The 144,179-nt window shown below is 44.6% G+C and overlaps 2 protein-coding genes across 4 annotated transcripts; one reads left to right on the top strand and one right to left on the bottom strand.

Moving 5' to 3' along the window:
- The first annotated feature begins 40,119 nt into the window (after window positions 1–40,119).
- On the top strand, window positions 40,120–81,271 carry LOC139265709 (calnexin). 3 transcript variants are annotated; one of them, XM_070882976.1, is made up of 15 exons: window positions 40,120–40,253; window positions 43,570–43,686; window positions 45,250–45,383; window positions 46,058–46,131; window positions 55,379–55,431; window positions 61,754–61,895; window positions 68,437–68,518; window positions 69,962–70,154; window positions 70,695–70,884; window positions 72,107–72,220; window positions 72,754–72,907; window positions 75,091–75,306; window positions 76,067–76,186; window positions 76,518–76,620; window positions 80,899–81,271. In XM_070882976.1, exons 3-15 carry the CDS (start codon window positions 45,255–45,257, stop codon window positions 81,093–81,095), a joined length of 1,767 nt encoding a protein of 588 aa, XP_070739077.1. In that variant the 5' UTR covers window positions 40,120–40,253; window positions 43,570–43,686; window positions 45,250–45,254; the 3' UTR covers window positions 81,096–81,271. The 3 variants fall into 3 exon arrangements, with proteins under 3 accessions (XP_070739077.1, XP_070739078.1, XP_070739075.1); XM_070882977.1 differs by lacking the exon at window positions 43,570–43,686 and adding an exon at window positions 77,983–78,086 and having other exon boundaries at window positions 80,899–81,071; XM_070882974.1 differs by lacking the exon at window positions 43,570–43,686.
- A 5,104-nt stretch (window positions 81,272–86,375) lies between these two features.
- On the bottom strand, window positions 86,376–119,772 carry LOC139266132 (short coiled-coil protein B). Its single transcript, XM_070883978.1, has 3 exons — window positions 119,676–119,772; window positions 87,377–87,460; window positions 86,376–86,518 (listed from the first exon to the last, which is right to left on the bottom strand). The coding sequence occupies exons 1-3, from the start codon at window positions 119,770–119,772 to the stop codon at window positions 86,376–86,378; spliced, it is 324 nt and encodes a 107-aa protein (XP_070740079.1).
- Window positions 119,773–144,179: the final 24,407 nt, after the last annotated feature.

Genomic DNA, 144,179 nt, shown 5'->3' on the forward strand with positions numbered 1-144,179 from the left:
TGACTAATATGTTTATCGACACTACCAGGCTGTTTTATGAATCAAACTTCACAGAAGAAAAAGTTAATTAATTGTCCAAATAATTTTGCTACACAAGGTCATCAAAGGTGATAAGAATGTTTGATGTCACAGATTGTGTTTAGGAAATAAATCCAGACTTTGGGAGTTTTGTAATGCTTTATCAGACTCCTTTGTTACACATGAATATAAAGTTCTCTTTATTCAGCCTGTTCCTGCTACAGTCTATACTGTTTTTCTCAGTTATTCGCACTTCACCTTAAGTGGCTGATTCATGCTGGCGTCTAATCCCATGGGCATTTCTCAGCCCCAGTACCTTGCCCAAGTGGCCATTCTTTATATCTGCAGTTTGATAGTTATTGTTAGCAGACTATTCAATCATAGCGGGCGTCACAACTGAGATTAATCTGTCCAAATCTGACGTCCGTATACACGCACTTTCCAGGGGAGTCACTTCTTAGAAATCAGGAGTGACCATCACGACAGCTTTTTTTCATTTCTTCCCTCAGCTAGAGGTACTAAAGTCAATTGTTGCACCCCTGTCATTGCCTTGATCAAGATCATCCAACTCATCACAGGCCAGAAATCAAAGCTGATGATATCCTGGTTGGTATAACTCAGTATGACAAGATGCTGAAGTACACTTACCCTGACCTATTGGGGAAGTTCCAAGTCTACATCGTCGTGACTTTTCCACGTGGTGTGCAATATCAATTGGACGATGATCCGGTTACAAAGAATAACATTTAAAAAATCAAGATTAGTATCTGACAAACATCAGAAAGACACGGAAACAATGCAGTACTGTGGACTGTAGCAAGCAGACTGTGATCTGTTAGATAAATGCAATCACTTTTCTGTGCGTCTCTGTGGGTCATGGTAGTTCTGTCGAGGACCAGTTCCAATTAGGTATAGTTACTTTTGAATTAAAATATTTTATGAATACTTTCCTATTTGTAGCAGTTCCTAGGTAAATTTGCCCATAAAACTAATCTTATAATAAAATAATGCTACTTGAGGAGACTACATATATTTTTTAGGAAAAGGACAAAGCCATTAAACCTTACAAAAACAACAACTTGCATTTATACTACGCCTTTAAAGTAGTAAAACATCCCAAGGCGCTTCACAAGAGAATAAGAAAAATATGACACCAAGTCGCATAAGGAGATATTAGGGCAGATGACCAAAAGTTTGGTCAAAGAGATAAGTTTTAAGAAGTGTCTTGAAGGAAGAAAGATGGAGAGGTCTAGGGAGGGAATTCCAGAGCTTAGGGCCTTGGCAGCTGAAAGCATGGCCACCAATAGTGGAGCGATTAAAATCAGGGGTGCTCAAGAGGCCAAAATTGGAGAAGCGCAGATATCTCAGAGGGTTGTAGGGCTGGAGGTTATTACAGAGATAGGGAGCAGCAAGGCCATAGAGGGATTTGAAAACATGGTTAAGAATTTTAAAATCAAGGCATTGCTTAACTGGGATACAATGTAGATCAGCGAGTACATGGGGTAATGGGTGAACGGGCAGTCGAGTTTTGGAAGTCCTCAAGTTTACAAGTTTATTGTTGTAAGTTTCAATGTTGCTTGAAATGTAAGTTTCAATGTTGCTTGAAATGTAAGTTTCAATGTTGCCCAGCGGGAGTCCAGGGATCGGCGGCAGTCAAGAGTTCAGGCAGTCGAGGAGGCCTATAAAAGGCCTAACAGGAGTCCGGGGATCGTCGGCAGTCGGGAGCTCGGGCAGTCGAGGAGGCCTATAAAAGACCCAGCGGGAGTCCAGGGATTGGCGGCAGTCGGAAGGCCAGCTGGTGCTGGTACAGGGGCAGAAGGTAAACAAGGAAGTAGAAAGAAATCAAAAGATGACGTCACAACCAAGGGGGTAAGTGATTGGCTGGTGATTGGTGAGTAGTTTTTCTTTTTCTTTTCCCTATCAGTAGTTGTTGTTGCCAAATTGTTAATCTAAGGGTTAAGTCATGGCAGGGGAGCTCGGATACGTGTCATGCTCCTCCTGTGCTACGTGGGAACTCAGGGACGCTTCTAGTGTCCCTGACGACTACATGTGTGGGAAGTGTATTCTGCTGCAGCTCCTGACAGACCACATTGCGGCACTGGAGCTGCGGGTGGACTCACTCTGGAACATGCATGATGCTGAGGATGCTGTGAATAGCACGTTTAGTGAGTTGGTCTTACCGCAGGTAAAGGTTACACAGACAGATAGGGAATGGATGACCAACAGGAAGAGCAATGGAAGGAAGGTAGTATAGAGGTCCTCTGCGGTCATCCCACTCTAAAACAGATATACCGCTTTGGGTATTGTTGGGGGGGGAATGACTCATCAGGGCAGGGCAGCAGCAGCCAAGTCCATGGCACCGTGGGTGGCTCTGCTGCACAGGAGGGCAGGAAAAGGAGTGGGAGAGCTATAATGGTAGGGGATTCTATTCTAAGGGGAATAGATAGACATTTCTGCAGCCGCAATCGAGACTCCAGGATGGTATGTTGCCTCGCTGGTACAAGGCATAAGGACGTCTCGGAGCGGTTGAGGACATTTTGAAGGGGGAGGGAGAAAGCCAGTTGTTGTGATGCATATAGGTATCAACGATATAGGTAAAAAATGGGATGAGGTCCTACAAGCTGAATTTAGGGAGCTAGGAGTTAAATTAAAAAGTAGAACCTCAAAGGTAGTAATCTCAGGATTTCTACCAGTGCCACATGCTAGTCAGGATAACTCAGATGAATACGTGGCTTGAGGAGTGGTGCAGAAGGGAGGGATTCAAATTCCTGGGACATTGGAACCGGTTCTGGGGGAGGTGGGACCAGTACAAACCGGACAGTCTGCACCTGGGCAGGACTGGAACCAATGTCCATGGGGGAGTGTTTGCTAGTGCTGTTGGGGAAGGGTTAAACTAATATAGCAGGGGGATGAGAACCTATGCAGGGATATAGAAGGAAGTAGAATGGGGGCAGGAGCAAAAGATAGAAAGAAGAAAAGTAAAAGTGGGCAGAGAAACCCAAGGCAAAAATCAAAAAGGGCCACATTGCAGCAAAATTCTAAAAGGGCAACGTGTGATAAAAAGACAAGCCTGGAGGCTCTGTGCCTCAATGTGAGGAGTATTCGTAATAAGGTGGACAAATTAACTGCACAGGCAGCAATTAATGAATATGATATAATTGGCATCACGGAGACATGGCTCCAGGGTGACCAAGGCTAGGAACTCAACATCCAGGGGTATTCAACATTCAGGAAGGATAGACAGAAAGGAAAAGGAAGTGGGGTAGCAATAGTAAGGATGGACATTAGCTTGGATGATGTGGAGTCTGTATGGGTGGAGCTGCGGAATACCAAAGGGCAGAAAACACTAGTGGGAGTTGTGTACAGACCACCAAACAGTAGTAGTGAGGTTGGGGACAGCATCAAACAAGAATGAGGGATGCATGCAATAAAGGTACAGCAGTTATCATGGGCGACTTTAATCTACATATAGATTGGGCTAACCAAACTGGTAGCAATATGGTGGAGGAGGATTTCCTCGAGTGTATTAGGGATGGTTTTCTGGACCAATATGTCGAGGAACCAACTAGAGGGCTGGCCATCCTAGACTGGGTGATGTGTAATGAGAAAGGACTAATTAGCAACCTTGTTTTGCGAGGCCCCTTGGAGAAGAGTGACCATAATATGGTAGAATTCGTGATTAAGATGGAGAGTGACACAGTTAATTCAGAGACTAGGGTCCTGAATTTAAGGAAAGGTAACTTCAATGGTATGAGACGTGAATTGGCTAGAATAGAGTGGCAAATAATACTTAAAGGGTTGACGGTGGATAGGCAATGGCAAACATTTAAAGATCACATGGATGAACTTCAACAATTATACATCCCTGTCTAGAGTAAAAATAAAACAGGGAAGGTGGCTCAACCGTGGCTAACAAGGGAAATTAAGGATAGTGTTCAATCCAAGGAAGAGGCATATAAATTGGCCAGAAAAAGCAGCAAACTTGAGGACTGGGAGAAATTTAGAATTCAGCAGAAGAGGATAAAGGGTTTAATTAGGAGGGGGAAAATAGAGTATGAGAGGAAGCTTGCAGGGAACATAAAAACTTACTGCAAAAGCTGCTATAGATATGTGAAGAGAAAAAGATTAGTGAAGACAAACGTAGGTCCCTTGCAGTCAGATTCAGGTGAATTTATAATGATGAACAAAGAAATGGCAGATCAGTTGAACAAATACTTTGGTTCTGTCTTCACGAAGGAAGACACAAAAATCCTTCCGGAGAGGGTCTAGTGAGAAGGAAGAACTGAAGGATATCCTTATTAGGCGGGAAAATGTGTTAGGAAAATTGATGGGATTGAAGGCCGATAAATCCCCGGGACCTGATAGTCTGCATCCCAGAGTACTTAAGGAAGTGGCCCGAGAAATAGTGGATGCATTGGTAATCATTTTCCAATGGTCATCGACTCTGGATCAGTTCTATCGACTGGAGGGTAGCTAATGTAACATCACTTTTTTAAAAAGGCGGGAGAGAGAAAACTGGTTATTATAGACCGGTTAGCCTGACATCAGTAGTGGGGAAAATGTTGGAATCAATTTTTAAAGATGAAATAACAGCGCATTTGGAAAGCAGTGACAGGATCGGTTCAAATCAACATGGATTTATGAAAGGGAAATCATGCTTGGCAAATCTTCTGGAATTTTTTGAGGATGTAACTAGTAGAGTGGACAAGGTAGAACCAGTGGATGTGGTGTATATGGACTTTCAAAAGGCTTTTGACAGGGTCCCAAACAAGAGATTAGTATGCAAAATTAAAGCACATGATATTGGGGGTAATGTACTGACGTGGATAGAGAACTGGTTGGCAGACAGGAAGCAGAGAGTCAGGATAAACGGGTCCTTTTCAGAATGGCAGGCAGTGACTAGTGGGGTGCCGCAGAGCTCAGTGCTGGGACCCCAGCTATTTACAATATACATTAATGATTTGGATAAAGGAATTGAGTGTAATATCTCCAAGTCTGCAGATGACACTAAACTGGGTGGCGGTGTGAGCTGTGAGGAGGCTGCTAAGAGGCTGCAGGGTGACTTGGACAGGTTAGGTGAGTGGGCAAATGCATGGCAGATGCAGTATAATGTGGATAAATGTGAGGTTATCCACTTTGAGGGCAAAAACACGAAGGAAGAATATTATCTGAATGGCGGCAGATTAGGAAAAGGGGAGGTGGAGTAAGACCTGGGTGTCATGGTACCTGGGTGCATGCCAAGTCATTGAAAGTTGGCATGCAGGTACAGCAGGTGGTGAAGATGGCAAATGGTATGTTGGCCTTCATAACTAGGGGTTTTGAGTATAGGAGCATGGAGGTCTTACTGCAGTTGGACAGGGCCTTGCTGAGTCCTCACCTGGAACATTATGTTCAGTTTTGGTATCGTAATCTGAGGAAGGACGTTCTTGCTATTGAGGGAGTGCAGTGAAGGTTCACCAGACTGATTCCCGGGATGGCTGGACTGACAAATGAGGAGAGACTGGATCTACTGGGCCTTTATTCACTGGAGTTTAGAAGGATAAGATGGGATCTCATAGAAACATATAAAATTCTGACGGGACTGGACAAGTTAGATGCAGAAAGAATGTTCCCGATGTTGGGGAAGTCCAGAACCAGGGGACACAGTCTAAGGATAAGGGGTAAGCCATTTAGGACTGAGATGAGGAGAAACTTCTTCACTCAGAGAGTTGTTAACCTGTGGAATTCCCTCCCGCGGAGAGTTGTTGATGCCAGTTCGTTGGATATATTCAAGAGGAAGTTAGATATGGCCCTTACGGCTTAAGGGATCAAGCGGTATGGAGAGAAAGCAGGAAAGGGGTACTGAGGTGAATGATCAGCCATGATCTTATTGAATGGTGGTGCAGGCTCGAAGGGCCAAATGGCCTACTCCTGCACCTAATTTCTATGTTTCTATGTTTAGATATTCTCTCAGGTACTGCAGCGATGGTCACTCCCGTAAACAATCTGAGTGGGGCTAAAATTCCAGTCTTACCGGATCCATACTGAATACGTACAGGCCCCGCAAAAGCCAGTTTTCAGCACACAATGTGCATGCACTGAAAACCAGCTTTTCCGATCTTTCAAGTTTTAGCTTGACAGATCAAATGCATCCCCGCAGCAAGGACATTCGCGCAGGCGAGATTAGGCTATTTGCCCAACTCTTGCCCTGCAAATGTCCTTAAAACTCTTGCGCCTGGTAAAAGCAGGCGCATTGCCTATTTTTACCAGAGTACATTTTAAAACATATAAAAATAAAATTTAAAAACACATTTTTATGTTTAAAAACCCTAAGGTAAGTTTATTTTAAACCCTAATTAAAACACTTAAAAAAAAATCCAAAAAGTATATATGTGAGGTGTTTTTTTTAATTTTTTATGTTGTGTTTGGGGGGTGAGGGGGTTTCTGATTGATAATAATGGGAGCTCATACTTACGGAGTTCCTATTATTATCAATGAGAATACTGTACTTCATAGAAACATTTAAACATAGAAAATAGGTGCAGGAGTAGGCCATTCGGCCCTTCCAGCCTGCACCGCCATTCAATGAGTTCATGGCTGAACATGCAACTTCAGTAACCCCTTCCTGCTTTCTCGCCATAGTCCCTTGATCCCCCTAGTAGTAAGGACTTCATCGAACTCCCTTTTGAATATATTTCGTGAATTGGCCTCAACAACTTTCTGTGGTAGAGAATTCCACAGGTTCACCACTCTCTGGGTGAAGAAGTTTCTCCTCATCTCGGTCCTAAATGGCTTACCCCTTATCCTTAGACTGTGACCCCTGGTTCTGGACTTCCCCAACATTGGGAACATTCTTCCTGCATCTAACCTGTCTAAACTCATCAGAATTTTAAACGTTTCTATGAGGTCCCCTCTCATTCTTCTGAACTCCAGTGAATACAAGCCCAGTTGATCCAGTCTTTCTTGATAGGTCAGTCCCACCATCCCGGGAATCAGTCGGGTGAACCTTCGCTACACTCCCTCAATAGCAAGAATGTCCTTCCTCAAGTTAGGAGACCAAAACTGTACACAATACTCCAGGTGTGGCCTCACCAAGGCCCTGTACAACTGTAGCAACACCTCCCTGCCCCTGTACTCAAATCCCCTCGCTATGAAGGCCAACATGCCATTTGCTTTCTTAACCGCCTGCTGTACCTGCATGCCAACCTTCAATGACTGATTAACTATGACACCCAGGTCTCGTTCCATCTCCCCTTTTCCTAATCTGTCACCATTCAGATAATAGTCTGTGTCTCTGTTTTTACCACCAAAGTGGATAACCTCACATTAATCCACATTATACTTCATCTGCCATGCATTTGCCCACTCACCTAACCTATCCAAGTTACTCTGCAGCCTCACAGCATCCTCCTTGCAGCTCACACTGCCACCCAACTTAGTGTCATCCGCAAATTTGGAGATACTACATTTAATCCCCTCGTCTAAATCATTAATGTACAGTGTAAACAGCTGGGGCCCCAGCACAGAACCTTGCGGTACCCCACTAGTCACTGCCTGCCATTCTGAAAAGTACCCATTTACTCCTACTCTTTGCTTCCTGTCTGACAACCAGTTCACAATCCACGTCAGTACACTACCCCCAAACCCATGTGCTTTAACTTTGCACATTAATCTCTTGTGTGGGACCTTGTCGAAAGCCTTCTGAAAGTCCAAATATACCACATCAACTGATTCTCCCTTGTCCACTCTACTGGAAACATCCTCAAAAAATTCCAGAAGATTTGTCAAGCATGATTTTCCTTTCACAAATCCATGCTGACTTGGACCTATCATGTCACCTCTTTCCAAATGCGCTGCTATGACATCCTTAATAATTGATTCCATCATTTTACCCACTACTGAAGTCAGGCTGACCGGTCTATAATTCCCTGTTTTCTCTCTCCCTCCTTTTTTAAAAAGTGGGGTTACATTGGCTACCCTCCACTCGATAGGAACTGATCCAGAGTCAATGGAATGTTGGAAAATGACTGTCAATGCATCCGCTATTTCCAAGGCCACCTCCTTAAGTACTCTGGGATGCAGTCCATCAGGCCCTTGGGATTTATCGGCCTTCAATCCCATCAGTTTCCCCAACACAATTTCCCGACTAATAAAGTTCCTCCTCCTTACTAGACCCTCTGACCCCTTTTATATCCGGAAGGTTGTTTATGTCCTCCTTAGTGAATACCGAACCAAAGTACTTGTTCAATTGGTCTGCCATTTCTTTGTTCCCCGTTATGACTTCCCCTGATTCTGACTGCAGGGGACCTACGTTTGTCTTTACTGACCTTTTTCTCTTTACATATCTATAGAAACTTTTTCAATCCGTCTTAATGTTCCCTGCAAGCTTCTTCTCGTACTCCATTTTCCCTGCCCTAATCAAACCCTTTGCCCTCCTCTGCTGAGTTCTAAATTTCTCCCAGTCTCCGGGTTCGCTGCTATTTCTGGCCAATTTGTATGCCACTTCCTTGGCTTTAATACTATCCCTGATTTCCCTTGATAGCCACGGTTGAGCCACCTTCCCTTTTTTATTTTTACGCCAGACAGGAATGTACAATTGTTGTAGTTCATCCATGCGGTCTCTAAATGTCTGCCATTGCCCATCCACAGTCAACCCCTTAAGTATCATTCGCCAATCTATGCTAGCCAATTCACGCCTCATACCTTCAAAGTTACCCTTCTTTAAGTTCTGGACCATTGTCTCTGAATTAACTGTTTTATTCTCCATCCTAATGCAGAATTCCACCATATTATGGTCACTCTTCCCCAAGGCACCTCACACAACAAGATTGCTAATTAATCCTCTCTCATTACACAACACCCAGTCTAAGATGGCCTCCCCCCAGTTGGTTCCTCGACATATTGGTCTAGAAAACCATCCCTTATGCACTCTCGGAAATCCTCCTCCACCGTATTGCTTCCAGTTTGGCTAGCCCAATCTATGTGCATATTAAAGTCACCCATGATAACTGCTGCACCTTTATTGCATGCACCCCTAATTTCCTGTTTGATGCCCTCCCCAACATCACTACTACTGTTTGGAGGTCTGTACACAACTCCCACTAACGTTTTTTGCCCTTTGGTGTTCTGCAGCTCCACCCATATAGATTCCACATCATCCAAGCTAATGTCTTTCCTAACTGTTGCATTAATCTCCTCTTTAACCAGCAATGCTACCCCACCTCCTTTTCCTTTTATTCTATCCTTTCTGAATGTTGAATACCCCTGGATGTTGAGTTCCTAGCCCTGATCATCCTGGAGCCACGTCTCCGTAATCCCAATCACATCATATTTGTTAACATCTATTTGCACACATCTATTTGCACAGTTAATTCATCCACCTTATTACGGATACTCCTTGCATTAAGACACAAATCCTTCAGGCTTGTTTTTTTAAACACCCTTTGTCCTTTTAGAATTTTGCTGTACAGTGGCCCTTTTTGTTCTTTGCCTTGGGTTTCTCTGCCCTCCACTTTTCCTCATCTCCTTTCTGTCTTTTGCTTTTGTCTCCTTTTTGTTTCCCTCTGTCTCCCTGCATTGGTTCCCATTCCCCTGCCATATTAGTTTAACTCCTCCCCAACAGCACTAGCAAACACTCCCCCTAGGACATTGGTTCCGGTCCTGCCCAGGTGCAGACCGTCCGGTTTGTACTGGTCCCATCTCCCCCAGAACCGGTTCCAATGCCCTAGGAATTTGAATCCCTCCCTGCTGCACCGCTTCTCAAGCCACGTATTCATCTGCGCTATCCTGCGATTCCTACTCTGACTAGCACGTGGCACTGGTAGCAATCCCGAGATTACTACTTTTGAGGTCATACTTTTTAATTTAGCTCCTAGCTCCTTAAATTCGTTTCGTAGGACCTCACCCCTTTTTTTTACCTATGTCATTGGTACCAATGTGCACCACGACAACTGGCTGTTCTCCCCCCCCTTTTTAGAATGTCCTGCACCCGCTCCGAGACATCCTTGACCCTTGCACCAGGAAGGCAACATACCATCCTGGAGTCTCGGTTGCGGCCGCAGAAACGCCCATCTATTCCCCTCACAATTGAATCCCCTATCACTATCGCTCTCCCACTCTTTTTCCTGCCCTCCTGTGCAACGGAGCCAGCCACGGTGTCATGAACTTGCCATGAACTTACTTCATTGGTTGCCCAGTGCCACGTGACTCCCTCCGTATCTCCAAGACGTGGACCACGACAACTGGCTGTTCTCCCCCCCCCTTTTTTAGAATGTCCTGCACCCGCTCCTAGACATCCTTGACCCTTGCACCAGGAAGGCAACATACCATCCTGGAGTCTCGGTTGCGGCCGCAGAAACGCCTATCTATTCCCCTCACAATTGAATCCCCTATCACTATCGCTCTCCCACTCTTTTTCCTGCCCTCCTGTGCAACAGAGCCAGCCATGGTGTCATGAACTTGCCATGAACTTACTTCATTGGTTGCCCAGTGCCACGTGACTCCCTCCGTATCTCCAAGACGTGGACACGCTGCGAAGCAGGAGAAGAGAAGGCCTCAGAACAGAATCGCTGGAGGGCAGAAGAGCAAAAGGTAGGTGCGGATTTTTTTTTCTTATTTTCAGGCGAGCGCCCATCGGAAGCCCAGAACCGAGATTTCAGGGCCAATGTCTTACATTTAGGGGTAGGCCCATACTGCCCAATATTTATATATGTAACCCAGGGAGTGTAATAATAGTAACCCCACCACCCCTCTCATCTGAACAGGATATCTGTGTCTTTCACATGTTTGTTTGATCAATCTCTTCAAAGGTCATCCAAGAAAATACTTGTGACGATGTGGCCAGATACAAATCGTTAAGCTGCTTTATTTCACCACAAATGACCATACAGAGTAACAGTTATGATCAGGTTCACTTACTTCAATCAGTACAACTTGTCTTTGCACAATAATACAGAAACATGCTACGATTCTCCGCATCAGTCGGTTATTTTACATGACTTAAACAAAATAACACTTAAATGTGCTCTTGCATGCTAAACTTTCGGAGCCTATCCAAATCTTGCCCTAGCAGCTTTCTGTTTAAAGCCTGACTACTTTTGCTGCCTCTTCTGGACTTGCCTGACAGTCGCTGTCTCAGTTTTTTGATCATGCTGTGTTCACAGTCAGAAGAGATTAGAAACTTCTGAACACAATAATTTGTTAGCCTGTTAGGGTGTGAGCTGTTTATTAATGCCATGTCAGGCTAACAAATTGGGCATTATTTATCGTCTATGGAGAAACAACATCAAAACTCAGCTCTTTAGCATTTTAACCAGCTGTTGTCTCAGTGCCTTTTTTAACTTGTGTAAATACGCTTTGTGTTTAAAAAAAAATACATTTAAAAATAATTATTTTTTTTCAAATCCTTTCCATGGAAAAATGGTTTAAAAAAATCCTATTTAATTAATCTAACCCCCGAAATCCACCCACTTTCCCAGCTGCCTTCTCACCGTCTTCCTTAATCCTTTCTCTTTTCAGAAACACATCTAGTTGCCTCTTAAACCCAATTAATACTATTCTGCTCTATGTTTTTTCTTTGTAACTTATTCTACAAACCTAGAAACCTTTAATTAGATTCCCTCAAAACCTCCACTTTTCCAAAAAGAACAAACCCAGTCTTCTGTAATCTTTTTTCATAACTCAGATCTCTGATAATAATCATCCCCATTGTTTGCTTCTTACCCTCTTGAGGGCAATAATATAATTCCTGTGATTGGGTGACCAGAGCTCCACACAGTACACCTGATCGGCTCCATCCAAACATCATATATAATGGTCCTGAATTTACACACATTTTGGAGTGAGTTCCAGACATAATGATTGTACCAGTAATTTTTAGGTGTATTTTGGGCCAGAATCCATTTCCACCAGGTTTCCAATCTGTAGTGGCTGCACGAGGGATCCATGGTGATCTGGAGTTTTCCATGAGTGTACTCGTCACTCTTGCTGGGAGCTCATTAGTATATATGGAAGATGACCAGCATTGGAGTGTCCAAAATGAGTGCCTTGTATCCCCAGTGCACCAAGGGTAATTAATCGCAAGTTAAAAGAGGAATACCAACAGAACTTCATTGGCTGTACAGTTCTTTGGGATGTCCCGAGGTTGTGAAAGGCGCTATATAAATGCAAGTGTTTATTTTCTTTCATTGCCTGTTGCCAACAACAGCCAATATTAGTGCAAGTACATGAAGAAACTGTGAGCAGTGATCACTGGAGTTGCAATAGAGCTTTTGTAGCATTTTCTTCTTGTTGCTTTTCACCTGGATAGTGCTGGCCTTGTCTCTCATAGTCCAAGGGCCTGAGAAGTTCCTCAAACATCCTTCTCTTAGACAGGTTCCCTTGAGGTCTGGGTCCCATGACTCTGAAGCCAGGCGCAGCCTTCTCCGCTGCCTCCATTAGAAAGCTGACTCATTCTCAACCACTCCACACTCCTTTGGCTCCCTCATGCTCTGTAAACCATCCAGTGCTACATCCTCACTTACACTATCTATTTCCTTCTCGGTGAAAATATCTAAGCTGGTGAGTGGAAGCGAGAGTACAAGTAACCAAGGCAGTGATATCAAGGGGGTTGGGAAAGAGGAATGTGGGGCAGGAGTTTGATCCAGGGACTCTTATGTGGCTATATCCTCATCCTCTTTATTATCACAATCATAATCTACCAGGATAAATATCCTTCACCCTTCCTCTTCCTCACCTTCTGCTGCTACCCCCTCACTGTGAAGTCAGTAATGGGGCATTAAGCTTCTGAAATTAGAAAGCGTAGGGGTGAAAATACACTCCACTCCATACTCCGCGCCCACCCTGATATCACTCCTCTAACATACATACGGTGCTTTCCAGCTCAATCAATCTGATCCATTCTCACTTCTTGAAGTTTAATTACCAACCTTTCAAAACGTTGTCAAAGATGTTTTGGAAGGCTTGATACACCACATATTAGGGCTTTCCGCAGTCCATGTCACTTCTTCAAAAATTTCAAGGGAATGAGCAACCATAAATATCCCCTTCTAGATTCTTGTTAGCTGGTATTCCTCAGTGTTAATCCTGACAATCAGTTCCAATATTTTACTAAGCATTGATGTAAGCCAATAAGTTTGTAGCTGTCTGGGTTTATTTTGTCAATCTTTTTGAAAATGGAAACCATGCTGTTCTATTTCTAATGTTCTGAAGCCACCAATACATCATTACCTCCCTCACAATGAAACTTACAAGTCTCATCCTTTCTGTTTGTTAGTACCTGAGGATAAGCAGATTAGATTTATTGAGGACAAGTGTAAAGTGAGGCACATAGCAAGAAAAGAATGGATGACACAAGTATTCTATGAATGTTGATATAGATAGGAATAAAGTTGAAACATCTGCATGTTTTAATACACTTGACCTTCATTGTGGTCAATCACTGTGAAACAGCAAACATCAAAACAAATAGAATGCTGAACTATATGGGCAAAACAGACATGCGTAAACTGTGTAATACCTTGAATATTGTGTCCAGTTCTAGTCACCGAGGCACAAAAGTCTTGGAGGTGGTGCAGAGAAAGTGTCAAGAAATTGATGCCCGGTGTTAGATGACTGGCGTTATGAGGAAAAATTGGAAAAACTTGGGCTTTTCAATCTTGAAAGGAGGCAATTTAGAGATTAATTTATAGAGGTGAAGAAAACAGTCAATGGTACCAAACATGTAAATCTGGAACACGATTTCACTTTCATTTGGGACACTAAGACAATGGCACAACTTCAAACTAGTGAAGCAAATTTAGGCCTAATGTCAGGAAGTGTTTCTTCACATAAAGAATTAATTTCTAAGTAGGATAGTGAAGGCAATACCCTGGAATCACAAGAAACAGCTGATGCCCTGATAAGTTGACTGTAGGGTGCTTCTGGGGGCACTTGTAAAAATTATGATTTTAGTGCCCCTCAAAAAAAACAAAAAAAAACAAAAAAAGGCCTTGAAAAATGTTTGGAGTGTCCCCCAGATCAGGGGGCACTTGATTTACTGTTTATTTTGTCTCCTAAAAAGAGTTGTAGGTTGTTTCTGGGTGGATGAAATAGGAATGGCCTTCTTTCATCTTTTGATTTTATGAATTCTACAGTTTGACAGAACTCTCTTCTTGAACATAGAGAAGACTATTTGATTGCTGACTGAGAGTTCATCCCTTTCTTGAACGTACAGCAGACAGCTTTGGATGAGCATCCTCAGAAGATATTAAATGTTAAAGTAAAAGCTCTTGGGATCAAAGAGGAAGTTGTCAACTGGACGATGAATTGACTGAATGATAGGAAACAGAGAGTAGTTATCACTCGTAAGAGTTCTAATTGAGCAGCTGTGACCAGTGCAATTCCCGAGGGATCAGTCCTTAGACCCCTGCTGTTCATAATATTTATTAATGACCTTGATGGGAGTTATTGTAAGTAGAATTTCTGAGCTTGTGGATGTCACATAGTTGTGTGGTAAAGCATTATGTTCTGAAAAGACGAATATATTTCAGAGATCTACAGATACTCGGCAGATGGGGCTTAAAGGGACTGTAGTCTCTGGGCGAGTTATATGAATAGGAAATATTTAAAGGGAAATAATCTGTTTTAAAACATGTCCCATTTGCTGAAATTAATGAAGTCTGCATTCTCTATTCAAATACTCCCTTATCAAAAAGAGCCACCACAAAATAAGAGCTTATGAGATTAGACTGCCATAAGTGTAACAAGATGGAGATTTTTGTATTCTATAATTTTTGTATATCTTTAATAAAAGTAAATGTGATTCAAAAATTGGATTCAGCCTTTGAACTCAAGCTAAATCAAATGATCAGTTCTTTGAAGGATACTGGGTATTTTATGTTAACTGCAGCTAATGGCAATAGTTGTTTCAATTGCTGTCGGGTTTCAAAAGCAACAAAACCATTAGCCAGCAGACTATAGTTCACACCTTACCACAGATTTCTCTGCTCCACCCACCCCCTCCCATTCAATGGTAGATAGGAGTAGTGCATCCTGTGCCAGCCCAAGATCATGGGTATTTCTGGACCGGACCATTCACATGACCCAGGGGCACCCCCGGTACAGGCCAGAACTGCCGATTAGGCTCAGGTCCAGCATTCTTCTGGCAGCAGTGCAGAACTGAAACTTTATTTTGCCAGCCAAGGCCTGAGCAAGGGCCTTGAACAGATTAAAGGAATAGGAAAAACATTTTTAAGTAAAAAATTGATTTTGCAGGCAGCACGGAGGCCTACTGCAGCTAAACTCCTACATATAAATGACCCCAAGGCCTGAAGGTCGACTGGGGTCAGGAGTACATCTCCAGAGCAAGTAGAAGTCCTATACCAATGAACCTGGGGTGGGGAGTCTAAGCCCAACTGTTTAAATTGCTAATTTGTATTGAGTGGCATTCCACTCAAAGTGCCGGTTTGCGACCAAATGAACTTCCTTTGGCCCACCATTGGCAGCCGTGCCTTCAGCCATCTAGGCCCCAAGCTCTGGAATTCCCTCCATAAACATCTTTGCCTCTCCACCTCTTTGTATTCCTTTACGACACTGATTAAAACCATCCTCTTTGACCAAGCATTTAGTCACCTGTCCTAATGTCTCTTTGGCTTGGTGTCACTTTTTGTCTGATTACACTCATGTGAAACGCCTTGCGATGTGTTACTATGTTATAGGTGCTATATCAATGCAAGTCAGTTATTGTTGACGAACTCAATGGGACTGAATATGAGGAGAAAATGAAAGCACAGAGGTAATGATTAATTAATCAATCAGTTGTTTAAACTGCCCAATAGAGCTGAGCAGCCACACGTCAGCCCAGGAGGCCAGCACCAAACTGATCTGTATGATCAACTAGTATCGATCAGAACAACTGAAGGGAAACCTGCTCAAAATTGCATTTACCAACTTTTAAGCCTTAAATTTGGATGATCATTACAAGCAGTAATCACTCCAAGTTGATTCTACTAAATTCAACAGCTTACCTCAGTAACTTTGGGCTGAATGTTAGCTTTCGAAAAAGGGGGTGGATTGGGATCAAGTCAGAGGTTAAAATTCAAACAATCTGAACCAGGAACCCAACCCAAATGCGCCCATTTCTAGTTTTAACAGAGGCAGGATGAGGGGCAGGTTGGTCATTTAAATATTATAATGAGGCTGTCTGTCTTCATTTTAACAGTGATTTTATTTTTAACTCATATTTGCCAGGTGTCCCAGGCCTCAGGAAACCTGGCAGGTGAAAGGAAATGAGATGGGCTGAATCCATGAGGTAAGTGCATTTACAGCATTGCTTGTGAAGCAGGGATATTTCCCCAAGGCCCAACAACCTACCCACTAAACCCTCCCCACCCCCAATCTGTCTGCTCCCCCAACCACCATCGGACCTCCCCCCCCACGATCAGAACTCCCTCCCAACCACCATCAGAACACCCCTCGTGATTGGAACCCCACCCCCCGCAGTCAGAATCCTCCCCCCGCACCCCCCAAGATCGGAACTGCCTCCTCGAGATTGGGACCCCCCATGATTGGAAACTCTCACCCCCCCACGAACTGGACTGTTTCCTACCCTTCCCCATGAACGGTACCCCCTGCGATCTCTCCCACCGCCCCCCCCCCCCCCACTAGACCTACCTGCTCTTCTAAGTTGCGGTCTTGTGTTGTAGACTTCCCAACCCAACAGGCCTCCAGTCTGTCAATGGGGGCAGCCAATGGGCAGGAAACAAACATAAACAAATTTAAAGGAGTCCTGCAGTTAAAAATCCATAAAATCCATTCTTCTGGGTTCCCCAACTGCAACCCCCCCGCCCCCCCAGGCATGGAACACTAAATTCCAGGCCATTATGTCACTTTTGAAGAAGCTATCGTCGGGTGTATGAAATGTTGAATTGTACATTTTATCTTTCGCCTTTCTACCTTTTCGTTCTCCTTTTCAAATCATTTTGTAACAAATAATGTGGTATGCACCCCATTTCTGATGTCTGTAATGAACATTAATCCCTGTTGAGAAACTTATCAAAGCACCAAGGTCCTGCTTCCTATTAAGATTTGGCCTTCAGGAAACAAGATTTTACTCCATTCCCTTAACCCTCTTCCTCCCCTCGCCCCCCACCCGCCCCCGCCCCATTAGTAGTTCCCAGTTGACCACTGGCAAACCATATGGAGAGATTGAGCACGGGATAGAGACTAATCACTTTCAGCTGGGGACATCTTTCTTCCTGGAAGCAAAGATGAGTGGGTGAGAGTTTATCCAAACTGAAGTTGTTATGTTTCATCCAGCAAATAATCAAGTGTCAGCCAAGAACAGATACTACTTGAGTAAATAAGCCTTCCACTTTTAGCAGGTGATATTGATTTCCATCCTTGAGTATTAACACGGAAAAAAAGCATATCTTATACTGGTTCCAAAAGGAAACCCACTTACACAAAGAAATCTAAACCAGAATCCCAGTGACATGGAGGCTTTTCTAAAGCTAAATACCAGTACTACTAACCCTGTCAAAACAATTACACTGGTATTAAATCCAATCTCCTGCTGAAATCAATGGTATTCTGTCAACGGTATAAAATATTCTTGGAGTAATATAAAACTTGCTTATTTCAATTCTTCAATGACACTGGGGATGATAGTAGAGTCAATAAGAACATCAGGCAGAGTGTAGAATGGGCTGCTGATTCGCTTTCGTCCACTTTACACTACCGAATTGCTGCATTGTCGGAGATGCCACCTTCGGATAAGATATCAAACTGATGGATGTAATACCGTCCATGACTCAATTTAAAGAAGACGGCCAATAAGTCCTGGCCAACTTTGTAAATCAAATTAAATCGTCATTCATCATTTGCTACCTGTGAGATCTTGCTGTGCACAAGTTGACTGCTGCATTGCCTACTGAAAAACAATGATTGAATTTCAAAAGTAATTGATTAAAAGTGAAGCACTTTGGGACGTTCTGAGGATGTGGTAAAATGGCATATAAGGTATGATTTTAAACCTGCTTAGGCTCCATACACATGTCCTGTTAGTGTGCCACTCAGGATCCATATGACCTGTGTGTGACAGAGGCTTTATATTTATGACCCATGGTCCAGATGTATGATCTAATCTCTTTTTTGTGTAATTCAGACTCTACAGGATCGATTTTCCTGGCCCCGGCCCCCCAGGTGCACCCGTAGAAGAGGCACCACTTGATTTCCGGCTGCCAGTCGCAGGTCATGGACAAGCTGCTCCCATAAAAAGGGGGTGTCGTGAAAAGTTAGAGTGCTGTGAGGTCTGACTCAGCAGATTTGGTGGACACCAGTACAGAGTGCAGAATGGGGGTGCTCTTAAGGATCCTGGTTATAAATGTGTTGTATGGCGGAAGGTGGTGGGTGGGAGGAGATGTATTGCTCGATGCGAGGGGGTGAGCCAGCACCAAAGGAGAGTGCTGACTCAGAGGTACCCAGCTGAGCAGCCTTACAGACCAAGGTGAACATTCCTGGGCCTCTCAAACAAGCAATGCTTAAGAAGGCCGTGGTTTTGTCGGGAGTCCTGTCCCCTGCTGGAAGAGGACCAGAGGCCACAATGTCGAGCTTGCAGTGCTCTTTCAGTGCCAGTAAAAATAACTACGGCACACAATATCTTTTCCATTGGAAGGTTTCAGTGGCCAACGGTGACCTTGTCTGAATCAGCCAACCAACTGATGTATCCAACAAGTCACTAATGTTCTGTTTGCCAGGGTAAATGACTGAATCATTTTTCTAATGGATGCCAGGGAGCAGCAAGCACTTGCCTTTGGTTTTTATTTCCATCTTGGTGGTTTTCCCAGGATGCAGGACAGCATCCGTGTGGCTCTGCGGGCTCCAATAGATAGAAGTGCCCCTTACATGAATCGTAAAGAGTACAACTAAATCGGTCACCTGCACAAAATAATGTAGGTGAATGCCAGATTCCTAAGTGGCTCACACAATGCTTTTATCCTTTACCAATCCAGTATTCCAGCACTGTTTGAAGGGCAAGGATCTAAAGCCTTACTGCTAGGGTACCTTGGCTACCCACTGCTGATCCTTTGCATGCACCAGTTACTGCAGTGGAGCCGGGGTACAACAATGCCCATACTTGCACCAGAGCCACCAGGGGAACACCATCGGAACACTGAACGAGAGGTACCACAAAACGAGTCCGGCAATATAATCCTGCAAAGGGCTCCATGATCATTGTGGCTTGCTGTGTTCTCCATAACTTGGCTAGCAACAGGGGCATCCATCTGGAGGAGACAGAACTGGAGCGGACGGAGGAGGTGCTCCGTCTAAGTGGTTCCGCTGCGGCTGAATGCATTCAGGAGAACAGCAGCTGTGAGCCAAGCTATGAGGGGCTATGCAACAGATGGCCCTGGAGCTGCCATTCCCTCCAAGGATTTCTGCCTGCTTTCAATACTGTGCATCAGCACCTCACACATACAGGATGTGGCCTCCTGCAGGCTTGTCGCCATGGCGCAGATGCTGCTAGGCACATGACTTAATTACAGCAACAGTCTATCATGCTCTGAAAGCGTTTTTTTTTAAACCACAGAGATCTGGATCCACTGCCTGTGCAGCTGCTGGAGAAGGCTCTTATCCGCCAACGACAGGCCGCTTCTTCGTCCTCCTGCTCTCTGGTGGTCAGTGATTCATCCTCAGTGCTCTCCTCATACTCTCTATCTATATTCCCCAGAGTAGATATAACTGGGCTGCTGCAGGCCAAGCCTTGGAACTGATGTGAAAACATAAAGAGGGAGAAACATAAAGTCAAATTAATAGTTAATGAATGTCACGGGCCTTGCCATCATTCTCATAAGAACATAAGAAATAGGAGCAGGAGTCAGCCATTTGGCCCCTTGAGCCTGCTCCACCATTCAATAAGTTCATGGCTGATCTGATCATGTACTCAGCTCCACTTCCCTGCCTGCTCCCCACAACCCTTTATTCCCTTATCGCTCAAAAATTTGTCTACCTCTGCCTTAAATATATTCAATGATCCAGCCTCCACAGTTCTCTGGGGCAGGGAATTCCACAGATTTACAACCCTCTGAGAGAAGAAATTCCTCCTTATCTCAGTTTTTAATGGGTGGCCCCTTATTCTGAGACTAGTTTTAGTTTCCCCTATGAGTGGAAATATCCTCTCTGCATCTACCTTGTCGAGCCCCCTCATTATCTTATAAGTTTCAATAAGATCCCCTCTCATTCTTCTGAACTCCAATGAGTATAGACCCAAACTACTCAACCAATCTTCATGTCAACCCCCTCATCTCCAGAATCAAGCTAGTGAACCTTCTCTGAACAGCCTCCAATGCAAGTATATCCTTCCTTAAATACGGAGACCAAAACTGTATGCAGTACTCTAGGTGTGGCCTCACCAATACCCTGTACAGTTGTAGCAGAACTTCTCTGCTTTTATACTCCATCTCCCTTGCAATAAAAGCCAATATTCCATTTGCCTTTCTGATTATTTGCTGTACCTGCATACTAACTTTTTGTGTTTCATGCACAAGGACGCCAGGTCCCTCTGTACTGCAGCACTTTGCAATTTTTCTCCATTTAAATTATAATTTGCTTTTCTATTATTTCTGCCAAAGTGGATAACCTCACATTTTCCCACATTATACTCCATCTGCCAATTTTTTCCCCACTCATTTGGCCTATCTCCTTTTGCAGATTTTTTGTGTCCTCCTCAGAATTTTCTTTCCCACCTATCTTTGTATCATCAGTAAACTTGACTACATTACACTCGGTCACTTCATCCAAGTCATTAATATAGATTGTAAATAGTTGAGGACCCAGCACCGATCCCTGCGGCACCCCACTAATCACTGTTTGTCAACCGGAAAATGACCCATTTATCCCGACTCTCTGTTTTCTGTTAGTTAGCCAATCGTATATCCATGCTAATGTATTGCCCCCAACCCCATCTATGTGGGAAAGTCCTGAAAGTTGACCATTGCAGACACATTGAGAAGAAAGGAAGGAAAGAGTGCAATGAATCTTGAGTGCGGACACACCAACCCACTTCACTATCTCCTGCCACCTCTCTCATGTTGCATTGCTAGAGTTCTGTTACCCTTTCCTCAAAAGAGTATAACTTTGGACTAAAGAGAAACTGTGGCAGGTTCCCCTCCAGCAGCTGTGACCTGCCTTCTGTTAAATGCTGCCTTCTCCTGCAGAGGCATATATAACTCCCATGACTTACAACAGCATCATAACTCCCTACAACATTAGCAGTGCCATTTCCTTTTACATTCAGTAGTGTCAGTTACTGTAAAGGTGGTGCTACTTTACTGATCTGTCATGCATTAAGTCCTTGCAGATAATTGTGTGAAGTGAATGTGACTACTGAACCAATCCTTATTGTACCTGGGTTATGACATTGCTACATTATGCTATTTCAACAGCCTTATTGCATTGAGTGATTGGAAACACTAGGCAGATGCCACATGGATTTTAAAATCTGTATTAAGATTCACACTTACTTTCTCCCTCCTAGTAAGATCATTAAACTTCCTTTGGCCCGACACCAATGTCCTTGGCACAATGCTGCTGGTCACAATGTCGATGGTCTCAGCCACCTCTTGCCATGGCCAGAATGACCTACCATCCATGGGTAGAAATAAGGCATCCCTCCACTGTTCTACTTCCAGCAACAGCTGTTCAATGGCCATGGCATTAACACAGTGCGCCCTTATGCAAACAACCTTGTTTATTGATGAGCTGATGAAATGACTTTTTCACTGCTGTTGAAAGGTCTTGCTCTTGTGCACTGCCACTTTAAAATTATCTTCTGGAAAAAGTTACTTCTCTGAAGCATTCCAGGGTGTTTGTCTGCAAGTTGTAGGCTTCTGCACTGCTCAGCCAGGTTCAGGCTAGCCAGTTCGCTCCACAAGCTCTCCCAAGACCCCAAGAAGCCCCATCCCCTATAAGCAACTTCCAAGTCTTTGAGGCCTGCAGCAGCATTTCAATTCCGTGCCATTATAATTGCTCCCAATAAGAGGCCTTAGCATCCACAATCTTATGTTACTACCATGCAAATTCGCCCCAGGGCACAGAGAAGTGATGTCAGGTGTCGCACTGATCAAGTGCACTGCCTTCATGTAGTGCTCATTTCTATGGACCCCAGGAAAATTGATCCTTATATATATGACCTGTGCATGACCCAAAAGGTGACCTCTGTGTGACCCTAGAGTTACATAGTGTCACTTGCAATGTTGTTCCATGAAAGTCTCTTGTATCTCTCTTGAAGTCCTGAATCACAGAGTAAAACATAGAGCAATGCCCTCTCGTACACTTACATAATCTCATTGGATCTAATTTAGGAAAGTGAACCAGGATAAGTGGCGACTGTTAATCTGGAAATTGCATAAACTCACTCAACGCCTGAAGGTCCTGTACAGCAGAGCCAGGTAGAGTGACTTTAATAGAGTCTGTACTTTAATGGGATTTGAAACATCCGGGAGGCAGTTCTGTTTAGGGTGGAGTATGGTGAGAGTACTGTAAAACCGGAGAAGAAAAGCAATAATAATTTTTAAAAGTCACTAATATATGGTCTATTGTGAAACAATTAAAAGGGGTGCTTGACGATACTTCTTTCTCAACTGTTTGCAAACACACATTTATAACGATGCAAATTATGCCAAAAAGCACCATATCTTCATGATGAAAGAAAAATTAAATTTGCAAAGCATCTTTTCCCAGAGACCGCGCCCCTTTAAAATGAGGGGGAGAATCGGATGTAGGCCAGTTCCCTTGTGGCATTGCTGTGTGTTCTGTGGTTCTCTGATAAGCTTGGCTGCAAAACTTCCAGCTGTGCGAGCCAGGCTGCTCTAATCTACCCCTATCAGTCCAGCACGGAAACTTCATGTACAGACAGTGGCTGCAAGATATCAAACTGTGGCTTTGGATCCCATGCTTGAACTTGCAGTCCTGTGTTGATGTAAAGAGGAACTTGCACGTTTGTAGGAGAGTAAACAGCCCCCTCCAGTGGCTATTCTGTACCATCACACTGAGAACAAGATGTGATTTGAAATATGCCTTGTACAGTTTAAATAAAACCTGGGTCCCTAGCAATTGGAGCCAGACCAGAAATTAATTATGACATCTGTCTAGTACTTATTAACAGTAAGAATTAATATACTGCATGTTTCAGTGGATTAGCTTGCTAACCTTTCATCTTTGGAACCTAACTGCTGTGGTGAATGTCATCTCTCTCTTTCAGTTTGGCACAAATTGATCCTGTAGTTTTGTTGAACCAACTGTAGGGGAGGGGCTACATTCTGCTCCCTATGTTAACTTGGCTAGCATTAAGGATGGCTTGTAATGTAACAGAAAGTAAAATACCACAGATGCAGCTGAAGTAAAAACAAATAAATGCTGGAAGAGAAAGAAAATACGAGAATGCTTTCGGTATGTTATCATCATCAGAACTGAAAAATATTACAGATGAACATCTTTTAAGAGAGAACAGAGAAAGGGAAAGGCGGTGGAGGGAGGAATACATACACAAGCCTTTGATAAGGTTTTGCATAGTCGACTCATGACGAAGGTCAGAGCAGGCGGAGTCTGGGGAAAAATAGAATGGATAACAAGCAGACTATAAAACAAAGAGTAGGGGTTAAAAGTAGATACTCAGATTGGCAAATGTTGGTAAGTGGTGATCCACAAGGATTGATGCTGGGATCACTGTTGTTCACCATTTATGTAAACAATTTGGACTCGGGAATCAAAAGCACAACTTCAGCATTTGCAGATGACACCAAATTGGGGGTATAGTTAATACGGAGGACATTTATAAACTTACAGGATGGGCGTGTAATTGGTAAATTAACTTCAATATAGATATGTGCGAGGTAATACATTTTGGTAGGAAAAATAAGGAGACAGCATACTCCTTGGAAAATAAGTGTCTAAATTGGGTAGAGTAACAGAGGGATCTGGGGGTACAGATTCACAAATTACTAAAAGTAGTGATGCAGAGTAATAATATAGCAAATAAAGCAGTGGTGTTCATTTCTAGAGGGACAGAATTGAAAAGCAGAGAAGTTATGTTAAACTTGGATAGAACCTTGGTTAGGCTGAACAGTTCTGGTCTCCATATTTTATAAAAAAGGATATAGAGGCACTGGAGAGGATGTAAAAAAGATTTACTAGAATGATGCCAGAACTGAGAGGTTATACAGAGCAAGAAAGATTGAATTCCTGGTGCTCTTTGCTCCAGAAAAGAGAAGACTGAGGGGGTGGCGATATAAAGGTCTTCGAGATTATGAAAGGGTTTTATAGGGTAGATGTAGAGAAGATGTTTCTACTTGCGGAGGAAACCAGAATAAGGGCCATAAATATAAGATAGTCACTAATAAATCCAATAGGGAATTCAGGAGAAACTTCTTTACACAGAGCATAGTTAGAATGTGGAACTCACTACTACATGGAATGGTTGAGGCAAATAGCATAGATACACTTAAGAAGAACTAGATAAATACATGAGGGAGAAAGGAATAGAAGGATATGTTGATGGGGTTAAATGAAGAACGGTGGGAAGAGGCTCGTGTGGATCACAAACACCGGCATGGACCGGTTGGGCCGAAAAGCAGGTACTTAAGTGTTTTTGTTTTCTTTCCACATTCAGTGCGGGAGAAGGGGTCAACAGAAGATGATCCACGTCACCTCCATTACCAATCCTACTTGTGAAAACTCACTGCGGGCTCTGTAAGGTGAAGTTACCTAAAAGCTCTGTGCGTTAGCTACTGCCCCATATCCATCAGACGAGAGGGGTGCAGGGTTCAGGAGCAGGAGTTCATAGAGATTTGGGATGTTCCTACTCTCCATGACTCTAGAATAATAGGAGGACTTGGTGGGTGATAGAGTGAACCTGTTTGAATGGGACGAGCACTCCAGCACAGTCCCTGGGCTTGAACCTGCAATGGCAGTTGATATATTCGGGGCAGGAGGGGTGGAGGGGGAAGCGAACAATGGGGACATGAAATCTAGTGCAGTGTTATGCAGAGTAAAATATCAAAGGTGCATGGAAGAGGGTTTCTTTCAGGCAGAGGGAAGGAGGAAGAAAGAACTTGGGGCTGAAATTGATGGCCTTACCGCTGATTGCCGCCGACATTCCTCTGGTCGAGCCACCCAGTGCCATTTTCGATGTGGCCAGGAGCGGGCGTGAGGGGAGAGCTGCCGGGAAGCATCAGCCAACGTCAGCGGACGGCCGAGTCACGCAACTGAGTTCCCGCCCGCCGAGATGCGATATTCATGTGGGCGGGAGTCGGCGGGACTCAGCGGCAGAACGTGGGTGGACCACTGGCTGGAGGCTGGTCTGTCCCGACAGTAAGTAAGAAGATGCTGAAAAAAAGGTTAGTGAACTTTTGTAATTTATTTCTTTACAGGGACTTACCTGGGGGGTTTTTGTTGATGCTTTTTCTTTCCAGCTCATAGACCCTCCGTGGGCCCGACTCCTTCCTCGGCGGCACTTGGGCGGCAAACGCCTTTGTCACCGAGATTGGGAGCTCCCGCCGGCTACCACCCAGATTGACGATGTAAGTCGCTCATTTGCCGCTCACCGACCTTCGAGGTACCTTCTTCATAAATATCCCGCCCAAAGAACCGCCAGAGACTTCGGTGGCCATCGGCGGTCCTTTGGCGGGCGGGGGGAGGTCTTCATCAATTTCAGGCCCCTTGTATTTATTTATGGCCTGAACACATCCTCAGGGTGTCCCATGATGCTTTGCAACTAGTTACTTTTGAAGTGTAGCCACTATTATTTTGGCAAATGCAAAGATAACTGGCAACCAGCTTGATCCAAAACCAGTCATAATAAATGGCCAGGACAAGTCCTGTACCCAGCCCTCAGGAACCTGCAATGGTCAGACCAGCCTCCTGTACCCAACCTTCAGTAACCTGCCAGGGGTTAGACTGGGCGTCCGTACTCAGCCACCAGTAACTACAATGGTCAGGCCAGCCTTTTGTACATGACCCCCAGTAACCTGCAATGGTTAGACCAGCCTCCTGTACCCAGCCCTCAGTAATCTGCAATGGTTAGACCAGCCTCCTGTACATGACCCCCAGTAACCTGCAATGGTTAGACCAGCCTCCTGTACCCAGTCCTCAGTGATCTGCAATGGTCAGATCAGCCTCCTGTACATGACCCCCAGTATCCTGCAATGGTCAGATCAGCCTCCTGTACCCAGCCCTCAGTGATCTGCAATGGTCAAACCAGCCTCCTGTACCCAGCCCTCAGTGATCTGCAATGGTCAAACCAGCCTCCTGTACCCAGCCCTCAGTGATCTGCAATGGTCAGATCAGCCTCCTGTACCCAGCCCTCAGTAATCTGCAATGGTCAAACCAGCCTCCTGTACATGACCCCCAGTAATCTGCAATGGTCAGATCAGCCTCCTGTACCCAGCCCTCAGTAACCTGCAATGGTCAAACCAGCCTCCTGTACATGACCCCCAGTAATCTGCAATGGTCAGATCAGCCTCCTGTACCCAGCCCTCAGTAATCTGCAATGGTCAGATCAGCCTCCTGTACCCAGCCCTCAGTAACCTGCCAGGGTTAGACTGGGCGTCCGTACTCAGCCACCAGTAACCTGCCAGAGTCAGATGCGATATATGGGGACAAAGTGGTCCTTTTTGGACAGGAAAAGCAGTAGGAATAAAAAAAAGGTCTCTCATTTATAGACCAGCTTGTCACCCCCTCTATATGTCCCAAAGAACTTAACAGCCATGTGTGTCGATCTCACCATGCAGGAAAACACAGCCACGAATTTATGCACAGGAAGATCCCACAAACAGCAAGTACAACAAACGGCCAGTTAATTTGTTTCCTGATGATGTTGGCTGAAGGAGGAAATATTATCATGGACACAGCAAAAGCTCCCTGCTCTTCAAATAGTGCAAGCTGACAGTGGGGGCACTTGTCTGCATTAAATTTCACCTGCCATTGGCCTGGCCACTTACATATGTTGACCGGCTCATTCTGGAATTTCTGAGCTACCTTCTCCAATCGCATTGACTACTTTGTATATTGGTTGAAGTGTAGCCAGTATTATTTTGGCAAATGCAATGCTTGATAACATCGTTCTATTCACTGATTAAATAATATGTAGTTCAACATGCTATTGGCTGTGCTGCTTGCTGCTCTGGATTGGCTGAACATATTGAATGAGGAGCCTATAAAGTCTATATCTGTTTGAGCTGCATCCTTCGCTATAAGGGTGATGACATCATTGAAATGATGTCCGGTTGGCAACTCAAATTCATTTCTAACATCTCAGCATCGCTACTCACTTAGAAATGTCCAGCCGAGTGTTCAGGAATTTGTTGGCAAGCATTCAATGCTACATAGAGAAATAGAGGAATCCAGCTCAGCCCTGGCAGCAGTTCTTCTCGGAAGCTACTGCTGGGAAGGTAAAACTCACTGTGCGTTGTAGTTAGTGCCAGGATTAGGAGGGCCAACCGGGGACATCCTGCGCTTCCCGGTGCTGGAGATTCGGTCATTTGCAGCCGGTCAGCGGTTGGTGGACAGAGGCATAACGGTGCCTGTTGTACCTGTTGCTGCAGAATCTGTTGGCTCAGCTCCTGGGAATTTATTGTTCAGAGAGCACGAAACCGAAAAATGAGCCAGCTATAGGGTTGGAATAAACTCAGGGAGGCATAAATGGGAAGAATGAATTTTAAAATGAACAGGGGAGGGGGCGTGAACTGAGCCAAGAGCCAATGATCCACTAACTGAAAGTGGTTGTTGGGGGGAAGGGGCATCATGGTGAAAGGAACCAAGCTATTGTGCTCCATCCTGGGAATCTTATTCTTGTGCTGGGAATTCCTGATGCTGCACATGAAGCATGTTTGTATAACTTAAGCATAAATCATTTTTTTTCACTTTAAATCTGGAGCATATAGATTTATATCTGTAAACTTGAATATGTGACCCTTCTTTGACATCAGGGTCACCCACCCCACCCTCCCTGAAACCCAGTGTGAGGCTTTAAAGAATGATGGGTAAAATCTGCTGTAGAGAGACTGGCTTTTAGTTTCGCTTGACTTTTCAAAGGAAATTTTGGTATCAGACGAATGGAAAGACACAACAATTGCCCTGAAGGGAGGTTGACAATGGAGCATATGGAATTCTGAGTCCCCTATAGACTTGTCACATTCAAAACAACATCTTGGCGAATGCCTATAAGTGACTCTTCTATTCCCCATACCAGTCGCTATGGCCTCTTCCTTGAAATAAAGGTGCCCAATTAATAGTGAAGTTTGATCATTTACTTTGTGGCCTCAGATTCTCCTTGGAATTAGGTTTGGACATTCAAAGTTATCAAAATAACCCTCTGAGTGCTAATTCCACTAAGGTAGAAAATAAATGCCCAATATCAGAACTGCTAATGGGCTGACATTCTTGAATTTCCCTTTTAATGGCATTGTAATCAAAATGGATGTCTCAAAGGTTCAGCAAGTTTCTTGAGTAAGTACCTGAGATGTGCAGATCAGGAAGCTCCCAGGTTCTCTATGTGGTCTGTACTGAGTTAGATGATTTCCAGCTAGGCTGTAGTTGGGATGCAAAATTGATCGCATCATCTTTGCTCTGTCTGCTAATGTGACCCCGAGTTCCTTGTTGCTTGAAATTCCCCCACCCCACCGACTTCTGACTTCTGTTTTTGGTCTTCTACACTTTTCCAATGAAGCTCAAAGAATTGCATCTTGTATTTCTATTAGGCATTTTGCAGCACTCTGACCTTGATACTAATGTTAGCCACAGATCTTGCCTGCGACAGGGAAGATCTCTCTTCTCTTCAACAGGAAGTGCTGGTGGTGCGGGATGGGAGTTGTTATATATGCAGACAATAGATATATTCTCTGTGTAGTCACTGTATAGTTGCATAAGATGGAAACTTGTTTACCTGATGTACTATCAATAAGGTTTACACTGTGTATATACTATGCTGGCAACACTAGAGGGTGCAACTGGTGGAGACTGGGGTTTCCTGCCCTGGTGGCAGGGACTATATAAAAGGGTAGTCACCATGCGGCTGCCTCACTCTGGAGTTACGAATAAAGGACCAAGGTCACTACAGTTTGAGTACAACACATTGCCTCGTGGAGTCATTCATAAGCACATTACAGACATAACAGGGGTGTTGGCCTTTCTGTGTTTGTGTGTGTGTGTGTGTGTGTGTGTGTGTGTATGGAGATAGGAAAGCACAAGGCAGTGCTTGGGGCAGGTACCCTCAGCTAAAACACTGCTGGTGAGGGCCTGTTGCCTACTCTTTTTCTTCTCCCAGGCTATTAGGCCTCTGGATCCTGTTGCACATCACCAGTACTTTTTTTGTGCTTCCATTTCTACCTTCCTTGCCCATCCCACCTCAGGTATTCACATGTTCCGTCTCTTTTAAATGTCTTTTAACTTTTTTTAAATAATATCACATCTGGGATTTAGCCATCTCCTATTTTCCACTTAAGCACTTCACTAATGATTCTATCTCTGTCACACCCCCTCCTCCTTGCTCTGGTTTAAAAATATTGTTATTCAGTAAATTCTTCCAGTTGTGATGAAGGCTCTGGACCTAAGATGTTAATCTCCACAGGTGTTGACTGACCTGATGAGTGAAAAGAAACAGAAAATGCTACAAACCGTGTCTGGTTTGTCTTTCCTTTAATAGTCCGTTTGGTCTGGTGCTGAACCAACCCTTGTGGAGTGAGTCTCCAGAACTGCTGGTGCTGCGGCTCCTGTTTGTATCATAAGGACACGGATACTGGTGACCAGCAGTGTCACTATAGCTAGCCTCTTTCCTGAAATAAAGGTGCCAAATGAATGCTAAAGTTAGGTTGTTTGTGTTGTGGGGTCAGATTCTCCAGCGAATTCATTTAGGACAATCAATATTAACTTATTATAAACATGTTCGAAATGATAATCATCACATCAGCATAGATAAAATTAATTCTTTTCTGCAAATCAAACTGTTGTGTATTCACTTCCCACATGAGGGCAATAGTGAGCATAGACCATGGTTGCAGCTTCCAGCTGATTACAATGTCACGATGAATTAAATCATACTTGAAGACAAATTAAATAAAGTTTATAATCTAAATTAGAATTGTCATAAACTCAATGTAAAAGAGTTATTAACTATGGTAAGTGTACTTAATTTAACTTTCTCATCTGTATTTATTTGGACATATGTGGCTCATCCTTCCATAAAAACTGACAAAAAATCCGCCATGTGATCTAACTGTATTGAGTGAGTACACAGTTCTTCCATGATCCCAGCCAAGGGACCATCCCAGGTCTTGATCATTTGTTGTGTGAAGTGCTTCCTGGCATCTGCTCAAAACTCTATTATTTTCAAAGTCCATCTTTTACTACTTTGGATCTATGTTTTATAGCTGTTTTGCAATTCAATAGATAAACCTTTTCTATTCCCCTCGCTATGCTCTGCACCTCCTTGGGGTGCATTAACACTTCCAAGTGTAGAGTCGGTGTAAAGTGGTTTGGCTTCATTGACTTTCCCATAACAGTGCAAACACAGCCTGAATACAGTAGTGGGTCCGGAAATAAGCTGAAGCAGACTTAATTGGAAGGCGGGGGGGGGGGGCTTTAGTGACATTTAACCAGAGATTTGGGCTGTATACATTAGTCTCATAGTGTTCTTTGGTATCTGTGATGGGACAAATTGGTGTGTACTCATTATTGACTACACGGGCTTGATAGAGCTAGGTCTTGGTCCAATGGCAAGGATTATCCAAGACGACTGGAGACCTGCTCTGCTGCATGCACCTAGCGCGCACACATATCGCAATGTGGGCTGGCCCGTGCTGCCCCTGGGCCCCGAACTCACGCCTCCCCTGGGCCCTGATCACGTCCTTCCACAGTCTCTCGCCGCTCCTTCGCCCTGACCGCACTGCTCCTGTAGTACCTGCCTATGCTCCAATCATCAACCTGGACCTTGATGACATCACTCTTCGCTGCCGTCGCAGCTCGTGCTGCTCCCCAAGGTGGCATGCCTCCACACTGCTCCTGGGCCTCCACTCGCAGCTCATTTTATGGCCTCGACCTGCCGCTGGTGTTCTCCTGCAGGTTGGGGCCTCCACGCTGAAAGTTAATTTAAATTAACTTTCCATTAAATAGTTAAGTGATATTTGAAATACTGATTTGCGGCAACATGTGTTGAAAGCCACCGCGGGGGAAAGTAGGAATATCTCTGGCCAGTAACGACATTGTTCCTGGACTTCCTTGCAAAGTTATCACATGGAGAAGATGATGCTTCTAATGCAGGAAGACTTGATGCCAAGAAATGATTTCATTCACAATTTTTCCAAAGATGCAAGAAATTGTGTACAGCCTAAGTGAAAAGTGCTCATAACCTGACATTTACTGAAATCCAACAAAAGCAGAAACTTGACTGTCAAAGTTCTTTTCATGGGGCAAGTGTCAATGCCTGTCCATGATATTTATCTTCTCTCATCAAAAAATCAATTGGGCTCCCCTCAATACTGCAGGGAAACATCTTCTGAACCTATATCTATGCATCCCAAGTTGCAATCAGTTTTGCTAGTTAATTATATGTACTATCAAATTGAAATTTTTAATACAAATAATGACTGAATGCATTATGTTAAATGGGAACTGAATTTCATTTACGTACCCTGCTTCCATTATCTGCAGCCCTCTAATCCTGCTTCACCTGATCTTGGTCTTGACTTGCTGAGTGCAATGCCATGGAAGACTGACTGGTATTTACAATAATACACATTAGTATTCCCATCTATGTCAAAATACGAAGACACTTCCACTGTGCTAAATATCAATTTAGAATTGACTGATAAAACTGTCACTACTCCTTACATGGCCATTTGTTTTAGCCAAGGCCTCTGGTTAGGTCTGAGAAGGAAAGTGTAATTACAATAAATTGCAAGAATTTATTGTAATTACACTTAATTGGTCAAACATTCGCAGGATTGCTACAAATGAATAGCTGTCAATTAAAAAGGTATTCTATATAGCCCCATTGCATGTTTGTAGTTGAATGGATTGGTTTGACACATTGACTACTTCCAACCACTTTAAATAATCTGTGAGGTGAATCCCCATTGAAAAATCAATGGCCAATGCAACAATCCCAATTGATGATTAAACAACAATGCTAAACATCGCTATATCAGTCTCTTTTGCAATAGGCAATAGCATTTTTGTGTATTATACTAAAATGATCATCCTGCAGAAGCAACTAGTAGTACTCAATTTAAACCTTGAATTTGGTATGACGCGATCTCAACTCCAGTATTTAAAGATGGAATTTGCAAGGGTTTGGAGTTGGAAGCAATAGAGGAAGAAAGCTCAATGTGGATTCAGGATGATCAAAGGCTGCACCCGCTTTAATAACACCTCACTTGATGTGTTGCTGGGGGCTGTTAGGAGCTGGAGAGAGATAATGTATGTCAGCAATGAGAGGAAGAAACATGCAGCTGACACAAAGAAGGCGTAGCTTGAGGTTGCTCAGCAGGAACATAGTGCCACACTAATGAATTCAGTGCAGGAAGCTAACCAGGTCAGAAAAGGCGAGTATGGTTTCACATTCACCTACATCCTGCTGTGCGCATCACCCCACAACTTCACTCTGCCTTGTCAAGCCTATACAATCATATCACTCCTCATGCCCACTTACCGTGCAAGTTCATCCATTCTTCTCTTTCTATGCACTTCCTCACATCCCCATTTATCTATCCACCAAGCACCCTCATCCTTTTGCAATTTCATGCCTCTCCCTGATAGTCACCCTCACCAAATGCACTGCATCCATCAAATGAGCACATGCCATTACACTCACTCATCTGTCTGTTCTTTCCCCAGTTGCAGAAGAGAGCACAGAAAACAAGGGAAAGGGCAAGAACTGGAGATGGGCCACCACAGATTTCCCAGCTCACAAGTGCAGAGGAGGCGGCGCTGGAGATCAGTGGCATTTCTGCGTCCCTGCCCATTAGAGATGGGGAGACGGAGATCTCCCAGCTACCTAGTGACACAATTAAATATCAGCAACCCAATGTCATACGATACTCAGTCATGTTGACGATTTCAACAGTGAGTGAAATATGATCATCTTCATTGTGATAAGTTGCAACATTTTTACCTTGCCAGTACTAAATCATATCTTTTATCTCTGCCAGGGCCTTCATGCATGCAGCAGCAGTCGGTGGATGTGGTAGACTACGATTCCTCAGAGAAGCTGGTTCCTGCTAAGGGTGCACCATCACAGGACCCATGCATATCAAACACCAGCTCAGATACTCGTACTTAGGTGGGACCAGTGAGGCAGATAGTTTCCTCCTGATGACTCTAAAGTGGGGCTTTTGAGCTCTGTTATAATTAAAGGGTTAAGAATGGATCTTAGAACTAAAAAGGGCTTTTGTAGCGGTTAACTTTACAAGCTGTGTAACCTGAGGACAGTTACGGAAGGCAAAACTGTTGAACCACAAATAGCCAAACTGTTGAACCATAGGAGGCCCAGAGGGGCAGCTAAACAGGGCAAGGAGTCAAAAGTGACACATTGGAAAAATTCCATCTGGTATGAGACATAGGCGAATGATTGTGTGATGTGAAAGAGAATTAGTCAACCAGCAATTGTGCACGTGGGCTTTAGACCAATTAAATGGCATGGGGGGGGGGGGGGCGTGCACGAGGCTGACATGCATCATTAAGTATATAAAAGATTGCTTGGTACTTTGTATCATCGGAGAAGCCTGGCTACAGACAGAGAGCAGGCGGTCTCCCCACCGGTGCAAAATAAAGACTACTTGAATCTTTTAACCCAGATCTGGTGTTGAGTGTTTATTTGAAATACTCCACTACAGACTCACACATCACAAGTGAGCAAGAACAGATGGTGGAGACAGGGACAGCGGTGGAAAGTCCAGAAGCGGTAGGAAAAGAAAGAGTAAAGCTTTGTAGTAGCACAAGAGTATGCACATGGTGTATGAGAAAATGTTATGCCGTCAAGTTTCTGTTCGTTAGTTCAATTGCATAAATGTTATTCTCGTGTTGCCCATTCATTAAGTTGTTTGAAAATTAATGGGAAGACATGAATTGACAGAGACCAATGGAGGGATATGTAAGGGGTGGTTGGTTGTTTGAAGGGCTGCTTTGTGTCAGTGGCATGGTGGGGGGGAGGCAGGAAGAGTGGCTTGTGCTTCTGACATTGGTCCACTGGGGTACCCTAAGTGAACCTTGCATTATTAGGAGCCATCTCTGAAATCCCAGGCAGCAATGTGAGCAGCTGGTGGTATATTGCCCTCATCACCCTTCTCCTCCTCCTCATCCACAGAAGATCTGTACTCTGTGCCTCGTACCTCTTCCTCCCCGTCCACAGAAGATCTGTACTCTGTGCCTCGTACCTCCTGCAGGTCTAAACCTCGCTGCTGCGTAATGTTGAGCAGGGCATAGCACACCACAGCCATTCTGGACATTGTGGCTGGTGCGTACTGAAGGGTGCCTCAAAATATGTCGAGGCATCTGAAGCGCATCTGAAGCATGCCGATAGCTTGTTCGATCCCAAATCTGCTGATCATTTGGCATTCATTGTAGCACAGTTAGGCTTCGTTGGTCGGGTTTCTGACGGTTGTCATCAGTCAAGTTTGAAGTGGGTACCCATTGATTCCCAGCAGCCACCCCTTAAGTATGCCTCCAGGTCCAAAGATATCAGGAAGCTTGGATTGTAGCAGGGCAAAAGCATCATGGCAACTCCTTGAGAATCTTGCAGACACCTGCATAAATATCTTTTTATGGTTGCACACCAACTTCACATTGATGGAGTGGAAGCCCTTGGGGTTCACTACTCCTGGTTGATCTGGGGGTGCCCAGATTCCACATGTGTGCAGTCTATGACTCCCTTGCACCTGTAGAAAGCCAGCCAGAGATGCAAACCCAAGCACCTGCTCATTCTGACTGGCGTCATCACAGGCATAATTGCCTCCCTGGCAAACAACCCATCAGTCACCTACCTGTCTTGTGCATTTGTGGGCCACCAACTGGGAGATCCTGGATATGTCTTCGGCAGAGCTCTGGAAGGAGCCGGAGGCTAAAAAGTTGAGGGCAGTGGTCACATTGACAGCCACTGGTAACGCGTGGTCACCAGGTCCATCAGGCAGCAGATGTCTGCCACCCCTTGACATGACAACCTGAGCCTCCCAAAGCACTGCTATAAGGACATGTCAAGGAAATTCAGCCTCTGCCTATGCACGCTCTGCCGTGTGTAGTGCTTCCTGCAAGCTGATCACCGCTCTGCTGTCTAGCTGCAGGTCTCTGAACATCAGGTTGCTGGTGCTGGTGCAAGTGCCAGTCATATTGCCCTTCGTCCAAGGTCCAATCTAAGGCAGCCAAAACGGCACCATCCTGACATGATTCAGAAAACCTCCAAACTTTAGAAACTAAACTCTCAGCAAAAGTACAATGAACAAACCCTTTCTCACTGGTAGGTAAAAATACAGCTGAGAGTACGATCTATTACAATATTTCCAGGAGTTTGAATCAGCACCCTCAATCGCTGCCACGTTCCCACCTTGCTTCCACCGGTTTCAGGAAGCCCGAGAAACCTGTGGATGCGCCGTTAAATTTGAAAGTCAACTGTGAAATATGACTCCAATTGAGCGATTAGCACACGTTAATAGGCAACCTGCCTCTCCCATGGCGGTTGGGCGCAAGGAGCTTAACGCGATAGAGTTAAACATGGAAGTGGGCAGATTGGAGCCGGCTTCCCGATGAGCTCGAATTTTCCCCAGTTTTCATCCACAGCCCGTACCCAAACACACATGCTTCGAGGTTAAAATTCCCCCAAACACACGATGTAAAAAAAAAGACTTGTATTTATATAGTGCCTTTCACGATCACTGGACATCTCAAAGCGCTTTACAACCAATTAAACACTTTTTTGGAGTGTAGTCACTGTTGTGATGCAGGAAATATGGCAGTCAATTTGCGCACAGCAAGCTCTCACAAATAACATTATCATAGACAGTCCTTTGGGGTCGAGGATGACTTGCTTCCACACTAAAAATGAGTACTCATGTGACTGATGAACTCATTTTAAAGGGTGGAAGATGCCTGTGCGTGAATTCTTTTAACGTGGGGTGGCCATTGCACACTAGCCACCACACAAGCTTAACGGAGCACGGTCTTGGTCCAGTGGCAAGGGGATCCAAAACAACTGAACACCAGGCTCCACCGCATGTGCTAATACATACACACAAACTCCGACGTACTCCTACTGTCCTCCTTCCTTCCCACAGAACCTCTCTCTACGTGGAATTCATAGAATGCAATGTGAGCCTCATGACCTCACAGCCTCACTTTTGGCCCGTGCTGCACCTTCCATTGGTCTTGCCCATGCTGCTCCACCTCTGGGCTCCGATCTCTCCACTCCTCCGTGCCTTGTCCACCCTCTCCCCTCCACTTCCGATCTCCAGACCTCGCCGGTCCCAACCTCCTCCTCTTCTCCTCACAAACAGCAATGTGATAATGACCAGTTAATCTGTTTTTGTTATGCTGATTGAGGGATAAATATTGGACAGGATACCGAGGATGACTCCCCTGCTCTTCTTCAAAATAGTGCCATGGGATCCTTTTTAACCACCCAGAGAGCAGATGGGGCCTTGGTTTAATGTCTCATGTGAAAGATGGCACCTCCGACAATGCAGCACTCGCTCAGTACTGCACTGGAGTGTCAACCTAGATTTATGTGCTCAAGTCCCTGACTCAGTGGCGAGTGTGCTACCTACTGAGTAGCAGGGAGACCTTCATAGAGTTTAGATAATTTATACAGGAGACCATGCTCTGCATGGTCCTTCTCTGTAGCTTTAACATGAACTCATTCATTTGCATAGCAACATTTACCTATATAGCAGATGAGAAAACGTGATAGATAGATTAATGAATACATCTGAAAGACAGTGAGAGACTGCATACTAGTCACCTGTAGATAAGTGAGACACATCTAGAGACTGAACACTGGTTACCTGTACAACCGGTGAAAGACAACGTGAGACTGGATGATGTTGCCTGTGCAGCAGGTAAGGGATAGGCACCAAACTATATTGATCTATTACAGCGGGACCCAATCTAAAAGTCCATGAGGTCTGTGTTTTTGGATTTTATTATCTGTTATCAGGATGTGAGTGACGCCAACATTTATTGCTCATCCCTCGGGTCAGAACACTTGAGAAAACATTAGACTAGAGTTGCACGTAACTCAGACAGGGTAGGGATGGCAGATTCATGTTAATGTTGCATGATACATTTCTTGTGCAATACTCTTCTCCTGTGATACTGTTAATTCATCCCCTCTGATTGATCCTGCTGCTACCGCCACATTGACAGACCTGTACCCACCAGTACTGTACCACAGTTATACAGACAGACCTGTACCCACCAATACTGTACCCCGGAGTAATACAGCCAGTACTGTACCCCAGTGTTATACAGACAGACCTGTACTCACCAGTACTGTACTCCGGTGTTATACAGCCAGTACTGTACCCCAGTGTTATACAGACAGACCTGTACTCACCAGTACTGTATCACAGTTATACAGACAGACCTGTACCCACCAATACTGTACCCCGGAGTAATACAGACAGACCTGTACTCACCAGTACTGTACCCCGGTGTTATACAGCCAGTACTGTACCCCAGTGTTATACAGACAGACCTGTACTCACCAGTACTGTACCACAGTTATACAGACAGATCTGTACTCACCAGTACTGTACCCCAGTGTTATACAGACAGACCTGTACTCACCAGTACTGTACCACAGTTATACAGACAGATCTGTACTCACCAGTACTGTACCCCAGTGTTATACAGACAGATCTGTATTCACCAGTACTGTACCTCAGTGTTATACAGGCAGACCTGTACCCACCAGTACTGTACCCCAGTGTTACACAGACATGTACCCATCAGTACTGTATCCCGGTGTTATACAGCCAGTACTGTACCCCAGTGTTATACAGACAGACCTGTACCCACCAGTACTGTACCACAGTTATACAGACAGACCTGTACTCACCAGTACTGTACCACAGTGTTATGCAGACAGACCTGTACCCACCAGTACTGTACCCCGGTATATACAGCCAGTACTATACCCCAGTATTATACAGACAGACCTGTACCCACCAGTACTGTACCCCGGTGTTATACAGCCAGTACTGTGCCCCGGTGTTATACGACAGACCTGTACTCACCAGTACTGTACCCCGGTGTTATACAGCAGTACTGTACCCCGGTGTTATACAGACAGACCTGTACCCACCAGTACTGTACCCCGGTGTTATACAGACAGACCTGTACTCACCAGTACTGTACCCCGGTGTTATACAGTGACAGACCTGCATCCAGCAGAAGGGGGAAGAGCACTTGTACTGCTCCCTGAGACTTCCTAGAGGTACGCACGAGTGAAATTAGCAGCCGGCTCAGACTAACTTACCTGTCTGCTGACTGGGTAACTGTAGAATTGTATATGCAGGGAGGTCCAAACTTTTGTGTTCTTGGACTGCATCTGTTTATACCATGAAGCTTTGGAGATCCCAAAAAAGGCTATATCCCTGATCCCATTAATTCCTAGATATCCCAAATTACTGAAACGAACAGATCTCAGTGTTCTGATTTAGGACTTATCCTTCAATTAGTGTTAACTGGACAACATCTTATATTAATATAGCGCCTTTAACATAATAAAACGTTGGCAAAAATAAAACAAAATTTGACACAGCCATATAAGGAGATGTTAACACAGATGACCAAAAGCTTGGTCAAAGAGGTAGGTTTTAAGGAGCACCTTAAAGGAGGACAGAGGAGGAGAGGTTTAGGGAGGGGATTCCAGAGCTTAGGACCTAGGCAGCTGATGGCACGACCTCCACCAATGGTGGAAAATCGAGGCTGTTCAAAAGGCCAGAATAGGCAGAGCGCAGAGGTCTTGCGGGATTATAGGGCTGGAGGAAATTACAGAGATAAGGAGGGGCGAGGCCATGGAGGGATTTGATATCAAGGATGAGAATTTTAAAATCTTAAAAGGAGATTGGGGTTGATTTTATGTCACTGTTAAATGTGATAACATAACAGCTATAACATTGTGCCATCAACTCTCTTCACAGCACCTCCAACTGTCCACCAAGTAGACCCCGTCTGTCAAATGATATATTGAACAGTTGAAATTATACTTCTTTAAAAAAAATCTGAGAGACATAACCATATTACATTTGCAATTTGCATTTATACAGCACCTTTAACATAGAAAAAATCCCAAGGCACCTTATGTAGAAAAGAGAAGAAAAATATATAGATAAATGGAGTAAAGGAAAACCGCTGAGCCAGAGTCAGGAGGGGTGACTAATCAAAATTATGGGCTTTATGAAGATTTTTAAAGGTTAGCAGAGAGAAGGAAGAGTTGGAGGGTGTAGGCAGGGTGTTTCAAAGAATAGGGCCAAGGTAGCTGAAGGCCCTGCCACTAATGGTGAAGCAAAGAGAGGCGTAAGCGCAAAAGGCAGAGTCGGAGGACTGAGGGGGTGTAGGGATAGAAAGCTGGAGGAGATTGGAGAGATAGGATAGGATGAGGCCATGGAAAGGCTTGAAGACAAGGACAAATATTTAAAATGTTGTGTGTTGTGCAAGACCGAGTGCCAGCCTGGGATAAACAAATTAACATCTGCAAGTGAGTCAAAGCTTTTATACCACCCAGGAGCAGGGTATCCGCATGTGGGATTCCTCAGATGTTATAATATCACAAAAACATCAGCACTTACATAGTTTTCCTAGTACAGAAAGTGACCAGGTGCCGATCTCTCCAGATGTGTATAGAGAATGCAATTTCTGTAGAAGGTGAGGAGTGAAATTTATATGGTAAAAAAGTGATATAGATGGCAAATGCATTTAAATTTTAAATTACTGGAACTAAATTGTATTTTTCAGTGAGATACTGTACTTTAAAATGTGTGACATGTTTAAGCTAAATGAGACTCACTTCAAATGAATGAGGTGAGCAGGCCGGATGCACACTCCATTCTTGGCTGGTTGCCATGGCTCCACCTGGTGACAGTTCACTCTGGTTGCCGGGGGCAAAGGTTGAGAAGTTAGAAGCAGCTCGGGCCTGTTTTGTGCAGCAGTGTTTGTGAGGAGTGCCTCAGGATTACGAAGGACAGCTGGAAACAGCGGATACCCGGAACACATTTTGGCAAGAATTAAGACTAAAAGTAGGTGTAGATTATTGTTCCTTTTGCTTACTGGTGCTCCTTATTTGGAAACAGAGGGGGAATAACGTCACGGTTAAATGGGATAACATAACAATTATAACATTGTGTCATCAACTCTCTTTACTACAACCATGTTAGAAACAGAAACAGTGAGGTCTCTCTCACCAAGAGAGACTCCTGCTCCTTCACTGACTGGCTTCACAGTAACAAGTGCTCAGTTACCTCGGCAACCCCTTTGTGTATTTATTTTAAAATTATGGTGTCTTTCCTAAAATAACCAATAAGGATATACCTTTTGAGAGGGGCACAACTAATAAAAGAACTTAACCATAAAAACAAAGGAAACATAAACTTAAATAATATTCTTAGCCATGTCGACTACACACTCCAGTGCTACAGTGCCCACCGGTCACGGACGGCCTCAAGTATACCGGCAGACGGCGCGTGCTCTTTCTCCAGAGTCACCCGGGAGCGGACAAGCCCATGGAGGAGACAAAGGCAGCCGCATCCACCTTTCATGTATTCAGGCCAATTTAAATAGGGTATATTATTTATTTATCAGAAAGGGGAGAATTAGTACCAAGGCCATCAAGGGAGTGGGAATAAAAGTTAATATTGGATGGGAAGAAATTATGATTGAAGCAAAATGTGGTTGATACTGAAGAAGAAAGCTGTAGACTGCAGGAAGATATCAATCAACTGGTCAGGTGGGCAGCACAGTGACAAATGGAATTCAATTTGGAGAAGTGTGAGGTAATGCATTTGGGGAGGACTAACAAGGCAAGGGAATACACATTAAATGGTGGGACACTGAGAAGTGTAGAGGAACAAAGGGACCTGGGAGTGCATGTCCACAGATCCCTTAAGGTAGCAGCACAGGTAGATAGGGTGGTTAAGAACGCATCCGGAATGCTTGCCTTTATTAGCCGAGGCATACTATACAAGAACAGGAGGGTTATGCTTGAACTGTATAAAACACTAGTTAGGCCACAGCTAGAGTACTGCGTGCAGTTCTGGTCACCACATTACAGGAAAGATGTGATTGCACTAGAGAAGATACAGAGGAGATTTACGAGGATGTTGCCAGGAATGGAGAATCTTAGTTATGAGGACAGATTGGATAGGCTGGATTTGTTTTCCTTGGAACAGAGGAGGCTGAGAGGCGACCTCATTGAGGTGTATAAAATTATGAGGGGCCTAGCTATAGTGGATGGAAAGGATCTATTTCCCTTAGCAGAAGGATCAACAACCAGGAGGCATAAATTTAAAGTAATTCGTAGAAGGTTTAGAGGGGAATTTTCCTCATCCAGCGGGTTGTGGGGGTCTGGAACTCACTGTCTGAAAGGGTGGGAGAAGCAGAAACCCTCACCACATTTTAAAAAAAATTGGATGTACACTTTAAGTGCTATAACTTGCAGGGCTTCGGAACTAGAGCTGGAAAGTGGGATTAGGCTAGATCGCCTCTTGTTGGCCGGCGCGGACTCGATGGGCTCAAATGGCCTCCTTCCGTGCTGTAAAATTGCTATGATTCTCTGAAAATCTAATGGAGGCAACTCAATAATAAGACATAGGGCCAGAATTTGAGTATAAACACGGATGTCCAAAAGTTGCTGTCTGAGTTGCGTCGCTCTGCCTTTAGCTTCACATCTCGCTATCTGACTCACCATTGAACAGCGTGAAGTTGCTGTATTTGCGTGGTAGATGTGAACTAAACTGACCACAGAAAGTTAAACCTTGTGCATTTCAGTCTAAGTACCCTTTTAACAATGTGCTAAGTGTTAATTACTGCCAAACAACCTCCCATACACTGGAAATTAACTATTACAAGTGTGGAGTCTTTTAATTGTTGTTGATTTAAAAAATGTCAAATTAAAAAAAAAAATTACTTTACCTTTCTGTCTCTTTTTACTCGCTCTCTTAATCCAATCCTTATTGCCCTCTCTTTGGGGTGAATTTTAACACATGTGAGCAGATGGGATTGAGTACAGATGGGGAGTTAAATGGGCAAAATATCAAACAGTGTCAGGAAGCCTACTCCAACCCGCTGAATTCTGGGTTTTCTTGAGATGAGACAAGGGGTCGACATTTTATATTGTTAATGAGGCTGATTTATAGGTTTAACAGTGGCTGGCTGGATTTCTCGGGCCTCATGAAACCCGGCATCTACAGCGAGGCGAGGCCAGCCTCGGGAAGCACTCCGTGTGGGCCAGGAGTGCTTCCTCCCGGCCCCCCAAGCACCCCCACCATCAGACCCCCTCCTCCCGGGGTCGGAACTCACTCCTCCCCCGTCCCCCTCACCTTCCCGGGGTCAGGGATCGGAACCTTCCCACCGGGTCAAGGATTGGACCTACCTGATCCTGTGGCCTGGGAGTGCTCCCCGCAGAAACCAAGCTTGTCAATCAGGCTGGCCACCGGGCGGGGAATTGGTCATTGACAAAAGACGCACTCTGTGGATTTAAATCTCCACAGCATGCAGGGTTTCGCAAGTGCTAGTCCCCTTTAGTCCCAACATTTATTTCTGTACCTGTACCTGATTTGACATTGAATTCACCCACTCTAATTTATACTTCCTTTTCAGTCCTTGTGCTGTTAATTTCACAACCCTTCAATCTGATTGGTTAAGGAGACATAGAGTAGCTTGCACTGTTCATCAAGGTCCCAGATGCCTAGTTTCCCTCGCTGCAACGTTATCAGCTTGCACTTTCAGCAACTTGCCACCTGGAAACTTTAAATACCTAAATGTGCAAGGATAAGTCTAACAAATGGCAAATGCCGTTAGCTACCCCGCCACAGCAAACTACGTACCTTGTTTTTGCAGGTGATTTTGATAAATCATTCTTTGTTTTCAATTTGTCTAAATTTGCATCACAACGATTGTTACAGATTTCTAATGGCTGTATGAATCACAACCAGTCGTTATTTAGACACAGTTATCTGGGCAATTTGAAACGAATTGGGGCTGATTGTCATCAAGGCCTCCGCCTGGCCAAGTGCCGCCGATAGCCGCTGAGCTACCAGACGGTACTTTGGGCAGGATATAATGGCCGAGGTCCCTCAAAGGTCGGCAGGTTGCAAATGGATGACGTATGCCACCAATCTGGGCGGCAGCGGGCGGGAGGTCTCATTCTCAGCAGCAGAGGCACTTGCCGCCCAAGTGCCGCCAAGGATGGAATCGGGCCCACGGAGGGTCAAAGAGCTGGAAAAGAAAATCACCAATAAAAAATTTGTAAAACTATCCGAAGACCTCCAGGGGACCCCATGCAGGTAAGTCGCTGTTGAAAAAAAAGTTTAAAATGTTCACTTACCTTTTTTTCAGGTTCTTCCTGCTTACCGTCGGGAACAGACCAGCCTCCATGCAGCGGTCCACCCCCGTTCTGCCGCCGAGTCCTGCCAACTCCCGCCTACCGGAATCTGGGAGCTCGGCGGGCGGGAGGTCAGTTGCGCCACTCGGCCTTCCGCTGACGTCAGCAGGCGGTTCCCGGCAGCTCTCCCCTCTCACCCACTCCAGGCCACCTCGAAAGTGGCACTGAGCGGATCAAGAAGAGCAATGTCAGCGGCAGTGGGCGGCAGTCGACGGCAGCGGGTAGTGAGTGATGAATTTCAGCCCCAAAGTGACAGTGAGACAGTGCAGGTCCCACTGAACCCTGCTTGAAATGTACTCAGTCTGGAATTTGCGGTCAGGATGATGGTGAACTTACAGCGTTCGCCATCAATCTGCCTTTAAAGCGGACCACAACTTTGGGATAGAAATCCTGAGTTGATCTGAAACAGGCTGCACTGCCCCCCTCCTCCCCCCACAGAGCCGGCAATCAGTCAAATCACTGAAACTGACAAAAACTTTGGTTCTTCTGCAGTAAGTACGCTTTAAAATTCCCCACTAAAAGTTAGATCCAAAGAGATCAGGTGTAACTGGGGTTTTGACAGTGTTTTTTAAAATTTTTTTTGATAAGTTTGGCCATCTTTATTTGGGGTTTGCCTTTTCCCATTGTGAGAGTCCCAATCTTTGTTTTGCTCTCTCGACCTATTTTAAAATGTTAGAATTTTAAGAGCTTACTCACTTCCTTGTTTGTTATCTGTAAGAATTCTGCCTTTTGATTGGCTACTTAGACAGCCTGTTGACGTCACAGCAGTTCACACAAGGGGATCCCCACTGCAGTTCGTTGATTTGAAATGAAGGTCGGGAAACCGAGAGATCCTTGTGCGAAGCATACATCGGGGCCAGCAGCAAACAACTTCATTTCGCTGCTAACTGCAAATTCCGGGCTGTATTTTATAGTTCATTCAGCATAAAAACAGAAAACACATGCTAAAGAACATGCATGTTGCGTGGGAGTCTTGTGTGCAGAGCGTGAACTCTCACTTGCTCAGCTTCATGAACTGGGCTGGTAATTCTTAGTGTTTCTTTTGGTTTTTCTCATTCTCCAGCAACAGAAAACAACAAAAAAAATACAGTGGAAGGAGAGTTTTCCCAGTATCAAATGCCCAAATAAAGCTCCTATATTTAAACTTACAGTTTAAAGTGGTACTTTTTCAGAGACTCTGGGGGTAATTTTCAACTCCATTGCATGGTAACCTGGCAGAGCAGATTGCTCACGCATTGGAGAACCTTCTTGATTTTTATCCCATTGAAATTACCCCTTCTGTTCCCAAAGTTTTTTTCCATAAGAGCACAGATCAGATAATTATGCACAGAGGTCAGTAAGCCTAATTTGCTGTGCTCCCAATTTTCTGACCTCACTCCTGTTGAGTGACACTTTATGCCAGGAGAGGAGTCTCCAGAAAATGATCCTGTAATGCTAAAGTTTTTACTTTGCTTCAGACAGCAAAGGTTGTGTGAGGCTGGTCGAGGGGTTACGTGAGAATGGAAGAGGGCATGTGTGAGGCGGGGGTAGGTTTGTCAGGGGAACTGTTATGTGATAGGCTAAAGGAGGAATATGTGAGGGGATAATGACTGTGCCACCATCTACTGACAAATTGATTGCTTCACTTTCACAAGATACCATGCGGTTGCTGTTGTTTTTGTATCTTGGGACCAATGGACTAGCTCTGGTGTATGCTCAAGATGTTGATGACGATTCAGAGAAAAATGAGGAGTTTCAAGAAGATGCAGAGCCTACTCGTCCAAACGGGGTGAGAGCTTGTCTTGTACAGTTAGATATATTAGTAGCTCAAGTGTTCCATGGATAACCCCCTCATCGGGCAATAACTCTTGAATTTTGTAGAGCATCTCCTGTGAATATTTGAATATTCGTACAGTGACACCACAGCAGCTGGCAGTGAATCCTTCATGCCAGTTGAAATGGTGATTACTATCGATCACTGATAGAATTCAAAATCAGGAGCATGAACTCTGCCTGACTTTGCACCAGTCATAAAACCCTGTCAGCTAACTCAGTATAGATCAGGAATTGAACCTGTGACCACCCTATGAACCTATGACACTATTGTAAACCAGGTAGTGGATTACCATCAGGAAAGCCATTAAAATTTGCTTTTACTGTTGTATTGAATCCATGTGTTTGGTACTGCACTATTAGCTGCCAGGTGATGCATAAGATTGTTTAAGAGGCTTGTATCTTTGGTCTTCTCTTCCACCTTAAGGAAAGTCCTTGGACATAGGCTGAGTCTCTGAGTTCACTGTAAGGTAATGCCAAGTGGTGGCTCTACAATATAACAGTGATCCTAGCCCAAGCCATTGAATCACCCATAGACAAGAACGTTTCTAAAGCACATAGCTGCACTTCAGTGCCATGCCCACCACTCCTCCAACAGATGCACTCTCTTTTTATTGTACTTTTTTTCAGATTGTTTATAAGCCACCAAAGCCTGCTGGTGATGTCTACCTGGTGGCCTCCTTCGACACAGATGGTCTCAAAGGGTAAGTTTGCCTCCATATTTGATCTCACTGCCTGCATGGGAATTGTTTATGTGAGTCTGTTTAACTCTGTGTGATTAGTTTACCCGTGTAGGATCTCTCTGACTAATGGAATCTTTTGGTGGAATCAATTGAATTGAGAGAAATGTACCAACACTGTATTCTGTAACTATTAAAGTACCAAACATTTGATCATTCAGATGAATGGGTTAGATGCAGTTAAGAACTGCACTGTCTCATGCTAAGCACGGTTCAGTGTAAAAGCCAGTTACTTAATTTTCCAGTTGGGTAGTAAGATAGTGCAATTGGGTTTCTGAATCCCTTCTCTCACAACATTAGTACTGTGGAGTTCATGCAAGAGGGGCGGATTGGTGATTAGGGCCAAAATAAGATGTTCTGCTTATGTCAGTATAGATAAGATTGGTTGGAAACTGGTCTTTTGTGGACCATGATAGATACTTGCAATATCTACACTCAGCCTGTACCAGTGTGAATGTTTTCTCTTACTGCTCTTGGGTGTAAAAGATCACCTGCAAAAAGCACATGGAGAAAAAATGGGCAGGGAGAATTGTGCACCCATAAATGGAGCCTTCACGATATACTGCCCATTACGTTAAATTGACTGAATATTGTACGGGCTCCATTATGGGCAAGCAATCTTCCCCACATTCCCCTATGTGCTCTACCCAGGTAATCCTTTATGCCCAAGCATAAGAAGATTTTCCCTCTCATTTGCTGGTAATTAGTAATGTTAAGAATAAAGGGTCAATTATTTCTTTGAGTTAGACTTATCCAAGGTTGCAATAAACATCTCCAATTCAAAGAGGCTCTTAAAAAAATGTTTGGATGCAAAGACACTAATAGGCACATTTTAAAAAGCTTTTACATTTTTTTTAAGCTTACTAAGAAACTGACTACTAGTTACACTAATATAACTAGCACATGGTTTTGTAGAGTTTTTTTAAGTTATTTTCAGTTATTTCAAATCGGGTTACTTGGAGCTGGTGGACTAGACACACTGATTAAATATGTTTAGGGGGCGAAATTGCCCCCTTTGAGAAAGGCCTGTTAGCGCCTCCAGGAGACGCTAACAGGGTGCATACCCCTTTTCGCCGAGGGGCCGGCAGCGTAAGCACCTCCCCGAAATTGCCCCAATCATTGTGGGAGCGATAATGGGTTTGCGCTGCGCTCCCCAATTAGCGCCCTGGGCACGCCGAATGTTTATCGCGGGACGCGAGGCTAGCGTGGTGCGATGTTCACGACTGCTTTGCAAGGTGCAAAACTACTGTACGGGGGCCATCGGGGTGCCCCTTAGAGGGGAGGGCATTTGCGCTGCGGCTGGCAAGTTTTTATGTCGGCTGACTTTTTTGTTGGCCCAACAATGGCGGCCGTTGGTTCGGCTGGGCCGCCATCATGCAGCCCGGCACTTTCTCTTGGGTGCCGTGCCCACCAAAGGGGCTGCAGAGTCCGCAGCAGTCCTCCCCTTTTAAATGAAGGGGGGGGGGGTTGTGGCACGTTAGCGTTACACGGAGCACTCACGCGTTCAGTGTGGCACTGCCCCGGGAGCGCTACCGAAATGAGGCGGAGCGCCTGAGACAGCACCCTGCGTCATTTCGGGGACACTATGACCCAATTCACCGAGAGGGCGGAACTTACGGACTGGGTGCAAAAATGCCCGGGTTTGGAGGTTACCGCCCTGCAACACTGGCGCGATGCAATTTCGTCCCCTTATTTTATTTATGATAAACCCATTTTCAGCTGTATCAACAAAGCTGCACCAGATTACCGCACTTAAATATATCAAGGTATATTTTTTAATACAAATGTTTTTTTTTAAATTACATTCTAAGACGCTGCCCAATTGCGCTGGTTCATGGCAGATATTACATTCGCCGATATGAAAATGTGTTTGAGTGGAAAATTGAGGGAAAAAAGCACTTCTGAAAACTTGTACAATTTTGAGCACGATTCACGCCCAGATTGCTGATTGCGCCTAAAACGGAAATTCTTCGCCGTAATGTCAATGGTAGAAACATAGAATGTTAACTATTTTCCTAACTAAGGGGCTGAAATTCCCCTGTTCTGTGCTTCCCATAAGCGCCTCCGGGGGGAACGCAAAGCTATTTTTGCCCGGGGTGGGCAGGGGGCACTACCGGCTCCTGCGAAATTGCAGAGTTAGCAGAGGCGCGAAAAAGTTAGCGCCGCGCCCCACCAGTAATGCTCCAGCCGCTGCGGCTCCGCTGATGATGTCATCGGCATGCGTGGTGCCCCGAAAAGGAAGTGGAGCGTGTGACATTGCGCTCCACTTCCTGTGAGGGGCGGTAACCAGAATTTCGCGGCCAGAATGGATTTCCGCGCCGGCCGCAGAAAGTCCCGCCTTGCCTTGTCTACTGTCACCAAACGAATGTAATTGAATTTCGTCCCTTAAATCTTTAAAGATTAATAACAATAACCATGCTTTACTGACTCCCACTTTGATGCCATAAATTATAGATTCCCTCAAGCTCGAATGACCACAATTTTATAAGGAGCAACATTCTTTGCTCATCTGCCTGTTCATTGGCCGGAATTTTAATCAAGAGGCGGGTTGAGAGCGGCAGGGCTCGGAAGTAGTCGGGAAACCAGGAAGAACGGGTTCCCCGCAGGCCTTGCCAAATTTAACGGAGGAGGGAGTCCACAGGGCTGGCATCAGGGGATGGGGGTGGGACAAAACGGGGTTGGCATAAATGGATCGGAGTGGGAGAGAGAGATCATTGGGGACCATCATCAAGGGATCGAGTGTGGGAGGGAGAAAATATTGAGGGGTCTGGAGAACGATCGGAGAGAGGGGGAGAACGATTGGAGGGGGAGGAGGAGAATGATTGGTGGGGGGAGGGAGAGAACGTTGAGGGGTCTGGAAAATGATCGGACGGAAGGGAAGAACGATTGGCGGTGGGGTAGGGAGATAACATCAGGGAGGCCCTGAAGATGATTGATGGGAGGTGGAGAGAACATTGAGGGGCGGCCTGAAGATGATCGGGAGGGAAGTCACTGGTGGGAGTAGGCTATAGGCCTCCTAACAGCAGCTACAGTGTAGGACAGAGCATAAATCAAGAAATAATGGAGGCTTGTAAGAAAGGTACTGCAATAATCATGGGCGATTTTAATCTTCATATAGATTGGACAAATCAAATTGGCAAGGTAGCCTTGAGGAAGAGTTCATAGAGTATATGCGGGATGGTTTCTTAGAACAATACGTTGTGGAACCAACCAGGGAGCAGACTATTTTAGATCTGATAATGTGTAATGAGATAGGATTAATTAATGATCTCACAGTAAAGGATCCTCTAGGGAAGAGTGATCATAGCATGTTAGAATTTCAAATTCAGTTTGAGGGTGAGAAACTTGGGTCTCAAACTAGTATCCTGAACTTAATAAAGGCAATTACAAAGGTGTGAAGACAGAGTTGGCTAAAAGTGGACTGTTAAAATAGATTAAAGGGTAAGACGGTAGATAAGCAGTGGCAGACATTTAAGGAGATATTTAATAACTCTCAGCAAAGATATATTCCAGTGAAAAAGAAAGAGTCTAAGAGAAGGATGAACCATTTGTGGCTAACTAAGGAAGTAAAGGATGGTATCAAATTGAAAACAAATGTATACAATGTTGCGAAAATTAGTGGTAGGCCAGAGGATTGGGACATTTTTAGAAACCAGCAAAGGACGACTAAAAAAATAATTAAGAGCGAGAAGATAATGAGAGTAAACTAGCGAGAAATATAAAAACAGACAGTAGGAGCTTCTACAGGTATATAAAAGAGAGTCAAGATCATTCACCTCTCGCGAGAGCAGAGGTAAAATGGTCAGGATGCAGGAATGGGCTGGAAAGGCCTAAAGTTCTCAATCAACCCTTCTGGTCACTAAAATCAGACGAGTAAAAATGATTCTGAGGTGGCTACCCCCAGTTGATAATCTTGTATCCAAAGAAAGAAATTGCATTTATATGACAACTTTCACAACCTGAGGATGTCCTCAGAAGTGTTTACACTCAATGAAATACTTTTGAAGTGTACTCACTGTTGTAATTTAGGGAAACACAGCAGTCAGTTTGTGCATGGTAAGCAGTCTGCGTGGCCGCTGGCCTGTGAGCACCATCGGAGCAGGTGGGGGAGCGGAAGGAGCAGCGTGGCGGCGTACCACTCCAGGGAACAGCACGTACTGGAGCAGGAGAGCAACGGCAGCGAAGAGGGTGAATGGATTGGACGTCACCAAGATTCAGGTCACTGATTGGAGCACGGGCAGGTACTGCAGGAGTGACGAGGTCGGGGGCGAAGGAGCGGCGAGAGATTGTAGAGGGACGTGATCGGGGCCAAGGAGAGGCGTGAGTTCAGGGCCCAGAAGAGGCGAGGGCTCAGGGCCAGCACGAGCCAGCCCATAGTGTGATATGTTTGCGCACTAGGTCCGTGCAGCAGAGCTGGTCTCCAGTCGTCTTGGATAACCCTTGCCATTGGACCAAGACCTAGCTCTGTCAAGCCCGTGTGGTGGTTGTGCAACGGCCAACACACATTAAAAAAATCCACGCAAAGGCATCTTCCACCCTTCAAGATTTATTTCGGGACCTGGAATATTAGGTCCTTCATTGAAACATCTGTGAACTTTTTGGCGTGGAAGCAAGTCATGCCCGACTCGAGGGACTGCCTATGATGAAAAGAGAGTAGGCAAAGTAAACGTTGATCCCTTAGAGAATGAGACTGGGGAACTAATAATGGGAAATAGGGAAATGGCAGATGCTTTGAACAAATATTTTGTATTGGTCTTCACAGGAGAAGACACTAAAAGCATTCCAATACTAGATAATCAAGGGACTATGGGGAAGTGGGAACTTAAAACAATCACTATCATTAGAGAAAAAGTACTAGGCAAACTAATGGGACTAAAGGTGGACAAGTTCCCTGGACATGATGGCCGGAGCCTAGTACCTTAAAAGAAGTGGCTGCAGAGATAGTGGATGCATTGGCTATAATCTACCAAAATTTCCTGGATTCTGGAGAGATCGCAGCAGATTGGAAAACTGCAAATGTAACGTCCTATTTAAGAAGGGAGGGAGACAGAAAGCAGGAAACTATAGACCAGTTAACCAAACATCTGTCATTGGGAAAATGCTGGAGTCCATTATTAAGGAAGTAGTAGCAGGACATTTAGAAAATCATAATACAGTCAAGCAGAGTCAGCATGGTTTTATGAAAGGGAAATCATTTTTGACTAATTTGCTAGAGTTCTTTGAGGATGTAACGAGCAGAGTGGATAAAGGGGAACCAGAAGATGTAGTGTATTTGGATTTCCAGAAGGCATTCGGTAAGGTGCCACATAAAAGGTTACCGCACAAGATAAGAGCTCACGGGGTTAGGGGTAATATATTAGCGTGGATAGAGGATTGGCTAATTAACAGAAAACAGAGTCGGGATAAATGGGTCATTTTCAGGTTGGCAAATTGTAACTAATGGGGTGCCACAAGGATCGTAGGCCTCAACTATTTACAATCTATATTAATGATTTGGATGAAGGGACCGAGTTGTAATGTAGCCAAATTTGCTGATGATACAAAGATGGGTGGGAAAGCATGTTGTGAGGGGGACGCAAAAAATCTGCAAAAGGATATAGAAAGGCTAAATGAGTGGGCAAAAATTTGGCAGTTGGGAGTATAGGGCTCAAAATTGCCGAGGAGTTGCTCCGTTTTTTTTGGAGCAACTTGATTGTTCCGGAGTATCTTAAAAATCCCCATTTTGTACATTCAATTTGCATCAGTGCAAGTGAGTTAGATAGTATTTTTTTTTTAAGTTCAGTTTAGTTTTTTTCAAAAGGGGGCGTTACCAGCCACCTACGCCCGTGGCCATTTAGGCCACTTTGGACAGCTAATGGTTACTCCAAACTAACTTAGGCCAGCGTATGTGGCCACTTGTGGCCGCACAGAAAACCCTTGCGGAGAGTTAAGAAATCAGCGCAGGTTAGTACTAATGACTTGACTTAAGAATGTGACTAGGATCAAACAGCTATACAGGACATTATGGTTCCAAATTTTCACATGATTTGCGCCTGATTTTTTAGGAACAACTGGTGGAGAACGGACTATCTTAGAAATCGCAATTCTCCACATTTTTTTTTCTGCAGTTCTAGTCAGGTAGAACAATTCTACTTTGGAACAGAATTTTTTCTTCAAAAGGGGGCATGTCCGGCCACTGACACCTGATTTCAAAGTTTCCACAGTGAAAACGTACTCCAAACTAAGTTAGAATGGAGCAAGTGAAGATTTTTGTAGAACTGAAAAAACCTGTTCTACACATTAAAAAATCAGGCGCAGGTTACAAATTAGGCGTCCAGAACGAGGTGGGTGGGGGGGGAGGGGGGGGGGGAAGGGAACTCATTAAATTCTACAATAAATCCTTATTTATACTTCTACAAATATAATACAAATAAATCCAACCTGAATAAACATTTATAAGCAAAGAAAAGATTCAATAAACCTTCTTCCTACCTGTGTGAAAGTGCTTCAGGCACAGAGAATGCTGCAGTCAGCCTGAGGCGCCTGTTTTTCCCGCGGGGCAGGGGGGGGGGGGGGGGGAGGAGGAGGCGCCCGTTCTTCCCGCGGGGAGAGGGGGGGGGGGCGCCCGTTCTTCCCACGGGGAGAGGGGGGGGGAGGCGCCCGTTCTTCCCGCGGGGGGGGGGGGGGGGGGGGGAGGCGCCCGTTCTTCCCGCAGCGGGGGGAGAGGAGGCGCCCGTTCTTTCCCGCGGGGGGGGGGCGCCCGTTCTTCCCACGGGGAGAGGGGGGGGGAGGCGCCCGTTCTTCCCGCGGGGGGGGGGGGGGAGGCGCCCGTTCTTCCCGCAGCGGGGGGAGAGGAGGCGCCCGTTCTTTCCCGCGGGGGGGGGGGGGGAGGAGACAGTGAGAAGGCTGCAAGTGCTAATGTGCTTTTATTAAAAAAATGTTCAAAAATTAAACAGCTACAAAGAACTACAAAAATGGCCGAGTGCCAATGTTTTTTTCACACGGAGCATGCGCGAACGCTCCAACGCGCACGCGCAGCGTTGCCGGCAGGAAAAAAACTAATTTAAATAGTACCCGCCCCCTCCCACTTACAAAATCGGCGCAAGTGTAGGCTCTGCCCCCCTGGGCGCCGCGCCAAACAGACAAGGAGCTGCAGAACGCTCCAGAATCGCGATTTTTTTTTTTAGGTGCCGTTTTAGGCGCGAAAAACGGGCGCCCAGCTCGGAGGGGCGCCCGTTTTTTCACTTGTGGAAACTTGGGCCCTTAATGACAAACTTCGCAAAGTTAATTTACTATACAACAGAAGCATTCATGGAAGCTTAAACTATAAAAATAAAAGTAAAGAGACAAAACATATTTACATAATTTTTTCAAATCTCCAAACAAAAAATAGAAATACCTCCTGCTTGTAATTATTATGTTCTTATATAGGAAGGTATTTTCATCAACAGGGTTAAGGACCCCCCGGATCAAAACTCTTCCCCCCCCTCCCCAATCAAAACTCTCCACCGCACAAACCTGTTTGTTGTAGCCTTAGCCCGGGAAGGCAGCGGGCTGGCCTGTGCGGCAGACCACTCGGCCCGGGATAGGGGCGGGATGCATTGGGTCCCATGCTGCATCATCATCATCGTCGGCAGGAGCTACTGCGCATGCGCGAACGCTCTTAATGCGCATGCAGCCAGCTGGCGGCACTGTTTTTCACGCAGGGCCCTAGCTCCGCCCCCCCCAATCGACTGGCCACGCCGCGCCAAGCCTCAGGAGAGGCAACACAGTGGCCAGAATCGGGAGAGATTTTCGGCCCACAAAGTTGCCGCATCTCTGGTGAGCGCGCTGAAAAAAGGGGTGGGCCAAATTTGAGCCCATAATATGGGAAAATATGAGGTTATCCACTTTGGTAGGTAAAATAAAAAAGCAAATTATTATTTAAATGGAGATCACAAAATGCTGCAGTACAGAGAGATCTGGGGGTTCTTGTACATGAAACACAAAAAGTTAGCATGCAGGTACAGCAAGTAATTAGGAAGGCAAATGCAATGTTGGCCTCTATTGCAAGGGGGATGGAGTATAAAAGTAGGGAAGTCTTGCTACAACTGTACAGGGCGTTGGTGAAACCACACCTGGAGTACTGCGTTCAGTTTTGGTCTCCTTATTTAAGGAGGGATATACTTGTATTGGAGGCTGTTCAGAGATGGTTCACTAGGTTGATTCCTGAGATGAAGGGGTTGTCTTATGAAGAAAGGTTGAGTAGATTGGGCCTATACTCATTGAAGTTTAGAAGAATGAGAGGTGATCTTATTGAAATGTATAAGATTATGAGGGAGCTTGACAGGTAAGATGCAGAGAGGCTGTTTCCCCTCATGGGGAATCTAGAATTAGGGGACGTAGTTTCAGAATAAGGGGTTGCCCATTTGAAACGGAGATGATGAGGAATTTCTTCTCTCAGAGGGTCGTGAATCTGTGGTATTCTTTACCCCAGAGAACTGTGGAGGCTGGGTCATTGAATATATTTAAAGTGTAGAGAGACAGATTTTTGAATGATGAGGTAGTCAAGGGGAGCAGGCAGGGAAGTGGAGCTGAGTCCATGATCAGATCAGCCATGATATTATCGAATGACGGAGCAAGCTCGAGGAGCCAAATGTCTTACTCCTGCTCCTATTTCTTATGTTCTTATGTTTATGTTCTTATGGAAGGAGGGAACATCATGGTGCCGCCTGGAGAACGATTGGGAACAACGAAGGCCGGCAGGGTGGAGGCGGCGATCAGGGACCTGCGGGAAAATCGGAGGTTTGGGGAGATATTTCTCTCTCAATCAAAGCGGCTCTAAGCATCTTGTTAGCCTTTTATGAAGAGGCTGTGGGCTGCCTTGCCCTATTAGCTGGTAAATAATGTGAAAGGTGGGCATATCTGAGGATGGCTCATTGCAAGGTTGAAGTGTCATGGTAGGGTAGTTTATAAACACTGCACATAGAATGGTGGGACAGAGATTTGTACAATGCGATTCTCTAAATGGCAAGTTTCTAATCTGCACCTTGAAGTGGGGAGTAGGTGTGTCTGATAAAAAGGGGGAGGGATTAATGGGAGGTAAGCTGACCACAGACCAGTGATGCACACTTCACAGAGGCATACTTTTAAAGAGCAACACAGGTACAGCTAGGAGATGTGTCAGTATTCTGGGGAACATATGCTGTGTTCGTCACACAACAGCTGAAAGATTTTACATTCCTTTCTTCAGGTGGGTAGAGTCTGAAGCAAAAAAGGATGACACTGACGACATCAAATATGAAGGTAAGAAATATCTTTTCTCTGAAATACAAGTGGAGTCATTACTGAGAATTAATTTACTTTATGCTTTATCTCTGATTCTTTAGATCATGTGGAAGCCTGGCTACCTTTTACACAAGAACACTTTATAACATCTTTGTTTGTTGATTCATTCCCTGCTCTTGAATCAAGTTCTCATATCAGCTGATGTTATAGAAACATAGAAACATAGAAAATAGGTGCAGGAGTAGGCCATTCAGCCCTTCTAGCTTGCACCACCATTCAATGAGTTCATGGCTGAACATGAAACTTCAGTACCCCCTTCCTGCTTTCTCGCCATACCCCTTGATCCCCCAAGTAGTAAGGACTTCATCCAACTCCCTTTTGAACATATTTAGTGAACCGGCCCCAACCACTTTCTGTGGCAGAGAATTCCACAGGCTCACCACTCTCTGGGTGAAGAAGTCTCTCCTCATCTCGGTCCTAAATGGCTTACCCCTTATCCTAAGACTGTGACCCCTGGTTCTGGACTTCCCCAACATTGGGAACATTCTTCCTCCATCTAACCTGTCTAAACCCGTCAGAATTTTAAACGTTTCTATGAGGTCCCCTCTCATTCTTCTGAACTCCAGTGAATACAAGCCCAGTTAATCCAGTCTTTCTTGATAGGTCAGTCCCACCATCCCGGGAATCAATCTGGTGAATCTTCGCTGCACTCCCTCAATAGCAAGAATGTCCTTCCTCAAGTTAGGAGACCAAAATTGTACACAATATTCCAGGTGTGGCCTCACCAAGGCCCTGTACAACTGTAGCAACACCTCCCTGCCCCTGTACTCAAATCCCCTCGCTATGAAGGCCAACATGCCATTTGCTTTCTTAACCGCCTGCTGTACCTGCATGCCAACCTTCAATGACTGATGTACCATGACACCCAGGTCTCGTTGCACCTTCCCTTTTCCTAATCTGTCACCATTCAGATAATAGTCTGCCTCTCTGTTTTTACCACCAAAGTGGATAACCTCACATTTATCCACATTATACTTCATCTGCCATGCATTTGCCCACTCACCTAACCTATCCAAGTCACTCTGCAGCCTCATAGCATCCTCCTCGCAGCTCACACTGCCACCCAACTTAGTGTCATCCACAAATTTGGAGATACTACATTTAATCCCCTCGTCTAAATCATTAATGTACAATGTAAACAGCTGGGGCCCCAGCACAGAACCTTGCGGTACCCCACTAGTCACTGCCTGCCATTCTGAAAAGTCCCCATTTACTCCTACTCTTTGCTTCCTGTCTGACAACCAGTTCTCAATCCACGTCAGCACACTACCCCCAATCCCATGTGCTTTAACTTTGCACATTAATCTCTTGTGTGGGACCTTGTCGAAAGCCTTCTGAAAGTCCAAATATACCACATCAACTGGTTCTCCTTTGTCCACTTTACTGGAAACATCCTCAAAAAATTCCAGAAGATTTGTCAAGCATGATTTCCCTTTCACAAATCCATGCTGACTTGGACCTATCATGTCACCATTTTCCAAATGCGCTGCTATGACATCCTTAATAATTGATTCCATCATTTTACCCACTACTGAGGTCAGGCTGACCGGTCTATAATTCCCTGTTTTCTCTCTCCCTCCTTTTTTAAAAAGTGGGGTTACATTGGCTACCCTCCACTCGATAGGAACTGATCCAGAGTCAATGGAATGTTGGAAAATGACTGTCAATGAATCCGCTATTTCCAAGGCCACCTCCTTAAGTACTCTGGGATGCAGTCCATCAGGCCCTGGGGATTTATCGGCCTTCAATCCCATCAATTTCCCCAACACAATTTCCCGACTAATAAAGATTTCCCTCAGTTCCTCCTCCCCACTAGACCCTCTGACCCCTTTTATATCCGGAAGGTTGTTTGTGTCCTCCTTAGTGAATACTGAACCAAAGTACTTGTTCAATTGGTCTGCCATTTCTTTGTTCCCCGTTATGACTTCCCCCGATTCTGACTGCAGGGGACCTACGTTTGTCTTTACTAACCTTTTTCTCTTTACATACCTATAGAAACTTTTGCAATCCGCCTTAATGTTCCCTGCAAGCTTCTTCTCGTACTCCATTTTCCCTGCCCTAATCAAACCCTTTGTCCTCCTCTGCTGAGTTCTAAATTTCTCCCAGTCCCCAGGTTCGCTGCTATTTCTGGCCAATTTGTATGCCACTTCCTTGGCTTTAATACTATCCCTGATTTCCCTAGATAGCCACGGTTGAGCCACCTTCCCTTTTTTATTTTTACGCCAGACAGGAATGTACAATTGTTGTAATTCATCCATGCGGTCTCTAAATGTCTGCCATTGCCCATCCACAGTCAACCCCTTAAGTATCATTCGCCAATCTATCCTAGCCAATTCATGCCTCATACCTTCAAAGTTACCCTTCTTTAAGTTCTGGACCATGGTCTCTGAATTAACTGTATCATTCTCCATCCTAATGCAGAATTCCACCATATTATGGTCACTCTTCCCCAAGGGGCCTCGCACAATGAGATTGCTAATTAGTCCTCTCTCATTACACAACACCCAGTCTAAGATGGCCTCCCCCCTAGTTGGTTCCTCGACATATTGGTCTAGGAAACCATCCCTTATGCACTCCAGGAAATCCTCCTCCACCATCTTGCTTCCAGTTTGGCTAGCCCAATCTATGTGCATATTAAAGTCACCCATTATAAGTGCTGCACCTTTATTGCATGCACCTCTAATTTCCTGTTTGATGCCCTCCCCAACATCACTACTACTGTTTGGAGGTCTGTACACAACTCCCACTAATGTTTTTTGCCCTTTGGTGTTCTGCAGCTCTACCCATATAGATTCCACATCATCCAAGCTAATGTCTTTCCTAACTATTGCATTAATCTCCTCTTTAACCAGCAATGCTACCCCACCTCCTTTTCCTTTTATTCTATCCTTCCTGAATGTTGAATATCCCTGGATGTTGAGTTCCCAGCCCTGATCATCCTGGAGCCACGTCTCCGTAATCCCAATCACATCATATTTGTTAACATCTATTTGCACAGTTAATTCATCCACCTTATTGCGGATACTCCTTGCATTAAGACACAAAGCCTTCAGGCTTGTTTTTTTAACACCCTTTGTCCTTTTAGAATTCTGCCGCACAGTGGCCCTTCCTGTTCCCCGCCCCGGGCCTCTCCGCACCCCACCCCCCCCCCCCCATCTCCCCTCCGTCTCCTGCCTCTGCCTCTGCCTCCCTTTTGTCTCCCTGCATTGGTTCCCATCCCCCTTCCATATTAGTTTAACTCCTCCCCAACAGCACTAGCAAACACTCCCCCTGGGACATTGGTTCCGGTCCTGCCCAGGTGCAGACCGTCCGGTTTGTACTGGTCCCACCTCCCCCAGAACCGGTTCCAATGCCCCAGGAATTTGAATCCCTCCATGCTGCACCACTGCTCAAGCCACGTATTCATCTGCGCTATCCTGCGATTCCTACTCTGACTAGCACGTGGCACTGGTAGCAATCCCGAGATTACTACTTTTGAGGTCCTACTTTTTAATTTAGCTCCTAGCTCCTTAAATTCGTTTCGTAGGACCTCATCCCTTTTTTTACCTATGTCGTTGGTACCAATGTGCACCACGACAACTGGCTGTTCTCCCTCCCATTTCAGAATGTCCTGCACCCGCTCCGAGTCATCCTTGACCCTTGCACCAGGGAGGCAACATACCATCCTGGAGTCTCGGTTGCGGCCGCAGAAACGCCTATCTATTCCCCTCACCATTGAATCCCCTATCACTATCGCGCTCCCACTCTTTTTTTTGCCCTCCCGGTGCCATGAACTTGGCTGCTGCTGCCCTCCCCTGATGAGTCATCCCCCCCAACAGTACTCAAAACGGTGTATCTGTTTTGCAGGGGGATGACCACAGGGGATCCCTGCACTACCTTCCTTGCACTGCTCTTCCTGCTGGTCTTCCATTCCCTATCTGGCTGTGGACCCTTCTCCTGCGGTAAGACCAACTCACTACACGTGATACTCACGTCATTCTCAGCATTGTGGATGCTCCAGAGTGAATCCACCCTCAGCTCCAATTCCGCAACGTGGACCGTCAGGAGCTCGAGGCGGATACACTTCTCACACACGTAGTCGTCAGGGACACCGGAAGTGTCCCTGAGTTCCCACATGGTACAGGAGGAGCATATCACGTGACCGAGCTCTCCTGCCATGCCTTAACCCTTAGATACCCTTAAATTGGTAATAACAATGTTACAGTTCACTTACTGATATAAAAGATAAAAAGAAAAGCTACTCACCAATCACCAGCCAATCACTTACCCCATTGGCTGTGACGTCACCTTTTGATTCCTTTCTACTTCTATTTTGCTTTCTCTCCCACTGTAGCTGCACCGGTCGCCTTTTATAGGCCGCTCCGACGCTGCTCCCGCCTCTCCCCAACTGCCGCTGGTACTCGAGCTCCCGCTGGGCCTTTTATTGGCCGCTCCGACGCTGCTCCCGCCTCTCCCCAACTGCCGCTGGTACTCGAGCTCCCGCTGGGCCTTTTATAGGCCGCTCCGACGCTGCTCCCGCCTCTCCCCAACTGCCGCTGGTACTCGAGCTCCCGCTGGGCCTTTTATAGGCCGCTCCGACGCTGCTCCCGCCTCTCCCCAACTGCCGCTTATGTAGACTTAATGTATATACATATGTACAGGCAATTGTTCATCGTGTACACTTGATTGTGTACTTGGAGTCAATGGGGCCAAAATCCATCAACTCACCGCCCGCTACTGCCGACATTCCTTGTGAAGATCCGCCCAGTGTCACTTTGGAGATGGCCTGGAGCGGGCGGGAGGAGAGTGCCGCCGGGAACTGCCCGCTGACATCAGCGGACGGCCGAGTGGCACAACTGACCTCCCGCCCGCCGAGCTCCCAGATTCCTGTGGGCAGGAGTCGGTGGGACTCGGCGGCAGAACAGGGGTGGACTGCTGCGAGGAGGCTGGTCTGTCCCCAACGGTAAGTATGAAGAACCTGAAAAAAAGGCAAGTGAATATTTTAAAACATTTTTTCAACAGCGACTTACCTGCATAGGGTCCCCTGAAGATCTTCGGATAGTTTTTTTATTTTTTACTGTTGATTTTCTTTTCAGGTCTTTGACCCTCCGTGGGCCCGACTCCATCCTCGGCGACACTTGGGTGGCAAGCGCCTCTGCCGTCGAGAATGAGACCTCCCGCCCGCTGCCGCCCAAATTGGCGGTGTATGTCCTCCATTTGCCGCCCACTGACCTTCAAGGGAACTCGGCGATGAATATCCCGCCCAAAGTACCGTCCGGTACCTCGCCGGCCATCGACGGCACTTGGGCAGTCGGAGGCCTTGATGAAAATCGGCCCCATATCTCATCTAGCTGCTTTAGCCTAACCATTCATCTTTCTACATTGTGGAAATATCCTGTCCTCATCTGAGTGATTGAAACTGTTGCCTTATTGATGCATTTTAAATTCAGTTATCTGTTTGCTGTTATTTTTCCACAATTTGGCCATCAACTCCATTGGTGAAAGAGTCAAACAGCCAAGCAGTCTGAAACTTCTTGTGATAATTTTCTCCAATTTTTCTCCTCCTCTCCTGAAAGTTATGACCTTTGCTGTGGTACAATTCCAGAGGCACCAACAGCTTTCCATTACTTCATGTAAGTGGCCGTTTTTCATGTATGAGCCTAAACAATGATTATAGGACTGCAATTTGACCATGGGTGGCACTACAGATGATCCAGATCCTGTCCTCACTCAATGGGATCCAATATTAAGTTGTGGCCGACCGACCGGAGGAGTGGCCAGTTGTTCACACTCAAAGTGGCAGTGAAATGGGACTACTGCCTGAAACGGACAGGTGCTTTGGGCATCCAGCGGTAGGCCCCTTTCAAAATGGCGCCAGCTGCATCGTCTGGGGTGGGCTAAAGACTCCATATTGAGGCCATTATCATCCCATTAATGCCAGGTGATACAAGTTCAAATTGACCCCAATGTCTGTTGCAAACATTTCCCAGTAAGCGTCACTGGATAATGATAAGGAACCACGGGTCATTTGTAACGTGTACTTGATGCTGTATTCTATGGCTTAGTATGTGTGTGACACTGTACTGAATGGTGCAGTCTGTATATACTATATTGTATGGTAGTGTGTGCTACTGTACTATTGCATCCCAGCACAAGTCTGGGATACTGTACTGTATGGTACAGTATTTGATACTGTACGGTACGGTGTGAAATATTGTAATGCATGTAGTGTGATCTACTGTATGGTACAGTGTTTATAACATCGAGTGCTCCAGTTACTAAATCAGTTATTGAATTGCAGGAACATGGGCTGTAGAAGAATCTTATGATCAGAAAATTCCAGGAAACAAAGGACTGGTGTTGAAGTCCCGAGCCAAACATCATGCCATTGCTACCCACTTGCAGAGACCCATCTATTTCAAAGATCTGCCTCTCATTGTGCAGTGAGTATTCTATTTACATTCAAAGCCTCTGTTCATTATTAGTGACACATAAAGCATCTGATGAATGTTTTCACAATTAAACAGGACCACTACTCTCTGGTATCCAGAACTAATTGTAAAGTGCAAGGACACCAAATGCCCTCCAGTCCCTCGTCCAAGTGCCCATTTTTAATACACAAGTCTACAACATAAAAACATAAGAACTAGGAGCAGGAGTAGGATGAGGAAGACACAGCACCGTCACTCGATTACATACTCGCAGCCACCATCTCAGATACTGACACTCTGCGTACTTTAGATAGCTTAGCTGTGAGATCTGCACGTGGTGAGACACCTGGCATGAGTGGCCTGCAGCCAGGGCAGGAGGCAAGCGTAGCGCAATTTCCAGCTCCCCGGAGGGTGAGGTTGCACATGAGTTCTGCTGCAGGGGACTCAGATGAGCAATTCAATGGGGCAAGCTATAGAAGGCGGCTGTTGGGTATGCAGAATGAAATATTTGGTGCATCAGCAAGCCTGCTTGCAATGTCAAGTAGCATAGCGGAGTTCGGCACCAACTTGGGACAGGGCATTGCGCAAAGCTTGGAGCCCATCTTTTCCAGCATAGAAGTGATGACCAATTCCATTAGCACTCTTGCGGATCCAACCAGGATGCAATGTCCGATGGCTGATGTTTTAGCTTCTATTGCAGCATAAACAGAAGCCACCCAATGTCTGGGTGCTGCTATGGAAGCTTAAACTGAAGTCATGCAAGCTCAGCTTACTACCACGCAAGCTTAGACTGCTGCCAATGTGTCTGCGGTCACCAGTCCAGCAAACTGTCCTCCAACAGATTACTAGGATTGCTGAGGCACCACCCCAGAGGAATGGCAGTGACTCCATGGAGCAGGAACCTGCTGTCCTCTCTCAGAATTACAGCAGTCATCCTCCTATCGTGCCACTCCGCCCTTGCTGTTACCTGTTAGCCAGCCAGCCCAAACTGCTGCCGCTCATACTGAGATGGTGCAATCTAAAGCCAGGCCTTCTAGTCCCAGAGCTGCTCGAGGTCGTCCTCCTTGGTCATCTGCAGTCTATCCCACTGAAAGTTAGTAGCCTTCCATCAGCCATAGAAACATAGAAAATAGGAGCAGGAGTAGGCCATTCGGCCCTTCGAGCCTGCACCACCATTCAATATAATCATGGCTGATCATGCAACTTCAGTACCCCATCCCTGCTTTCTCTCCATACCCTTGATCCCTTTAGCCGTAAGGGCCACATCTAACTCCCTTTTGAATATATCTAACGAACTGGCCTCAACAAATTTTTGTGGTAGAGAATTCCACAGGTTCACAATTATCTGAGTGAAGAAGTTTCTCCTCATCTCGGTGCTAAATGGCTTACCCCTTATCCTTAGACTGTGATCCCTGGTTCTGGACTTCCCCAACATCAGGAACATTCTTCCTGCATCTAACCTGTCCAATCCCGTCAGAATTTTATATGTTTCTGTGAGATCCCCTCTCATTCTTCTAAATTCCAGTGAATATGAGCCTAGTCGATCCAGTCTTTCCTCATATGTCAGTCCTGCCATCCCGGCAATCAGTCTAGTGAAGCTTCTCTGCACTCCCTCAATAGCAAGAATGTCCTTCCTCAGATTAGGAGACCAAAACTGTACACAATATTCAAGGTATGGCCTCACCAAGGCCCTATACAACTGCAGTAAGACCTCCCTGCTCCTATACTCAAATCCTCTCGCTATGAAGGCCAACATGCCATTTGCCGCCTTCACCGCCTGCTGTACCTGCATGCCAACTTTCAATGACTGATGTACCATGACATCCAGGTCTCGTTGCACCTTCCCTTTTCCTAATCTGTCACCATTCAGATACTATTCCGCCTCCCTGTTTTTGCCACCAAAGTGGATAACCTCACATTTATCTACATTATACTGCATCTGCCATGCATTTGCCCACTCACCTAACCTGTCCAAGTCACCCTGCAACCTCTTAGCATCCTCCTCACAGTTCACACTGCCACCCAGCTTAGTGTCATCTGCAAACTTGGAGATATTACATTCAATTCCTTAATCCAAATCATTAATGTATATTGTAAATAGCTGGGGGCCCAGCACTGAACCTTGCGGTACCGCACTCGTCACTGCCTGCCATTCTGAAAAGGACCCGTTTATTCCTACTCTTTGCTTCCTGTCTGCCAACCAGTTCTCTATCCACGTCAATACATTACCCCCTATACCATGTGCTTTAATTTTGCACACTAATCTTTTGTGTGGGAACTTGTCAAAAGCCTTTTGAAAGTCCAAATACACCACATCCACTGGTTCTCCCTTATCCACTGTACTAGTTGCATCCTCAAAAAATTCAAGAAGATTTGTCAAGCATGATTTCCCTTTCATAATTCCATGCTGACTTGGACCGATCCTGTCACTGCTTTCCAAATGCGCTGCTATTACATCTTTAATAATTGATTCCAACATTTTCCCCACTACCGATGTCAGGCTAACCGGTCTATAATTCCCTGTTTTCTCTCTCCCTCCTTTTTTAAAAAGTGGGGTTACATTAGCTACCCTCCAATCCATAGAAACTGATCGAGAGTCTGTAGAATGTTGGAAAATGACCACCAATGCATCCACTATTTCTAGGGCCACTTCCTTAAGTACTCTGGGATGCAGACTATCAGGCCCTGAGGATTTATCGGCCTTCAATCCCATCAATTTCTCCAACACAATTTCCTGACTAATAAGGATTTCCCTCAGTTCCACCTTCTCGCTAGACCCTCGGTCCCCTAGTATTTCCGGAAGGTTATTTCTGTCTTCCTTAGTGAAGACAGAACCAAAGTATTTGTTCAGTTGGTCTGCCATTTCTTTGTTCCCTTTATAAATTCACCTCATTCTGACTGCAAGGGACCTACATTTGTCCTCACGTATCTATAGAAGCTTTTGCAGTCAGTTTTTATGTTCCCTGCAAGCTTACTCTCATACTCTATTTTCCCCCTCTTAAGTAAGCCCTTTGTCCTCCTCTGCTGAATTTCTAAATTTCTCCCAGTCCTCAGGTTTGCTGCTTTTTCTGGCCAATTTATATGCCTCTTTCTTGGATTTAACACTATCCCTAATTTCCCTTGTTAGCCACGGTTGAGCCACCTTCCCCGTTTTATTTTTATGCCAGACAGGGATGTACAATTGTTGAAGTTCATCCATGTGATCTTTAAATGTCTGCCATTGCCAATCCACCGTCAACCCTTTAAGCCATGCTGCAGCCACTGGGGTGGCACTGTGTAGGAGCACTGGGACAAACAAAGGAACATGGAAGGCAGCCACTTACGGATTGCGCAAAGGTGATTAGTTTACATTTGTGTGCAATATGGTATGGTTTCATTTATAAATTTAGTTTAGAATGTTTATTTTGTGTTGGGTTTTATTTTTGCATTGTGGCCAAGCCGACGCTGTGATGGTCAGTGACAAAGGGACGGCAAGAGACTGCAGATGGATGTGGATTGGAGTTACCTTTACTGGTATCGCAGCCGGATGAGTTGGTCACAGGCAGCCCGGCCAGAAAGAGGCTTTACTAGAGTGGCATGAGGGATGAGACTAGAGAAACTGGAGTTGTTCTTCTTAGAACAGAGAAGGTTAGGGGAGATTTGATAGAGGTGTTCAAAATCATGATCGGTTTTGATAGAGTAAATAAGGAGAACTTTTTCCAGTGGAAGAAGGGTCATCAACAACAATAACAACAACTTTTATTTATATAGCGCTTTTAACGTAGTAAAACGTCCCAAGGCGCTTCATAGCCGTGTTATAAGACTAAACAAATAAATTTGACACCGAGCCACATAAGAAGAAATTACAGCAGATGACCAAAAGCTTAGTCAAAGAGGTAGGTTTTAAGGAGCGTCTTAAAGGAGGAAAGAGAGGTAGAGAGGTGGAGAGGTTTAGGGAGGGTGTTCCAGAGCTTGGCGCCCAGGCAGCTGAAGCCACGACCACCGATGGTTGAGCAGTTATTATCAGGGATGCTCAAGAGGGCAGACTTTGAGGAATGCAAACATCTCATGGGGTTGTGAGGCTGAAAGAGATTACAGAGATAGGGAGGGGCTAGGTCATGGAGGGATTTGTAAACAAGGATGAGAATTTTGAAATTGAGACGTTGCTTAACTGGGAGCTAATGTAGTTCAGCGAGCACAGGAGTGATGGGTGAATGGGGCTTGGTGTGAGTTAGGACACGGGCTGCGGAGTTTTGGATGACCTTAAATTTATGTAGGGTAGATTGTGGGAGGCCAGCCAGAAGTGCGTTGGAGTAGTCAAGTCTAGGAGGTAACAAAGGCATGGATGAAGGTTTCAGCAGCACATGAGCTGAGGCAGGGGTGGAGACGGGCAAGGTTACGGAGGTGGAAATAAGCGGTTTTAGTTATGCCACGGATGTGTGGCCGGAAGCTCATTTCAAGGTCGAATATGATGCGTAAGTTGCAAACAGTCTGGTTTAGCCTCAGATAGATGCGAGGGAGAGGGATGGAGTCAGTGGCTAGGGAACGCAGTTTGTGGCGGGGATCAAAGACAATGGCTTCGGTCTTCCCAATATTTAACTGGAGAAAATTTCTGCTCATCCAGTACTGGATGTTGGACAAGTAATCTGACAATTTAGAGAGGATCGACAGAAGTGGTGGTGAGGTAGAGCTGGGTGTCGGCAGCGTACATGTGGAAACTGACTCCCATGTTTTCGGGTGATATCCCCAAGGGGCAGCATATAGAAGAGAAATAAGAGGGGGCTAAGGACAGATCCTTAGAGGTAACAATGCGGGAGTGGGAAGAGAAGCCATTGCAGGAGATTTTCTGGCTATGATTAGATAGATAGGAATGGAACCAGGCGAGTGCAGTCTCACCCAGCTGGACCATGGTGGAGGCGTTAGAGGAAGATGGAGTGGTCAACCATGTCAAAGGCTGCAGACAGGTGCAGGAGGACGAGGAGGGATAGTTTATCTTTGTCACAGTCACAAAGGATGTAATTTCACTGGTTGGTAACCAGTGGACACAGTTGTAAGGTAATTGACAAAAGAGCCTGAGGCGACATGAGGAATAAATATTTACGCAGCGAGGTGTTATGATCTGGAATGAACTGCCTGAAAGGGTGATCAAAGCAGATTCAATAATAACTTTCAAAAGAGAATTTGTTAAATACTTGAAGTGGAAAAGTTTGCAGGTATTACTGTGTAAAGCTGGCAGCAACCTCTGGCGCCCACAAATGTGCAGTTAAATGTGAAAATCCATAATAATAATAAACTTGCAGAATGGGCATATAATTGGCAAATGAATTTCAACACAGATAAATGTGAGGTATTACATTTTGGTAGAAAGAATAGGGAGGTCACTTATTAAATGGAAGGTTCAAGTCTGGGTGGGATAGAGGAGCAGAAATCTCAGATTACAAATCTACAAATCATTAAAAGTAGTGACACAGATTATCAAGGCCATAAACAAAACAAACCAAGCACTAAGTTTATTTTTTAGAGGGATAGAATTGAAAAATAGTGAAGTTATGCTAAATTTGTATCGAATCTTGGTTAGACCACACTTGGAGTACTGCGTACAATTCTAGTCACCATATTAGAAAAAGGACATAGATGCATTGGAGAGGGTGCAGAGAAGATTTACAAGGACAAGGACAATACCAGAAATGCGACGGTATATCTATCAGGAAAGGATAAACAGACTGGGTCTCTTTTCTCTTGAAAGAGAAGGCTGAGGGGTGACCCAATAGAGGTCTTTAAAATTATGAAAGGTTTTGATAGAGAATGTTTCCACTTGTGGGGAAGAACATAACTAGGAGCCATCAATAAAAGATAGTCACCATGAAATCAAATAGAAATTCAGAAGAATCTTCTTTACCCAGAGAGTGGTGACAATGTGGAACTCGCTACCACAGGGAGTGGTTGAAGCGAATAATATAGATGCATTTAAGGGGCTGTTAGATAAGCATATGAGGGAGAAGGGAGAGGGTTATACTAATAGTTAGATGAGGAAAGACAGGAGGAGGCTCAAGTGGAGCATAAATGCCGGCATGGACTGGTTGGGCCAAATGGCCTGTTTCTGTGCTTATGGGGAAAGAACAGGGAGGGTGGGATTAATTGGATAGCTCTTTCAAAGCCGGCCCAGGCATGATGGGCTGAATAGCCTCCTTCTATGCTGTATCATTTTATGATTCTGTGTCACTGCATTTATTGGCTCAGTTCAGCTTTGTGCCCACGAATCCTCACACTCAGTTTCCAATGTTGGCAGCAGTATCAGGGGAGTCACTGACTGGAGGCTGGACACTTCCCCACAGGGAGACAGAAAAAACAGAGGGAGTTTCACTGATGGTTGCTGTTTTAGCTCCTAGGAGAGAGTTAGAGAGATGCACTGGCAGAGCCTGAGAACAGCACCCTACCTTCCCTCCTGGCCAGTAAATGGTGTTTAATGAGTGGAAACCGGAGAACAGGAAAAGGAAGAATATTGAATAACAAAAGAACAGACAGAAGTGTCACTGTTATATGTGCTGGTATCCTTCCTCATTTTCTCCTGCAGGTACGAGGTACATTTCCAGGATGGAATCCAGTGCGGTGGTGCATACCTGAAGCTTCTCTCTGAAGATGATCAGCTCGACCTGGTAAGTCGTCCAGTTGAGAAGTGGCAGGGTCAGGTTAAGTTCCTTTTGTGTGCGCTGTAGTGCGACGCACTTCATTGCTGAATACAGCTGGGTATTGAGAAAGAACAGCATCCAGGACAATAAATATTTTGTTATTTATTTGCTGCGTCTCTCTAGCTCTAATGTTTAGATGGACATTTTTTCTAGATAAAATTAATATATAAATGCAAATAGTAGTAGTAGTAGTAAAAGTGGAAGTAGCTGCACTTCCCAGAGACCATCAGACTAACTAGCAGTGGAAAAAAACACCGAGGAACTACTGTTACCAAGGCTGGGAATCTTATTGCTGCTTCATGTACCGATGCAATCCCACAATGCATTGACCAGTCACCTGACAAAGCCAAAAGAGGTCACCAAACTCGGTGATTACTATAATTCGCAGACGTGTCAGTCAGTGATGACTATCAATCCTGGCCTGTGTTGCTTGGTAATCACTGTCATTCACGAACTGTCAGTTGATGATTGCCATCGATTCCAAATTGCTTTAGTCAGTGATGACCTTCAATCCCAGGCTGTGTCAATGGACGATTAGTTTCAGTCCCAGACTGTATCAATGGATGATTACCGTCAATCCCAGACTGTGTCAATGGAGCATTACCGTCAATCCCAGACTGTGTCAATGGATGATTACTGTCAATCCCAGAATGTCATAAGAACATAAGAAATAGGAGCAGGAGTAGGCCATTTGGCCCCTCGAGCCTGTTCCGCCAGTTAATAAGATCGTGGCTGATCTGATCTTGGACTCAGCTCCACTTCCCTGCCTGCTCCCCATAACCCTCAACTTATCGTTCAAAAGTCTGTCTCTCTCCATCTTAAATATATTCAATGACCCAGCCTCCACAGCTCTCTGGGGCAGAGAATTCCACAGATTTACAAACATATGAGAGAAGAAATTCTTCCTCATCTCAGTTCTAAATGGACGACCCCTTATTCTGAAACTACGCCCCTAGTTCTAGATCCCCCCACAAGGGGAAACATCCCCTCTGCATCCACCTTGCCGAGCCCCCTCAGTATCTTATACGTTTCAGTAAGATATGGATGATTACCGTCAATCCCAGTCTATGTCAATGGATGATTACTATTGACCTCCTACTATGTTGATCGGTGATTTCTGTTGATTCTAGACTGTCAATCATTGATTACCGTTGATATCGCACTGTCAATTTTTTCAGGGAGCAGATGGGTACCAGCTTGACATTGAGAAAGGAACACAGTTAAAATAGTTCCAAGTGGGTTCTGCACATGCTGGCTGATTCCCTCACAATCTGCGTGATTGGAATGGCCCTTTTTCAAAATAGTTCCAAGTGGGTTCTGCACATGCTGGCTGATTCCCTCACAATGGCCCTTTTTCATGACTTCTTTCTTGTGTTCGTTAAGTGTTCTAACACTTTTTTTTTTTTACAGAGCAAGTTCTTTGACAAAACCCCTTACACTATCATGTTTGGACCAGACATGTGCGGCCAGGACTATAAATTGCACTTCATCTTCAGACACAGAGATCCAGTAACAGGTGTATACAAGGAGAAGCATGCCAGGCAACCAGACGTGGACCTCCAGAGTTACTTCATCGACACAAGACCTCACCTATACACACTGAGTAACACTATTCTCTTAATCATTCTAACACAATCAGTTGCATGAGAGTGGTAGCAGTCATTAAGGAAGCACCCTCAATGGTTTAGGATTAGATTAAAACTTGCAGGCTTCCTATGTGAGATATCATTCATTCAAAGTCCTTATTAACGATGAATTCGTTCATTATCAAACAACACAAAGAACAGACATACCTACTGATCCAAACACATTTGAATATAGTAACTAAACAATCCACCAATTCTCTGTTAGATAACTATTGGTGAAAATAATAATTAAATTGTAATATAAAAGGCCTTCAAGGCAATCTACAGAGCCAAGCTTCCTGTAGCAAATGCAGATTAAAGTACAGGTGCCAAAACCCAGTTGCTTAGATTTTTGATGAGTGGGTTCATTATTGCACCTTGGTATCATTAGTACATTGTAATATATTGGCATATTATAATGTATAATTGTTGTACTTAAAATTACTTCTCACTTTGACTTAATCTCTGTTATCTCTTTCCCTCCATCTAATAACAATTCAAAAAAATAATTGGTTTAGTTCTGAGACCTGACAACAGTTTTGAGATACTGATAGATGACAGCTCTGTGAGTAAAGGAAGCCTCCTTCAGGACATGACTCCCCCTGTCAACCCTCCCAAAGAAATTGATGATCCCAACCATCAAAAACCTGAAGACTGGGATGACAGGCATCGAATACCTGACCCAGTGTCAGTGAAGCCACATGACTGGTGAGAATTAAGCAAGCCCAGGTTCAGAGAAAATGTTTGTGTGCCTATATAGTAGTCTGTGTGTATACCAATGTTCCCTCTAAGCTGCGCACGTGTGCAGCAATCTGCAACGTACCGCGCAGGCCACTCACAAGCTTATCCATTTGAAATACTGTGCATGTGCAGAAATTTAAAAGGATCACGCATTGAAATAAACAAGCCGCGTAGAGGAAACATCGATGTACACCCAAGCCCTCTCCGTCCCCAACACTAGAAATGGCCTTGAATCCAGTCAGCATTCCACCCCCAATACGTGAGACCACAAGTGGACATCTATTCCTCCAACAGCGTCCCGCCCCTAATTTCAGCCTTCCAGAGGCAACAGTATAAAAGGAATATCCTTTCTGTTCAAGGAACTTTCTCAAATGTTTCATGGCGGGGAAATATATTTGTTATCTTTCCCTTTTATCTGTTCAAAGTTCTGAGGGGTCTAAACAGAGTAGATGGAGAGAAATTGTTCCCATTGGCGGAAGGGTCGAGAACCAGAGGACACAGATTTAAACTGATTGGCAGAAGAACCAAAGGTGACATGAAGGTGGGCATCAATTGTGGAAAGAAATAATAATTAAAATAATGAAAGGGATAGACAAGCTAGAGGCAGAGAGGTTGTTTCCACGGTCGGGGAGACTAGAACTAGGGGGCACAGCCTCAAAATACGGGGGAGCCAATTTAAAACCGAGTTGAGAAGGAATTTCTTCTCCCAGAGGGTTGTGCATCTGTGGAATTCTCTGCCCAAGGAAGCAGTTGAGGCTAGCTCATTGAATGTATTCAAGTCACAGATAGATAGATTTTTAACTAATAAGGGAATTAAGGTTTATGGGGAGCGGGCGGGTAAGTGGAGCTGAGTCCACGGCCAGATCAGCCATGATCTTGTTGAATGGCGGAGCAGACTCGAGGGGCTAGGTGGCCTACTCCTGTTCCTAATTCTTATGTTCTTATGTTGAAAGCTGGAGGAGGAAAGAAATAACAGCCAGCAGCTGTCTTATAGTCACTGTTTCAGAACAGGCCTCTCCAACTAATTTCAAATCCCTCACCTAGGTCCTTGGTTATGTGTAAAGTTTCTATCTGTTAGTGTATTTTATTTACAAACCTTTGTGCACGTTGAATAATTTATAATATGAAGATATGTCAGATATTCATACGTGCAGCATGCTGAGGGATGTCACCATGTTCTATATGATAGGGATGAGGATGCTCCGCGCAGTATCCCAGATTCCACAGTTATGAAACCAGATAACTGGCTGGATGAGGAGCCAGAGTATATTCCAGATCCTGAATCAAAAAAACCTGAAGACTGGTGAGTACTGAATAATTATCGACTGATTGTAGACCCCAGTTAGTTTCACAAAGCAGTGCTAATGAGTATAACCTCACCCAGGCAGACCAGTGTACAACCCCGCCTTTCACCGGTCTTCTGTCTACACCACAACCTCGCTGTAATATTCTTTCATATATTCCACACCACTCACTGTAACACTTGTATATACCCCACAAAACTCATTGTAACATTCTCTGATATAGCCCTCATCCCTCACCAAAGCACTACTAATACTATACTGGACCCAAGAATGCCTCATATAATAATGTGAGAGAGCTTTAGTCTGAATCCAACACATGTTCGCCTGATCTGGGAGTCCTTGATGATAACACAACCCCAGCAAAGACTTCTTACTTTGATGAATGCAAAAAATTGTTCAGAGGTATAAGTTTAAAATATATTTAAACCAAATAAACTTGATGTACCTAATACTCATGAATGCAGCTATTTCCTTATTTTTCTTTAACATTCTGGAATTGTTTTAGTATCAGAATGACTAATGTCTTTTACAGGGATATAGAAATGGATGGTGAATGGGAAGAACGCCAAATCCCAAATCCTTTATGTAAGACTACAGGCTGTGGTACCTGGAAACCCCCCATAATACCTAACCCTGCCTACAAGGGCAAATGGAAAATGCCAATGATTGACAATCCCAAATACAAGGTAAATTCATTGATGTTGCACTGCAGGTCTTTGTGCGAAACAAGTCTCACAAGTGTTGTAGTCTTTCTTACATTAGTTACATTAGCTAAAGGATTTGGACACTCTTTAGAATTCCTGTTATGGATTACTGGTAAATGCATTATATGGTGTGCTACTGAGCCATTCAGACCAGAAGATCGGAAGCTAGATTCTCAGCCCATATTGATTTAGCTGATCTCAGCTGGGAATAGTAGTTGGATATAACATAGTCTCGGTGCCCCTGGACCAGGGAAGTTAAAACCCCACCCCGATTATTGTACAGATCCCACTGAGAAGTACATGTGTGGGCATCAGGTGAGGATCAGGTTAGGCCACAATGTCTTACACAGTCAAATAGCCTGACGACATTCACTGGGGCTCACACACGAGGAGTGCCATTTGGGCAAGGTACTGAAGAGCCACCAGTCCCTCAGAATCATACTGTAGCAACTGTCAGGCATGTTTTCAGAAGAGGAGGCAGAAAAAATTTGAAAGACAAAAATAAATTATTTTTGTTCACAGAGAGAGGAATTCAGGTGTGTATTAAGGGGCCAGAATTTGCTGTAAGCTTGGCATCTAATGATATCTGCAAGGGAAACAGGGCGTCATGTCCATAACAAATAAGATTCAAGGATTGGGAAATAAACAGCGGAAGGACTGAGAAGGAAGGTGAATTAAAGCGAGTGAATTCAACATCAAATCAGCTACAGAAAAAGAAAGGGAAAGAAAAATTGGATTTGAGAGAGAAAAATAGAAACAAAAAGAAAAAAAAATTAACTTGACATTTTTAAAATCTTCCTAAAAAATTCAAAACCTGAAGGAATGAGACTCCACACTTGTAATGGTTAATTCTCTGCAAGAGAGGTTGATTGGCAGTAATTAACAACGATCATGTCATGAAAAGGGTACTTGCATTACCAACTACTAGCTTTAAATATCTACGGTGGGTTTAGTTCGTTTTTACAGAGCAAATATAGCAACTTCATGATATTCAATGCACATCAATGATGAGGCAGATAGCAAAATACCATTTTCGCAAAGCTAACAACGAGCGGCGAAACTCGGACAACAACTTTTGGATATTCACGTTTAACTCCGCATCTCCTCCTCGCCTGAAGTTGGTGTACCATTTACACATAAATAACAGTGAGCGCCATTAGCCTCGCTGTTATTTTGACAGCAAATTCTGGCCCAAGATGTTTTTACATTGTGGCACTCGTTTGGAGAGAACAGGACTATATCATCCTAATGGTGCTGTCTGCTAATTGGCCTCCTGCAACTGTTCCCTATTGGCACAACCACAGCAGTAAATGTAACAGTTATAAGACCCACAAATAAATGATGGAAGGTAAATCAGACAGTTTCCCTTTCTAACTACAGCCAATGCAATAGAATTGGGACTGCAGCTTTTAAACATAAAAGAGCTTTGAGTGTATTTGGACCCGATATAGCAGACATCAGCCTTATTAGATCTCAAATAATGCCTAGTTAAAGGTGGGTTGTAACAAGCTAGTTATTTATACTAACTCAGTACCAATCCTTTCTACATTACTGACACCCACCCTGATTCACAAGGCCACCTACACCCATCTAAACTATCTGACTGGCCTGCCTATAACAAGCATCAAAAACAATTGCCTGTTTACTATATGCCTGTAACTCGGTGATTGTGATCACAACTGATAGAGAAAACTATCTTTGTAATATGCCATTCTGTGTAACAAACTCCTCTGTGTAACATATACCTCTCCGTAACTTACTCTATAACATTCTACTCTTTCATACAACTCCATTTTGCAACACACCTCCCTTACACAAACCTTGGAAGTAAATGACTCTTCATGAACACACTTCCTTTTAACATATTCCCCCTCTAACACACACTACTTACTCACTGTAGCCCACTCCCTTTCCAGAGTATGACATAATCTCTATAGCAGTAATGACGAAAGGTCTTTAACCTGAAACTCAGTTTCTCTCTCCACGGATGCTGCCTGACCTGCTGAGTATTGCCAGCATTTTCTGTTTTTACTTCAGTTTCCAGCAACTGCAGTATTTTGCTTTTGTAATCTCTATAGCATATGCTTCTTTCCCTCTGCATAACATAATCAAGAAATCTCAACTACCAAAATTGACTAACAATTTTTCCAACTTTGTTCCAATAGGGAGTTTGGACACCCCGAAAGATTCCTAACCCAGACTACTTTGAGGATACAAAGCCATTCCTTATGACTCCAATCGGCGCGCTGGGACTTGAGCTATGGTCAGTGACTGCTGACATCCTGTTTGACAGTTTTATTATATCTTCTGATGAGAAAGTTGTCAAGCAGTGGGTGAAAGACACATGGGCACGGACAAAGGCAATCTACGATGCCGATGGAGTAAGTAAATGTGATGGATTGTGTTACACCGAGTCAAAGTGTGCCTGTGATCAAATGTTTCTAATAATGTCTGATGGTGTCTGATCGTGTGTCCGAGTGGGAGCAATCATTCTCCATGCTCCTGCCCAAAATCAAAATCGGATGACAGTGGAGAATGACAGAAAATTCTGGCGGTGAAGCCTCCCATTGCCTCACTGCCCCAGTGAGCCACACAGGCTGCTTCTTCCCCGCCCTCCACAAGCAAATAATGTTAGTGGCCGGGTCTTGGTCCCCAGCGGATTTCTCTCCCATTGCTTACTGGGGCAGCCATATGGAAGGTGACGACAGGCCCCAGGAAGCAGAGGTAAAGGCCCCGAGTTCCCCAAATGGAGGGACGATGATTTGTAGCGGCCTCCTCTCTCTTTCTTTCTCTCAAAGGACAGACCCGGAATTTACCTGCTGGAGGCCCCTCCACTGGGAGCTGCACTCCTGACCTCCGGGGCACTTCTGGCCTTTCGAGCTCCTTCGCTGCCTCGAGTTTCCTCAGTTTGCCCTGGCGGGGAGCCTGTTCTTCATATGGAATGAACCCCGACACTAGAAAAATGGTTTGGGATAGATTCAGCGGGGTGGATCTAAGTCCTGCCCCACCAAAATGCTGTTCCGAAGAGAATTCCCCCCAGTATGTTTAATAGTTGTGCTTTGGTGTGACTTTGGCAGTTTGAGTGTGAGTGTTCTTTCATCAGTGACTGAGGTAATTGCTGCTCTTCACTGTTGTCCACAGCCTGGTTTGATCATGCAGCTGCTTTTGGCAGCAGATAAGCGTCCTTGGCTCTGGGGAGTCTACGTGTTCACCGTTGCTCTGCCAGTTATCTTATTCATTAGCTTCATTTGGCCAAACAAGGTATGTATGTTTAACAATTCCATGTATTTCTTAATAAAAGACTGGAGTAAGAGTAAAATGCCTGGACTTAAAATAATCCCACTGTCTAAACTGCACTGTGTGGCACTGTAGTCTCCTGTAACTGTGCTGTACTCTCCTGTACTGTGATGTCATATGCTGTACTTTGCTACTCTATGTTGTGACGTATCTCTTGCCTGTGCTGTACTTTGCTGCTCTGTGTTGTATCTCCTGCCCTGTGCTCTCCTGATCTGTGTTGTGATGTATTTCATGCCCTGTGCTGTATTCTATCCTGTGCTGTATTCTATCCTGTGCTGTGGTTTGTTTTTCCCAGCGGTTTGGGCCCCCTGATGATTATTATTACTACAAGAAAACAGATGATGAGCAGCTCAATGATGAAGAAAAACTGACAGCGGAAGCAAAACCTCAGCAGTCAGGTAAACTGAATAACATTAATAAAGTTGATGGAATACAGTTCACTTCGCTCAATTTTGAAGAGTTCCCCAGAGTCACATGTCGATTTTGGCTACCTTGGCCTGTCATAAACAGCCTCAAAATGGGGGCGATTACCTTAGCACCACATTAACACTGGTAATGTAGTGGCTCCATTTTGAAAGGGGCCTATTGCCAGATGTCCAAAGCGCCCGGCAGAGTCAGGGGATAGGCCCCTTTTAATTGGGAAATTTGAGGCCCAAGTTGTAAATAGGTACCCGATCGCCATTTCAGCCCAGAACTAGTCGGAGTCGGCATAGTATAGGCTCTGACCAGTTTCACGAGCGATGGAACTGAAGAGGCCCGCCAAAGGTAAATGTCAAATAATTTCTGTGGGTCTCGAAGGGCAGCAGTGTACCTCTGGGTCCCACACAAACAATCTGAGCCGCTACCAGCCTGGGACCCCCATCCTCCTCGATCACATCCTCAGGCTAGGGAGGGAAAAATCAGTCGGGTACCAAATTCCTGATTAGCATCCAATCACCAGACTGCCAACACTCAGTGCAATGGTTGCTTGGGCAAGGTACTCGAGTGCCCATTGAAACCATAGCTGAATGGGAATCGCTGTTTCTAGGAGGAAAAAGATATAGAAAATTGGGAAAACTAAAAAAAATACTGTTGATTTCATCTAAACAGTTTGATGAGGAGAGTAAGATTATCTAGTGAGGAACTCAAGATGTCTAACCATTCCTTGAGCTGTGAGCTTCGAATTAAAAAAAAAAAACACCAGCAGACAATCTGCTCCAACAACCATGCTGCTCCAAACCCCAGCACTGGGAGTTGCCCAAAAGCAGGACATTGATAATGGTTCCCTGATTCCCTCCCACTGCGAGGAAGTGCCTGATCTCTGCTTGGCTTCTCCAGTTTACGCAGTTGATATTAGAACACAAGTGGGAAATCTGCCACTAAACAAATGGTTTTGTTTTTAAACTTACTGTTCACTGTACATTCTACACAATATGCAACTGTCGGCAGTATGTTTGAAGAAGCGATTCAGTCTGGGGCTTTTCTTATTCACAGTCTCACTGGGTATGCAGGTCATTTATCTGACAGTACAACTCAGTAAAAGATCTGTCTTCTGGACTGTTTGTTGACAATGAAAATTAATTGAAAACTTTCATAACTAATACTTCCATATTATAAGGCACACAAGTTGACTGAAAAAAATGGATTGCTATTTTAAAAATTGATTGCTGGTGACTAGTTTACAGCTAGTCCATTCAGCAGATTGTTCAGTCCAAAACTGAACAAGTGACAACTCTAGCTTGGACTATATGTTAATTAATAATTATGATCCATATTTTCAGGTAATACTTCACACGATCAACTAGATAATGAAGATAAAAGCAAAGGGATGGAGGAAGGAAGTGCCCTGAGAAAAATGAAAGTAGATTTGGAAAAATCTGCACAGGTTGGAAATTTCTGAAAGGGACTGGATGTTTTTATTTTGGCCAAACTTTTTAAACTAAAGGAATCATTAACGTTTACCCATAATATTTACCAGGACCAAATTACTTTTTTTAAGCACATTCTCTAAATCAGGGGTCTCTTATCAGCAGCATAGCCAGCTACCACTAGGGCAGCCAAAGGGATGTTTTTTTTTTACACAAGTTTAAAAATATTGGGGCAGACGGAGTGTAATCAATCGTTAAACAATCAATTACACTCCCTTCAGGGAATGTAATGTTAATCTCCTCCCTCTGAAAACCATAGCATCGCTGTACACATTCTAGCATCCAATGTTGCAATAGTCAAGTGATGAGAATTTTTGCCATCTGACCCATTTCCATTACTTGCACATCATTATAATATGCCCGCTCATATTTGTGCAGGCAAATTAAACCCCCCAACATTAGTTCCACAGCTCCCTGCCCGATTTTCTGCCCTTGCCTGTCATTGTAATGCCAGGGAACTGGTCTAATTCCAGAGCAAAACTAGCTTCTGGAATTTTGCCCTACTGGGGACTAAATTCTAGTAATTAAAAGAAACAACTTGCATTTATGTAGCACCTTTCACAACCTCAGGACATCCCAAAGCACTTTACAGCCAGTGAAATACTTTTGAAGTGTTGTCAATGTTATAATGTAGGAAATGTGGCAGCCAGTTTGCACACAGCAAGGTCCCACAAAGATGTGATAATGACCAGATAATCTATTTTAGTGTTATCGATTGAGGGATAAATATAGGCCAGGGCACAAGGGAGAATTCCCCTTCAAATAGTGCCGTGGGATCTTTTACTTTCATCTGAAAAGACAACACCTCTGACAATGCAGCACTCCCTCAGTACTGTGCTGAAGTGTCAGCCTAGATTTTGTTCTCAAGTCTCTGGAATGAGGCTTGAACCCACAACCTTTTGACTCAAAGGCGAGAGTGCCATCATTGAGCCTTGGTTAACATCTAATTGCTAGGTTTTAAGAAAAAATTATATCGGGAATCATGTTCGAACCACTTCCCTCTAATTAATGCACAAAATCATGAGCAAGTAGCAATTGTCATCATCCCTTCTTCCAAAAAAATAATGAGGTGGATTGTGGGCATTGGCTGCTTAACACATGCTACAAATGAAGACTGTAACCTCCCATCAAATCCCTGAAAATCAGCTACATAATTTGTGGTTTCACAATAGCCTCTTACTCCTGCAGTGAGTCCTGTTCCATAAGCACAGAATTATGGGCCCAAGTTTCCACATGATTTGCGCCTGATTTTTAGGAGCAACTGATGGAGAACGGACTATCTTAGAATTTGTAATTCTGCACATTTTTTTTTCTGCAGTTCTAGTCAGGTAGAACAGTTCTACTTTGGAACAGAATTTTTTCTTCAAAAGGGGGCGTGTCCGGCCACTGACACCTGATTTGAAAGTTTCCACAGTGAAAATGTACTCCAAACTAAAGTAGAATGGAGCAAGTGAAGATTTTTGTAGAACTGAAAAAACCTGTTCTACACATTAAAAAAATCAGGCGCAGGTTACAAATCAGGCGTCCAGAACGAGGTTGGGGGGGGGGGGAGGGAACTCATTAAATTCTACAATCAATCCTTATTTATACTTATACAAATATTATACAAATAAATCCAACCTGAATAAACATTTATAAGCAAAGAAAAGATTAAATAAACCATCTTCCTACCTGTGTGAAAGTGCTTCAGCCAGGAAGAATGGTGCAGCAAGCCTCACAAAACGAGGGAGCTGACCAAACGCGGACGGGATGAGGGAGCCAACCGAACGTGGGCGGGGGGGGAGGGAGCCGACGAACGCGGGAGGGAGAGAGCCGACGAACGCGGGAGGGAGAGAGCCGACCGAACGCGGGTGGGCGGGAGCCTACCAAACGCGGGGGGGGGGAGGGAGCCGACCGATCGCGGGGCGGGGGGGGGGTGGTGGGGATGGAAGGGAGCCGACCGAACGCGGGGGGGGGGAGCCGACCGAATGCGGGGCGGGGGGGGTGGTGGGGAGGGAAGGGAGCCGACCGAACGCGAGGGGGGGGGGGGGGGTGGTGGGGAGGGAAGGGAGCCTACCGAACGCGGTGGGGGGGGGGCGGAGGGAAGGGAGCCGACCGGGAGGGGGGGGGGGGAAATGGAGCCGTTCCAGACGGCTGGCGGGAAAGAGAGAAGGCTGCAGGAAGCCTCAGAAATTGAGGAGCCATTTCCCGACGGCAAAAGGCGGAGGTCGTCGGGAAACGGCTGCCTCAACTTTGAGGCTTCCTGCAGCCTTCTCACTGCTACAAGAAGCCTCTGTGCTGATGGCAATGTACTTTTATTAAAAAATGTTCAAAAAATAAACAGCTACTAAGAACTACAAAAATGGCCGAGTGCCAATGTTTTTTTCACACTGAGCATCCGCGAACGCTCCAACGCGCAAGTGCAGCCTTCCCGAAGAAAAAACCTAATTTAAATAGTACCCGCCCCCTCCCACTTACAAAATCGGTGCGAGTGTAGGCTCCGCCCCCCTGGGCGCCGCGCCAGGCAGACAAGGAGCTGCAAAGCGCTCCAGAATCGCTCGTTCTTTTTCCGCCGCCGTTTTAGGCGCGAAAAATGGGCGCCCAGCTCGGAGGGGCGCCCGTTTTTTATCATGTGGAAACTTGGGCCCATTGTTTCTACATTGAGTCATTCTTCTACTTGGCGGGAGATCATCATTCACTAAGGCTGAGTGTGTGTGTGCGTGTGTGTGCAGTTAGGTTGCTGTGGGAAATAAAACACCAGATGCTTACGGAATTACATTCTGGTTGCAGGCACAAGGGGGCGGCGAGCCGGATCTCGGCCCAAATACAGCAGAGGCTCTGCGATACCGCAAGACAAGGCCGGAGTAATGACCACCAGGATTCATGCTCTTCAAAAAGATGAACTTTTACACAAAGTATTCAATTGTCAGCCTGACCAAAGTTTTAAAGAAAACCTTCGGACATTTCTGGAGTTCTATAACTGTTAGTAATACAGGCTGTGCAACAAATATTGGAGGAAGATGCTGTGTTTTTTATTTGTAACAATATTATAAATGTGTTCTTTATATTTGTATTTATAATTTTGCTACAAACAGTGGACAGATAAAATCCTTACACGTTAGTGGTGATAAAATAAAACACATTTTTCTTGTATTCACTGAAATGAGAGATCCAGTGTTGGCTTTTTTTCAATTTTGATGTAATGAGAATTAGTAACAGCAATTCTCAGGTCAGTTTATGGCACAGGTTATGTACTGCTCCCTCAACACAGTATTACTAAATGTTCAGTCCTTGGTAGGTGGTTAGTCCTCAGTGCTGTTTCTTCTCTTGTGCAATAACCAAAACTGGAGCTGACTGGATCCATCTGAATTCATGAGAAAGCTCCTTGTAGGAACATGTCTCATTGTTTATTTTTGTTTTCAAAAGTCTTCCCTGTTTCCTCACCCTTGCCTTTTATTATTTGTTGTCAGGATGTGCGCAAGACAGCATTTTATTGCCCATTCTTAGCTACCCTGATGGCATTAATGCTTGTGGGACTGGAGTCAAATAATGACCAGACATAGCAGGTTCCGTTCCCCAAAGGATACTAGTGAATCATTTGGGCTTCCTGCTTTCATGGTCATCTTTTCTGGTGATAACGCACAAATTACTTGATTTATGGAGTTCACTGAGATTCGGAACTCATAGTAATAGGAGGTGTGGAGTGTTATCAACAGTTGTTTGCCTCTACTGCCCAATAATAGTGGTACCGAACCCAGAAAATATGAGCACATATTTCTCATATCTGGCCTCTAGGTAATGCCTTCCAGTAGCTGCTATCCCAATACTCTGTATTTCCTTGTGGCCTTTCACTGTAATAGAGGAACCTTCATAGGACAGTCTATGACATGCCAGCACCTTGATGTTCCAGCCTTCCAACTTCAATCCTGCTTACCAGGCTTAATCATAACCCTCTGCTTAATCCAAGTCCTTGTGAAGGGCTTGGCAAAGAGATATGCCCACTGTGAAGCTATCCCCCTCTCTGAAGTGCTGTGCAATGTATCATGTGTAGGACAAGAGCTTTCCTGCAGTAATTCTATAATTGTGACAAGGAGTGACATTAGAAGGTGGCTGATTGAGTTGCATGTGGTTAGAAAAGTGTTGACAATGCATTTGCACATTTCATGTTGAGTCATGGTGCTCACCATGCCTGCTTGTGTGGAGCTCTCCTGACACCTACAAATATTCTAGCGAGTGCTCAGATTTGCATTTGTCAGTTGCCTAATGACAGATAGGAACTATCTTCCTTGAAGGAGAAGGGTGTTGAGATGACTTCAAGATGTCTATTCTGGGGATGAAAATTTAGAAATGAGTCAGCTAACTGTGGCCAGTTCGGTAATCCAATATCTCAATCAGACAGGTCGGCAATGCTCCAGGGCACTGTTGATGAATGACCAACTAGCCTTACTTACAAATAGGGCCCAGACTGGTAGGTTTGTCACTGAGTGGTGGGATTCTTCCTTCGCAACTGTGGGGGACAGATAGTTTAAGGTGTGTTTTGATTCTTGTGACACATGCATCCCTTCATGTTTTGCAAGCAAGGATGACCACTTCTCTGATTTTAAAATGGTTAAAGTCTCCTTTACAATATCAGACAGAGGAATGTTTTACAAATGAATTGTTTGTCCGCTAATTTCGGCAACAGTAATTTCTAGGCTATAATATACTGGTTCACTTAACTTAAAAGGGAAAATTAAAATACAAAAAGTGGTAAATTGTGCTCAAGAAGGAAAACTCGGCAATTACCACACATTTGTTATGCAGACCAGATGATTCTGCCAAATGTTTTACACCAGACAGAAGAAAAGCTGCAGCACAACAAACAGAGGGTGGTCAATGTTTTTATGAATAATTCCTTTAAACAGTTGCTGGGCAAATATCTATTTAATAGTTATTTTTGACCCATTAATTCTTTCCAAAAATGGACCTACTCCTAACATTCAGATTTAACAAATGAACGACATAATTTGTTCAAATAGGCATTTTTTCTTTTTTAAATATTTTATTAATATTCCAAGCCATCTATCTATCTTGCATTTTCTTGACTGGTAATTTTTGTGAGATTGTGTTAATTTTCTCCACTTTACTTTACTTATCTGTATATTAAAAAAAAAATGAGAGGGGAGTTGAGGAGAAATGTTTTCACCCAGAGGATGGTGGGGGTCTTGGACTTACTACCTGAAAGGTTGGTGGAGGCAGAAACCTCATCGCCTTTTTAAAAAGTACTTGGATATGCACTTGAAATGGCGTAACCTACAAGGCTATGGACCAAGAGCTGGAAAGTGGGATTAGACTGGAATAGCTCCTTTTTGGCTGGCACAGACACAATGGGTCGAATGGCCCCCTTGTGTGTTGTAAACCTCTGTTTCTATGATTAAATGCAAAGATGACTGCTTTATGGAACATTCCAAATGTGTTGGGACTAACATATGTGAAAATGCTCGGACTGCAAACAGCAGTCGCCAAAGCAAATAGAATGCAGAGCTGCATAGTTAAATCAGTATAGTACAAGTTGGAGAATGCCATGCTAATACTGTACAGTGCTCTAGTCAGACTGCACACCTTGATTACTTTGTTCAGTTCTGTTCACTGATACAAGAGAGGTGTTGTAGAGAAGAGTCACAAGACTGATCCTTAGTTTTAGAGGACTGAGTCATGAGGGGAGACTGCACAAACTTGGGCTTTTCATTATGGAAAGGAGACAACCACAAGGTATATAAAATATTAAAAAACATAGAAAAGGTCAAACTGGAACACTACTTAAAACTAAACCATGGTAGTAGCTAATGGTACAAAGGTTTAAAAGGACTAATGGCGGGACCTCCTTCTTCATGTAAAGAGTTATCAAAGCATAGAATGAGCTTCCGGTAGGAAAACAAAAGCAAAAATCCTGGAATCATCATCAACAATTAGATGGTGTGGGTGGGGGAAACGGGGACAGGTCTGTTGGTTCTTCCTGTATGACTGAATTAGGATGGGTGAACGGCCTTTGTCACAGGCTCAATGACTAATGTTTCTCAATCAATATATTTTCTTATGGCCTATAGCCTGGGTACAAAGTACTGCATCTGTGCATTAGGTTAGTTTAGAAACTTAGTAACTCACAAATCAATCACCCAAACAGAATCTTGTATGTAAAAGGAGAAGGGAACACGTAACAATATGAGCATTAGGGTTTATTATTCCAGAATTAAATAGACTAAATACAAAAAGGTATGCAAGCTGACTTGAGACAATAAGCTACTGGTTCTAATGGGGTTACATAACATGGACAGTCTCGACTCAGTTCCCTTTACCATTATTAATATTATTATTTGTCTGTCTTCTTGGAGCTTTTGGTTGGTCTGGAAAATAAAAAGGACATTTTTTATTGAAATTAATGTCATTTGTGGCAAATGAACTGAATTAATTTAATAATTTGGCTATTTAACCCTTTCACCTTTTTAGATCCAGAAACAGTAACTGATTATGTAGAATGCTCACACTAGGGTGAAACTGCAGCGAATGGCATGTGCTGGGCCGGGAGTGGGGGGGAGCGGCGGTGGGGCGGAGGGGGGGGGGAGTAGATCAGTTGACCACCTGGGAAATGGTGTATGGTGAATGCTGTGCAGTGTATGCCGCCTATCTACCCTCTCACCTGGGAAATGGTCTTTGCTGCAGCTGGAGGTCACCCACCTGCCCTCTCACTCAGAATGATGTGTGCTGAATGTGTGGGTCACCTACATGCTCCATCAGCCAGGAAATAAGGGCATGCTGAGGGGTGCTGGTTACCTGCCTGAAGAATGTGTATGCTGCAGAGAGTAGATTGCCTGTCCATCCTGGGAATAATGAGTGTTGTGAGGAGTAGGCCACATACCTTCTCGTTTCACACATAGAATGGTCTATGGCACAGACAGTATGTTTTCATGCACTTTGCAATAGTGAAAATCTTGTTTCATTCAGTTCTTCAAAGACACAGCTCCCAGTTCTTACTGTGCTCTTAGGCCTCCTTTATTGACATTCTTTGTTTCTGAACTCCCATGCATTCTCCATTGCTAAAGCTGTCTTTAAAGAGCTCAGTTTCTTCTTTCCTGCCAAACATTTATTTTTCTTTAACTATCGATACAGTCCAAAACTTTAATGCGTCTCATAAATCTGATCTGGAGAGATCCCTCAAAACTTGTCTCGCACTCCTGGACAAGATTAAAGAGAGAAATGATGGTGCAAGAGACTAACCCTTTCTCAGCTAAACTTTCCGGCCCTCTCCTCTCTCTCGCCATCTTTCTCGTCTCTAAATCATTGCTCCTCCGGAATTTCCTTTCTCATTCTTCCCAATATCCTGTCCTACACATTCTTTCTCCTCCTTGCATCCTTAATATATTGAATTCAAAACAGGTTATTAAGTCTTCTACTCAAACTCACTCTTTCCCAGGAATGTTTTCTTTCCTCCTCCAGTCTACAGGCTTTTAGAAGCCAAGCTTGGTGTCACACATTCATTCATTTCTTTCACTCCTTAAAACCTCAACTTTGGTAGTGTCCTGCATACAGGCCTTTGCTTTTCACCCTTTGTCTTTCACTTTGGTTTCTCAATAATTAAAACAACATTTAAACACAGGGAGCAGTGTGAGACCAAGGGAGTAGGTTACCTGTTTGCCTTGTACCTGAAGAATAGGCTGTTTGGTCACGTCACACTGTGGAGTAGGTTGCCTGGTCACCTTTATGCCAGGGATTACATTGCCTCCACACTTTGAATCCCATTGAGTTGCCTCCCTCCTGTTGTGCCCAGGGACTGGTACATGCTATGTGTGAACCATAAAATATACCATGCTGTAAAGTGGCGGTGGGCTTGCTTATCATAGGGTGCAGTCTGAATAGATGGTTCCTATGTTGACTGTGTAAATGCTTTTTGTTCAATACTTCAATTGAAAGCAAATCATTTTCAATTTAGAATATTCAAAAATGTCGGATTTTGAAGGATTTATAACTTTTACTTCTGTTTGCTGACTTTTTGAAATGGTTATATAAATTAATCCATCAATTAGCAGTGATTGGGCCCTATCCCATTAATGAAATCTCAGATTTTACTACCCAATCTACAAACAGGATCAGAGACCTGAGAATGTCTCATAGCTCTGGATCTTGAGGTGAAAGGGTCAAACTGAGTTTTCACGCAGATGAACACAACATGCAGATTAGCCCACTACACCTGTCGAGATATAAAGCTGACTGGTATCAGTGGCATGAGCTCCTTACTTTCTCTTGTTCTTCGAGTCTGTGGTTTGAAAGACGCTGGAGGCTGACATGAGGTTTTCAATGTACTGACCAAGTACTTGGTTCTCAGATTTGAGTTTCAGGTTCTCTTCTTTAACAGCATCAACTCTGGCTGACAGATCTGTAACGCAAATGTAATGATCAGTACAGAGGAGAGAGATGGCCAGCATGAGGGACGAGGAATGTGAGAGAGGAATGTTTTTTTTAAATGAGAGAAAAAGGCAAAGAAATGGAAAGATCGAGCAGGAGAGATATGGGGAGACAGCATAGGGCATGGAAAGGGTTGGGTACAAACCAGGCAGACCAGCATAAAAAGGGCACTGAAAGAGTGGGAGAAAAAGGCCAGCATAGGGAGAGACAAGAACACAAAAAAAATAATGAAATAGAGCATAGGAAAGAGAGAAACAGAGCGCAGGAAGAAGCAAGAGAGATAAATATTCAGAAAGGGCCGAGGAAAAGAAAGCCAGTACAAAAAGAGGAGAAAGAGAGAAAACCTGGAGAGAGATCAGCATAAAATGGGCAGACAAGCTTAAAAAGGTAAATGAGCTTATAAAGACAGATAGAAAAGCCTGCATAGTGACAGCAGCTAGCATTTAAAGAGAGAAGCCAGTGCAGAGAGAGAGCGAGAAGCCAGTGCAGAGAGAGAGAGAGAAGCCAGTGCAGAGAGAGAGTGAGAAGCCAGTGCAGAGAGAGAGAGAGAAGTCAGTGCAGAGAGAGAGAGAGAGAGAAGCCAGTGCAGAGAGAGAGAGAGAGAGAGAGAAGCCAGTGCAGAGAGAGAGAGAGAGAGAAGCCAGTGCAGAGAGAGAGAGAGAGAGAAGCCAGTGCAGAGAGAGAGAGAGAAGCCAGTACAGGACGAGTAAAATGCCAGCAAACAGAGGGAGGTCAGCACAGAAAGAGAGAGAAGCCATCATAGACAGAGAGAGGGATAGAAAGGAAAAAGGGAAAAAAAGTGATTTATTTTTAGCAGCCAAATAATCACCTTCGAGTGTGTGCTGCAGCTCCAGAACCTGGTTTATTAACCTTGTCTTCTCCTCCAGCTCCTCTTGATTTTCATAATCTGTGCCTTTGGGGAAAGAAAAAAAGATCAGATAAATCTGGCACAAAACGGTACAAGTGACAAGAGTCCCTTCAGGCAAACATTCTCTCTCAACCATGCTCTCTGCACATCGTGGGTTAAACCCAGACTCCTCCAAATTAAAGATATTGAGGCTGAAACCCGGGCTCTCTGCTCTGCTACATGACTGCCCACAGAAAAACCTACCATTCTGATGGTGGAGGGCTGAAGAGATCAGGGACATATTTAAATTCTTCGCCCCAAAATGCCACCAGAATCTGCCTTCTAACGATAATGTTCCCCTCTGGCATCAATTACTCTTGCTGTGAAGATGTGTTTACTATGCCCACAATGGAATTCATCAGTTCTCAACTGCCATTGGTTCTGTTGAGCCTAGGAAGAGCAGAATGACTGGAATTCCCAGGATAACCCAGGAATTCCTCCAAACACAGCCCAAAAATTTCTGTTGACTCGCTCATTCCCCGCCACTCTGTATCTGAGCTGGAGTTTACAAAGGACAGAAGATCGGAGGACAGAGGAAAAGACCCCAAATTAAAGCCCCTCTCTTTCAGTGGGTGATCCACACACTCTGTGCCATCCCTGGACCCTGGAATCTTGGTCCCAATTTGTCACACAGGGAACAACTATTTTTTCAATTCCAGAGGAAAACTACCATCCAAAGGCAACGAGAAGCAAACAAAGCTTAACAGGGAATCACGAATGTCAGACCACTTTATCAAGCAATTCACAATACAACAAAAAACACTTGCATTTATATTATGTCTCTCACATGCAGCAAGATCTTTCAAAGTGCTTTGCATTAAGGACAAAATACCAAGTCAACACCAGTAGGAGAGGAACAGAGAAAAATGGAGAGATTAGGGCAGGTGGAGGGCTGAGGCATGATCCAAGAGAATCATTTTGAGAAGCTTTTTGAAAGCAGGGTGGAAGATTTGTTATGTATGGGGAAAGAGTCAAACTGAACACTGTGAGCTTGAAGTAAAGTGTGACCTTAGTCTTTTATTGCAGGTCTCCAGAGTGCCTCTCCAACCTGTGAGGCCTCCTTAAATACCTGTGCTCCCAAGGGATTATGGGATCCCTTGGGACTCCAAGGGATGAGCCCTCTGGTGGCTGTACAGAGTAAATACAAGTTCACATATATAACACTCCCCCACCCAAAGTCAACAATGTAACTATTTACAATGTGAGTCGATCTGGGGCCCTTCTTGCCCTGGTTGATCGTCTCGGTATCAAAGCTGGTATTGTTGAATGATTTGTTGGGCCTCGCTGGGCTGTTGTGCAGCTGGCCTTGCTGGGCTGCCTGGTGTGTTGGGTCCTGCTGGGCTGCTGTGGATGATGGGTTCTGCTTCGTGATCAACTGTGATGTCGGTTGCCACTGGTGTGTATGTTGAGGGATCAAAAGAGGTAGGGTCCAAGGTGGGTTGCTCAGGAAAGTCCATAAATCTGATTTTGATTTGGTCCAAGTATTTCCAATGAATGAGTCCATTTGAAAGTTTGACCCGAAATATCCTGCTCCCATCTTTGGCCATGACAGTGCAGGGAAGCCACTTGGGACCTTGTCCATAATTCAATACAAATACAGGATCATTGATTTCAATCTCGCATGACATATTTGCGCTATCATGTATGTACTTTGTTGAAGCCGCCTGCTCTCTAATTGTTCATGTAGATCAGGGTGAACGAACGAGAGCCTCGTCTTAAGTGCTCCTTTCATGAGCAGTGCAGCAGGTGGGATCCCAGTGAGTGAGTGGGGTCTCGTGCGGTAACTAAGCAGGACTCGGGATAGGCGAGTCTGCAGCGAGCCTTCCGTTACCCACTTCAAGCCTTGCTTGATGGTTTGCACTGCTCTCTCTGCCTGACCATTAGACGCTGGTTTAAACGGGGCAGATGTGACATGTTTGATCCCGTTATGGGTCATGAATTCTTTGAACTCAGCACTGGTAAAACATAGCCTGTTGTCGCTCACGAAGACATCGGGTAAGCCGTGAGTGCTAAACATGACCCGCAGGCTTTCAGTAGTGGCAGCGGACATGCTAGCCGACATTATCTCACGTTCAATCCACTTGGAATATGCGTCTACAACCACAAGGAACATTTTACCCAAGAACGGGCCTGCATAGTCGACGTGTACCCTAGACTACGGTTTGGAGGGCTAAGACCATAAACTTAGCGGCGCCTCCCTGGGTACATTGCTTAACTGCGAGCATGTATTACATCTGTGAACACAGGACTCTAAGTCCGCATCGATACCGGGCCACCACGTGTGGGATCTGGCTATCGTTTTCATCATTACGATGCCTGGGTGGGTACTGTGGAGGTCATTGATGAAGGTGTCTCTGCCCTTCTTGGGGACCACTACTTGATTGCCCCACAGAAGGCAGTCTGCTTGTATAGATATTTCATCATTGCGCGGCTGGAACGGCTTAATCTCTTCCTGCATTTCCACTGGGACACTGGAATAGCTCCCGTGAAGCACACAGTTTTGATTAGAGATAATAAGGGGTCCTGGCTTGTCCAGGTTTTGATCTGCCGGGCAGTGAAGGGTGATTGCTCACTCTCAAATGCTTCCATAACCATGGCTAGATCTGCGGGCTGCGCCATTTCCACCCACATGGTGGGCAATGGCAGCCTACTGAGAGCATCGCCGCAGTTTTCTGTGTCTGGCCTGTGGCGGATGGCATAGTTGTATGCAGACAATGTGAGCGCCCATCTCTGGATGCGGGCCGATACGTTGGTATTTATCCCTTTACTCTCGGAAAACAGGGATATAAGTGGGTTATGGTCAGTTTCCAATTTGAATTTTAGCCCAAACAGGTATTGATGCATTATTTTTACACCATAAACACACGCTAAGGCTTCTTTCTCAATCATGCTGTAGGCTCTCTCAGCCTTAGACAGACTCGTGGATGCATAGGCAACCAGTTGCAGTTTCCTGAAATCATTAGCTTGTTGCAATTCACACCTGACGCCATATGACACCGCATCACACGCTAGTACCAAACGCTCACATGGATCATACAACACAAGCAATTTGTTTGAGCATAACAATTTTTTCACTTTTACAAAGGCATTTTCTTGGCTTTTGCCCCAAACCCATTCGTCCCCTTTTCATAGTAAGACATGCAGTGGTTCTAGCAGTGTGCTGAGACCCGGTAGGAAGTTACCAAAGTAGTTCAGGAGTCCCAGAAACGACCACAGCTCCGTCACGTTCTGTGGCCTCGGTGCATTCTCGATTGCCTACGTTATTGCGTTGGTGGGCCTGATGCCGTCCGCCGCAATCCTCCTTCCCAAGAACTCCACTTCAAGCGCCAGGAAAACGCACTTCGAGCATTTTAACCTGAGCCCCACACGGTTGAGTTGACTAAGAACCTTCTCCAGGTGCTGCAGAAGCTCGACTATGTTCCGACCTGTGACCAAGATGTCATCCTGGAAGACCACGGTGTGCGGGACCGACTTCAGTAAGCTTTCCATGTTTCTCTGGAATATTGCCGCCGCTGATCGGATTCCAAACGGGCATCTATTATAAACAAAAAGACCTGTGTGCGTGTTGATGCAGGTGAGGGCCTTCGATGATTCCTCCAGTTCCAGCATTATGTAGGCTGAAGTCAGATCCAGCTTCATGAACGTCTTTCCTCCCGCCAGCATTAAAAGAGGTCATCGGCCTTTGGTAGTGGGTATTGGTCCTGCAGGGAGAAATGATTGATAGTTACTTTGTAATCATCACAGATTCTGACAGTGCCGTCTCCCTTGAGGACAGGAACAATCGGACTGGTCCACTCGTTGAACTCGATCGGTGAAATGATGCCCTCTCTTTGCAGCCTGTCTAGCTCGATTTCTACCCTTTCTCTCACCATGTACGGTACAGCTCTCGCCTTGTAATGGATGGATCGCACCCCCGGAATTAGGTGGACCTGCACTTTTGCTCCTTGGAATTTCCCAATGCCTTGTTCAAACAGCGAAGGAAATTTGTTTAAGATCTGGGCACACGAAGTGTCGTCAGCGGGCGATAGCGCTCGGATGTTGTCCCAGTTCCAGCGTATCTTTCCCAGCCAGCTCCTGCCGAGCAACGTGGGGCCATCGCCCAATACCACCCAGAATGGTAGCTTGTGCACCGCTCCATCATAGGAGATCTTTATGGTAGCACTGCCGATTACAGGAATCAGTCCTTTTGTGCAAGTTCTTAGTTTCGTGCGAATTGGAGTTAAGACTGATCTTGCAGCCTTGTTGCACTACAATCTTTCGAAAGTTTTTTTGCCCATGATGGACTGGCTCGCGCCGGTGTCCAGCTCCATTGACACTGGGAGTCCATTTCGTTCAACATTCAGCATTATCGGGGAACAATTCGTAGTGAATGTGTGCACCCCATGTACCTCTGCCTCCTCGATCTGAGGCTCTGGTTCATCGTGATCCTCTGTGGATCTGTCCTCTTCTGCATCATAGTAGTTTGCAGGTTTAACAGGATTTGCAGCTCGCCTGCACACTCGTTGGAGGTGTCCCATTGTTCCACAGTCCTTGCAAACGTACTCTTTGAATCGGCATGAATGGAAACGATGATCACCCCCGCAGCGCCAACAAGGTGTTAATGGCCTTGCATTCATCACCCTTGATGGTGGATTCTGAGACATCTGCGGATGTGTAGCTGCAGGTCTGTGTGACCTGCCCTGTACATTACGATTCGAAAACAACATCACTTTGTTCACAGTACTTGTAGAAGCACTTGTGTGCTGAGAGATTTGCTTCATATTGTCATTGGTGGCAATGAACGCCTGGGCTATCGCTATGGCCTTACTCAAGGTTGGGGTCTCTACAGTCAAAAGTTTGCGAAGTATGGTTTCGTGGCCAATGCCAAGTACGAAAAAGTCTCTGAGCATGTGCTCCAAATGTCCTTCAAATTCGCAATGTCCTGTAAGGCATCTTAACTCGGCGACATAACTCGCCACTTCCTGGCCTTCAGACCTTTTGTAGGTGTAGAACCGGTACCTCACCATCAGAACGCTTTCCTTCGGGTTCAAATGCTCTCAGGCCAGTGTGTACAAATCGTCGTACGATTTCTCCACGGGTTTCGCTGGAGTGAGCAGATTCTTCATGAGGCCATATGTTGGTGCTCCACAGACGGTGAGAAGGATCGCCCTTCGTTTGACAGCGTTCTCTTCCCCATCTAGCTCATTGGCTACAAAGTATTGGTCGAGTCACTCCACAAAAGTTTCCCAATCATCTCCCTCCGAGAATTTCTCCAGGATGCCCACTGTTCTCTGCATCTTTGGGTTCGCTATCTGTATCTTGTTGCCAGTTGTTATGTATGGAGGAAGAGTCAGACTGAATACTGTGAACTCTAAGTAAAGTGTGACTGTAGTCTTTTATTGCAGGTCTCCAGAGTGCCTCTCCAACCTGTGAGGCCTCCTTAAACACCTGTGCTCCCAATGGATTATGGGATCCCTTGGGACTCCAGGAGATGAGCCCTCTAGTGGCTGTACAGAGTAAATACAAGTTCACATATATAACAGTTTCAAGTTTCAATGCAAGGAAACTGGGCATGGGGTTTCAACTTGCAACAGTGGCTGAATGAGTGGCCACCAATGTTGGAACAGAGGGAGGAGAAATCCAATATTAGAGGAGCAGAGGGTGTATGCAGAGACACAAGACACATGGAGATTACTATGGTAGGGTTGAGCAAAGCCATGGAGAGATTTGAAAGTGAAGACAAGAATTTTAACATCAACTCACTAGGTCATGGGGTGCCAGTGGAGTTTGAAGACGATGGGGTTAAGCAAATGCAGTACTTAATGCAGGTCAGGACACAGATTGCAGCATTTTGGATGAAGTGAAGGTTGTGGAAGGTTAATTTGGAGGAGAAGGTAACTACAGTGTGTTAGAAAAGTCACATCTCAAGATGACAAAGGCCTAGACTAGTATTTAGGTGGCATTGGGGGGGGGGGGGGGGAGTGGAAGTGGGCAGTGTGGCAGAGGTGAAAGGAACAGATCTTGGTAACAGAGCAGATGTTGGGAGGCAGCTGAACTTGGGTTTGAGCTGTATTCCACAGTTGCGCAACTCCTGGCTCAACCTGAGGTGGAAGCTGGCTCGGTTCATGGGAGTCATCTGACATTGTGCTGATAAGACCCAAAAAGGATGATCTTGGTTTTCCTGATATCAAATTTAAGGACATTTTGGTTTATCCGGGTCTTCATGTTTGTTGCGAGAGGGAATTTTCAACCATTTTTCCCTGGAGAGGAGTTGAATGTGATTTAATGTTAAAGTGTTGCTTTTAACTTAAAGTGAGTTCACAAAAGTTTGAAACCCAGTACTACAAGTTTCAGATCTCCTGTAAATATTCTGAGTTCCACAGTCCTACTCACTCCCATAAGCAGTCCATGCATCTTATGTTCAGGAATGTGCCGTCACTGCCCAATATCTAATTATATGATACTATAACCCGGGGTGTAACAATAGTAACCTCGTGACTTGAATTAGATATCTTGTCGTTCACACGTGTTCTCTTGCACTCTCCAAACTTTCAGCAAATGTACTAAGACAAGGCCGAATATTTACAGACAGCAAGAGAACATACAGAATAACGGGCAAAGCAAATCCCACTTTCTTCACTCAATCTCACCTCTCTTTTCAAAACATAATTAAGAAAAGTAGTAAACCATAGGCCTTGTTCTCTTTGCAGGTTGACTTACTTGTTTTTGACTTTACCTTTTGTCATGTATGTAACCTTCATGTAACAACACTGCATACTGTGTACACCTAAGAAATGCACACCTTGACCACAGGGGGTGAACTTGTGGGAGACACTCCTCACCTGGTCATCCAGGTATATAAAGGGAGGTCCCACGCAGGGTCATCACTTCTTGGTCCTGTGAATAAAGATTCAGGTCATGGAGTGACCTTGTCTGCAGAATGTGCCTCGTGTGAATTTATAGTAGTGGGTAAGGACATTACACCTTTCTTTCTAAACAACTTACAACTATAAAACCATACTGTCTCCATTTTAGCTTTGAGCTCTATGCCCATGCACCATCTCAGTGTCCTGTTTGAAACCATGACTGACTGCCGAAGTGTCACTTTTTCTCTTTTCTCTCTATCTCCAGCAAGTAGCAGGGCTATGCCTCCAATTCCTTCTTCAGTCAGTAAGCTTGTCAACTAAACCAGCTATTTTTGTGGATGCATTGGTTGTAATTTACCAAAATTCCCTGGATTCTGGAGAGGTCCCAGCAGATTGGAAAACTGCAAATGTAACACCCCTATTTAAAAAAGGAGGCAGACAAAAAGCAGGCAACTATAGACCAGTTAGCCTAACATCTGTGGTTGGGAAAATGTTGAAGTCCATTATTAAAGAAGCAGCAGCAGGACATTTGGAAAAGCAAAATTCGGTCAGGCAGAGTCAGCATGGATTTATGAAGGGGAAGTCATGTTTGACAAATTTGCTGGAGTTCTTTGAGGATGTAAACAGGGTGGATAAAGGGGAACCAGTGGATGTGGTGTATTTGGACTTCCAGAAGGCATTTGACAAGGTGCCACAAAAAAGGTTACTGCACAAGATAAAAGTTCACGGGGTTGGGGGTAATATATTAGCATGGATAGAGGATTGGCTAACAAACAGAAAACAGAGAATAAGGATAAATGGTCCATTCTCTGGTTGGCAACCAGTAACTAGTGGGGTGCCATAGGGATCAGTGCTGGGACCCCAACTATTTACAATCTATATTAACGACTTGGAAGAAGGGACTGAGTGTAATGTAGCCAAGTTTGCTGACGCTACAAAGATGAGAGGAAAAGCAATGTGTGAGGAGGACACAAAAAATCTGCAAAAGGACATAGACATGCTAAGTGAGTGGGCAAAAATTTGGCAGATGGAGTATAATGTTGGAAAGTGTGAGGTCATGCACTTTGGCTGAAAAAAAATCGAAGAGCAAGTTATTATGTAAATGGAGAAAAATTGCAAAGTGCCGCAACACAGCAGGACCTGGGAATACTTGTGCATGAAACACAAAAGGATAGTATGCAGGTACAACAAGTGATCAGGAATGCCAATGGTATCTTGGCCTTTATTGCAAAGGGGATGGAGTATAAAAGCAAGGAAGTCTTCTACAGCTATATAAGGTATTGGTGAGGCCACACCTGGAATACTGCTTGCAGTTTTGGTTTCCATATTTACGAAAGGATATACTTGCTTTGGAGGCAGTTCAGAGAAGGTTCACTAGGTTGATTCCAGGGATGAGGGAGTTGACTTATGAGGAAAGTTTGAGTAGGTTGGGCCTCTACGCATTGGAGTTCAGAAGAATGAGAGACGATCTTATCGAAACGTATAAGATTATGAGGGGGCTTGATAAGGTGGATACAGAGAGGATGTTTCCACTGATGGGGGAGACTGGAGCTAGAGGACATGATCTTAGAATAAGGGGCCGCCATTTAAAACTGAGATGAGGAGAAATTTCTTCTGAGGGTTCTAAATCTGTGGAATTCGCTGCCTCAGAGAGCTGTGGAAGCTGGGACATTGAATAAATTTAAGACAGAAACGATAAGGGGTTGTGGGAAATGGGCGGGGAAGTGGAGCCGAGTCCATGATCAGATCAGCAATGTTCTTATTGAATGGCGGAGCAGGCTCGAAAGGCTGTATGCCCTACTCCTGTTCCTATTTCTTATGTTCTTATGTCATGTTCCTCTCCCCAAGAATAGAATCAAACCCATCATAATAGATGCAATTATTTTGTTTAGCCATTGGAGACAAGATAATGAATTGCTTCATATTCCTGATCATTGTAGCTAACAATAAGGATAGTTGGCTCACTAATACGTCAAATGCCCTTCTATCTCAGTGGCTTTTTAAACATGCGTGAATTCACTCGCTTGAACATACTAATTCCCAACTCCTTTCCGTGAAAAAAAATCAAAAATGCTGACATCTACCTTACAACTTGTTCAAGTCACTGGGGTAAAGAGGGAACAGACAGCTTAATGAGAACCATTGAAACTGTTCCCCATGACAATTGCGACTGTTATCTCATCTAGATACTCCCAGTATACATTCCTACCTTAGGAGTAGGAATGTCGCTTCCTAATGAGCTCTGCATGCAGCTATAGTTTCAAAGCAGTTGGGGATGGCTGGCTTGATAGGCAAATCAACGGACCAACTCCCAGACATGGGGGCTGGATCACAGATCAAACTCCCAACTGCTTGTGACACTGAGCACAAGAGAAAAAAGTCCCACATGTTCAAGGTCTCCTGAAAAAAGAGGCAAAAAAATGCCCAGGCATGTTACCTTATGAATGGAGCAGACCATACTCAACACATGCCTTGGTCTGATTCAATGTTAAGATTAATCAAAAGCAAATCTATTCAGCCCACTCACTGGGAAAGGGGAGCACAGTTTATTATTTTCCTTATTTACAAGGAGGGACGACCAAGATTAAGTTGAAGTAAGATTTACAATAACTGTTACTCTGTATATTCACTAATTGCAAAGGATGCGTTTATTTGTACTAACTGAAAGGCAGCCGTTTCTCTGATTCGCTCTCCGTTTTCACAACTTATTGCTGATTGGTCCCCTTGGAAGATAAGCCAAACCCTGAAGTTTCGCCAGAATGTGTAACTGGAACCGCCCAGCCCAAGTTCTGATTGACTTTCCAATTTGCAATTCGATCCATTTTGACTTCAGAAGCCGCAGAGGATAGATCTCCCCAAAAGCCAAGTTTCAGCCAAAGTCCGTTACCCCAGCATAAGTGCATCCCTCCTCCAGCTGAAGACCCTTACCCAAGCGTAAGTACATGACCTTACCCACCCTCCCCGCCATAGATGGGGTATTGTATGCGGATTGTTAACGGGTTTACTGGGTATGAAGTGAATAGTGACTTCTGGATTTCATCCACCCCAATGATGTCCCTTGTAACACACACACCCCGCTTGCAAGCAGCCGGGAGTTGGAAGAACATGATCTGTCTTCCCTGAGTTCCCACTCTTCACTCCGATCTCTCCCCCACCTGTGCTCTCTCTCCCTCCCCGCTACCCCGCCCAGTGCTCTCTCTCTCTCTCTCTCTCTCTCTCCCCTCCCCGTGGATACGCAGAGGATGCGTCGGCTGTTCGGGTCTGCTTCTGGATCGGAAGCAATGTGGTGTTTTGGCTCGGGAGTCCGGTGGGTGGGGGGGGGGGGGAAGTGAGATAGGAGAGGAGGATGCATGTGCAGAAAAGGGTTAGTGGAAATTGCGCTGGGGGAGGGAGGGCGGAGTCGGTGATATTTGTCCTAACTCTCACTTCTGCACATGCGCAGAAGGGAGACTTAGTACAAATAGTTACTCTGTAAAATTAAGTAGTTTAATTATTCGCATGTGGTATTGTCTCACTAATACGTAATCCGCTTACTGCAAGATTGGAGAATTGCATGTGAAGGCACGCAAGAGCCCTGTTGGAGAAAGCCCCATCAATCATAAGAACCTTGAAGTTCTCAAGATCATTTGAAATCACGAGATAGAGGCCGTGTGTATGTGTGTGGATGAGAGAACTGATATAGAGTGTGAGATTGAAAGAGGAAAGCTGGGCAACGAAATCAGTGAAGGGAGGGATGGTGAGGTCACATGAAAACGAAAGTCACCAAGACTGAATCATGGCTCAGTGCAGAGGCTGAGGTCGAATAGGAGGGAGTAGATTTCGGTAAAGAAGGTGCCTGGGGATATAGGAATGCAGGACTCAGAAATTAAAGGAGAGCTGGGAGGACTGGAAGACAACAAGTTGTTTGAATATCGCAAAAAAGCCAGAGGAATAGGGATCTTGAGATGAATACAATACTGTCACCAGAGCAGTTTGAGTATGGAACATGATAGAACTAATACATACTGTGCTGCTTACAGGGTGTGGCACCGTCAATTAATCCACAGGAATCCCCTCCCATCTATCCTATAGAATTATACAGCAGAGGAGGCGGCCATTCAGCCCATCATGCCTGTGCCAGCTCTTTGGTAGAGCTAACCAATTAGTCCCATCCCCTTGTTCTTTCCCCCGTGCCCTGTCATTTTTTTCTTATCAAGTATTTATCCAATTCTCTTTTGAATGTGACTACTGAATTTGCATCCACCATCCACATCTATCAAAATCATTCATGGTTTTAAACACCTCTAATCAAATGTCCCCTTAACCCTCTCTACTCTAAGGAGAACCCCCCCAGCTTCTCCACATAACTAAAGTCCCTCATCCCTGGTACCATTCCAGTAAATCTCTTCTACACCCTCTTGAAGGCTTTGACATCCTTGCTGCCCAGAATAAAACACAATACTTCAGCTGAGGCCTAACTAATGTTTTATTATACTGAGTAGGAACTGAAGGAATCTGGAAGTCAAGGAGAACAAGATCAAGGCACACTGAAAGAGATAGGTTTTTAGGAAGCTTTTTAAGGCAGGAGATTATAGAATCATAGGGCTTGATTTTATCAACCTCGGCGGGTCGGTGGCAGGTAACATCCGTGGCGGGTCCCGGCCTCACTATCAGCTCCAGCCCGCTGTCCAAAATGATTTTCTGTTGATTGGGCTTGTTAAGCCCGCCTAGTGCGTTTGCTGGCCAATTGAAGGAAGCGAGTCTGATGACGTCATTTGATGACGAGTAATCAGCTGGTTTTCTTAAAGGAGCCATGTGCAAATTTAGTTTGACATTTGTGCTGTCAGTGGTCTACAGCATTGAGGTGCTGCAAACACTGCACAAAGGTACATGGCTGCACCCAGGCTCTCCCATAACTCCCTCCATATACTTATGTAGGGAGTCACAGCACACAGGGAGCTTCTCTTCCCTTCCGACGGGCGGAAGAGACCTCCCAAAGAGACCAATGGTTGCCCATTACACAGGAGGACACAAGCAGGGATGTCATCAGGAGGGCCAGGTTGCAGTGGCGCAAAGCTTTCAATGATCTCAGTAGATCATGAAACGTTCCTGCAAAGCCACACTCAACCTCACCCTGCTGTGCCATTCATCACATCCCTATCACTCCGCCTTCCCTACCCTACTCCTACACATGCTTACTCACACCAACTTACTTTGCACCTCCACCCATCCCTCTCTTTCTACATTATCACTTCCCCATCTCACTAGCCACCCCTCACACTCATCCTAGTCCAATCATACCAAATAACACACAAGGGTATGCAATGATCATCTAAAGTTTCTGTTAATGTGGTGTCAAACATTGAAAACTTTATTTTGAACACTTTGCGTTCTTGGACAGATATATGTGCACCTTTGGAAGTGGCTTAGTGAGTTGCAGTGAACGGTGAGATACAACATTACCCCATGCAATGGTGATGAGTGTGAAAGGAATGGCTAGGCATTGCAGGGATGCTTTATGGTGTTGTTGTAGGGTGGTGCCAACCTGGTGTATCATGTGGCAGCCAGGATGTACAGCATCAAGTGAAGTAAATGTGGCCAGGGTGAGGCCATCCCTGGTGTCCCAGGCAGCAATATGGTCGGGTGCTGATGCCGTGTCCTGTGCAGCATCAGTTGATTGGCGAGAGGATGGTGTTGTTGTTGGTGCTGCTGGTGTGTCTGCCGCTGGTGTTGGAGCTGATCATGGTGGGATTCTGAAGACCAAGGTGACAGAGCACTAATGTTGATGTAATAGATGGCAGGTGAATTTGAGACGCCATTGTTTCCAACATGGGCCACGACTTCTGGTTGTTCCTCTACCTCCTCCGCAAAATCTTCCAGATCTGTTCAGTGATGTCCTTTACTCTGGCACCAGGGAGGCAACACAATATGTACTACTCAAGTATAGGAATCCAATGCAAATATGCAGCAAACTGTGGGCATCCTGGAGAAGTTCTCGGAGGGTGAGGACTGGGAAGCCTATGTCGAACGGCTAGACTAGTACTTTGTAGCCAACGAGCTGGGTGAAGAAGGAAGCGCTGCAAAAAGCAGAGCGGTCCTCCTCACGGTCTGCGGGGCACCGACCTACAGCCTCATGAAGAATCTTCTGGCTCCGGTGAAACCCACAGATAAGTCGTATGAGGAGCTGTGTACACTGGTTCGGGAGCATCTTAACCCGAGGGAGAACGTGCTGATGGTGAGGTACCGGTTCTACACGTGCCAGCGATCTGAAGGTCAGGAAGTGGCGAGCTACATCGCCGAGTTAAGGCGACTTGCAGGACAATGTGAGTTTGATGCTACCTGGAGCAAATGCTCAGACTTTTGTGTACTGGGCATTGGCCACGAGACCATCCTACGAAAACTTTTGACTGTAGAGACACCAACCCTCAGCAAGGCTATTGTGATAGCACAGGCATTTATGTCCACCAGTGATAACACCAAACAAATCTCTCAGCACACAAGTGCTAGCAATGTTCATAAATTAACTGGAACTGTGTTTGCGAGCAGCAATGCACAGGGCAGAAACCACGAGTCTGCAACTGCCAGCAGGCCTCAGGTGACCCAGATGACTCAGAGTCCGCAACAAAGGATGAATGCAAGGCAATTCACACCTTGTTGGCATTGTGAAGGCTTCCATTCAGCCTATTCATGCCACTTCACAGGGTATGTTTGCAAGAGCTGTGGAACAATGGGGCACCTCCAACGAGCTTGCAGACGAGCTGCAAGCTCTGCAAAACCTGCTAACCACCACGTGGCAGAGGAAGATCGGTCCATGGTGGATCTAAGCAATTTCAAGCCTCAGAGAGAGGAGGCAGATGCTGAAGTACACGGGGTGCACACATTTTCGATGAAATGTCCACCTATAATGCTAAATGTAAAATTGAATGGCTTACCCGTAGCCATGAAACTGGACACTGGCGCTAGCCAATCCATCATGAGGAAAAAGATGTTTGAGAGACTGTGGTGCAACAAGGCACTCAGACCAGCCCTGAGCCCCATCCACACAAAACTGAGAACGTACACCAAAGAGCTTATCACTGTCCTGGGCAGCGCCATGGTCAAGGTCACCTACGAGGGCACGGTGCATGAACTGCCACTCTGGATTGTCCCGGGCACTGGCCCCACACTGCTTGGAAGGAGCTGGCTGGGCAAAATCCGCTGGAACTGGGATGACATCCGAGTGCTATCACATGTCGATGAGGCCTCATGTACCCAGGTTCTTAACAAATTTCCTTCCCTGTTTGAGCCAGGCATTGGAAACTTTTCCGGGTCGAAGGTGAGGATCCACTTGGTCCCAGAGGCACGACCCATTCACCACAAGGCGCGAGTGGCACCTCACATGATGAGGGAGAGAGTGGAAATCGAGCTGGACAGGCTGCAACGCGAGGGCATCATCTCCCCAGTGGAATTCAGCGAGTGGGCCAGCCCGATTGTTCCAGTACTCAAAAGTAATGGCACAGTCAGGATTTGCGGCGATTATAAAGTAACTATTAATCGTTTCTCGCAACAGGACCAATACCCGCTACCTTCGGCAGACGACCTATTTGCGACGCTGGCAGGAGGCAAGACGTTCACCAAGCTCGACCTGACTTTGGCCTACATGACGCAGGAGCTGGAGGAGTCTTCGAAGGGCCCCACCTGCATTAACACGCACATGGGACTGTTCATCTACAACAGATGCCCGTTTGAAATTCGGTTGGCTGCAGCAATCTTCCAGAGAAACATGGAGAGCCTACTCAAGTCGGTACCACGCATGGTGGTTTTTCAGGACGAAATATTGGTCACGGGTCGGGACACCCCCGAGCACCTACAAAACCTGGAGGAGGTCCTCCAGTGACTGGATCGCGTAGAGCTGCGGCTGAAGAGGTCAAAATGCATCTTCATGGCAACAGAAGTGGAGTTTTTGGGGAGAAAGATCGCAGCGGACGGCATTCGGCCCACAGACGTCAAGACAGAGGCCATCAGGAACGCGCCCAGGCCACAGAACGTCACGGAGCTGCGGTCGTTCCTGGGACTCAATTATTTTGGTAACTTCCAACCAGGGTTAAGCACCTTCTTAGAGCCCCTACATGTGTTATTGCACAAAGGTGAGAACTGGGTATGGGGAAAAAAAAACAAGTAATTGCTTTTGAGAAAGCCAAAAACATTTTCTGCTCCAACAAGCTGCTTGTATTGTATAACCCATGTAAAAGACTTGTGCTAGCATGTGATGCATCGTCGTATGGAGTCGAGTATGTATTACAACAAGCAAACATTGCAGGGAAGTTGCAACCTGTCACCTATGCCTCCAGGAGCTTGTCTGAGGCCGAGAAGCCCTACAGCATGATTGAGAAAGAGGCATTGTGTGTGTTTGGGGTAAAGAAAATGCATCACTACCTGTTTGGCCTCAAATTTGAGCTGGAAACCGATCACAAGCCCCTCATATCCCTGTTCGCTGAAAACAAGGGGATAAATACTAATGCCTCAGCCCACATACAAAGGTGAGCACTCACGCTATCAGCGTATAACTATACCATCCGCCACAGGCCAGGCACCAAGAACTGTGCGGATGCTCTCAGTTGGCTACCATTGCCCACCACGGGGGTGGAAATGGCGCAGCCCACAGACTTGTTGATGGTCATGGAAGCGTTTGAAAATGATAAATCACCTGTCACGGCCCGCCAGGTTAGGACTTGGACCAGCCAAGATCCTCTGCTGTCCCTAGTAAAAAACTGTGTACTGCATGGGAGCTGGGCTAGCATCCCCATTGAAATGCAAGAGCTAATCAAGCCGTTCCAGCGGCGAAAGGATGAGCTGTCCATTCAGGCAGACTGCCTGTTGTAGGGTAACCGTGTAATGCAACCCAAAAAGGGCAGAGAGACGTTCATCTCGGATCTCCACAGCACACACCCGGGTATAATAATGATGTAAGCGATAGCCAGATCCCACATGTGGTGGCCCGCTATCGACTCTGACTTGTCCTGTGTACAGCAATGCAGCGTGTGTGCTCAGTTGAGCAACGCGCCCAGAGAGGCACGACTAAGTTTGTGGTCCTGGCCCTCCAGACCATGGTCGAGGATCCATGTCGACTATGCGGGCCCGTTTTTCGGTAAAATGTTGGTGGTGGATGCTTTTTCAAAATGGATTGAATGTGAAATAATGTCGGAAAGCACCGCCACCATTGAAAGCCTGAGGGCCATGTTTGCCACCCATGGCCTGTCTGACATACTGGTCAGTGACAACGGGTCATGTTTCACCAGTGCCGAGTTTAAAGAATTCACGACCTGCAATGGGATCAAACATGTCACCTCGGCCCCGTTTAAACCAGCCTCCAATAGGCAGGCAGAGCGGGCAGTACAAACAAAATAAACAGAGCCTCAAACGAGTCACAGAAGGCTCACTCCAAACCCGCCTGTCCCGAGTACTGCTCAGCTACCGCACGAGACCCCACTCGCTCACAGGGGTACCCCCGGCTGATCTACTCATGAAAAGGACACTTAAAACCAGACTCTCGCTGGTTCACCCCAATCTGCATGATCAGGTAGAGAGCAGGCGGCAGCAACAAAATGTAAACGATGGTCGCGTCACTGTGTCACGGGAAATTGATCTGAATGACCTTGTGTATGTGCTAAACTATGGACATGGTCCCAAGTGGATCGCGGGCACGGTGATAGCTAAAGAATGGAGTAGGGTGTTTGTAGTCAAACTAGACAATGGACAAATTTGCAGAAAGCACCTGGACCAAACGAGGCTGCAGTTCACAGACTGCCCTGAACAACCCACAGCAGATACCACCTTTTTCGAGCCCACAACACACACCCAAAGGATCAACGGCACCAGCCCGGACCAGGAAATCAAACCCATCATGCCCAACAGTCCAGCAAGGCCAGGCTTACACAGCAGCCCTGCAGGGCCAACAACTCGCCAGCCCAGCGAGGGCACAGCCAACACATCAGAACAGACATTTGTCATGAGGCGGTCTACCAGGGAAAGAAAGGCTCCCAACCGCCTCACCTTGTAAATAGTTTTAACTTTGACTTTGGGCGGGGGGGGGCGGCGGGGGGGAAGTGGTGTTATGTATCTGTAAAGCATGCACTCCCATGTTCCGCCACCAGGAAGCGCATCCCCTGAAGTCCCAAGGGATCCCAGCATCCCTTGGGAGCACTGTACATAAGCCTGTACTAAGGCCTGTTCCTCACTCTGGAGTGTCTTAATAAAGACTGACGTCACTGTTACTTTAACTTCACTGTGTGCAATCTCCTCTGTGTTAGGAACACAACAACTATATTTCCAAGCTTTGTGACATCTGCAAACTTTGAAATTATGCCCCTTATACCCAAGTCCTAGTCATTAATATATAACAAAAAGAGCAGTGGTCCTAATACCCATTCCTGGGGACTGCACTGTATACTTCCCTCCAGTCTGAAAATCATCCGTTTACTACTATTCTCTGCTTTCACTCAGCCAATTTTGTGTCCATGATGCCAGTGCCCCTTTAATTCCAAAGGCTTCAATTTTGCTCGCAAGTTTATAATGTGGCACTTTATCAAATACCATTTGAAAGTCCGTATGCACAACATTGGCTGCATTATCTTCATCAACCCTCTCCATTATTTCATCTAAGATCTTAATCAACTCAGTGAGACACAATTTGCCATGCTGGCTATCATTTATTAACACATGTTCTTCCATGTGACAATTAATTTTGTCTCAAAGATTTTTTTATGTTATGTAAAAAATAGGAGCAGGAATAGGCCATACAGCCCCTTAAGTATGCTCCAGCATTCAATAAGATCATAGCTGATCTTCTCTCTCAACTCCATTTTCCCGCCCTATCCCCATATCCCTTGATTCCTTTAGTGTCCAAAAATCTATCCATCCCTGTTTTGAATATACTCAACGACTGAGCATCCACAGCCTTCTGAGTTAAAGAATTCCAAAGATTCACAACCCTCCAAGTGAAGAAATTTCTACCCATAGTCCTGAATGGCCAACCCAATGGACTCAATTTTCCCCAAAACTGTTTTTTGGCATACTGGAGTCCAATTACGCCAAAGAAAAATCATCCAACTTTTCCCGTTTGAGTTGTTGATTTGGCGCCATGTAGCCTGTCCTTTAGCTTTCGGGGTGCAGCCCAAGATCTGGGCCAAAAAAATCGGGTTGCCAGGGTAACGAGGGACACACTGCGGGCTGAGGCTGGAATGTGAAACATACAACACATTCTTGCCAGCTACAGCAACCTGCACAAGCACCTTGCACATTGCAGCTGCATTCCAGCATTCAATTATTAAAGTGTTTATGCCAAAAGTCTATCCCCACCCTGCCCCCCACCCACTCCCTCCCTCCTGGTGCCGCTCCTAACACTGGCCAAAAGGCTCCCCTCCCCTCCCGGTGCTGGGTGTCGCTGCTAGCCCTGGCCGCAGGGCCTCCCTCCTCCTGATGCCGGGTGCCACTCCTAACCCTGGCCATAAGGCCTCTCCCCCCTCCTCCCCTCCCCTCCCCTCCCCTCCCCTCCCCTCTCTGCTTTCTGCTGCTGCTGCTGTCCGAGCTGCAGAACTGCATCTGCTGCACTGATTCTCTTAGCTGCGCCGATTTTGTTAACCGCCCAGAAGGTTTTCCCAGGCGCTGTCCTAAGAAAAATTGGAATAAATCGGAGCTGGCCAAACTTGCTTAAATGGCTAGAATTGGCGCGGTTAGCAGGTTACACCCCCCAATGAGGTAAATAAAAAATTTTAAATCGCAGCCTAAAAAAATCCTACCTAAGTGAATTACACCAGCGCAGAAATTTTGGGGAAACTTGGGAGATTTTAATTTACTCCAAAAAAAAAAGAGCAGGCCAAAAAAAAGCGCAGATAATTGGAGAAAATTGAGCCCCTTATCCTGAGACTATGACTCCTCGTTCTAGATTCTCCAGCCAGGGGAAACAGCCTCTCAAGCATCTATCCTGTCAAGCCTTCTAAGAATTTTATACATTTGAATGAGATCACATTTAATTCTTCTAAACTCCAGAGAATATCGGACCATTTATATCTCTCTCCTTTTAATGGAACAGAATTCCAGAGGGCAAATTGGCTGACAGATCAGCCTCTGATGATGGACTATAAGGGGGCAAGGAACAAGCAGTAATCCTAGGCTGGTTCGCCTGCTGTATGCCTGACAAAACTGCCAGTAGTATGCGGCATGCATGCTGCATCATTTATAAACTACTTTGGACAAGTACCGATATAGGCATTAGGCCCCCGATTTGCATAGGCAATGGGTCCAACGCCGGTTTCAGGCAGATGCCCTGGATGACTATAAAGTGCCCTGGCCGATATGGTGTGTGGTTGATACCCAGCTCAGAATGAGCGTGTGCACACCACATGACATTTGGGCCCTTCAGCATCCATTTTTCACCTGAAAAAAATAGGATTGAGCAGCTCCAGTTTAAGTCAAATTGTTGTTTTGAGATTAATTATCCGATGTCCTAAACCATAAGATTCCTATCATTAGAGTCAACACTCGGAATTACCATTAGTGATGTAAAAACAGAAAATGCTGGAAATCTCAGGAGGTCAGGCAGCATCTGAGGAGAGGAAGCAGAGTTAGCGTTTCGGGTTGATAGCCCTTAGTCAGAATTCAAGGCTGGCTGACGAATGTATTGGAGAGTTGTAGAAATTGATAATGGTCCCTTTATAAATAATTCTAGTAATGCACTCCCTGTATTGGATGATAGTTTTAACTGTTGTTTTGACTGAAGGGCTTGATTGCTTTGGTTGAGCGAAAGTCAGAGACTGAAACGTTAACTACTTCTTCTCCACAGATGCTGCCTGGCCTCCTGAGATTTCCAACATTTTCTGTTTTATTCCAGATTCCAGCATCTGCAGTATTTTGCTTTTGTATTACCATTAATGATATTCGTTTATGAACACTTAAAGCATATGTATGGCATTCATCCATCTGCTATTTTAACAGCGGCTTCAAAGAAATGTCAACAAATGGACTAAGTATTTGTCTTTTAATATTAGCAACAACAATATCTTAGTCTCCTGAATCAGAGGAGTGAAGGTTGTAGGATGGGAATATGACTGCAACTGCATCTGGATGAGATAGGATTTCACACGATCTCTGTAACCACAGAAATCACACTCCATAGTTCAGTCTCTGACTTTCACTCAACCAAAGCAGTCAAGCCCTTCAGTCAAAACAACAGTTAAAAATATCATCCAATACAGGAAGTGCATTACCAGAATTATTTATAAAAGGGACCATTATCAATTTCTACAACTCTCCAATACATTCGTCAGCCAGCCTTGAATTCATCCCTTCATCCTTTGTTAACTTCTATTATAAATTCCTAAGTCTACAAACATAATGCCTATTTAAAATTGTCATGCTATAATTACACCGTCCAGTAGTGGTCTGTAGGGTCTCACTTTTGTATTTCCCAGCTCCTCAATCTGAACTGTATAGAAACTCCTACACTGCAACCAATTCTCTACTTCCCAAATTTATGTTTTGCCAATTGACCTATAAAAGAATTATATAAAATCAAAATATTAAATGAAGGTAAGGACAGAATGCAAAACATTAAAATGAGGCCTGAATTACATTTGCGCGCCATGGTCCAATTATCTCTCTAACCCTGTGTTGTGTCCTTACACACTACTATAAATTCACACGAGGCACATTCTGCAGACAAAGTCACTCTGTGACCTAACCTTTATTCACAGAACCAAGAAGTGATGACCCTGCGTGGGACCTCCCTTTATATATCTGGGTGACCAGGTGAGGAGTGCCTCCCACAAGTTCACCCCCTGTAGTCAAGGTGTGCATTTCTTAGGCGTATATAGTATGCAGTGTTGTTACATGAAGGTTACAGTTGCATGAAGGTTACATACATGACACCCTGCATCACCTGTAGACTAACCTTTAGAATTAAAATTTCCTGTCTCCATCATCTATACTGAGTGTGTCTCACCCATCTTCTACATTGTTGCTGTTGGTCAGTCAATTTTATTATTCTTTATTGGTTAACAAAGTTTCTGTACTTTCCTCATGGGATTTTTCTATTCTTTTAGTCATTAAACATTATACCTTTCCCCCAATTTCAATTTTTGTCCTAATCACAATGTACCAGAAAATAAACTATTAATATTTCTCCAAATTACAATTCCTCACCCATTCTAACAAATCCACAAGAAAAAAAAAATCACACATTTGTAAACTTGATTCCAACAACATTTCCCATCTACTGACAGTCATGCTAGACCTCTAAACATCATGGGCTCTGAGTACACCTTCCTCATCACCTGCATACAGCACAATTGCACCCCTGGCTACTGACTCCCACGTTCTGAGACAATGTAAACAATTAAAATACACATGCCCAAAAGTCCATCTCCGACACAGGACTAAATTTCCAGGAGTGCCATACAAGCCTGCTTAGTGTAAGAGCCGCATTGAAAGTCAATCAACCAATAGAGGATCCATGGATCTAAAAAGAGAAACGTCAACAGATACAAAAGCTGAAAGAAAGATCTGGACATGAGCATTTCACGCACCATTATGGCCATTTAATACGAAGCTGATTATATTAGTTTTGATGTATAAGCCCAGGGCTCAGTTTAAAAAAGGGAGAGGGATAAACCCGGCAACTACAGATCAGTCTGCCTAATGCAAGTGTTGGGGAAACTTTGAGACAATAATCAGGGGTAATATTAATTGGCATTTGGAAAAGCATAGACTAACAAATAAAAGTCAGCACAGATTTGTTAAAGGCAAATCATGTTTGACTAACTTGATCGAGTTCTTTGATGAAGCAACGGAGAAGATAGATGAGGGTTGTGTGGTTGATGTTGTATATGTTGACTTTCAAAAGGCATTTGACAAAGTATCATATAATAAACTGGTTAGCAAAATTAAAGCCCATGGAATTAAAGGGACAATGACAGCATGGATACAAAATTGGCTAAGGGACAGAAATCAGAAAATAGTGGTGAATGTTTGTTTTTCAAACGGGAAGGAAGTGTAGAGAGTTGTTCCTCAGGGGTTGGTATTAGGACCACTGCTCTTTCTGATATATATTAATGAAGTGGAATAAAACTTAGAAATATAGTAAATAGCGAGGAGGCTAGTAACAGGCTTCGGGAGGACATAGACAGACTGGTAAAATGGGCAGAGACACGGCAGATTAAATTTAACACAGAAGTGTGAAGTGATACATTTTGCTCGGAAGAACGAGAGGCAACATGAACTAAATGGTACAATTCTGAAGAGGGTGCAGAAAGAGAGAGACCTAGGGGTGTATTTACACAAATCTTTGAAGGTGGCAGGGCAAGTTGAGAAAGCTGTTTAAAAAAAGTATATGGGATCCTTGGCTTTATTAATAGAGGAATAGAGTACAAAAGCAATGAAGTTATGCTAAGCTTTTATTTTAAAAACTGGTTATGTCTCAGCTGGAGTATTGTGTTCAATTCTGGGCACCACACTTTAGGAAGGATGTCATGGAGAGGGTGCAGAAGAGATTTACTAGAATGATACCAGGGATAAGGGACTTCGGTTATGTAGAAAGACTGGAGAAGGTTAGGTTGTTCTCCTAAGAGCAGAGAAGGATAAGAGGAGATTTGATAGAGGTGTTCAAAATCATGAATTGTTTTGATAAGAATAAATAAAGAGAAACTGTTTCCTTGGTAACCAGAGGGCACATATTTAAGGTGATAAGCAAAAGAACCAGTGGCGACATGAGGCAACACTTTCTTACACAGCAAGTTGGGATGTCCTGGAATGCACTGCCTGAAATGGTGATGGAAAGAGAACCAATAGTAACTTTCAAAGGAGAATTGGATAAATACGTGAAGGGAAAAAAAATGACAGGGCTATGGGGAAAGAGCAGGGAAGTGGGATTAGTTGGATGGCTCTACCAAAGAGCCGGCACAGGCACAATGGGCTGTATCATTCTCTCATTCGATGTTTCTAGTTCAGCATCCCACTACAAATCCTGTCTCAGGCAGTTAGCATGCCTGAGCCGACACCAAGTACAACAGGAAAAACAAGAGACTTCAGTCATTGCAGGAACCGCCCTTCAGCCCGGTTTCCGAAAAGGGTAAATAAAAATAGCAGAGAGAGAAGGAAATACCGACAGAGATATACTGATAAAGTGAAAAAGTAAAGACCAAAAAAAAGATAAATGCCAAGAAGAAAAATAGTGAGGTGAGAAAATGAAAAAAGTTATGTATTAAAAGCATTAAAAAGATGACACACAAAAAGCTGAGAAATATAGAAATAAATAGATAGAAAGAAATACTGAGGAACAGATGCAGAAATTACATTTCTATGCAGAGAAGCGAGAAAGAGAAGTGATGGAGAGGGAGAAAGTGTAAGGACTGTAAGCATCAAATCTCAAGGATCTGGACATTGCGTTTTAATCTCCAAGGATTTGTTGAACATATTTTTTCTCACCGCAGAAAAAGCTGGAAGCAGTTTAGAAACATAGAAACATAGAAAATAGGTGCAGGAGTAGGCCATTCGGCCCTTCTAGCCTGCACCGCCATTCAATGAGTTCATGGCTGAACATTCAACTTCAGTACCCCATTCCTGCTTTCTCGCCATACCCCTTGATCCCCCTAGTAGTAAGGACCTCATCTAACTCCTTTTTGAATATATTTAGTGAATTGGCCTCAACAACTTTCTGTGGTAGAGAATTCCACAGGTTCACCACTCTCTGGGTGAAGAAGTTCCTCCGCATCTCGGTCCTAAATGGCTTACCCCTTATCCTTAGACTGTGACCTCTGGTTCTGGACTTCCCCAACATTGGGAACATTCTTCCTGCATCTAACCTGTCTAACCCCGTCAGAATTTTAAATGTTTCTATGAGGTCCCCTCTCATTCTTCTGAACTCCAGTGAATACAAGCCCAGTTGATCCAGTCTTTCTTGATAGGTCAGTCCCGCCATCCCGGGAATCAGTCTGGTGAACCTTCGCTGCACTCCCTCAATAGCAAGAATGTCCTTCCTCAGGTTAGGAGACCAAAACTGTACACAATACTCCAGGTGCGGCCTCACCAATGCCCTGTACAACTGTAGCAACACCTCCCTGCCCCTGTACTCAAATCCCCTTGCTATGAAGGCCAACATGCCATTTGCTTTCTTAACCGCCTGCTGCACCTGCATGCCAACCTTCAATGACTGATGTACCATGACACCCAGGTCTCTTTGCACCTCCCCTTTTCCTAATCTGTCACTATTCAGATAATAGTCTGTCTCTCTGTTTTTACCACCAAAGTGGATAACCTCACATTTATCCACATTATACTTCATCTGCCATGCATTTGCCCACTCACCTAACCTATCCAAGTCGCTCTGCAGCCTCACAGCATCCTCCTCGCAGCTCACACTGCCACCCAACTTAGTGTCATCCGCAAATTTGGAGATACTACATTTAATCCCCTCATCTAAATCATTAATGTACAGTGTAAACAGCTGGGGCCCCAGCACAGAACCTTGCGGTACCCCACTAGTCACTGTCTGCCATTCTGAAAAGTACCCATTTACTCCTACTCTTTGCTTCCTGTCTGACAACCAGTTCTCAATCCATGTCAGTACACTACCCCCAATCCCATGTGCTCTAACTTTGCACATCAATCTCTTGTGTGGGACCTTGTCGAAAGCCTTCTGAAAGTCCAAATACACCACATCAACTGGTTCTCCCTTATCCACTCTACTGGAAACATCCTCAAAAAATTCCAGAAGATTTGTCAAGCATGATTTCCCTTTCACAAATCCATGCTGACTTGGACCTATCATGTCACCTCTTTCCAAATGCACTGCTATGACATCCTTAATAATTGATTCCATCATTTTACCCACTACCGATGACAGGCTGACCGGTCAATAATTCCCTGTTTTCTCTCTCCCTCCTTTTTTAAAAAGTGGGGTTACATTGGCTACCCTCCACTCCATAGGAACTTTGTGGGAGGGGCCCAGGTATTTCTCCATGTTGGACTGAGAATGATGGGCAGGGGGTCTGGGAAGACAATGGCCAAGATAAGGCAATTCATCGCAGGTGATGAGCAGATGGAGAGTCCATTGTTAAGCAATGTGAATTCGTCAAAGGTAGATCAGGTGAACTGATCAGTGATCGAGCCATTACCTGGATGAGATACCAGAACAATAGAAAGCCATTAAGCCCAGACTGGTCGGAAGTGAAAACCCATCACTGGATTCAAAACAGGAAGCCTCAAAAACAAGGAAACATTATTGGGCAAAAAAATACACCCACAGGAAGCCTCGAAACAATAACAAACTTTATTCAGCCTGAAAGGGCGGACAATATGGGGGTATAAAAGAGGTCGGGTGGTCACAGCTCGCTCTCTTGCTCTCGCTCTCTTGGCCTCTACAAGGACCAAGCCCTCCATATGGGATGGAGAGAAGAAACCAGAGAGAAACGTTTTCATCAGAAGCAGTAAGTAAGCCAACGAATCGGTGAGCATCATCTCTGCACACGCATCTTTTAAGATCACAGCCACGGTGTGAGGGGGTATCGTGGGTTCTCCCAACCAATATCTTGGAGGTTTTCAGAGGAGGTTTTAGACGTGGGTACTTCACGATAGTGGCCTGTTTAGATGGGCCAGACTGTATATTGTACTGCATTAGTTTGTTTTACACACCAGAGTGTGTGTGGTTTTACTGGGTGCAGGTGTGTGCTTTAACTTTAATAAAAGTATTGCCGGTTGAGACCAAGGTATTCATCCCTGACTCATTCATCTGTTCAGTACAGTAATCACTCCTAGTGCTAGAACTATTGTAAAGTGGGGGTGCTTCAAAACACCTAAGGGAAACCACTTACAAAAGAGACAAAGAATAAAAAAGGGGGGAGGATAAACTTGGTAACTACAGGCCAGTCTGTCAGTGGTGGAAAACTACTGGACATCATTCTCAATCTACCAGTCAGAGACGCATCTGCCCATGACAGCATTGGTAGTAGTGACCACCGCACAGTCCATGTTGAGACGAAGTCTCGTCTTCACACTAAGTATACCCTCTATCATGTTATGTGGCACTACCATCGTGCTAAATAGGATAGATTCAGAACGGATCTCGGAGCTCAAAATGGGGCATCCGTGAGGGACTGTGGGCCATCAGCAACAGCAGCAGATTTTTATTCCACCGCAATCTGTAACCTCATGGCCCAGCACATCCCTCACTCTACCATTATCATCAAGCCAGGGGATCAATCTGGTTCAATGAGGAGTGTAGAAGAGCATGCCAGGAGCAGCACCAGGCAAACTCAAGAGAGATGCCAAACTGGGGAAGCTGCAACACAGGACTACATGCATGCTAAACAGCAGAAGCAGCATGCTATAGACAGAGCTAAGTGATCCCACAACCAACCGATCAGACCAAAGCTCTGAAATCCTGCCACATCCAGTCATGAATGGTGGTGGACAATTAAACAACTAACTGGAGGAGGCCCCATGAACATCCCTATCCTCAATGATGGCAGAGCCCAGCATGTGAGTGCAAAAGACAAGGCTGAAGCATTTGCAACCACCTTCAGCCAGAAGTGCTGAGTGGATGATGATTCTTGGCCTCCTCCTGAGGTCCCCACCATCGCAGAAGCCAGTTTGATTCATTCCATGTGATATCAGTAAACAGCTAAGTGCACTGGATACAGCAAAGGCAATGGGCCCAGACAACATCCTGGCTGTCGCACTTAAGACTTGTGCTCCAGAACTAGTCATGCCTCTAGCCAAGCTGTTACAATACAGCTACAACACTAGCATCTACCCAACAAAGTGGAAAATTGCCCAGCTACATCCTTCTAGTCCAAAAAAAAATCCAATCCGGCTAATTACGCCCCATCAGTCTACTCTCAATCATCAGCAAAGTGATGGAAGGTGTTATCAACTGTGCTATCAAGCGGCATTTACTCACCAGCAACCTGCTAACCAATGCCCACCAAGACCACTCGCCTGCAGACCTCATTACAGCCTCTGTCCAAACATGGACAAAAGAGCTGAATTCCAGAGGCAAGGCGAGAGTGACTGACAAATGCTGCCATGATGTCAAGGGCAGAGTGTGGCATCAAGGAGCCCCTCATAAATTGAGGTCATGAATGGAACCACGGGGAAAACGCTCCGCTGGCTGGAGTCATACCTAGCACAAAGGAAGATGGTTGTTGGAGGTCAATCATCTCAGCCCCAGGTCATCGCTGCAGGAGTTCCTCAGAGCAGTGTCCTAGGCCCAACCATCTTCAGCTGCTTCATCAATGGCCTTCCCTCCATCAGAAGGTCAGAAGTAGGGATGGTCGCTGATGATTGCACGGCGGTCAGTTCCATTCGCAGCTTGTTGGATAATGAAACAGTCCATGCCCACATGCAGCATGACCTGGACAACATTCAGGCTTGGGCTAATAAGTGGCAAGTAGCATTTGCACCAAACAAGTGCCAGGCAATGATCATATCCAACAAGAGAACAGTGAACCACCTCCCTTTGACATTCAATGGCAATAGCATGGTCGAATCCCCCACCATCAACACCCTGGAGGGTTATCATTGACCAGAAACTTAACTGGATCAGCCACATCAATACTGTGGCTACAAGTGCAGGTCAGAAGCTGGGTATCCTGCAGTAAGTGACTCATCTGCTGACTCCCCAAAGCCTTTCCACCATCTACAAGGCAGAAGCCAGGACTAGATAGAAGTATACAGTGGGGTCTCCGCGTGGTCGGTATTAGGACCATTGCTTTTCTTGTAATATATAAATGACCTCAAAATGGGTATAGGAAGTACAATTACAAAATTTGCAGATGATACAAAACTTAGCAACATAGTAAATAGTGAGCAGGATGAGAACATAAGAAATAGGAGCAGGAGCACGCAATACGGCCCCTCGAGCCTGCTCCAACATTGTTATATCATGGGTGATCTTCAACCTTAACTCCACTTTCCCGCCCGAACCCCACATCTCTTGATAGCAGACAACTTCAGGAGGACATAAAGAGTGGTGAAATAGGCAGACATATGACAGATGCAATTGAATACAGACAAGTGTGAAGTGATGCACTTTGGGAGAAACAACATGAAGAGGCAATATAATCTAAATGGTACTCTTTTGAGGGGGTGAAAGAGCAGAAGGACTTGGGACATCACAATCACAAATCTTTGAAGCCAGCAGGACAAGTTGATAAGGTGGTTAATAAAGCGTACGGGATACTTGGTTTTCAAAAGTGGACAGAGCCCAGACACTGGGACAGAGCCCAGACACTGGGACAGAGCCCAGTCAGAGCCCAGACACTGGGACAGAGCCCAGACACTGGGACAGAGCCCAGTCAGACTTCAGACACTGGGACAGAGCCCAGTCAGAGTCCAGACACTGGGACAGAGCCCAGTCAGACTCCAAACACTGGGACAGAGCCCAGACAGAGTCCAGACACTGGGACAGAGCCCAGACAGAGTCCAGACACTGGGATCGAGCAGCGATCACTATAAGATGCGCGGCCGCGCACTGCTCCAGGGAACCCACGCAGTTGGCTTGCCGGTATTTCAATGTAAAAACCAGGCAGGCGCGGTATTTTGAAGAGGCTTCGCAGGGCCCCAAAAAATTACAGGGAACATAGGGACAGCAGACACTGGGGCAGAGCCAGTCTGTACCTGTTACTGAGGATGTGAAAGAGAACTGGTGGGGACCAGAAAGAGATAAACATTTTGTTGGGAAGACAAGAGGATACAGGGAGCAACCCTAATCAAGAGCAAAGAGAAAGTGAGGGGAAGACCCTGCTCAGGACAAGAGAGAGGAAGAAATAGCATAGTATGTTAAGTGCAGAGAGAAAACCTGTTGAGGGTAGAGAAAGGCCTACTGAAGGGAGGGAAAAGAAACCTCGGTCAGTGGGTTGGGTTGGTGGGAGAGAAACTGTTGCCGTGGTGAGGGAGTCAGCTTTGGCTCACTAAGAGCAGAGGAGACAGTTGCTATTAGAGCTAAGCAAGCTCACATTTTAATAAAGGATATCCTCTGATTTACCATGAGCAATGTCACAGGGGATCTCCTAGCATCTCAGACTGCACAACCTCTAGGTAAAGTACAGATTACACAAAAACAATATACACTGTCACTAGCCCCAAAATGAGAATCACAGCCATAAGCACAAATTATGTATAATAAAAACTACAAGAGTGAAATGGATGGAGGAATGGATGGTAATGGGGAGTGGGGGTAATTGTAATGGTGGAGGAAGAACAATGCCATCTTGAATGGGGGTGAAAGAAGACGATCAAATGAACTAGGCTGAAGGAGCATGGTTCCAGGCCAGAATTTTCACGTTGCCGTGTTTGTGGGTTTAGAGGCGGGTCGGCTGCAAAACTAACAAAAATAGGCAGCACATTGGGAAGCCGCTCTAATCCAGTCTCCAACTCGGCACGTTTGCCAGTGCGACATGGACCCAAGCGGGAGAAGCAGGCGACATAATTAAACTCATGAAATCCTTGTTATCAGACCCTTAACAGGGTTCTTAACTCCGGATTCTGCATTTAACGACCTGAGCACGGGAAGCACGCAGCTTAGGAACCTCGCCTGTGAACGGGAGCCGGAGGTTCAGTGGCCATTGCGCGAGGGCAATAATTGACAGTTGGGAATACCGCATAAATACACACACCTTACTCCTCATTAATTGCTAAAAAGGCTGATGACTCCAGTCTGTGCGCAGATTTAGATTTCTGGAGTTTGCAGATCATTTCTGCAACCTTGGAAGCCACTCTCACCACATTGCTACTCAGTATTAGAACATTGAGGGATTGGCTCTCTGATCTCCACTTTATTTCTGCCATCTGCTACATCAGAATGGGTGCAGTTTATATTGTCTCACCTTGATCCTCAGAATCAGGCCAAGATGAGAACCACCACCAACAACAATAGAGCTCCCCCTAGTGGACTACTGCACCACCTAGTGGGCCACCGATATAATGCAAGGGTCATGTGGCAGAGTCACATGATGACAGTTCCTGTAGAGCCATCTTGTAGAGTGCGTTTCTTAGTGATGTCCTCAGAATATATAATATTGGCGATGAGGATAGGATTTCTGGATTCGCTAGCTGAAATTTTTATTGGTGGATGTTCCTGTCAATCACCAGAGATACTTTGAGAGGTTCTTTGTTTTGCAAGAACAGCTAAAAATCCAAGGTAAATTTCAAGTAGTTTGGTGAACTGTCGACATTGCGAGAGTCCAGATGGCTGCGCCAATGGGAATAATAGGGCACTTGGGTGAGTTCCATCATGAATGAAAGACTTTCAAAGCATATGTGGAGCGGCTAGAAATGTTTTTCATCACAAAGAGTATCGTCGAAGTCCCCTATGATGAAAACCATAACAGTGTGGTTATAGAAAAGAAACGACTATTTTCTTGACTGAAGCAGGTCCCGAGGTGTATGCAACCCTGAAAAATGTGCTTGTTCCCAACAAGCCAAAGGACAATTACTGACAGAGATTCTGCACAATAGTCCTGGGCCTCTGAAAATGACTGAAAGTTATCCTTTTGGAACATGAGATCAAGTGAATGACGGGGGTATCAGTGAGCACACTGTAGCTTTAAAAAAGCTATCAATTCACTGTCATTTTAGAAACTTTCAGGACCAAGCATTGCATGACCGCTGTTTGTGGGATGAAAAATGAAGCAATCAGAAGAAAGTTGTTGACAACCCCTAACTTGATTTTTGATTTAGCTTGTCAGACAGCTAGGTCAATGGATATGGCCAACCAATACTCCCGACAATTTCGGTGCCATTTCCAGTGATCAGACAACAGAGATAAATTGCCTGCAGGTTAAAAGTAAAAGGCAGTTGGGCCCCAAAGCCTCAGCAACTGGCCAAGGTAACAGCGCACTGAAGTCGTGCTATTAGTGTCTGGGACAACACATTGCTCAAAACTGTCCAAATGTGAAGGCAGGGTGTTTCTTCTGCAAGAAAACTGGGTATCTTACAAAGGCATGCCAACTGGTGCAAACCGATGTTCAATGCTAGAAGTAGAAATTGCCAGAGACTACATAGCATTGAAGAGAAACAACAGGATGAGGAGGTTCTGGAGATACACATCATCAGGAGCACGAGGGTATCTAACAGCGATTCGCGAAGTATCGTCATCTAAGTAGGCATTGCAGGAACTAGGATAGCCATGGAAATCGACACGGGTACATCCGTGAGCGTAGTAACAGAATCGCTGTATCTCAACATCACAAATTACACCCAATAGGGAAGAAGTGTTCTATTTCTCATACATTGATGAGCTGCCAGTCACACCTGAAGAGATTGGTAGAGCAACCAAACGTGACCCAGTTATGTCAAATGTGTATGATTATATAGCAAATGAATGGCCAAACCAGGTATCAGAGGAAGATATTCGTTCATATGAATGAATTGTCAGTGGATAAAGATTGTATCATGTGCGGTGGCAAGAGTAGTTATACCAAATAAGTTCAGGTCCAAATTGTTAGATCTTCATGACCAGCACCTGGGAATGTGTTTGATCAGAAGTTTTGCATGTAGTTACTTATGGTGGCCAGGTTTAGATAAAGATATAGAGTACATCGTTAGTGTACAACATGTCAATCGGTAAGCAAGAAACCACCATCAGTACAATTACAGCTATGGAAATGGCCTCCCAAGGTGTGGCAAAGGTTACATGTCGACATGTAAAGGACAGCAATTGTTTATTGAGATTGATAGCCATTCCATATGGTTAGAGGTGTTTCCGATGCGGAAAATAAGTAAGAGACAATTTGCGAAGATTGTTTTCTTCATATGGCCTCCCAGAAGAAATTGTGTCTGATAATGGGCTGCAATTTTGTTCAGAAGAATTTGCAGTTCATGAGCAGAAATGGTGTGAAACATATATCAGAGTTCCACCATAGCACCCTGCTTCAAATGGTGCAGCAGAGCGCACAGTACAAATTGTAAAATGTGGCCTCATCAAGCAAATGTTGGCTCCAAATCCAAAGAAACGGCAGTTGTCATTGGACCACAAATTAGCAAACTTTGATTACTAGTAGAACCCCAGCAAAGTTATTTATCAAATAACAGCCACGAACCAGGTTCTCGTTGTTAAAATCAAACTTGGCACAGTCAGTAGAAGAGAAACAAATAAGACAGATAGAGAATGATGATAAAGATAAAGAGAAAGAAGTGTGAAATTGAATCAGAAGGTGAGTGTGAAGAACTATCTATATAAATGGTTAAAGTGGTTACCAGGAAGATTAGTGAAAATATGTGGTCCTCGCAGATATTTGGGCAAGATGTTTGATCGTGGAAAGATTAGGTAAGTTCACATACTTTACCTACAGATGTGGAAGGAGTTGGAAGTTAGAATGACTCGATTATTTCTGATGAGTCAGATAGTCTTGATACAAGTAGACTACCAGTGTCAAAGGCCTTTGTAAGGTCGAAGAATGCCACGTATAAGGACTGGCACTGTTCCCTGCATTTTTTCTGTAGCTGTCGCGCTGCAAACATCATGTCCGTTCTGCTCCGTAGGGGACGAAATCCGCACTCTGACTCCGGGAGGAGTTCCTCGGCAAAGCACTGACCACACTCGATCAGCTTCGCTGGGCAGGCCACATAGTTCGCATGCCAGACACGAGACTCCCAAAGCAAGTGCTCTACTCAGAGCTCCTTCACAGCAAACGAGCCAAAAGAGGGCAGCGGAAACGTTTCAAGGACACCCTCAAAGCCTCCCTGATAAAGTGCAACATCACCACTGACACCTGGGAGTCCCTGGCCAAAGACAGCCCTAAGTGGAGAAAGTGCATCCAGGAGGGCGCTGAGCCCCTTTGAGTCTCAACACCAAGAGCATGCAGAAATCAAGCGCAGGCAGCGGAAAGAGCGCGCGGCAAACCAGTCCCACCCACCCCTTCCATCAATGACTATTTGTGACAAAGTCTGTGGCTCTCGTATTGGACTGTTCAGCCACCAAAAAATTCACTTCAGGAGTGGAAGCAAGTCTTCCTCAATTCTGAGGGATTGCCTAGGATGATGAGAGTACCAGTAGCAAATCGAATGCAAATGTATCAGATGTACTGGAAAACAAGTACACAAGAAAGTCAGAATTTAAGTCTGAGTCAGGCAGACAAACTGTCTGAAGTTGTAGAGAGTCCAAATGTAGATCAAGGGTTGTCCTTGGAGAAAAACTCTCAGGCTCAGCCCAGAATGAGTCTAAGTTCGACTCCAAGTTTGGAAAGTTTTGTTCGAGAGCAAAGGTATACTCTTCGAAACAGAACACCAGTGGTTAAGTTTGAATTGTAAATATGGCAAAATAAGTCAATGGGTTGGAAATTCGACAATTTTGCGACCAGGTTTTTGGTGCTATTTCACCTATTTTGGCAAAAACCCGGTCGGCGGAAATTTCGGTGAAGTTTTGCGGTGGCGGTTTTTAAATATCGCTGGACAGAGGACCGCCGCCATGCAAAATTCAAAATATCGCTTTCACCAAAAATTTGGCTCTGTGCGCACCCGTATTTTGCGCGAAAAAAAACCGCCAGGGAAAAAGCTGCGTTGCAGCCCTTGGAGACCTGCAAAAAAAGGTAAGTTAAAAGTTTTTACTTTTTTAATTCTTTTGCAGTGATTCGCTGGATAAGTGTCTTGTAAATGTTTTGTGAATTTTTTTTGTTGGTTTTTTCCAATTTATTTTTAGGTGTTTTTCTGCCCTCCCTAGGCCTAACTCAAGCGGTATCTGCCTTGGACTACAGTTGTTGAAATTCGCGTGCGCAAATTAAACCTTGAATTTACAACCTCATATAGCGATGCGATAACGATAATTTTGACAAAAAAACACCATTATCGCTGAGAACCGAATTTCTAGCCCCATATCTATTGTTATATATAACCATGCAAATTATGCATAATTATTTTGTTATGGTTACTTCTTCAATAATGAGGGAAAAGTGCAAGAGCTTCCCCTAGTGGACTACTGCTCTACCTAGTGGACTACCGATGTAATGCAACTACTGATGTAAATAATAAAAGGGTCATGTGGTAAAGTCACATAATGACAGTTCCTGTGGAGCCATCTTGTAGAGTGTGTTTCTTAGTGATGTCGTAAAAATAGATCACAAACACCAGCAGCAAGCACAACAGCAGTCTTCTCCTCAATGACCTGAAGCTCTACAGGAGGGGGTAACACCACAGGCTGCAGCATGCTGAAGGCGATACCTCCATGAGGCAGAAGCTGAGCTTCCTCAACATGACTGAGCAGCAGTGATTCAGGAGGCTCAGGCTATCGCGTCAGGTCATCGCAGACATTTGCAGCTTGCTGGAACAAGACCTGCTGCCCAGAGGTCCTAGTGGACACTCCTTACCAGTGGCGCTCAAAGTCACCGCTGCCCTCAACTTCTTCATCTCGGGCTCCTTCCAGGGATCTGTGGTACACATTTGCGGCTCTCCCAGTCGGCCACCCTCAAATGCTTCACACAGGTCATTGATGCCATGTTTCACAAGTCAGCCAATTATAGCAACTTTGCCACTGATGAGGCCAGTGTTACTGAGCAGGCACTGGGCTTTGCAGCTCTGGTGACTTCCCACGGGTGCAAGGCATCATCGACTACACACGTGGTCATGAAGGCACCCCATCATCACCCAGGAGTGTTTGTGAAATGCAAAAGTTTCCACTCCCTCAATGTGCAACTGGTCTGCAACCATAAACAGATGATCATGCATGTGTGCGCCAGATTGCCTGGCAACTGTCATGACTCTATCGTGCTGCGCCAGTTCACCCTCCCTCAGCTCTTTGCTCCTCTAAACAGACTTACTGGCTGGCTGCTTGGAGACAAAGGCTATCCACTGAAGACGTGGTTCATGACACCCTGAGGAGGCCAAGTACGGAGACCGAGGAGCATTATAATGAGACCCACATGTCCACCAGATGGCTCAAAGCAAGCAATCATCAGATGCCTGGTCTGGAAGAGTGCTTCAGTACGCACCAGCCAGAGTCTCTAAAATCATCTTCATCTGCTGCACAACGTAGCGCAGCAGCGAGGATTGGAGCTGCAGAAGGAGCAAGGCCTACAGCAAACGGCTCCTACAGAGGAGGAGGAGGACGATGAGCAGGTGGAAGACGATGAGGAGGAGGAGGAGGAAACCGAGATGCAGATGCCACCAGCAGCAGCGCACATTGCTGTCCGGGAGGCCCAGAATGGTCTCGCCATGGCCAGATTTACTTAATTTGCTCCAATGCAGCCACATGCTGTACTAACTCCCCCCCACCCTCAACATCATAATGCATCCCTACAATGAACAAGCCATTGCTGTCACCCAAAGGCCCAACACTCGAGGCTAAATAATGTGTCACGATTCACTCCAAATGACAAAGCCGCTTCCAAGGTTTGAGGCAAAAATGGACAAAATCGGAAAGTGGTGCAAAGAAAAACATTTAAGTGTCCAATCAAAACAACTGAAACTTAGCACTAATATTTGTTGATATACCCATGTGTTTGTGCATCATTTTTCGTTTGGGAATGCTTCTACGAGGTGCAACTCCTGTGGCTTCCGCAGAGGGAGTTGCAGGCTGCTCAGATCCCTGCTGCAACTGCGTAGACATTTTTGGCAGACATCCTCTGGGTTTTGGAGCCTCTGATGGCCCTGTGCAGGGTCAGACTCGGCCATCGCGATCCGAGGAAGCATCTGGAAGTCTGACTGAGGGGGAGGCAACAAGGGAGAAGTGGGAGCGCACCAAGAGCCCCCACTTCCAGGTCCCCTCCCACCATCATCCCTCTCATGGGCCACCCACACATCCCTGCTAGCAAGGAGCTAGCGAACACCTTGCTGCCCTGCTGTGGGGCGATGAAGGCCTAAGGCACGTTTACATCCCTCCTTGAGTGGAGGTCGGAGTGTCTGGCATCTGTTGTCCACAGCTAGCATGTGCTCATGTGACTGGCGCATTTGTTGCTCCGTGCAGGTGGCCATCCTTTCCATGGAAGAGCACATCATCGCCATTGTCTGCGACATGGTGATGCTCACGTTGGAGATGGACTCTTCCATTCTCTGAACAATCTGCCAGAGCCTCATGCAATTGTTGCTGCACATCCAGAATCGCTCTCTTTCTCAATGGCCTCCGAGGCTGAGCATCTCCATACAGCTGAGCAGAGCTGGGAGCATCCTGTGCCCTCCTGCGAAGAGTCTCTACTTCTGTCCCTGTCAACACTATCTGCTCTTGCTCACTTGTGAAATGTGAGACACCAGGTGACAACTCTACTCTATAGCGCAAAAGCCCATCGAGGTGTGCGTATCTGCGCTGGTGCTGGGTGCGCTTGGGTCTGATGACGCTGCACCCTCAGAGGCTGGAGGTTCCTCTGAGGAGTAATCTTCCTCCTCCAGCTGGCCAGTGAGGGGGCAGTTGATTAACTTGTGGAAGAGTAAATAGATGAATTAGAGGTGTTATAATAAGAATGTGTAACATTACCATTATGCACATAACATTTCACTGGCTGCTTATATCAGTCATCATATGGATGGCTGTTGTATGCCGTGTGACTTTGAGATGTGATTTTATCACCAGGTTGCTGGGAGGTCTCCCCTCTCTCCATCTCCCACCGCCAGCATCTCTCAAGCTCCTGTGAGGTGTACAATTACTGAAGGGCCACCTCCGGTTCTTTCCCTCTCCCTGTTGCTGTGGGCTCTCTTCTGTAAGGAGGAAAGAGAAGTTTGAGTGAGAGTGATAGAATGACTAAGGAATGGATGGGTTACATCTGTAGAGGGTGACTATAAAAGGGAATGGGTGCCAATGCCAAATTAGCTCCTGCAGTGGTGTTACTTGCTACGATTGCATTAGGATGAGGGCGAGTGTGAGGGGTGGTTAGTCAGATGGAGATTTGAGTATGTACGTATGTAGAGAGGGTGGGTGGACGTGAAAGGAATGTTGGTATCAGGAATGATGTGCAGGAGTAGGCTTGGGAAGGCAGAGTGATGGGGAGGTGTTGACAGACACTTCAGGGCATTGCACTCACCTTCTTGACCTCACGAGATCATTGAAGCACTTGCACTGTATCCAAGTCCTCCTGACCACATCCCTGCAGCTGACCTCCTCAGCAATATTCAGCCAGGCTCTGCATGTTGCTTCTGGAGGTCTCCTTTGCCTGTTAACAAGGAAGAGGACCTACCCGCGTGCTCAGACAGCCTCTACCAGAGTTTGCAACGAAGAATCTGAGAACCGGGGTGCAGCCCTTTGCCTTTGGCTATTCATGTTTCAAAAGTTTTCTCTCTCCTTTGGCCTTTCTTTAACACCTTCCACCCTCCTCTGGAAACCTTCAAGTGAGTTCAGTGAAAGGCTGCTTTAATTATGGGCGCTGGAAATGAGTCATCGATGACATCATCAGACCCACACCACTTAATAGGGCCATTAAGTGAAAGTCGCTCTGAGCAGCGCGTTGCTGTAAACATCGCGTTCCGGACCCCCTAAACCGCCCACACGCACCGAACGTGAAAATTCAGGCCCCAGATTGAATTGAGGGGGCGAGGGAGAAAGATGTCAACTTTACCAGAACTGTGGGAGAAGAAAACTAGGTTAAATTGAGGGGGAGAGGAAGAAGAGTGTCAGTATTAACTGGGAGCGTTGGAGCAGTATCTCTGTGAACTTTCGAAGAGTGACGACTGAAGTAACTTTTGGGGAATTGAGGTTGGTTTGCAGAAAATCCAAATTTGTCTTTTTTTTTTTAAGATTAAAAATCCATCAATTGTGAAATGTAAAAGTGTTTAAAACTAACCATAATGCATCATTTTTTATGTAAAAATTCAAAATATTCCAGAGCAATTAAAAATGAGGTGGAAGCAGAACCAAAATCAATTGGCAGATAGTTGTGCCGACTTATCATTGCATTGATTTCCTCTGATTTTCAGCGATGTGCATCCTAGTGCTGGAGCAGGTGAGAGACTCAAATGTGTGTACATAGGGGGTCAAGTTCTGCAATTAAGACCCCCAATACCATTTTTTTCTCCGACTGCCTGAATAGCACCAGTTCCTCTTCCTACTCACCAGCCACAGTACAGGTCAGGAAGTGACCATTCCAGCGTTAATTAAAGGGAGCCTCAAATGCTGAGAGGTAAAGCTAGATGGAGATTTTGAGACATTTTCAGGGCAGTCACTTGTGGGTTCTGCACCTTAAAAGATCTGGAATATTATGTTTCTGCTGCTTTAAGCTCTGCACACGCTGCCTGCTGCTTTTTTGCATTCCTGACACTAAATTCACCTCCCCTTTAAGCTGCTGCTGCAGGCCCTTCACAAGTTACTACCTCCAGACTGACAAGCTATTGGAGCACATTTTCATGTTGGCAGCTTACCAATCGCATTATAATCAAGGCCCAGGATGAAAATCAATCAGGTTCCACACTGACTCCTCCAGCCACCACTTATGCCCCACACGCTATCCACCCAATTAACACACAACATAAAATTCGCCTCCTGTATTTCCCCCTTGATGTAATTTTTGCTTTCTTCGATACAAGTGAAGGAATGTTGGCTTAATTTATAAAGTCCGTTTCACTACTTTTCTTCACATTACAGGTTTACAACTATAGCTGTTCTTGAGTTGTCAGCTATTAGGGAGTTAGCAGTTGTAGTCAATAATACACGTTCTTCAAGATACTTATCCAATTTGACCTTGAAGAGATCTGTATGTCCCTATAACCTCCCATGGTGAACTATTCCAAAATCCAACCACCCACTAAGTGAAATAATGTTTTCTTACATCCCACGTTTCTAGTTTACACTCTTGCCCCTGCTCCCTTGTTCAGTTATTCCATAACAAATAAAATATCTCTGACTGATCCTCTATATCCATGAGCATTACTAATTTCATCATCATCATCATATTCCCCTCAGCCTTTTCCTCTCCAACACGTTCCATCAGTCTATTCCTATATGTTCTATTCTCTTGTCTCCAATCATGCTAAACAATCAATGTTCAAGGACAGGTTAAAAAGGACTCACTAAGGAAATATTAAATGAGTACTTTGCGTCAGTCTTCACCCTTAAAGATGATGCTCGAATATTAGAATTTAATAATAGTTTTGTTAGTACAGGTTGAACCTCCCTTATCTGGAACCCTCGGGACCTAGTCTGTTCCGGATAAAGGATTAAATTGGATGGTACAGGTACTGAGCAAGGGGATATCAGAGCTGGCTGGCTTGGGGCTGGGAGTGCATCAGAGATATCATGGGGGGAGGGAGGGTGGATCGTGGGGTCAGGCCAGTGATTGCGGGAGTCGGCAATGAGGAAGGTCTTCAATTTGTTCATGTCGGAGTTCTGCGAATGCTCCACCCGGTGGCCGGGAATGGTTCCGGACGAGGGATGGTTCCAGATAAGGGAGGTTAAACTTGTAACATAGATAAACATATTGTTTTAGAAACAATTAGGAACTTGAAAATAGGAGCAGCCGAGCCAGATGATATCCACCCGAGGGTCCTCCGGGAGATGGGACATGTGCTGTGTGAGCCCTTGGCCTGTATTTTTAATAGTTCAGAGTCCACTGCACTCTGGAATAATTCCTACAGATTGGAAGGAGGCTAATGTAGTCCCCATTTTTTTTTTTTTTAAAAAAGGTGACAACACAAACCCGGATAATTATAGGCCCATCAGTTTAACATCAGTGATAGGTAAGATTCTTGAAAGAATCATAAGGGATGCAATATATGAATACTTGAATAGGGAGGGACAAAATCGGGACACCCAACATGGCTTCATTAAAAAAAGTCATGTCTCACAAATCTAATTGTATTTTTTGAAAAAGTTGCAAAGTTGGTGGATGAGGGAAGCCCAGTAGACATTGTCAAAAGCTTTTGGAAATCTAAGTAGACAAAGTACCGCACAAGAGGCTTCTCTAAGGTCGGAGCCTCTGGTATAAGTGGAAATATATTGAGTTGGATTCAGAACTGGCTGGTAGGATGCAGGCAAAGAGCAGTTATAGATGGATTTGGATCTGTTTGGAGACCGGTCACCAATAGTGTCGCACAGGGATTGGTGTTGGGACCGTTACTTTTTACTGTTTTTATTAATGATCTGGATTTTGGGGTTGGGACACAATTTGCAAATTTGCAGATGATAGCAAGATCTGTGCAAGTGTCAGAACTGTAGAAGATGCTCGTCTGCTTCAGCAGATCTTAATGTGTTGGGAGATTGGGCTCAAAACTGGAAAATGATGTATAACTTAGATAAGTGCAGTGTTATGCATATGGGCTGGGCAAATTCATACACCCTCCAGGGAAAGACATTAACGATGGTGGAGATAGAAAGCAATTTGGGCATTCTAGTGCCTACATCCTTAAAGGTATATGAGCAATGCCGGGCAACGATAGCTAGAGCAAATAGGGTGTTGGGGTGTATCCATAGGACAATTGAGTATAAGACGAGGCATAGAGTTTTGTCCTTGTACAAGACCTTAGTCAGGCCACACTTGATCTTCTGAGCCAATATCATTTCTCAAGATGTAGAATCAGTTTGGGTGGAGATAAGAAGTTCTAAGGGTTGGAAGTCACTAGTTGGAGTGGTCTACAGTAGCCACACTGTAGGACAGAGTATATATCAAGAAAAAAAAAAGAGGCTTGTAAGAAAGGTATGGCAATAATCATGGGTGATTTTAATTTTCATATTGATTGGATAAATCAAATTGGCCTTGAGGAAGAGCTCAGAGTGTATGCAGGTTGGTTTCTTGGAACAATATATTGTGGAACCAACCAGGCAGCAGACTATTTTAGATCTGAAAATGTGTAATGAGACTGGAAGTAATGATCTTGGGAAGAGTGATCATAGCATGGTAGAATTTCAAATTCAGTTTGAGGGGGAGAAAGATAGTAATTCCAAAGCTATGAAGGCAGAGATGGTTAAAATGGATATATTAAAGGGTAATATTGTAGAAAAGCAGTGGCAAACATTTAAGGAGATATTTCTTAACTCTCAGCAAAGATATATTCCAGTGAGAAAAAACACTCCAAGAGAAGGATGAACCATCCGTGGCTAACTAAGGAAGTAAAGGATGGTATCACATTGAAAACAAAGGCATACAATGTTGTGAAGAACAGTGGAGGGCAGAGGATTAGGACATTTTTAGAAACCAGTAAAGGATGACTAAAAAAATGAGAGAGAGAAGCTAGCTTATGTGAGTAAACTAGCAAGAAATATAAACGCAGACAGCAAGAACATCTTCAGGTATATAAAAAGGAAGCAAGTAGCTAAAGTAAACGTTGGTCCCTTAGAGGATGAGCAATTAATAATGGAAACAGGGAAATGGCAGAGACTTTGAACAAATATTTTGTATTGGTCTTCACGGTAGAAGACACTAAAAGCATCCCAATAATTAATAATCAAGGGGCTATTGATGGGGGGGGGGCGGGTGGTTACTTAAAAGAATCACTGTCACTAGAGAAAAAGTACTAGGCAAACTAATGGGACCCGATGGCCTGCATCTTAGGGTCCTAAAAGGGGTGGCTGCAGAGATAGTGGATGCATTGGTTGCAATCTACCAAAATTCACTGGATTCTGGAGAGATTAGAGTGGGCTGGAAAACCGCAAATGTAACGCCCCTATTTAAGGGAGGAGGGAGATAGAAAGCAGGAAACTATAGACCAGTTAGCCTAACATCTGTCACTGGGAAAATGCTGCAGTCCATCATTAAGGAGATAGTAGCAGGACATTTAGAAAATCATAATGCAGTCAAGCAGAGTCAGCATGGTTTTATGAAAGGAAAATCATGTTTGACAAATTTGCTCGGATTCTTTGAGGATGTAATGAACAGGGTGGATAAAGGCAAACCAGTAGATGTCGTGTATTTGGATTTCCAGAAAGCATTTGATAAGATGCCATATAAAAAGTTACTGCACAAGGTAAGAGCTCATGAGGTTGGGGGTAGTATATTAATGCGAATAGAGGATTGGCTAACTAATAGAAAGCAGAGAGTCGAGATAAATGGGTCATTTTCAGGTTAGCAAACTGTAACTAGTGGGGTGCCACAGGGATTAGTGCTGGGGTCTCCACTATTTATAATTTATATTCATGACTTGGATGAAGGGACCGAGTTCTAATGTAGCCAAATTTGCTGATGATACAAAGATAGATGGAAAAGCAAGTTGTGAGGAGGACACAAAGAATCTAAAAGGGATATAGATAGGCTAAGTGAGTGGGCAAAAATTTGGCAGATAGAGTATAATGTGGGAAAATGTGAGGTAATCCACTTTGGTAGGAAAAATAAAAAAGCTAATTATTATTTAATTGTGGAGAGATTACAAAATGCAGTGGTAGAGTGCTCTGGGAGTCCTTGTACATGAAACACAAAAAGTTAGCATGCAGGTACAGCAAGTAATTAGGAAGGCAAATGGAATGTTGGCCTTTATTGCAAGTGGGATGGAGTATAAAATCTGGGAAGTCCTGCTACAAATGTACAGGCTTTGGCAAGACGACACCTGGAATACTGCGTGTAGTTTTGGTCTCATTTAAGGAAGGATATACTTGCACCGGAGGCAGTTTAGAGAAGGTTCACGAGGTTGATTCCTGAGATGAAGGGGTTGTCATATGAACAAAGGTTGAGCAGGTTGGGCTTATACTCATTGGAGATTAGAAGACTTAGGAGGTGATCTTATAAAATTTTTAAGATTCTGAGGGGGCTTGGCAGGTTAGATGCAGAGAGGACGTTTCCCCTCGTGGGGGAATCTAGAACTAGGGGGCATAGTTTCAGAATAAGGAGTCGCCCATTTAAAACAGAAATGAGGAGAAATTTCTCCTCTCAGAGGGTCGTGAATCTTTGTAATTCTCTGCCTCAAAGAACTGTAGAGGCTGGGTCATTGAATAAACAGATTTTTGAAAGATAACGGAGTCAAGGGATATGGGGAGCGGGCGGGAAAGTGGAGTTGAGGCCAGGATCAGCCATGATCTTAATAAATGGCGGAGCAGGCTCAAGAGGCCTAACTCTTGCTATTTCTTATATTCTTATGGAAGACTGTGTCCAGTTTTGGTCGTCTCACATGGTGGGTGATATTAAGGCTCTGAAAAGGGTGCAGAAGGGGACCACTAGACTAATTCTGTCTAAAGCATGTTATAGGTTCAGAGAGTTGGGACTCTATACCTTAGAGCAGCATAGACTTACGGGGGGATCTGATTGAGGTTTATAAGATAAAGATATTGAAGGGAATAGATGGTGTTTCAATTAAATAGGTTAGGCAGGACCAGGGGTCACAAATTTAAGTGGTTTAGGACTAGATGAGGTTAGAAGTCAGAATGTGGTTATTTTCCCAGGGAACAGTAGACCTCTGGAACAAGCTGCCATCTCATGTGGTCGATGCAGACTTGCTGAATTCCTTCAAGCGAAAGCTGGATTTGTTTCTGGTTGTGGCAGAGATCACCTCTTACAAAAGGTAAGTACTACAAAGAATTATGGCCAGAGTGATCTCCTGGACAAGCCTCCTGGACGATCACCTAGATGGGTCGGAGAGGAATTTTCCAGATATTTTTTCCCAAATTGGCATGGGTTTTTAAATCTTTTTTTTTGCCTCTCCCAGGAGATCACATGGTTTCGGGTAGGGTGGAGCGTATATGTTGTGATACATAAGGTATCGCAATTGTGTAGGGCAGGCTTGATGGGCCAGGTGGTCTTTACCTGTCCGTCATTGTTCGTATGTTCATTGTTCGTAATTTCCTCGTCACCTTTTCCAGCTCAGCTATATGCTTCTTATAGTGAGACTTCCAGAATGGCACACAGTTGTGGTCTGACCAATGCTCTATACAGCAACAGGAGAACCTCCTTTGATCTACACCATACTCTTTCCATACAATTTAACATCCCATTTTCTATTTTGTCAGCTGCCAGATATTGGCTTGATTTATCCATCATGATTTCTGGATGCCTTTCCCAATTGGTCTTTGTCAGTATTCATCCACCACCTTAAACATTCACTCCCTCCATCACCGATGTGCCATGGTTGCACTGTGTACCATCTCCAAGATGCAGCAACTCACCAAGGCTTCTTCGACAGCACCTCTCAAACCCGCGGCCTCTACCACCTAGAAGGACGAGGGCAGCAGGCACGTGGTAACACCACCACCTCCAAGTTCGCCTCCAAGTTACACACCATTCTGACTTGGAAATATATCGCCATTCCTTCAGTGTCGCTGGGTCAAAATCCTGGCATTCCATGCTGAACTGCACCACACTGACTGCAGCAGTTCAAGGCGGCAGCTCACCACCACCTTCTCAAGGGAAATTGGGAATGGACAATAAATGCTAGCCTTGCCAGTGATGCCCACATCCCATGAATTAATTTAAAAAAAGAATTGTTCCATTAATCCTATAAACTCTCTGCTTACTTTATCCCTTGCACTCACCTACATTAAACTGCATCTGCCAATTCTTAGCCCACCACCCCAAAAAGACTAAATCCCCTTGTAGTTTATCCTATCTTCCACAGTATTAACTATCTCTGCTATTTTGGTGTTATCCACAAACCTCAAGTTGAAGCTACAGCACCCTATTCCAGATTGTTCATTGTTCATGGACTGCAGGAGGATATCCAATCTACTGGTCAGGTGGGCAGATCAGTGGCAAATGGAATTTAATTTGGAGAAATGTGAGGTAATGCACTTTGGGAGGACTAATAAGGAAAGGGTATACACATTAAGCAGTAGGCCACTTAATAGCGTCGATGAACAAATGGACCTTGGAGTGCTTGTCCACAGAGCCCTACAAGTAGCAGGCCAGGTGGATCAGGTGGTTAAGAAGACATACGGAATGCTTGCCTTTATTGGCCGAGGCATAGAATACAAGAGTAGGGAAGTTATGCTTAAATTGTATTAATACTCTGGTTAGGCCACAGCTGGAGTACTGCATGCAGTTCTGGTCACCGTATTATAGGAAAGACATGATTGCACTAGAGAGGATGCAGAGGAGATTGACTAGGATGTTGCCTGGAATGGAGAATTTTAGCTATGAGGACAGATTGGATAGGCTGGATTTGTTCTCATTGGAACAGCAGAGGTTGAGAGAAGACCTCATTGAGATGTACAAAACTTTGAGGGTTCTGGATATAGTGGATAGTAAGGGCCTATTTCCATTGGTGGCGGGGTCAATTATGAGGGGGCATAGTTTTAAGGTGATTGGTGGAAGGTTCAGAGGGGATTTGAGGGGAGGCATCTTCATAGAGTTGTGTGGGTCTGGAACTCACTGCCTGGAAGGGTGGTGGATGCAGAAACTCTCACCACATTTAAAAGGTGCTTGCATGGGCACTTGAAGTGCCGTAACCTGCAGGGTTATGGACCTAGAGCTGGTAATTGGGATTAGACTGGGTAACCTTTTGTTGGCTGGCACAGATACAATGGTAAGTACTGCAGGAAATATGGCCAAGGTGATCTCTTGGACTAGTTTTGATTGCCTGGATGGGTCGGAGAGGAATTTTCCCACATTTCCCCCTCCCCACAATTGGCCTGGGTTTTAATCTGGTTTTTGCCTCTCCCAGGAGATCACATGGCTCTGGTTGGGGTGGAGTGTAGAATGTTTTGGTGTAGGGGGTGTCGCAATGGTGTGGGGCGGACTGATTGGGCTGGGTGCTCTTTACCTTTCCGGCATTGTTCATTGGTTTATATGTAACCTTCAGGGCTGCTGACCGAGGGCCGTGTGGCTCTTTGTCGGCCAGCGTGGACACAATGGGCCAAAATGGCCTTCTTCTGCGCTGCAAATTTCTATGTTTCTATGACCCTATCACACTCCTCCACCCAGAATGTTTGCCATTTATGTGCATTCTCTATTTCACATCACACAACCTAGCTCAATATCAGTAACCCTTCATACCCTGGTCTAACAAAAAAAATTTATAAATCGCAGTCCTGAAATGTTCAATTGACCAAGCCTCAACAACTTTTTAGGGACAGAGTTCCAGATTTCCACTATCTTTTGCATGAAGAAGTGCTTTCTGACATCTCTCCTGAACAGTCTCGCTCTAATTTTAAGGTTATACCCCCTTGTTGTGGATGCTCCCAACAGAGGAAATAGTTTCTCAATCTACCCCATCAAATCCTTTAACCATTTTAAATACCTCAATTAGATCACCCCTTAATCTTCTATACTCAAGGGAATGTCATATCTACATTCATTTTTACTTTATCAAAAAATATTAAATTTGGGAGAGCTCACTCAACCACGAGTCAAATTGCTCCACTCTACCATAAATACCCTTGATTTTATCAGAACAATTAGATTATATGGGACCACCTGACATGGGACAGGCTAGATTACATGGAACTTGACATCACCAACTTGATTATATGGAACTTGACATAATCGTGGCTGGATTAGAAGGGATGTGATATTGGAGCATTTAGATTATATGGAAGCTTACATCACAGCTACTAGATCATATGGGATGCAAGCATCACAACCGACAACCCTTTACTGTTGCTACCAGCAACACTTTGCCTCTGAAGGTGCCCTCAACCAGCACCCGCCACTCCACCACCCACAAGGAAGGTTTTGGTGGTTGAGACATTGCTGAAAATATATATTTTATTGTCACAGGGTTGCTTACGACAGGACTTTTAGGTAAATGGAGAAATTGTTATTTTTGTCCCAGGTTTTGGATTTTACTGCCAATGTCATCCTACATTTATCATAAAGGTAACTACAATTATCTATTCGCCCCACCCGCACACATACCACGGTCGGATTTAGGCCGAAAATAACCACAGTAAATGTATACAACAGCGAAAGGGTTCCCGTTGTCTGCTACCTTCTGTATCCGCATTCATTTTGTCATCAGCCTCCTGTGGAATTTTCATTCGATGGCGTCGCCCAGGAACTCCTTGGAACCGATAATCTGAAATAAACAAAATAAATAAATAAATGCATACATAGTAGGTCATATACAAAGCCGTCTTTTGTGTTGAGCATTATCTCGCCCCGAATGACACGGAGACAAATGGCTCTGCACAACCAAAGCCCAACAAATGTACCAGCTGATTGCAACCAAAGGGCAGACAACGCAGTTTCCCCCTGGTCCCAAATGAGCAAATATCGCTGAAATATTTTCCGATATTTATATCGATTGAGTGAACTGCTAAGCTCCACCATGAACAGCGCAATCGGTTAGATAATAATGGTCAAAATGACTACACCCCCGACCTCCACCCAAAACGTCGAATTGTAGCATTTTGCTATCAATCTAAAAACACGCACTCGGCGAGATCCCGACCTAATCCATTCCACATCAGATCGCATGTCCTCCTTCCCCAGTTTTATCTGTAGACGCCAGTAGGTGTTTCCTGCCCCGATGGATGTTACTGGGTGTGAATCGGTGCCACTACCTTGGGACAGGTTTGTCCCCGGTTCTTGAGCCTTGCTCTTTTGCCCTGGCAACTGATGAAAATGGTTGGGCTACGCCCGTAGGAAGCCAGAGCCGAGGAGTTTTGCTTACCTTCGCTACGATCAGCTACTGCTTACTGTCTGATGAGATAGCGCTGAGGAGATGCGTCAGCCTGCAGTGCGCAGAGTCAGTGCGGGGCGGAGAGCCGCCTCTCACTACCACTGCACCCTTACACCACCGTTTCACCCTTACACTAGTGTTGCACACTCACTGCTCCCTTACACCACTTCTTCACACTTACACTAGTGTTGCATTCTCACTGCTCCCTTATACTGGTGTTGCACTCTCACTGCTCCCTTACACTAGTGTTGCACGCTTACACAATAAAAGGTTACTGCACAAGATAAAAGTTCACGGGGTTGGGGGTAATATATTAGCAAGGATAGAGGATTGGCTAACGAACAGAAAACAGAGAGTTGGGATAAATGGTTCATTCTCGAGTTGGCAACCAGTAATTAGTGGGGTGCCGCAGGGATCAGTGCTGGGACCCCAACTATTAACGACTTGGAAGAAGGGACTGAGTGTAACATAGCCAAGTTTGCTAATGATACAAAGATGGGAGGAAAAGCAATGTGTGAGGAGGACACAAAAAATCTGCAAAAGGACATAGACAGGCTAAGTGAGTGGGCAAAAATTTGGCAGATGGAGTATAAGATTGGAAAGTGTAAAGTCATGCACTTTGACAGAAAAAAATCAAAGAGCAAGTTATTATTTAAAAAGAGAAAGATTGCAAAGTGCTGCAGTTCAGCAGGACCTGGGGGTACTTGTGCATGAAACACAAAAGGATAGTATGCAGGTACAGCAAGTGATCAGGAAGGCCAATGGTATCTTGGCCTTTATTGCAAAGGGGATAGAATATAAAAGCAGGGAAGTCTTGCTACAGCTATATAAAGGTATTGTTGAGGCCACACCTGGAATACTGCATGCAGTTTTGGTTTCCATGTTTACGAAAGGATATACTTGCTTTGGAGGCAGTTCAGAGAAGGTTCACTAGGTTGATTCCAGGAATGAGGGGGTTGACTTATGAGGAAAGGTTGAGTAGGTTGGGCCTCTACTCATTGGAATTCAGAAGAATGAGAGGTGATCTTATCAAAATGTATAAGATTATGAGGGAGCTTGACAAGGTGGATGCAGAGAGAATGTTTCCACTGATGGGGGAGTCTAGAACTAGAGGGCACGACCTTAGAATAAGGGGCTGCCCATTTATAATAGAGATGAGGAGAAATTTCTTCTTTAAGGGTTGTAAATCTGTGGAATTCGCTGCCTCAGAGATCTGTGGAAGCTGGGACATTGAAAAAATTTAAGACAGAAATAGACAGTTTCTTAAACGATAAGGGAATAAGGGGTTATGGAGAGCAGGCAGGGAAGTGGAGCTGAGTCCATGATCAGATATTCAATCTTATTGAATGGTTGAGCAGGCTCGAGGGGCCATATAGCCTACTCCTGCTCCTATTTCTTATGTTCTTACACCATTGTTGCACTTGCACACTTCTGCCCCATACTCTACTGCTACGCTCTGTCACTATGACATCATGCTTATACTACTGCTGCATCCTCCATCACTATCACTGCACTCTTACACAATGGCTGCTCTCAGGTGTAAATTAGCATAGGGACAAGCAGATTAGAAGGTTAAATGTACAGCTGAAAGTGGTGTGGGAGGCAGGGGTTTCAATTCATGGGGCATTGGTGCCAATATTGGGGGAAAAGAGAGAGCTGTTCCATTGGGGCGAGCTCCACTTAAACAGGGCTGGGTTCAATGCTCTGGCTTGAATAATTAGGGCGGTAGATAGGGCTTTAAACTAATGAAGCAGGGCTGGGAGGTGGGGGTTGGATGAATCAGGAAAAAGTAAATTCAAAAGAAGCAAGAGAAATGTCAAGGCTGCAGAGCAGAGCAGTGATTTGGGTAAAAATAAGCAGAGTGGGTCAGGAAGGGACAGAGTTTAACAAAAGGTAATAGGACTTCAGAGAAAATAGAAAAAAAGTTAAAGCTAAAGGCACTGTATCTGAATTGTTGTGAATGCTTCGCACAAACAGCACAGATAGAAATAAATGGGTTTGACCTAATAGCCATTATGGAGACATGGCTGAACAGTGACCAAGGAATTAAATATTTCATGTTACTTGACTTTTAGGATAGGCAAAATGGAAATTGGGATGGGGTGCAGGTAACCCTGATAATAAAGGATGGCATAAAGACAGTAGAGAGAAAGGATCTTAGCACAGAAAATCAATATGTGGAAACAGTTTGGGTGGAGTGAACAAACAACAAGGTGCAGTAAACACTGGTGGGAGTAGTTTATAAGCCCCCTAACAGTAGTTGTAGTGTTGGGCAGAGTATAAATAAGGAAATTAGAGGCGCATGTAACAAGGGCAATAGTGATCACATGGGACTTCATTTTACTATAGACTGGGCAAACCAAATTTGCAGTAATAGGTCATAGAATGCATTCAAGATAGTTTTAGAACAATATGTCGAGGAACCAACTATGGAACAGGCTATTTTACATCTATGACAGAGGGTCAATAACCTTGTAGTAAAGGAGCCTCTGGGAAGCAGTGATCATAATATGATAGAATTTTATGTTGAGTTTGAGTGTGATTTAGTCAAGTCTGAAACTGGGGTCTTAAATCTGAACAAAGCAAACTACGTAGATATGAGATGCAAGTTGGCTAAGGCAAGTTGGAAAACTAGATTAAAATACATGATAATAGATAAGCAATGGCAAATATTTAAAGAAATATTTCATAATTCACAACAAAAATACACACCCTTAAGGAATAAAAACCTCACTTGAGAAATGGTCCAACTGTGGCTAACAAGTTAAAGATAGTATTCGATTAAAAGGAAGAGACTTATAATGTTGCCAAAAATAGTAAACCTGAGGATTGGGAGGGTTTTGGAATTCAGCAAAGGGGTCCAAGAATTGGAGAGAGAGAGAGAATAGAGTATAGTAGAGAAAATTCTAGAATCTCTTATTAGGGACATGGTAACAGGATGTGTAGAATATCATATGAATGGGCAGAGTCAACACAAGAGTTATGAAATTGAAATCATCTTTGACAAATCTAAGCTTTTTGAGGTTGTAACTAGTAGGGTAGATAAGGGGAAAACCAGTGGATGTAGTGTATTTGGATTTTCAGAAAGCACGCAATAAAGTGCCACACAAGGTTATTACAAAATATTAGGGCTCATGGGATTAGAGGTAATATATTAGCATGGATTGAAGATTGGTTAACAAACAGAAAACCGAGTGTAGGAACAAACCAGTCATTTTTGGGTTGGCAGGCTGTAGCTAGGCGGGTATTGCAAGGATCAGTGCTTGGGCCTCAACTATTTACAATCTATAATCAATGATTTAGATGAGAGGATCAAGTTTGCTGATGATACAAAGCTAGGTGGGAAAGTAACTTGTGAGGAGGATGTAAAGAGGCTGTAAAAGGATATGGACAGGTTGTGAGTGGGCAAGAATGTGGCAAATGGAATATAATGTGGAGAAATGTGAAGTTATCAGCTTTGGTAGGAAAAATCAGAAAGCAGAATTTTTTTTTATAAATGGTGATTGGAGAATGTTGGTATTCAGAGGGACCTGGGTGTCCTTGTGCACGAATCAATGATAGTTAACATGCAGGTACAGCAAGCAATTAGGAAAGCAAATGGCATCTTAGCCTTTAATTACAAAAGGTTTGGAGTATAAGAGTAAATAAGTAATAAGTCTTAATGGAATTAGATAGGGCCTTAATACATAGAAAATAGGTTCTGGAGTAGGCCATTCAGCCCTTCGAGCCAGCACTGCCATCCACTAAGATCATGGCTGATCATTCCCTCAGTACCCCTTTCCTGCTTTCTCTCCATACCCCCGATCCCTTTAGCCGTAAGGGCCAGATCTAACTCCCTCTTGAATATATCCAATGAACTGGCAACAACACTCTGATGCAGGGAATTCCACAGGTTAGCAACTCAGTGAAGAAGTTTCTCCTCATCTCAGTCCTAAATGGCCTACCCCTTATCCTAAGACTATGTCCTCTGGTTCTGGACTTCCCCAACATCGGGAACATTCTTCCCGCATCTAACCTGTCCAGTCCTGTCAGAATCTTATATGTTTCTATGAGATCCTTCTAAACTCCAGTGACTAAAGGCCCAGTTGATCCAGTCTCTCCTCATATGACAGTCCAGCCATCCCTGCAATTAGTCTGGTGAACCTTCGCTGCACTCCCTCAACAGCAAGAACGTCCTTCCTCAGATTAGACGACCAAAACTGAACACCGTATTCCAGGTGAGGCCTCACTAAGGCCCTGTACAACTGCAGTAAGACCTTGATGAGACAATGCCTGGAGTATTATGTACAGTTTTGGATATACTTGCATTAGAGGGAGTGCAACAAAGGTTCACCGGACTGATTTCTGGGTTGGGCGGAGGGATTGCGCTGAGGTGAGATTGAGGAGACTTGGCCTATGTTCCCTAGAATTTAGAAGAATGAGATGATCTCATTAAGAATTGTATATGTTTCAAAGTGCTTGACAGGGTAGATGCTGGGAGATTGTTTCCCCTGGCTGGGGAGTCTAGAACTAGGGGTCACATTCTCAGAATATGGGGTTAGACATTTAGGACTGAGAGGAGGATAAATTTCTTCACTCAAAGGGTTGTGAATCTTTGGAATTCTCTACCCCAGACACTGCGGATGTTCAGTCCTCGAGTATATTCAAGACAGAGATTGATAGATTTTTGGATACTAAGGGAATCAAGGGATATGGGGATAGTGCAGGAAGGTGGAGTTGAGGTAAAAGATCAGCCATAATCTTATTGAATGATGGAGCAGGCTCAAAGGGTCGAATGGCTTACACCTATTTCTTTTGTATTCTCACTATTTATGCACCTGCTGCTACTGTCATTACAGCGTTACACCATCACTACACCCTCACATAGTCAATATAATCATTATATTACTGCACCTTCTTATACAGTCACTATTACAGCCCAAAACACTTCTTTCTGCTACACCCTCCTCACTTTTTCTGCAATACTGCAGATATTTGCTGTTACTGCACTGTTACATTATTGCTCTCGTTTACATTGTTATACAACTACATTACTACACCTACTTACACTACATGACTGCAAAGTGATCTCAATGCACTATTATATTAGCATTGCAATATTATAGCCCATGTCATTATCATGCCATCATTTTACTGCACCGCCATTACATGGACTCACCAGTACTGCATTATAGAACAGTCCCTGCTACAGCATAGATTGCAGTTACAACGCTTGTTCTCATTACTGCTATTACTTTGCTATAACCTGTCCAGCTAGGAAAAGGTTAAAGCTAGTGAGCTCTAAAAATTCCCGAGTGTTTTATGACCTCATCCTAGTCGTCAGTAATAATGCATCAAGAATGTAATAAACTGTAGCAGTACCTGTTGGAGTATTAGTGCATTCATAGTAAACTAGACCAACATTTACACTCTACTACGAATGCACTAATCCTACAGCCTGCCACAAACACTACTACAGATTATGACGGTTTAGTTCAATAGCAGCATTTTTTTTTTACATATAGTTACATGAGTTCTCTCCTGTGGTTGCAGTCAGAAGTCTTGAAATGTGACGACCATATTCCCATCCAGCAGTGATTCCCTGAACCTCCTCCGTTACCATTGTCCACTCCTTTCTACCTGAACCTCTCCAAATCTCCCTTTACCCATCCATTACCATTTACTTCTGGTCAATGCTACAGGAAAGGGTAGAATTTGAAATCTGTCTAACAAAAGAAATAACTTAATGATTTATTAAATATGCTGTGTCTGTTTGGCAACTCCCTATATCTCTCCATTACTGAAGAGCTTGATTCTCATCATATCAAGAGAAGTTGGGGGAAACGAGATGAGATGACATGTAACATGTATTTTTATTTATTAATACAAAACATTTCAATAAATTACCAATTTTCATAATTTCAATACTTGTTTCTATTTGCTTTCAGAAGGAGAAAGGGAGAAGCGGAAGTCTCATTGCACTCAAGGAAACGTTAGCAATAATAGGCAGTCCCTTATACTCGTATAATGAGACAGAACAGATATTCATTTTTCATGCTGTAATTAAAGGCTTTATTTGATCACTTTAAAGAATAAATTCAATTAAAATAATATTTTGCAAAAACTCATTTCCACTTACTCCACATAGTCCAGTCAGTAACCATGACAACCAGCTAAGGTTCTGAAAGCAAGTCCAGTTGGTAACTGCAACAGATTTACTTGTTCTTTTTAAATCCTGCATACTTTATTTGCACGAGGCAGATGTATATTCATGATGTTTAATTTTTTTTTTAAAACTTTACACAGGCACAAAGGTAGCGTCAAGATATTTCTGTGAAACAGGCTCAAGGGATTGAATTTCCTACTCTTGTTCCTATATAAGGGGAGGGGAGGTTCACACAGGCTAGTCATTCCTTAAAGCTTTGATACGGTCTTGAAAATGCAAAACCTGCTGCTGGTGTGGCCTGCTGCAGACAGAGTTTTGGCAAAGGCTATTGCATCTCCCCCAAATCACACAAACATGTTAAGCATTCACCTGCTAATATTACAGAAAATAAATTCTAGGCGATTGTCTCAAATTGAGTAATTGATAATATAAAACAGTACACTACAAAAAAGTTAATTACAATAACTGTCGAACAACTTTACATTAAAAGATTGCAGCTTATATTGCCCTGACCTTGTGATTTGTCATCTTGTGCTTTTGAACCTAGGAACTGAGCCTCCAAAATTAAAAAGCCAACATACTCAGTATAGCCTTGATATTCTATGTAATCACATACTGACAAAAAGTGGGCATTCTCTCGTCTCCAAAAATAAATAGTGGGTATACTCAATGTACCCTCCACTGCATTCCTGCTTCTCCGAAAAGATGTTGTCCTATGGTGGGGCATGGTTCAATCACAAGACTCCCAAAGCAAGTGCTCTACTCAGGGCTCCTTCACAGCAAACAATCCAAAGGTGGGCAGCGGAAACGTTACGACACCCCCAAAGCCTCCCTGATAAAGTGCAACATCCTCACTGACTCCTGGGAGTCCCTGGCCCAAGACCGCCCTAAATGGAGGAAGTGCATCCGAGAGGGCGCCGAGCACCTCGAGTCTCATCGCCGAGAGCATGCAGAAATCAAACGCAGGCAGCGGAAAGAGCGTGCAGCAAACCAGTCCCACCCACCCCTTCCCTCAACAACTATCTGTTCCACCTGTGAGAGAGTCTGTGGCTCTCGTATTGGACTGTTCAGCCACCAAAGAACTCACTTCAGGAGTGGAAGCAAGTTTTCATCGATTCCGAGGGACTGCCTATGATGATGATGATGGTTCAACAGGCACTATTACATGTCTCTCGAGCTATCCATCCTATCATAAGGGCTTTTTGATGAAAGCAGTTTTTGTCCTGCAGTGTTTTTTGTGAGATCTTAAACAGGAAAAAGTGTTTAGAAATATTTAAAGATTGAAGATGTCATTTATTAACAAACTGCAAAATAGAAGCCAGGAGGTCATTTGGTTGCAAGATGCAGGCAGGTTTTACGACCTATAGTGGTTACATCAAGTTAGCCAATGCAGAAGCTTGATTTTAGGGAATATTCAAATTACTGATCATTTGAAAGGCATTGGATTTGACAAATAAAATTCTGAGACATAGAACCAGTTTTAATTGTAAGAGTCAAAGATTCCAAGCTTAGAGGGGCTGAAATTGGTCACATGGTCCGCCTGTTTTTTGGCTGTGCATCATTTTTTAACCACCTGATACTTCTGGGGCTGAGTGGGTGGGAATTTCATCGAATTTTTCTCAGCGGTAAGCCGAGCGGAGTGCTGCGGGCAGGAGCGAAGTGCAGCCGGCAGTGTGCGGTGGAGAGGCCATTTGACTCAGGAATCTTCGACTCCCGAGTTGTGTGCATGCGCATGCTACTGTGAAGCTCTGCCCGAGCGGCCAGAGACTGCTGTCCTGAGACTGGGATGGGGCGTGGGAGAGAGACTAATAAAACTTTTATTGTTAATTAATAAAGGAGTAAATAAGGCTTTACTAAAACATTTATATTATTGCCCAACACTAGCAAACACTATAATCCATTTAAAAATACATCAAACTGTGGAGAACTATAAATATCAAACAAACCCGTCAGCTCTGTGTACATACCGCCCACTTAAGATCGACTCAATAGTACCTTCTCCAGGACGGTATGCATTTCCTGTGGTATATCATGAATTTTGCACTTTTGGGTGGTATGTCGGTGGTCTGCATGGGCAGGTGGTGTGCATACCGCCTGGCGGCATGTCACTGATGAATTTTCCGCCGGGCAGTATGTAGGTGTTTTTTGACCAATTTTGCATTTTTGGGTAGTACACAGGCAGTTTGTCCACTAATTTCAGGTCTAGAGAAATTAATTATCGCGAAAGCATGACTCAGTCCGGGGGTGGTGATGTACACGTTTGATGTAGTTCACGTCTTACCATGAATACCTGTTGACATAAATATTGGGTTTATATAGGGTAGTCATATATCCATATTGCACTTAACTGTAGGTATTCTACATTGTTATACATTACTCCAATACAAGTTGAGGACTAGGAAACAAAACATTATTAATTTTTATTACATCACTGACTTGATTTAATGAAACAACCTCTTACTAATTAACTCGAGTTAATATGTAACTCATTAACTAGTTTGACTATTAGTACAAAGTCCATGCAAACTCAGACATTATTACAGTTACCAAGACTCCATAGACCTATTCTAATACAAGCAGCAATTAAGCAGTTGACTGTATACGCACGCTTGGGACACTGCTGGGTTAGGACGTTTTCCAAAAGTGACAAATAGCAAGAGATTTGCTCCCCTTTTTATAGTCATTTAATTGCCCATATATGGTCACATTTGTGACTTTACTTAAGTCATCCAATTTTAGCTTGTGATCCTTAGGACATTGAGTTTAACTTTGTTGGGCATCTCATGACCGAGGTTATCAGATTGCTGAACTCTCAACCATATAGGCCTTTTCCCCCATCAGTGTCCTGTTCCATTATCATCCATCTCCAATGTGATCTCAGTAACCTTTGCTTTCTATCTTTGCTCTTCCTGAACTATGACTTTATTGGAGTGTCATTGTGATCAAATAAATGATTTGCAAGCACACAGTTTAAACCCATTATGATCTACTCGTTAGAATTATCGTCAAGCAACACATTAACTGTTCTATCTGCATTCCATATTAAAAACAATGTAAAATCATATTACAAAAGGCACTGCTAATGGCTGCTCACTTTTAATTGTTTTCAACTCAGTTTCTGGCATGGATTCTTGGACCTCTGAGTAGGAATAGCCCCACGCCCGCAATTAAACACTAGATCAGGAAGTTTATGAATAATCATTTCCTCCAATAGTCTTGTAAATTATTGGATCTAAAAAATATATTCTAAAGAAAATATTTTAACCCTTGTAGACTTTCAATCCTTGCTTTCTAAGTATTTGTACCATCAGTACCTTGCTGATTTTTTCTGCTATGT

Source organism: Pristiophorus japonicus, chromosome 6 (genome assembly GCF_044704955.1).
Source record: "Pristiophorus japonicus isolate sPriJap1 chromosome 6, sPriJap1.hap1, whole genome shotgun sequence".
Lineage (NCBI taxonomy): Eukaryota > Metazoa > Chordata > Chondrichthyes > Pristiophoridae > Pristiophorus > Pristiophorus japonicus.

What these genes read in the sequence shown, in the direction of transcription:
- LOC139265709 (XM_070882976.1), top strand. Translation starts at nt 45,255, where the DNA reads ATGCGGTTGCTGTTGTTTTTGTATCTTGGGACCAATGGACTAGCTCTG. An exon ending in TCAGTGAAGCCACATGACTG is followed by an intron (nt 70,885 to 72,106) that starts GTGAGAATTAAG and finishes TCTATATGATAG; the next exon opens with GGATGAGGATGCTCCGCGCA. An exon ending in TCAAAAAAACCTGAAGACTG is followed by an intron (nt 72,221 to 72,753) that starts GTGAGTACTGAA and finishes TGTCTTTTACAG; the next exon opens with GGATATAGAAATGGATGGTG.
- LOC139266132 (XM_070883978.1), bottom strand. Translation starts at nt 119,772, where the DNA reads ATGATGTTTGCAGCGCGACAGCTACAGAAAAAATGCAGGGAACAGTGC. An exon ending in TACAAAGGCCTTTGACACTG is followed by an intron (nt 87,461 to 119,675) that starts GTAGTCTACTTG and finishes CTTTCCCCAAAG; the next exon opens with GCACAGATTATGAAAATCAA. An exon ending in GCTGCAGCACACACTCGAAG is followed by an intron (nt 86,519 to 87,376) that starts GTGATTATTTGG and finishes TTTGCGTTACAG; the next exon opens with ATCTGTCAGCCAGAGTTGAT.